This window comes from Jaculus jaculus, chromosome 7, assembly GCF_020740685.1.
Source record: "Jaculus jaculus isolate mJacJac1 chromosome 7, mJacJac1.mat.Y.cur, whole genome shotgun sequence".
Classification (NCBI taxonomy): Eukaryota; Metazoa; Chordata; class Mammalia; order Rodentia; family Dipodidae; genus Jaculus; species Jaculus jaculus.
The window spans coordinates 127,542,613-127,660,702 of record NC_059108.1 but is presented as its reverse complement, the minus strand read 5'-3'; the positions used below and the strand labels follow the sequence as shown (position 1 = coordinate 127,660,702).

Genomic DNA, 118,090 nt, shown 5'->3' with positions numbered 1-118,090 from the left:
CGCATTCACTATGTTGCTGGGTTCAAACTTTTTTTTTTTTTTCTTTAAGCACTGGAACCCTTATATCGCATGAAATGGTGTCAAGGACACTATTCTACAAAAGATGTGGATGGATTGGCTGCAGTGCAAGCCCTCTTTCCTCACCAGCATCTTCTCTGGAGTCCCTCAAAAGCCCTACCTCGTGTGCAAAAGTACACATAGGTGGTCCTTCTAACCACATCTCTGGGCATTCGGAACTAGCGCTTATTTGCTTAGAGGTGGGCAAAAGAGAGGTTAGGTAACTTCCCCTCCACCACACAGCTACCATGGCTCCCTAAGAATCTCCAAAGCCCACGTATTCAATGTTACCTTCTCAAGGGACACTTCTTAAAGGTCAGTAGATGGAACCCGACTCTGAACATACAGGAGTTACCCCGCACAAGAGCAGCAGGAACACGGATGGCTGTTTAAAGTGAGCGGCTACTATGTGGTACTTTGTGGGTGTTTGACATTTCCAATCATAAAACAGTTTTGAAAATACATCTTATTACTTACAAACTTGTTCCTCCCTCCCATTCCTCTGATAGCCCAATATCACAAGAACCACAGGGTTCACTGATAAGACGCCAAGGGTGTTAAATAAAGAGACTTCTATTGAAAATATACATAACCAATAAAAAGAGCTAGACACATAAGTGAAAATACGGGACTGGGGCAATGGCCCAGCTGTTAACTTGCTGGCAAAGCCCACCAGCCTGGGTTCAATTCTCTAGAATCCATGTAAAGCTGGATGCAAAATGTGAAAATATTGGCCAACTCCATTTATATAAAATTCAAAGTCAAGTGGAGACTGGCACAGGGGCTTCTGGTGCTGGTGATACCCCAACTATTGACCAGGGTTCTGCTTACAGAGACGCATGCAAACTTGGACTTCATGAAGTTGTATGTATGTTATAATGTTTAAGAAAGAGCCAAGCGTAGTGGATCATGCCTTTAATGCCAGCACTTGGGAGGCAGAGGTAGGAGCATCACCGTGAGTTCAAGGCCACCCTGAGACTATTCCAGTTCAGCCTGGGCTAGAGCAAGACCCTATGTCCAAAGAAAAAAGAAGAAGAAAAAGACAGACGGGCTGAGGGCTATAGGGAAATGTTTGCTTGCAAACAAGCCCTGGGTTGTTCCATCCTCCAGTGCCCACATAAAGCTACAGATACAAAGTGGTGCATTTCCAGCAGCAAGAGGTCTGTTTTCTCTTTCTTTCTCTCCCTCCCCTTGCAAATAAATAATAAAAATATTTTAAAATTAATTTCAAAAAAGATTTCAACAGGGCTGGAGAGATGGCTTAGTGGTTAAGCGCTTGCCTGTGAAGCCTAAGGACCCCGGTTCGAGGCTCGGTTCTCCAGGTCCCACGTTAGCCAGATGCACAAGGGGGCGCACGCGTCTGGAGTTCGTTGGCAGAGGCTGGAAGCCCTGGCGCGCCCATTCTCTCTCTCTCCCTCTATCTGTCTTTCTCTCTGTGTCTGACACTCTCAAATAAATAAATAAAAATTAGAAAAAAAAAAAAGATTTCAACATAGGCTTTTTGGGACACAAACATTGGACCCTAGCAGTCTTCTAGGAGGAGACTGGCTGGGGGCTGAGAAGAGATCTGAGGGGGCATCTGCTTTTTGCTGCCCACCCTTCATAGCATTTGAACTTGGAAGTTCATTTGCACCCACTCAAAATATGAATTAACTGGATTTGCATGTCTGTTCGATTTATGTCGAGTTGTCTGCTGGGGCTGAGAGAATTTTAAATGACTTAGTCCATCTGCCTCACATATACCATGAACATCACACAGGACAAAAGCCTGTTTTGTACAAGAGTAGCTTTGAAGACCCAGAAATCAGTATTGTCCAGGGACCCACACAGCTCATCTCCACCTTTCAAAAGTAAGGTGAGAAGAAGATACACTTTGACCTGTGTCTTGCTTTTGCTGCTTGTCAGTTGGGTGGCTTTGGGCAAGTCTCTTCACCTCACCACATCAAGGTTTTCTCATCCACAAAATGGAGATAATATCTGTCTCTGGATGTGGCTTTAGGGATGAAATAAAACTAATCGTCCTCATGATTTCCTACTCCCTACACAATGCCCTCCAAGACATCCCTGTCCCACAGAATAGCCAATCTTCTCAAAGATGTAGAGAGAAATGAAGGATGATATTTTCTAAGTGTGTGGCTTTTGACTAAAGCATAAATATCTTGTGAGGTTTAAAGTACATATGAAACAAAACCCTCACAGCCAGTCTCACCTATTGAACAGTTTAAATTTCAGTTATAGTCCACAATGGTCTGAAAATATTAAATGGAAATTTCTAGAAATAATATAGGCCATTAGTTTTAAGTTGCATGTCGTTCAGTGTAATGTGGTGAAATGCCACCTTATCTCATTCTATTCCAACCAGAATGTGGCTCACCCATCTGTCTAGCATATTCACACTGTAAACATTACCTGCCTGCAAGTCACTTAGCTGTATTGGTCATCAGATCCACAGTGTCACAGTGCTTATGAGAAGTTGCCCTGACTTTATTTTGTAAGGCCCCGAAAGATACAGGGAATGCACTCTTATAATTGTTTTATTATGTATTGCTAATCTCTTACTGTACCTAATTTGTAAATTAACCTTATCACAGACATGCGTATATAGGGAAAACCATTATATATATAGAGAGAGCTCAGTTCTAACTTTGGCTTCAGGCCTCCACTGGGCCCCCTGTAAGTGGAGACTATCATATTATCTTTTTCAGGCTCAACATCCTCAGGTCTTTGAGGTGGTGACATTGAACCCAGGGCCTCATGCATGCTAGGTGACTGCTCTAACATTGAGCTACATACCAACCCACATCCTGCGCTTTCAGCTGGTCCTCTTGTATCCCATGACCCAAGGCAGGCTTGTCCATCTGCCCTGGCAGCTGTGTCTACCTCCTGGTTCCCACAGAAGTTGCACCAGTAAAAACCAACTTTGTTCCCCTAGCCGCCCAGCACCCCTCCTCCGGCCAAGTCTTGGACTATTAATTCCTTTTAACCAAGAACATTATTCAATTTACATGCATAGTCAAGCCCTTTTGCATTACAAATCCTGCTATTATCAAACATATTAAGTAGGGTTTGAGAGATGGCTCCAAGCATAAAGCACTCGCTGCTTAAGCTTAGGTATCCAACTTTGACCCTCAGATCCATAAAAAAACCTGGAAGTTGGGCTGAAGAGATGGCTCAGAAATAAAGGCACTTGCCTGCAAAGGCTTAGGACGCAGGTTCAATTTCCCAGTACCCTCCTAAGCCAGCTGCACAAGTTGGCACGTGCATCTGGAGTTCACTTGCAGTAGTTAGAGGCCCTGGCATACCCATTCTCTCTCTCTCTTCTTCCCTCTTTCCTTCTCTCTCCCTCCCTCCTTCCTTCTCTCTCAAACAATTAAATAAATAAATATATTTTTTTTAAAGCCGGAAGCCTTGAGGCCTTCTGTATCTCAGCACAGGGATGCTGAAGGCAGGATGAGAGGCGGAGACAAGAGAATTCCTTGGAAGCACAGGAAAACACTGAAGGGCGAGAATCCAGGGCAGGAACCCCTGCCTTGAATGAGGTGGGCAGGCGCAGGACCAACAAGAAAGTTGCTCTCTGCCCTCCGCATGCAAGCTGATGACTACCTTGCATCTGCAGAAGGCGACTTCTTTGACATAACCAGTCTTTCCATAAAGCTGTTGAAGGCCAGATTCTAGGATGAGGTGCTCCGCCCACATGGCACTGCCCCTTTCCTCCTCCCACAGTTTCGGGCTGCCGCAGACTCTCTAACTCAAGAGTGCCACCAGCTTCTCACCAAATAGCCAGTCTTACTGTTAGACTGCTTGAAAGTGCTTCCTCAAGCTGAACCTGAGTCAGCTTCCCTGTGTGTGACTGACTTTCGTGGGTCCTGACTCATGTGCCACTTTTTTGTGGATTTTACTGCGGCTGATTTTGTTGCTTGGGAATTGAATCGAGTCCAGCAAGCTTTGCAAGCAAGTGTTTTTAACTGCTGAGTCATTTCCCCAGCCCCTCAAGTCTATTTTTAAAAAGAAAAGGTGCCAGGCATGGTGGCGCATGCCTTTAGTCCCAGCACTCAGGAGGCAGAGGTAGGAGGATTGCTATGAGTTCAAGACTAGCCTGAGACTCCATAGTGAATTCCAGGTCAGCCTGAGCTACAGCGAGACCCTACCTCAAAAATAAAAAATAAAATTAGCCGGGCATGGTGGCACACGCCTTTAATCCCAGCACTCGGGAGGCAGAGTTAGGAGGATCACCATGAGTTCGAGGCTACCCTGAGACTCTAATGAACTCCAGGTCAGCCTGGGCTAGAGTGAGACCCTACCTCAAAAAAAATTAAAATTAGAAAAGGTGAAAGTTTTTTTTTTAATTAAAAAGAAAAGGATACCAGGTGTGGGGACTCATACACTCTCAGCATTTAGGGGGTTGAAGCAGGAGGATTACTCTGAACTCAAGGCCAGCCTGGGCTACAGAATGAAACTCTACTTCAGAGAGAGAAAAGGAGGTTAGAAAGATGGCTCAGTGAGCCAGAAAACTTTCTGCATAAGCATGAGGACCTGAGTGCAAGCCCCAACACCCACATAAAAAGCCAGATGTGGCCTGGAGAGATGGCTAAGTGGTTAAGGTGCTTGCCTGTGAAGCTTAAGAACCCAAGTTTGATTCCCCAGGACCCATATAAGCCAGATGCACAAGGTGGTATGCCCATTCTCTCTCTCTCTGCCCCCCTTCTCTTAACTAAATAAACAAGGTATTTTTTTTAAAGACAAGTATCCTCGCAATAGTTGACACTACCTATACAAGACCTGCCTAATAGTAGGGAACAGAAATTATGACACCAGGCTGGAGAGAGGATTCAGTGGTTAAGGGCACTTGCCTGCAAAGCCTAAAAACCCAGATTTGATTCCCCAGCACCCTCATCAAGCCAGATGCACAAAGTGGTGCAAGCACCTGGAGTTTGTTTGCAGGTTAGAGGCCCTGAAGTTCCCATTTTCATTCTCTCTCTCCCCTTGCAAATAATAATAAAAAATTTAAATAGAACCATAACAACTTTTGGCTCCAGAGATGTTTCTTGGAAAAATAAGTTGTAGGTAGAGAGAATGCTTAAACTGTCCAAAGTCTAGTAGGTTAGTAGTAGTATGACAAGGAGCTGAGTAGGGTAAAAATTTATTGGCTGTATCTTAGGGGATGTATGTCTGAGTTCAGGGCTAGACCAAGTTTGTAGAATAATCTTAAACACTTTGATAATTTTACCCTGACTTTTTAAAAATATTTTTATTTATTTGAGAGAAACAGAGAGAGAGAGAGAGAGAGAGAGAGAGAGGCAGATAAAGAATGGGTGTGCCAGGGCCTCCAGCCACCTTGTGCATCTGGCTACCATGAGTCCTGGGGCATTGAACCTGGGTCCTTTGGCTTTCAGGCAAGTGCCTTAACCACTAAGCCATCTCTCCAGCCCAACCCTTCTTAAATTATCCCAGATTTTTATGCTAGTATTAGATAGTATCAACTTAATTTTTCCCCCAAATAGTTAATCATTTGAAACAATACTGTGGTGGTTTGACTTAGGTGTCCCCCATAAACTCAAATGTTCTCCATGCTAGGTCTCCGACTGGTGGCAGAGGGGGAGCTAAAGCCTTGATGGAGGAGGTGTGTTGTTGGGGGCAGGCTTATGGGTGTTATGACCAGCTGCCCCTTGCCGGTGTTAGCTCACTCTCATGGTGCAGTGTTCCACCTACTGTGGCAGAGGTGGTGCCCAGCCTCTGCTCATGCCATCCTTTCCCTACCATCATGAAGCTTTACTTTGAGGCTGTAAGCCCAATAAACAACTTTCCTCCCATCAGCTGCTTTTGGTTATGTGCCTTGTGCCAGAAACATAAGGTAATAGCAACAAGAATCATTTTTTCTTTGAGATAGGGTCTCACTCTAGCCCAGGCTGACCTGGAATTCACTATGTAGTCTCAGGGTGACCTCAAACTCACAGCCATCCTCCTACCTCTGCCCCCCACCCTGAGTGCTGGGATTAAAGGCATGCACCACCACACTTGGCTGGGTTTTTTTTTTTTTTATGTGAAGCTTCATGAATCTTTTATATATAAGTATCCATCCATCCATTCATTCATCAAGTGCAGTTACCTATGGGAACATAGACTTCTAAAGTAGATCAACTTGGGTCTGGCTTGTTCCTTACTCACTATCTGAGATCCTAAACTAGTTCATTAAAGCCCCTGGACTTCAGCTTTCAGCTGTTAATGGAGCAAAAATACATCCGTGTTCCAAAGATGATAGTGCCCATGTAGCACATAGCAGGTGCCAATGCGTAGTAGGCCTGCAGTAAAGATTAGCCCCTTGGCCCCTCCTTTTTAACCACACACACTGGTTGGTTGAAAGTGCCGCAGCTGTGTACAGGACTGTAAAGGGGGATTTTGGCTGCAGGACGATCCCTCCTCCCACCACTCCCACATGGTGGACTGCAACTGTACTTTTTGTTTCTGTTTGTGGATTTGTTTTGGTGCTAAAGATCGAATCCAGAGGCTCCAATGAACTAATTTTGTGCTTTACCTCTTGGTTACATTCTTTTTTTTTTTGGCTTTTCGAGGTAGGGTCTCACTCTGGTCCAGGCTGACCTGGAATTAACTCTGTCATCTCAGGGTGGCCTTGAACTCACGGCAATCCTACCTCTGCCTCCCAAGTGCTGGGATTAAAGGCGTGCGCCACCACACCCAGCTTCTTGGTTACATTCTTAACCTCTGTTTATTTGCAAGCAGAGAGAGAGAGAGAGACAGACACAGAAAAGGAAAGAAAGAACGGGCTCCCGTCACTGCAAACAAACTCTAGATGTATGTGCCACCTTATGCATCTGGCTTTACTCGGGTACTGGTGAATGCAACTCCGGTTGTTAGACTTTGTAGGCAAGCACCCTAACCAGTGAGCAATCTCTTCAGCCCTTAACGTATGTTTTAAAAGAAACCAACTTGGGCCGGAGAGATGGCTTAGCAGTTAAGGCATTTGACTGTGACGTCTAAGGACCCAGGTTCAACTCCCCAGAACCCATGTAAGTCAGATGTGCAAAGTGACACAGGCACACAGGCTGTACATGCTCACAAGGTGGCACACGTCTAGAGTTCATTTGCACTGGCTAAGGCCCTGGTGTGCCAATTCTCCCTCTCTCTCATAAATAATAATAATAAAGTAACCAACTTGTTCCAGGATGTCAGGATGACCTGCACATGCCTAGAATTTCCAGGGAATTCAGCAAATCATGAAAACACCTGGATCCTCCCTAGATTGTTTTATTGACTGGTTTTAACACAACACTGCAAAACAGTGGATCTGTACAAGAAAAAAGAATCTGCCATGGAGCCCTAGACTTGGCTCAAAGATTATCTCACAGCATTCTTCAATTTGCCATCTGTTTAGGTTTTATATATTTCCTTTCTGATACAATACGGATTGATGTTTGGATCCTAAAATTCTTATTTGTTAAATGGGGTGCTCAAATGACTGCATTTCCTATTTACAATCCACATGTACGGACCACTTGAATGGTCCCTAGATTTTTGAGTTTATCAGTACAAGAACAATATGACAACTGCTGTGTATAACATCACCATATCTCATAGGGGAAAATCTTTTAGCACTAAATGTAGGAGAGTTAGGATCTCTTGGCTTAAATATTTGGTCTTATTTTTCTCATGTCTAGTGGGTAGTGGAAGCCATTGCAGACTGGCCTGAATTGCCCCTAGCGAGCATATTTTCAAACTGACATAAATGGCAGCTTCCGTTTTAATGGGGCTCAGCAGTTTTTCTCTTCTCGAGCCCCCTCCTTCCGGCTGTGCTGGCAGCTAAAGCACAAATGTGAGTTTGCCATGTTCTCCTGTGATCATGGGCAACAGCATCTACTAAGATGCCTGTTGAAATCCAGGTCCTGCTGGGCGTGGTGGTACACGCCTTTAATCCCAGCACTTGGGAGGCAGAGGTAGGAGGATGGCTGTGAGTTCAAGGCCACCCTGAGACTACATAGTGAATTCTAGGTCAGTCTGATCTAGAGTGAGATCCAACCTCAAACAAACAACCAACAACCAAAAAAAAAAAAAAAAAGTGTATCTCCATAGACACTGACCTTATCCCAGACCAGCCTGGGCTATACAGGGATACCTTATCTCTATGGCCTCAGCACGCTTTGAACTTGAGATCCCATCTTAAAAATAAAACAAAAGACAATGACAACCAATAGCCTAAACGAGGGGCAGGATAAAGGTGTAAGAAGTATAGGGAGGGTGTGGAGCCTTTGTCAATCAGGAAAAAAAAAAAAAACCTGCTAGTAGCAAGTTATTTAACAGAAAAACTTAATACAGGGAACTAACTATAAAACTGTTAAAAAGAGCTGGGCATGGCAGTGTACCTTTCAATCCCAGCACTCAGGAGGCAGAGGTAGGATCACTGTGGGTTGGAGGCTACCCTGAGACTACATAGTGAATTCCAGGTCAGCCTGGGCTAGAGTGAGACCCTATGTCCAAAAAAAAGAAAAAAGAAAAAGAAAGAAAGAAAAAGGGTTGAAGACCTGGAAAGCCAAATGGACTGTTAAGGCAACCCATACATATGCTAGATCAGGGAGCCACTGTTTAAGGGACAAAGAGACCAATGGAGAAAGTACCAGAACCCAGGGGCTGGGGCCACCCACCAGATCTGGAATTACAGTGGAGGCTGCCTACAGGAAGCCAGCTCCACCAAGTTGTGTAGCCATTGCCAGAGGCAGACCCTCCTACCCTTGAGTGTCCCATGAGGGTATCCCAAGAGCCTGAGGGGGACATGGTGGTGAGCAGATCTAAAAGCAGAAGCGAAGCCCATGATTGGCACAGAAACAGGCAAGTGCAGCATAGTATGTGAAAACACTTTTGACTGACATCTAAAGATGCACTAAGTATTAGAGAATCAAAAGGAATGAACCAAATTACTACTTCTGCAAGGCTTGATTATGACTGATGGATCATTGTAAGTTAGAAAGACATACTAGAGGCGGGAGAGTTTGCTCAGTGAGTAAGGCACTTGCCTGTAAAGCCTAATGACCCAAGTTTGATTCCCCATTACCCACATAAAGCCATATGCACAAAGTGGTGCATGCATCTGGAGTTCATTTGCAGTGGCTAGAGGTCCTGATGCACCCATTCTCTTTCTCTCTGGGTGGTAGCACATGCCTTTAATCCCAGCAGTCAGGAGGCAGAGGAAGGAGGCAGCCAGCCTGGGACTACAGTGTGAGTTCCAGGTCAGCTTGGGCTAGAGTGAGAACCTACCTCAAAAATAAAGAAAGAAAGGCATACTAAAAATAGTAGCCGGGCGTGGTGGCACACACCTTTAATCCCAGCACTTGGGAGGCAGAGGTAGGAGGATCGCCATGAGTTCAAGGCCACCCTGAGACTACAGAGTTAATTCCAGGTCAGCCTGGACCAGAGTGAGACCCTACCTCAAACCCCCCCCCCAAAAAAAAAATAGTGAGGTTAAATGAAATTGGCAAAACTTAAATGTTGAACCTTGGGTATGGGTGTGTGAAAATTCATTTTACTTGTCTTTCCTGTTTCCAGCTTGCAAAGAACATTGTAATAAAATTTAAAAATGTAGCCAGGCATGGTGGCGCAAGCCTTTAATCCCAGCACTTGGGAGGCAGAGGTAGGAGGATCACCGTGAATTCAAGGCCACCCTGAGACTCCATAGTGAATTCCAGGTCAGCCTGGGCTAGAGTAAGACCTTACCTCGAAAAACCAAAAAAAAATAAAAATGAGCCGGGTGTGGTGGCTTACACCTGTAATCCTAACACTTGGAAGGCTGAACCAGGTTTGTTGCAAGTTCAAGTCCAGCATAGACTATGAAGGGTGGAGGAGGGGGGAAACATTTTTTTTTTTTTTTTACATGTGTGATAGAAGCATGGCTTTTTCTTTCTTTTCTCCACCTTGATCCACTTTTCTTCAGGACACCTGTGACCCAGAGCTATCAGCAATATTACCATGGTGAGTTTCATTGACAAGCTAACCTATGGATATGATTCCTAATTACCCCACCTGAGATTGCTATAAGGAACATACAGTTTAAAATATTTTTATTTCTGGGCTGGAGAGATGGCTTAGCGGTTAAGTGCTTGCCTATGAAGCCTAAGGACCCTGGTTTGAGGCTCGATTCCCCAGGACCCACGTTAGACAGATGCACAAGGGGGCGCACGCATCTGGAGTTCATTTGCAGTGGCTGGAGGCCCTGGCGTGCCCATTCTCTTTCCCTCTCTCTCTGCCTTTCTCTCTGTCTGTCACTCTCAAATAAATTAAAAAAATATAAAATATTATTATTTGTAAGTAGAGAGAGAGAATGAGAATGGGCACAACAGGGACTCCTGCAAATGAACCAAAGCAGCATGCATCACTCTTGTGCATCTATCTCTATGTAGGCACTGGGGACTTGAGCCCTATGCTGGCAGGCTTTGCAAGCAAATACCTTTAACTGCTAAGCCATCTCTCCAGGCCCTGATGCAGTTTTAGGTTGTGTGTTTTAGAACTGTATGTTCCAAGCTGGAGATGGCTTAGCAGTTAAGGAGCTTGCCTACAAAACCTCCAGACCTAGATTTGATCCCCAGTACCCACATGAGCCAGTTGCACAAGGTGGCACATGTGCCTGGAGTTCATTTGCAGTGGCTAGAGACCCTAGTAAAACCATTCTCTCTCTGTCTCTCTCTCTCTCAAAGAAATAAATAACTAAAATTGCATCAGAAGTTGTCTTAGGGTAGAAACTACAAAAAACTACATAACCCCTGGGTAGGGAGCACTGAGTTTGGGACCATGACTGAATTGCAGAGAACTGGTGGTAAATCACCTTTGCAGCAGCAAACTGGCATGGTAGCAGGAGTATGTGGAACCCCTCACTGCAGAGGAACCCCAAGTGTGGTGGTCTGGGTGACCTCTCTTCCAACTGCCACGTCCTGCTTTGCTCCTGGGAGGTGTATGCGTCCCCACACCTTCCTGGGGGCAATGGACACTGCCATAGTTAGCAGCTGGCTTCTGGGCAAAAAAGGTGCAGTAGAGGCTTTGGACCCATCATCCCCCACAGGTAGCATAGGGCACACCCACACAAACACACCATACACACACACACACATCCCTGACCAGAAGCTGTGTAAGTATCTTTCTGTGTATCCAGAGGTGATGTGGCGTTTCAAGCCTAACATTCCTGGAGAGGTCAGGACTGGGAGAAACATTCATTATGTAATCGTCTATATTAATTGTCCTATAAGAATAACAAAATTGGCTCCTTGTTTGGTGTAGTTTTAAGATGTAGTGCTGTAAAATAGCTTTTTTTCTTTTTGAAAAAGGAAGTAGATGAAAGTGCGAGGTGAAATTGGAGCTGGTGACTGGACATGTCGAGGCTGACGAAGGGTGTGTGGGTCCATTATGATATCCAATCTGCTCAGTTTTCTTTATTTTTTTTTTTAATTCCTTAGAAGTGGCTTGGTGGTTAAGGCACTTCCCTGTGAAGGCTAAGGATTCAGGTTCGATTCCCCAGGACCCACGTAAACCAAATGCACAAGGTGGCATGTGTGTCTGGAGTTTGTGTGCAGTGGCTGGAGGCCTTGGCGTGCCCATTCTCTCTTCCAATCTGCCTTTCTCTCTCTTAAATAAGTAAGTTTAAGTTTCTTTTGAAGTTCCATAGAAGGGCCAGGCATGGTGGCACATGCCTTTAATCCTAGCATTTGGGGAGCTGAGGCAGGATCATTGTGAGTTTGAGGTCAGCCTGAGACTACATAGTGAATTCCAATTCCAGGTCAACATGGGCTAGAGCAAGACACTACCTCAAAAACCAAAAAAAAAAAAAAAAAAAAAAAAAGTGGGGGCACGGGTGTGGGGGTGCACATCTTTAATCCTGTCACTCAGGAGGCAGAGGCGAGACCAACCTGGGCTACAGTGAGACCCTACCTCAAAACAAAAAGATTCAATAGAAAACATGGCTTGATGTTAAGACTGGATTAAGCTAAGTGATGAGAAAATGTTTAGTATTTTACTCTATAATCCTTGGACAAACATCTAGGCCCACAGTTTTTTCTGGGTTTTTCTTGACTGTGGGGCAGGGGAGGGGGTCACACTTCCTTCTTCACCTTACTCAGAATTTCTGGTTGAAAAATGGACAGTTTTAGGCTATATTACAGGAACTGTTGATTCTGAAATATTTTTCTGATTCTTTTGGCCTGACTACGTTATTTAAGGTGGGTGACTTGTCTCTCCCACAGGGAACCCCAGCTGCTGTTTAGGCTCAGTTTTACATTGATTTTTAACTTTTAGTCTGGCTTCCTGGGGTCGTTCCTGCAAATTAGTGATCAGCCGCAGTTGTCCTTGCTTGAGCCTCAGAGCCCTAAAGGTCCCACCCACCACAGAGGGTCAGTGTGCGGAGAAGGGTCCAGGCAGGCCAGCTGGTCACCTAGCTCTCCCTTCCGACCACGCTGTCGTCTGGTCTCCACTGTGTGCGGCGGAGCCATCACCAGGGCCTTTCTAGGCTGTTCCAGGGTCTCCACAGGAAATCCCCACCAGCCCGTTCCTGTTTGCTTCATTTGTCTCCATCCATGTTGGCTACTTTTACAAGACAAAGTATGGGTTCACCTCTTCCCAAGTGTAGTCCACAGGAAACAAAGCCACTGGGCTGGGGCAAGGGAAGCCCCAGAAAGCAGGGTCACCCACTTCAGTTCTTACCAAAAGCTCTAGAATAATCTTCTAAAAATAAACACTGTTCAAATTCTTGACTGTCTTTGGTCCGGAGCCCTTAAATGGTTGTTTTCAACAATATTAGTTTTATACTTGGTTTTTCTCAGAATTGCTTGACCTCTTCATAATGGACAGCCAGACTCCCTCCTAATAGTTGACAGTCTGTTCTTGAACATTCCCAATATTTCACACACACTCAAGGATGACAGCAAAACTTCATTAATGCCCAAAGAGGAAAGACAAAAAGAAAAACCCGACATGATGGACTGTGCCTATAACCCCAGCACTCAGAAGGCTGAGGCAGGAGAATTGTAAGTCTGAGGCCTGGGCTACTTAGTGAGTTCCAGTTCACTCTAGGCGACAAACAAGATTCTGTCACATAAATTAAATAGCACTGAAGAGGGGAAAAAGCGAGAGAGACTTGAAAACAGGAAAAATCTCAATTTCTTGAGGCACTATGAAGACCTGGCTTCTCCTCCGTCAGTCTCTTCAACACAGGAGTCATCACTTGCCCAGCACTGTTCCAAAGAGCACGGCACAGGCAGAGCACACACGCACGCGGAAGAAAATGCTGGAAGGAGAAAAATGCTGTATGACGACTTTAAAGACTTTCAAAGACTAAACATTCTGTGTTAAGTTTTCATCTGAAAATTGTTAATTTTATCATCACCAGCCCTTTTATTCAAGGAAAGTACTTGAAAATACCTTTGGTTAAAGGAGTCTGGTGTTAACTTGCAGGTGACATCATGGCTCTCTGTATCTAAATAGAAGTTGCTGCAAACCTTGAGGCAAATTTATATTACATCATTTCTAGTTCATTTTTTAAAAAAACTATTTTATTTATTTGAGAGAGAGGAGATGGGGGAGAGTGTAGAGAATGGGAGTACCAGGTCCTCCAGCCATTGTAAATGAACTCCAGACGCAAGCACCACCTTGTGCATCTGGCTTACATGGAAACCGGGGAATCGAACCTCCCCTTAGGCTTCACAGGCAAGTGCCTTAATCACTAAGTCATCTCTCGAGTTTTTTTTGTTTTGTTTTGTTTTGGTTTTTCGAGGTAGGGTCTCCCTCTAGCTCAGGCTGAGCTGAAATTCACTATGTAGTCTCAGTCTCAGGGTGGCCTTGAACTGATGGTCCTCCTACCTCAGCCTCCCGAGTGCTAGGATTAAAGGCATGGACCACTATGCCCAACTTCTCTAGTTCTTTAAGAGAAACATCTCATTTTATCAACTACGAAAAGGAATCCTTGTACTTTGGGAAGTGCAGACATTTAGAAATACATACCCATTGACATGTGGCTCAAAAAGGGCTTGACTTGGGCCTGCCTTATGAGAGGAAAGCTCATAGTATAAAGTATCTACATTTTAACAAAAAATAATGTATCTTGGATTTTTTCCTTTTTTTTTTTATTTTTCTTTGAGAAAGACTGGACGCCCCAGAGCCTCCAGCCACTGCAAACAAAATCCAGACATATGTGCAACTTTGTGCATCTGGCTTATGTGGGTATGGAGAATGGAACCTGGGTCCTTAGGTTTCAGACAAACGTCTGTATCTGGGATTTTCAAGGAATTTTTAGGATATCCAGGAAACAAATAAAGTTAACATAAAGTTTAATCAAATATTTCAATCACTGAAATTGAATTATTGAGGGCCAAAAACAGTTCACCAAAGTCACAGACTGTTGGAGTTGAAAATTATTACTTGAATTTAAAAAAAAAAGACAAAGCTCATGGGCTGGAGAAAAAGCTCAGCAGTTAAAGCGTTTGCTTGTAAAGCCTAATGGCCTGGGTTCAATTCTCCAGTACCCATGTAAAGTCAGATGCACAAAGTGGTGCATGCATCTGGAGTGCATTTGCAGTAGTGAGAGGCCTTAGTACATGCCCATTCTCTCTCTCTCTACCTCCTTCTCTCTATCTCTCCTTGCAAATAGATAAGTGACATATTAAAAATATTTTGAGGAGGGCTGGAGAGATGGCTTAGCGGTTAAGCGCTTGCCTGTGAAGCCTAAGGACCCCGGTTCGAGGCTCAGTTCCCCAGGTCCCACGTTAGCCAGATGCACAAGGGGGCGCACGCGTCTGGAGTTCGTTTGCAGAGGCTGGAAGCCCTGGCGCGCCCATTCTCTCTCTCTCCCTCTATCTGTCTTTCTCTCTGTGTCTGTCACTCTCAAATAAATAAATTAAAAAAAAATATTTTGAGGAGACACAGCTGAAAAAGATCACAGTTAAGACATCATGACAGTGCAAATTATTAACATCTTAACCCCAGAAGGGTTAAAAAGATTCCATTTTAGGAGCCAAGACAGAAAATCAACTAAGGGTTCAAATATTTGCCTTAAGTGATCTATTAAAAAAAATTTCTCTATCTCCAAGACAAATATTTTTACAATTATAATGGATTATTAATTTACAGGGTGTACTAAATTTTGACAATGTGCTATAAAACCCTCAGCTATATTGTTATTCACATGACCTAAGTTCCAAGGACAGGAAGGCAAGGTTCAGGTTACTAACGTCTCGTATCCCAATAGAATTCAATTGGGCAAGAACCACTTGGCTTTTATCTGACATGTACTTTGTTAGCTTGCCTCCTTCAAGATGTATTCCCCTCATCTGTCTGCCAGGCCCAAATCAGGGTCTGTAGCACAGGACATGTATCCACACACGCATTTCTCACACTTCTTCAGTAATCTCCATTTCTGTCTGTCTCTCTCACTTTACTATGAATTTCTCAAGCCCTGAAAACTGCTCCCTCCTTAGCAGAGTTCCAATCTCAAAAAAAAAAAAAAAAAAAAGAATTTTCCTAACATCCCTCCACTCCACAAGCTACCTGCGCTATAATCTCCTCTCAAAGGAGTCTTTTCTCCCTGTGGCCAGCTCCTCCACCTGCGCTCTGATACTACCCAGGTCTCAGGAACTCAAGGACCCATTCTTGGGCTGGGCAGATGGCTTGGTGGTTAAAGGTACTTGCTTATAAAGCCTATGAGCTCATGTTAGATTCTCTAGTATCCACCTAAATCCAGATGCACAAAGTGGTTCATGTGTTTGAGTTTGTTTGCAAGGAAGAGGCCCTGGCCATGCCCATACCCTCTCCCTAGCTCAAATAAGTACTTAAAAAAAATTAAAAAGAACCCTAGCCAGGCGTGGTGGAGCACGCCTTCAATCCCAGCACTCGGGAAGCAGAGGTAGGAGGTTCGCAGTGAGTTTGAAGTCACCCTGAGACTACATAGTGAATTCTATCTAGGTCAGCCTGGACTAGAGAGAGACCCTACCTCGAAAAATAAAAATAAAAATAAGATAAAATAAAAGGTAGAAAGCAATTTAAGAAAGCATATGATGTGAGTGGGGTTGGGGAGAAGGGGATGGAAGACAGAGGAAGGGGTAGGAGGGTTAATCAAAATTTAAGATGTTATGAGTAAACCATATGAAAAACCTACTTTTCTAGCTAACAATATGGCTTTTACAGAGACGGTTTACGCAGAAGTATCCTGTGGATAATGTTGTACTCAGAAGCCACAGATTGTTATTAGAAAAATTTCAGTGTCAGGAATACCTTCCAGCAAATTGTTGGTCAGGGAGACCCTTGATGTCACCACAACATCACAGGCAACGGCCAAGGCTCTTGGCTGCCCACTGGAACTAGGTGGTGAGACCCTACTGCAGAAGTCTTCACATGCTTGAGCTGCAAGCCTCCTCCCTGTTGACTAGCTGTCAAGATGCTAAAAAAGACCTATGCAGCCTGCTGGGGAAGAAGAGTAATCAATGACATTAACCAGGAGTAGACCCAGAAAGCTCTATGGCTGGCCAGCCAGACCAAATGTACTACCTGGGACAATGGTGGCATGTCTGGCACTGTTATGGGGGAAACCAATTGCTCTGACTGGACTTGAGGCCCACACTTTGATAGGAATTTTTGTCTCATACTAAAAACTCAATCCAACGCCTATGGCTGGGGAGGTCCTAAGCCCTAGAGGGGAAATCTACCACTGTGGTCTAGATAAATGGATATATTGTACCCACCAAACTACCTTCTAAGTACTTACATTTATGCTCCATGTATTAATGCTATTCTCACTCTTGGTTAGGGAAGCTTTGCATTTCAGATGGCAGTGACCACTGGGGTGACTCAAAATTCATCCAAGCGCTTGGAAGTGACAGCGAAGTGTTCAGCACTGAGTGCGGTATCTCGATCACTCTCTCCCCGGCTCAGGGAACAAATGTAAGAGCCAAAGGATAAGGAGGAGTGCTTACAATACTGTCTTCCAGACACAAAGTAGCCTTGATATTCCTCACAGTGGCTGATGCTTCCTACACAAGGCCTGCATAACAGGAGGGGAAAATGATGGCATCAAAATAGAACAGCCTATTTGGAAAGAAGGGATTCGGGTTGGGGGGGGGCTTGGGAGGGGAAGGGGTGGGTGTTGATTATGATCATGGCATGTTGTCTATATTAATAGAATAAAAAGTAAAACAAACAAAAAGAAAAAACCTGACATCAACCTCTGGCTTTTACACTCTCCTGCACATGCGCACGCGCGCGCGCACACACACACACACACACACACACACACACACACACACACACACAGAGTTAACCTTACCAGACATCTCAGCAACAAGCACTGTGGCTTCTGATGCCTTTTGGAATGGCTTGTGGCTCCGGGCCCCTACCCCTGATATTTTTATCCATTCTTAGGCAGTAATAATCACAACTTCCATCATCTCCACAGGCAGTAAATGTACTCATTTAATATTCAGCACGTACTTGCTCCTTGTAACTCTGCAGGCTTACTAGGTAGGTATTGTTTCACAGATGAGAAAATAAGGCCCACAGTCAAAGTAACTTTATTAACATTTACCTATAAGGGGTCAAAACCATGACTTCAATTCAGCTGTCAAGCTTAAAACCCATGTTTATTCCAATGCTGCCACCACATAAAGACCTGAAAATAGTCAAATTCTACAACTATGAAAAAATGAAGATATACTGACTATCGTGGAGAAAGACCAAGAGACCAAGGAAGCATGCTACTTCTCTGATGGGAAAAGCGGGCAAGCTGAAGAAGGCCGGTCGGCTAAACTCTCGCCTCATGCACATTCTTGAGAATCTTAAGTTTGTTCTTAAACTCCCAAGGCTCAAACTGGATCCTAACAGCTCATACCCAGCGGGCACTTGAACACATCAGCTTCAGTAGTTCATCAACTGCTGTGACAAACAACATGTGTAAGGCATTCCTCCTTCTAAAGAAATGGTCAGCAGCTGTTTGCTGAAAATTTTTTATTGTGAAGACATGTCCAACTTACATATATCATTTTTATTTAGAGTATTTTTTTTTTTTTTTGCCTTGTAGTGCTCCTGAGAAATGTTTTTAAAATGCATGGACTTTAGCTCTATAAAATACAACTGAATCTTAAGATTGGGTCAGAATTTTCTCATTTGTTTGTTTAGAAATCAAAAAAATATCAACTTTAAATAATAAAACCATAAGTTAAAATGTAAAGACTGACAGATAATCACAGGTGTCAGAACATTAAAATCATCATTTTCCCATAGAAATATACAAAATAAATATTATCTAACTTGATATTTACAAAATTAAAGACAAATTCTGTGGATGGAAGATGTTTTAAATACTTTGAGATATGAAAATTTTCATTTAGTAAAAAAAAAAAATCAAATTCCAATAATTTGAAGTTTAGCACATAATGGCCCTTTCTAACAGTAATCCTCTGTCCCTGCAAACGTGGCTTAAGCCTTCTTCCCACACTCTTCCCCTACTGACTAGTAAGTAGTCTGAAGTCTTTCTGCCCTTTGAAGTTAACCATTAGGAGGTCAAAAGAAACTAGAGGCTTTACTTGTGGTGAGAGTTGCTGTTTTAACTGACTAGTTGCAAGAAAGCCATTCCTTTTTGCCTAGTGTTTTGGTTTTTCTCCCTTAAAAAAAAAAAGAATGTTAAGAACTAAAATTCACAAAACCACATGATACTGTATTATACTGAAATCAACTTCAATGGCAGGGTAAATTTTCTATTATAGTACATTTAACTGCAGTTGAAAACCATTAGGAATGTTGTGAAAAACCATAGCAGCTAAGGCAAAATGCAACCACAAATTCTACTAATTTCACAGAGATATAAACAGCAAACTTACTGTAGTTAAAACACTGCAGTAAGTGTACCGTTCAGAGTGTCCTATGGCTGCCACTGAAATTATACGCTTCACTTCTCTTCCCTAAGACACTTCCTTGAGCAGATGGTTCATCTCAGACACAACTTAGTTTCAGAAAAGTCGATGAGTTATTCCTGGTTTACATCAACGAACACTTAAGCACACAATAGAAACATTAGGTACTAGAGCTTTCAGACAAGGTCACACACTTCAATAGCAGCCATGTAATACCGTGTTCTGGATGCTTAGGTGTGCGATCTACCCAGGTCAGCTTTTAAACTTCGGTTAAGCAAAGAGGTAAGGAAGCTGCTTTGGTCAAGGGAGGAAATACTTTAAATCTTTCAATATATTTCAAATATAAAACATAATGAGCTGAAGTATCCACTATGCACCTCCCGACTTCAAATTAAGACATTTGACAGCTTCCATTCCTTCAAAATGGAGGCCCATGAGTCTTTGTTACCTTAAAAACAAATGTTTCAGTTTCTCCACATTTAATCTTCAATGGCAAGCAGCAAATAATTTAGGAGAGTCACTGAGAATATCTTTTTTATGGTGCATATGAAAACCTACAGTAATACAGATGATCCTCAACTCATGACGTTCTGACTTACAATGCTTCAGCCTCACGGTGACGGCAGCCCAAGGCACGCTGGGGAGACACCGCACTCAGACTCAGAAGCACACTTTCCCAGAGCCAGCAGGATGCACCACGCGGCAGTGCTGAGCGGTAGCTCCCAGTGAACCACAAGATCCCAACTCGGGAGCAACAGTCAGTCTGCTTCAGCTGCCAAGCTGCTAGGTCAGCTGGGAGGATAGGGGTAGCAAATGCATTTTCAATTCTAGATGCTTCCAATTCATATGTATTTATTGGGCCATAAGCTGAGAACCATCTGTACCGTTGTAGACAAATAATGAAGGGCAAAACTGACAGGAGGAAGTTGAACATCTCTAATATGAACTTTTATGACATCCTTTCAAAAACATACTATAGACAGGCAGTCCAAACAAGTTACTTAATGCTGCTTCACAATGTCATCTGTCTCTTTATCTCAATTGCTTAATTTTTCAGAAAAAAAATCATTTTAAACATCAACACATCATCAAAGCTTATAGACTTTTAAATACATTAGAAATATTCAATTCATTACAGGTAAATTTACAAAGAACCAAATTTAGCTGTGGCCAGAGCCAGGCCTATTTACATTTTTGGGTCAGTCTCATTTTCACCTTTCCTCACTATACAAATGTTTCTGTTTTAAAGACTTATTTAATTTACAAAATCTGCAATAATTGTCTCTTAAATGTACAATTTCAACACCTGATACATATATGAACATCCCAATACAATTAAGCTTCAGGTCAGGATTTTCCTATGATGAGTTTGTAAAAAAGTAAAGAAATACCCTCTAAAGTGGCAAACACCTGGTGCCGGTGCTATTGAAGAGCGCTCACTGAATGGCCCCTGTGATGGGGATGGACACTCAGGACGGCTGCCCCTGGAGCACACCACTTCAGACAGAGGCAGGAGGTGGCAAGTTGAATGATATTGCTGATTACGGCTGTGTGGATGCAGCTGCATATCGAACACTTACATGAAAGTTGTGTGTAAGGAACCTTTAGTCTTCCATGCTACCTGCAAGCAGACAGATCCTAAAATTGAACAGTAGGACCATATCATGTAGTGAACAATAAGAAGGAATAAACTAGCTGGGCGTGGTGACGCACGCCTTTAATCCCAGCACTCAGGAGGCAGAGGTAGGAGGATCGCCGTGAGTTCAAGGCCACCTTGAGACTACATAGGGAATTTCAGGTCAGCCTAAGCTAGAGTGAGACCCTACCTCAATACAAGCTACTAATCCATCCAACAACCTGAATGGATCTCAAGGTAATTATGCTAAGTAGAAAAATACCCATCTCAAGAAGGGATATAACATATGGTTCAATATACACAGCACTTCTGAAATAAAATTACAGAGGGCAACAGTTAGTGGTTGCTGAGGATTAAGGCGGGAGGAAGCAGGAGTGGTTGTGGTTAGCAAAGGATAGACCAAGGGATCCTTATGATGGGAGAGACATATCTCAACTGTGGCAGTTGGTAGTCAAATGAATTGACACATATGATAAAATTGCATAGAATCAAATACATTTTGTCTCAGGGCACTTGGGACCTCCCAAGGACAGCCTTGTTTCTCAGCCTATATACAGAATCCTCTAAAGATCATTACTTCAGACTCATTTTTTTGCTCTATGCAGAGAAACCATTTTTTAAAATAAATTCCTTATCTTTAAAAGATAAATCATGTGTCTCTAGCTCTAAAAAAGTTTGAAAATCAGATAAGGAAATAAAAGGCTAAATGAATGAATGAATATATTTATCTCCACAGTAGCATTTTTGTTTTTCCCCCTCCTTAAAATTTTTGTAAACTAAATTTTTGTAAACTAAAATCTTTACAGCATAGGTCAAATCAAAAAAGGAAAAACAACAGATTTTGTAGTAGATACTTGCTTTTTGACACCTGCAATTTCCAAAAGCATTAAGAATATTTTTATTAATTTTAGAGAGGTGACAACTACAAACAAATGCATGACTTCCTCCAAAAGGCCACTTTGTGGTAAAGTACATACATGATAGTGTTCACGGCTGCTTTAAGGTGCGATACAGCCCCCAGTTTGAGAACCACCTACTGCTTTAGCAGGTCTTTTAGCACAACACCAGCACTGTTGTCAGATGACACTGGCAAAGGTGTAAAGGTGGGCAGAACATCTGAGATGGGTTTTAAGAGAAGATGCCCTGGCCCACCAGGTCCAAGTCCAGCTGGGTTAATGAGAGGCACAGCTGCGGAGCGGGGAGCCAGGAATGGATTCACATCTGTTCTTCTACCAGCCCTGGATTCTGCTGACTCTAAAGGAAAAATAGGAATTATGTAGGCTCTCCCCTTCACAAATAAATTTAATTAAAACAGTCACCTGAATACAACACCATAAAGAAACCCATTCTTATATATTATTAAGCTGATGAGCACAGATGTTTAAATAACCAATTTAAGAAGCCCCACTCACCTAATGAATAAGACACTGGCCTCCTAAATAATTAGTTTACCACTGCCATCAAATTTAATTTCTGTCTTGATGGTGATAACATTAGTGTTTAGCATAGGTTTTGGATTGCTCTTTACTTATTCAAAATGAAAGCACCATTAGACCCTCAATTTCTAAGTATAAAATACTAATTTGTATTATGAAAATCTCATTGAAGTCATGCCTAATAATTTAAAACAATTTCTGACAGAAGTAATGTTATTAAACATGTGTTTTAGGTTTCCAGATTTGACTACTAAATAAATTTAATTCATATGCTGCTAGATTCTAGATCCTACATGCAGAATCTATGAAAGAGAAGAAATGAAGAAAAAGGAACGGGAGAAAAGGGGAAGCAAGAGTGTTTGTACACATAATTAATGTTTTACCCTTAAAACTGATTATATAACTGAGAAGTCACTTATAATAAAAACTTTTATAATGGTGATATTTATGTTACAAGGCAAACTCTTTTCTTACCCAGATAAAGATAAAGGACTTGAGAACTTAAGGTTTCTTAGGGTTAATAAGGGTCATGAAAGAGGCTAGCATATTGTATTATTATGTTGTTATAATAATTAAATTAATATTAACTTACTAGAATTAAAACACTATATGCATACATTATCCAATCTTCCTTTAGAAATTTAGAGAAACAACTGTTGGTGATATTACTGTTCTGGTTCTATCAAGTTGGGTGGATACAATTCATTTTTACTAGAATAGGTATTTGGTTTATAACCTACATCTTAGTGGCTAGAATTCTGCTTTGTTACTCAAGAACACTAATATCTTCAGGGTAAGAGACAAACCCTTAAAGGTGTCCATTTTAACTATGGGATACTCAAAAAGAAGGCTCCTGCCAGGCGTGGTGGCACATGCCTTTAATCCCAGCACTCAGAAGGCAGAGGTAGGAGGATTGCCATGAGTTCAAGGCCACCCTGAGATGACAGAGTTAATTGTAGGTCAGCTGGACCAGAGTGAGACCCTACCTTGAAACCCCCCCACCCCAAAAAAAAGTATGGACAAACTCAATAACTCTAGTTGTTCCTGAGTCCCCCTGGAGTCCAGAGCTGGAGTTTCCTATAAACTCCAACTGGAAAAGTTTCTGATGTTGTCTACACTAAACTCTGACATACTTGTGAACAAAGGGTGGAAAACCACCGCTGCTTTTCTTCATGAAAACTCTATTATACCACTTAGATATCACTGATTGATCACTACAAATTAAATTAGGCTTAGATTTAATAAAAGAAAGGGTTGTGGTGAGAAAGGAGGAAAAGGGAGAGGGAATAAAGGAAGGCAGAGGGATGTGGAAATCTTTGCATAAAGAACTTCCCTCAGAAGCTATAACCTAGTGTTAAGAGGAAAAGAAAAGCCAGGCATGGTGGCACATGCCTTTGATCCCGGCACTGGAGAAGCAGTGGTAGGAGGATTGCTGTGAGTTTGAGGCCAGCCTGAGACTAGATAATAAATTGCAGGGGCCTGGGCTAGAGTGAGACCATACCTCAAAAACAAAACAAAACAAATGAGCCAGTATGGTGGTACATACCTCTAGTCCCAGCACTTGGGAGACAGAGGTAGGAGGATCGTGTGAGTGAGTATGAGGCCAACCTGGAGCTACAGAATCAATTCCAGGTCAGCCTGGGCTAGAGTAAGACCCTGCCTCAAAAAAAAAAAAGACGTTCTCAGTGTATTATATACTTCTTAGCTAGAATTATGATTTTTCATCAACTTTTATTTTAATGACAGATAAAGTTCACTATTTTATCTATAAAAGTTCAGAAAAATAGAAACACCTGTCTAGATGACTAAGGAAGTTTTCAAAATCCCAGAACATAAATTCTTCAGTATTTTATCTAATGTTAAATACGATGTATGATAAAAACTAAAATACATATAACAACACCTTTAGTCTATATTAAAATATCTCAATGTTGCCAGGCATGGTGGCACACACCTTTAATCCCAGCACTTGGGAGGCAGAGGTAGGAGGAATGCCATAGGTTTGAGGGCACCCTGAAACTACATAGTAAATTCCAGGTCAGCCTGGGTTAAAGTGAGACCCTACCTTGAAAAGCCACATATATATCTTAGTATATAGTAAAATATGAAGATTTCAGGGAAAAAAAAAAAAAAGAGGAATTCTAATAAGGAATTTATTTATAGTCTACTGGATAATTCACTCAGGAAATATTAGTCCATGTTGTTATGATCAGTATGAAATAAATAAGACCCTCCCTGATAACTCTGTGGGATCAAATACATGAACATATGTCTATAATGAGCAACTATTTCTTTCCAGGCAGATCTTTCCACATGCAAAGGTGCTTTGTAATATTCTTGGACAGTTCAGCCAAGTGACTAAACTAAGCTTATATGTATTATTTACATGACAAGGTTTGGTTATTAAGTATGACACCTGGACTTTCAAAGGTGGAAAATCCTCTCAAACTATAAATTACACATCTAACTTTGAATAGTGATAAGCATCATCTGTGAGAAACAAAAGCAGATGTTGAAGCAAAGGTATACTTACTGGAAGGAGCTTTATCGCCACATCTGCAAGAGTAATTCAAGGGGGCGTATGCAGAAGAGCTATTCCGAGATATGAAGGGGAAATGTTTCATACTATTGGGGCTGGAAATATGATGGCTTAGTGGTTAAGGGGCCTGCCTGCAAAGCCAAAGACCCAGGTTCAATTTCCCCAGTGCCCACATAAAGCCAGATGCACAAGGTGGCACATGCATCTGGAGTTCATTTACACTGGCTAGAGGTCCTGGTGTGTCCATTCTCTCTATCTGCCCCTTTCTCTCTGGCAAATAAATAAAATATTTAACAAAAAGTATTTCATACCATTAAGGAAAATTAAATAATAGCCAAAATTTGATGACTTATTGGAATTTTGGAAGTAGTATTGCACATTTTCTAAAATACTCAAAATTTGAGATCACTATAAAGCAAAAAAAAAAGTTAAACATTCAATTTAAAAAAACATTTTTTTTTATTTATTTGAGAAAAAGAGGCAGAGACAGAAGAGGAGAAAATGGATGCACCAGGGCCTCCAGCCACTGCAATCGAACGCCATAAGCATGCACTACCATGTGCATCTGACTTATGTGGGTACTGGGGAATCGAACCTGGGTCCTTAGCTTTTACAGGCAAGTGCCTTAACTGCTAAGCCATCTCTTTAGCCTATATATTCAATTTTTAACACTGAAGAAAGAACATATATCTAGCTTTACCTTTAAAAGCTTCTGCTGTGCTTGTATCTAGTTTTCTTCTTGCTGGTGAATCAAGAGGTCTCATGTCCTGAACAGACAGCTTTGGTGGTGGGACAGAAGGATGAGATTCTGTTTCAAGAAATTTAACAAAAAGTTCTGAAAAAGACTAAGAAAAAATATTTTGGTTACATTCGGCTATAAAATAATCTGAAAAGAAATGTGATTCTTTGCAAGTAAGTATGGAAGAGAATCATTTTATCACTAATATCCAACAAGAACAAAACTGGTCCTTACACTATTAAACACAGATTGCTGACTTGGTCTCAAAGGTGTGCTGGGTACACTTTTTGATCCTCCTCCAAACCACCCGGTCATCCACCTAGTAACACCTCCTTGATCTTCATTAAACAACTGCAAGATTATTTTAAAACAGAAAAACATTATCAGTACAAGAAAAAACACTTTTACATGACTTCAGATAATAGTACATCATGATTTACAGGTTCAAATCCTACCAAGTGTTTCCTACTATTGGTAGGGGCTACAATGACATCCTGAGCAGTCTCAAATAAATGTTTTGGGCATGACTATATCTCAGAATTTCAACATTCTGGTATAAGAAACTCTTTATAAGTTGCAAAATAGATAAGCTAATTAATAGCATACAAATTGAAAAAAAAATCTACCATATCAATTGAGAAAACTGGATTAGGTAGACGTTATATATAAGGCTGGAGAGGTGGCTCGGCACTTAAGGCACTTGCCTGCAAAGCCTAACGACCCTGGTTTGATTCCCCAGGACCCTCAATGTGGTGCATATGTCTAGAGTCCATTTGCAGTGGCTAGAGGCCCTGGCATGTCCATTCTCTCTCATTTTCTATCTCTCTTTGTGTCATTCTCTCTGTCTCTCCTTGCAAGTAAATAAATAAAAATATTAAAAGTTACATATAGTAACAGCATACAATTTTCCAAAATACCCTTATGTTATAAATATATTCAGAGTGGGGGGTGGGCAAGGAAGGTAGCTCAATGGGAGGGCACTTGGTTCCATCCCCAGTACCAAATAAATAAATAATAAATAAACAAATTAATTAAAATTTTAAAAACAACAATTTAAAAAAGGAATAAAGAATGTAAAAAGGCTTTCATTGTCCAGTTACCTGTTCCATTTCCTCCCTTCTAACACCTAGGATGCTTCCCATTAGTCGTAACACTTCATGGCGCTGATTCTTTGGTGTGTGGAAATGACCAATGAAGAGGTTTCTCATGAGGACTCTAAGTAAACATAGGCAGAAAACAGCTCAAGTCATTCTAACATGGTACCAAACATTAAACAAATAAACATTTCATTGTACTCAAACAATGAGGTACTTATTATGAAAATACTAAACAATAAAATATTTTAAAGTAGCTTTGAAAAAATCTTAAGAAGTTTAATTAGGGGGCTGGAGAGATGGCTTGAACAGTTAAGGGACAGGCAGGTGAAGCCTAAGGATTGTGGTTCGATTCTCCAGGCCCCACATAAGCCAGATGCACAAGGGGACGCATGCATCCGGAGTTTGTTTGCAGTGGCTAGAGGCCCTGGTATGCCCATTCTCACGCTTTCTCTCCCCCACCCCTGGTCTCTAACCAATAAATAAATAAATATTTTTTTTTAATCTAAAAAAAAAAAGTTTAATTAGGAAGACTTCAGAACCCAAATGTACACTTTTTTTCAAGCATCACTTAACGAACCAAGAGAGAAGGTGCCTCACTATTAATTCTCAACACCTAACTGGCTAGATGCTGCCCTGAAACACACATAGAGATGACTGCTCTTAAGCTTAACCACTATGCCTTCATTACATATTTATTAAACATTTGCTAATAATTCTTGAATTTTAAAAATAGTAAGTGTAAATTGCACTTAATATGCTTAAACAAGATATGTTTAAAGACAGTTAAAGAGAGAAAAACTACAATAAGTAAATCTTAGCCAGGTGTGGTGGTGCACGCTTTTCATCCCAGAACTTGGGAGGCAAAGGTAGAAGGACCACCATGAGTTCAAGGCCACCCTGAGAGTACAAAGTAAACTGCAGGTCAACCTGGGCTACAGTGAAACTCTACCTTGGAAAATTTAAAACAAAATAAATTCATTTTTTTAAGTACTTCATACTGAAGTGATGTTTTAACTTTTCCGTAAGGTATTTTAAAAAGAATGAAGGGCTGGAGAGATGGCTCAGTGGTTAAAAGCCCTTGCTTGCAATGCCTGCCAGCCCAGGGTTCAGTTCTCCAGTACCTAGAAGCACAAAGTGAAACATGTGTCAACTGTTCAACTGCAGTAGCAAGAGGCCCTGGAATGCCCATTCTTTCTCACACGCACACTTTCTCTTTCAAATAAACATAAATATTAAAAAGAAGAAGAAACAAAACAAATCATACTTGTCCACTTTTCCCTCAGTGCTGTTTACCAAGTTCATCAATTTCTTCTGTGCATCATCCAGCATTTCTTGCCGGAGCTCATCTGTTTTAAAGATAAGTAAACAAAGACAGGCATTAAGCTCCCAGTTCCCTGGTCCTGAAGGCAGCGAGACTGGAGGAGATAAACTAGTCCCCGCACCTCAGCTAAGCCACAGCTAAATCCACAGAGGACATGGGAAGATGAGCAAGAGTGCTGCTTCCATGCTGTTCCTGATAGTCAGCACCAGGATGTAGGAGACAGACTCTGAGGACACTCAACACCTACCAAAGTAGAGATCCAGAAACTTAAAACTGAAGGAAACTTAAAACTCACCCACCACGGCTCAGAGAATTTTGCAGAAGAGGGGACAGAACGATTGTTAAGAGCCACTGGTTGGGGCATCATGCTCAGAGGCATTTCCACCCCCCCCCCCCCAATAACTGACTACTGTTCCCACAACACATAAATCACAGACCCTTGGAGAATACCTGCAACCCCACTGAGGAGCGTCCCTAACGGAAAATAATGGGGATAGGGACAAGGGAAAAGAGGGTACCAACGCAAGATGGATCCACATGAAACATCTTGTTAATAATAACAATAAACATTTTAAAAAGATAGGCACTAACGAACTATGATAGTCTGGATAAATACATAAGACTTAGGAGATCTTTACTGTGACATGTGAACATTATGCCCTATTTTAATGTAGACTATCCAGTGACTTCCATCTCTTCTGTGGTTTAGGAAAAGATGCTCCTGATACAGAGATTACTGGAAAGCCAGAGGGTGCATATTCCACATTGTTTGCCTCCAGAAAAATTATTTAGTCAAAAATTTAAAAATCACAACAGATTTCTATCCTCTTTAGAAATTTAATGGCAAAGAATAGATTGTTACCACAGCTTTCCTGCATGACATATTTGCAGAGCAACTTTTACTTTAATAGGAGAAGATTTTCTTTTTCTGGCTGAAATCTGTTTTGGGTCTGCTAAGACTATCTAATACAACTGAGACTGTGGCTCATGACAAAGTTAGTATACTGTACAAAGTATTCTGGGGAAAAGAAATTCCAAAATAAGCCAGGCCAGCACTTGGGAGGCAGAGGTAGGAGGATCGCTGTGAGTTCCAGGTCCTGGGCCAGAGTGAGACCCTACCTCGAAAAACCAAAAAAAACCCCACAGAAATTACAAAATACAATTCAGATCATTGGCTCTGCCATATTAATTGTGACTGATTTAGAAGCATGTTTAGACTATTTTAAAATTCTTCAGCAAATCTGTAATATGTTGGTGGAATAGGCAGAAACTGGGTAATATAAAGGCAAAGTCTAGAAATCTAACAGGACACATCCTACTCCTAAGTCAACCATGCCACAGGATCAAGCTTCTGGCTAAAGAACTTCTCAGTCAAGCATGGATGTACATACACCTGCTACCTCAGAAGTAGTCAGTCTGAGCTAGAAGGAGTGCTTACAAGTTCTAATTCTGAAGGAAATGAAGAGTAGACTACCTGTAAAAGAGCTCCACTCTTCAAACCCTTCTCACAAACCTACTCTTTCTTTGACTAGTCATAGCTCGGTAAGCTCCTGTCAGGTGTTATGACTTGCAAATGCTTTTCCCAGTTCACTTTCATGGTAGCTTGTGAAACATGGAAACTTTAAATTTTGATGAAGTCTTATTTATTTTCTCTTGTTTGTGTATTTGATATCATATCTAGACATTATCTCCTAGTTCAGGTTTCATGTGCTCCTTTGTTGTTTTCTAAGAATTTTGACTGAGCACTTAGGTCTATGATAATAATCAAGTTCATTTCTGTGCATGGTATGAGGTAGGTGTCCACTCTTTCACACAGAGATATCCACTTACAGTACTATATGGGAGAAAACCTTTTTTGCACATGTGTGTATGGTATGTGTGTTATATATGTGGTAAATGCAGTGTGTCCATGTGAAAGGCCAGAGGAGAACACGAGTGTCCCCTCCTATTGGTTATCTATACGTTTACGTCAGTCTCTCACTGATTTTGGAGCTTGCCACTTTCGCAATTCTCAGGTCTCTGATCCCCACAGGTCTGGGGTTACAGATATGTATGACCATGGCAGCTATAATACATGGGTGCTGAGGATTCAAACTCAAATGGTGTCAGGCCCTCATGCTTGTGTGGGAGGCACTCTTACCCACTGATCCATCTCACTAGCCCCCCAAAACCTATTCTTTTGGCATCCTTCTGAAAAATCAACTGACCATGAATAAACAGTATATTTCTGGATTCTTGTTTTCCACAGAATTCTCTCAGATTCTGCACATGTAATTTCCTCTGCCTGTAAAGCTCTTATTCATTTGAACCACTTACTCTTATCTATCCTTTATGCTACAGTGAACAACTTACTTTCTTGATTAGGTCTGTTCGTCGTATTATGTTCTCATTCTGATTTATAAAGCATCTACTTCAAATGTTTGCAATGGCTTGAGCTTTTCTAAATTGCAAAATTCTATAGCACAAAATGTCATTCATAGAATAGGGCAACCTTACCAAAATAGAGATAATTGTCATAACCATATTATAAAAAGCAAAGTTTGGGCTGGAGAGATGGCTCAGGCCTTGCAAAGCCAAAGGACTCAGATTTGATTCCTTGGTGCCCATGTGGAGCCAGATGCGCAAGGTGGCACATGTGTCTAGAGTTCATCTGCAGTGGCTGAAGGCCCTGATGTGCCCATTCTCCCTCTTTCACTCTCTGTCTATCTATCATCTATCTCTTTTTTTTCTTTCTCTGAAATAAATAAACATAAAAAACATATTTTTTTAAAAAGTTAAGCTTGTGTTTGGAAAATCTACTATAAACTTTTCCTGCCTTTCCAAGAAGGAATCTAAACTTGGATATAAAAGGTGGGGGGGGCTATTATTCAAGTGTGAATCAGTTAAAGACATTTTCTCTTAAGACTCTTCATATGCAGATCAACACTATGAGCATGTGTTGCTATCTGAGTTATTTTCTAGCATTATATTGTGGATGTGAAGAGAACTCTCGAACAAAGGAAGAACAAGTAAGTAGTTCTCTTTTCACTTCTTCCTGTGCTGACTTGACCATCCCACTCAACAACTAGAGCAGAAGCCAGAGCAAAGATGGCAGCAATGTCGTCCCTTTCCCCTTCTCCACTCATCCTCCAGGGCTACAGAGAGAGCTGAAGAAGAGGTCAAAATTCTCTACTCTGTTCACACCTCCCTTTCCTCTCAGGTTCCCTTCTACACACGTCCATAATTTTATACCAATTATATTTCAGAATAATAATTTGAAGATACTGGATTATATAAAATACATTATTGAAAATAATTTCACTTGTGGTTTTTTAAAAATCATTTTAGTGTGGCCACTAAAAAATTAAAAATTATACCAAGCATCATGAAAACACCTAGAGGCTAAGACTGAAGAATTACAAGTTGGAGGCTAGGTTGAGGTACATACTGAGGTCAGGCCAAGTTACATATTAAGACCCTGTCTCAAAAAAGGAGAACAGAGGGAGGAAACATGAATAAACATGTGGCTCACAGTGTTATCTGTATGGAACATAAACCTGATATGAACTGCACTGCTCTGCCTGTCTCTCACTTACAAGATCCACAACAGATGATGAGCTGAGCCATGCAGTTTAACCAGCACTCCCCAGTGCTCAGGAGGCTGTAAGGGAGGGAGTAAGATCACTTGAGCCTAGGAATTGAGGCAAGCCTAAGCAACAATGTAAGGCCTCATCTTAGAAAATCAACTGAACAAAAAACTTGCATGATATGTAAACATTTTCAGAGTATAATTCACAAAGCTAAAAGTAGGTTCTGATGTAATGTTTATTAAGTTATAAATTTCAAACATAATAAGATTACAATGTGTTAAAGTCACTATTGAATATATAGTAACTGAGCTAATAAAATACAAAGTGTTCAGCTCTTTTAAATTCAAGTAGTACTTTAAATGTACCATTTTAATACAGGAAGGAAAAAAAAAACACCTCAGAAAACTTCAGGAGACATGACAGGAAGTGGTGACTTAAACATAAGTGATGCTCTTACTGCTATCCTGACAACCTAATCCAGGAAGGTGGTGACAGAAACTGAGGATACTTAAAACTCATCAAAGCAGAAATCCAGAGGTTGCAGAGAGCTCAAAACTAAAGCAGACATATAACATGCCCTCCAAGTCTCACTGTAGAAGAGGAGTGTGAAATACTGTAAGGACTATAGGATAGAAAGGAGTATCCTGAAGTACTGTCTCTCTTACCCAACAAAAACTGACTAATAAATTCATAACCCATGGTAAATACCAATAACCCCACCCCAAGGAGGGCCGCCCAAGGAGGGGAGGAAGGGATATAAGAGGATATATAGCTGGGTGTGGTGGCGCACACCTTTAATCCCAGAACTTGAAGGCAAAGGTAAGAGGATCACCATGAGTTCAAGGCCACCCTGAGACTACATAGTGAATTTCAGGTCAACCTGAGCTACAGTGAGACCCTACCTCAAAAAAAAAAATTAATTAATCAATAATAAAAATAGGGGACTAGAAAGATAGCTTAGAGCCAAAGGACCTAGGTTCTACTCCCTGGGACCCATGTAAGCTAGATGCACAAGGGGGTGCACACATCTAGAGTTTGTCAGCAGTGGCTAGAGGCCATGGTGTGCCCATTCTTTCTTTCTACCTGCCTATTTCTGTATGCTTCTCTTTCAAATAAATAAATAAATAAAATAAAGTAAAATAAAATAAAATAAAATAAAATAAAATAAAATAAAATAAAATAAATATAGGGGCTGCGGAAATGGCTTAGCAGTTAAGGTACTTGCCTGCAAAGCCACAGGACCTAGGTTCGATTCCCCAGGACCCACGTAAGCCAGATGCACAAGGCGGCATATGTGTCTGGACTTTCTTTGCAGTGTCTAGAGACCCTAGCATGCCCATTCAATCCCTCCCTCTCTGCTTCTCTTTCTCTCTCAAATAAATTTAAAAAATAAATATCATAAAAAGAATTGCTGATAAAATTATTAAAAAATAAAAATAAACTGGGCGTGGTGGAGCACACCTTTAATCCCAGCACTCGGGAGGCAGAGATAGGAGGATCGCCATGAGTTCGAGGCCACCCTGAGACTCCATAGTGAATTCCAGGTCAGCCTGGGCTAGAGTGAGGCCCTACCTTGAAAAATAAAAAATAAAAAAATAAAAATAAGACTTAGGGGGAAAGATCTAGAAGGAACGTATTAATGAACTGTGAAAAGTTAGGAAAAGAGAAGTCAAACCCTGATCTCACAGGTCCCTCCTTTCCTTCAGCAACACTTAACTCTCCTCCCATCAGAAATTCTGAATGCTTTTCTATAAAAACTGAAGACTGACTCAAACCACAATATGCAGTCAGAGCTATATTTACATGGGCAGGCAAAATATGGCTATTCAGAAATGAGTTTCAGCCAAATACAATAGTCCTGTGAATAATCTCACATGCCAAAATAATTCTTTAGAAGTGAAAGTGGGAGTGGGAAGCATTTTCAAGTTAAGCAATAAAGCAGCTAGGATTGAGTCTAACCTCGGAAAAGCATGCCCTGAGTGTGTGACCCAGTAAACCACAAAAGTAGAGCTGCCCTGAAATACCCAGAGATGGCACCAGTCTGCACCACTTGATTTAAAATCAAAATCAAAAAAATTCCCTGCAACAACTCAGCACAGCACACTTACGTTTACTGTGATTAATGACAGTACACTATAACACTGTCTTCAGAGAACATCTCAAAATTACCACGCTGCTTATAAATTCACTTTGATATTTCATGGCTGATCTCCTATGGACAGGTTTACTGAACAGCCTGGCTGTCTGAGACAAAGGTGGATGAAGCCCAGAACTCAAGTCACAAGACCTAGAGATGACCCATGTCCCATTACCAGGGCCAGACTATGTTGTTTAGTTTGTAAACTGAGCATTTGAATGTCAAAGAATTTTGAGAGAATCATCTAAATGATCAGATAGGAGTTTTCTGAACAGTTAACTGCTATGTAAAACATGAACACTCTTGGGCTAGAGAGATGGCTTTGAGGTTAAGGCGATTGTCTGCAAAGTCAAAGGATCCAGGTTCAATTCCCCAGTACCCAGGTGAAGTCAGATGCACTAGGTGGTGCATGTATCTGAAATTTGTTTGCAGCAGCTAGAGGCCCTGACACACCTATTTTCTCTTTCTCTCTCAAATAAATAAATAAATATTAAAAAAAAAACAAAAAACATGAGCACTCTCATCTGATTTCTTAAAATAACGAGTTCACTGCTCAATTTTGTCCTAATCAACAGCAACCATACAGTTCACTTTAACTAATGCTAGTATTTTATGATTACCCCCTCCATTTTGAGTATTTCTCATTAAGAACCAAGGCAGCTGGAGAAATGGCTTAAAGATAAAGGCGCTTGCCTGCAAAGCCAAAAACCCAGGTTCAATTCCCCAGGAGCCACGTAAGCCAGATGCACACACAAGGTGGCACATGCGTCTGAAGTTTTTGTGCAGTGACTGAAGGCTCTGGCAAGCCCATTCTTTCTTTCTGCCTCTATGTCTCTGTGTCAAATAAAATAAATTTTAAGAAACACTTAAAAAAAAATAAAAGAACCAAGACATGGGCTGGAGAGATCACTTAGCAGTTAAGGTGCTTGCCTACAAAGCCAAAGGACCCAGGTTCAATTCCCCAGGACCCATATAAGCCAGATGCACAAGGTAGCACATGAGTCTGGAGTTTGTCTGCTGTGGCTGGAAGCCCTGGTATGCCCATTCTCTCTCTTTCTCTGTCTCTCTGCCTCTCTCTCCCCCCCCCCTCAAATAAATAAGTAATAAATATTTTAAAAAATTTAAGTTATTTACAAAAGTACCAAGGCAATGGAGTCAACAGAAAAAAGAATAGGCCAGGCAGGTGCATGCCTTTAATCCCAGCACTTGGGAAGACAAATTAGGAGGATCACTATGAGTTTGGGGCCAGCCTGAGACTAATTCCAGGTCAGCCTGGGCTAGAACAAGACCCTACCTCGAAAAAAAAAAAGTTAAAAAGTAACAACAAACCAGGTATGGTGGTACACACCTTTAGTTCAGCACTCAGGTGCTTGAGGCAGGAGGATCACCATGGGTTCAAAGTCAGCCTGGGACTACAGACTGAGTTTCAGGTCAGCCTGGACTACAGACTCTGCTTTGAAAAAGACACAACAAAAGAAAATCACATCTATTTGTAATTTTAAGTTAGGATTATTAGCATCTGTTTTGTCTTTGCATGTGTATATGCATCTTTTGCACATGTGAGCACATATGTGTATGTGGGCCAGAGGTGTATACTGGGTATCATCCTTAATCATTCTCCACTTCAATTACAGAAGCATGGTCTTTCACTTGAACCCCACAGCTCATTGACTCAGCTAGGGTAGCTTGCCAGCTCATGCCAGGGTTAACCTATCTCTGCCTCCTAAGCACTGAAAGTACAGGTATACCTTGGCTGCCCAGCATGTACAGGAGGGCTGGGGGTCCAATCTGGGGTTCTCACTTGTGTGGCAAACACTTTACCCAATGAGCCATCTCCCAACTCCCCATTTTTTAATGAGTGGGGTGGGGAAGCATGTTTGGGTGCACATGCATGTGTGTGCACGTGTACATGGAGGCCAGCAGACAGCCTCAGATGTCACCCTCAGGAACAGTATCCACATTTTCTTAAGACAGGGTCTCTCATGTGCCTCGCTCTCACCAGTGAACCCTAAGATCCTCCTGCTTCTGCCTCTCTGGTGCCACACCATGCCTAGCATTTTCCTGTGGGTCTGGAGACTGAACTCGGGTTCCCATGCTCGAAAGGCTGGCACTTTACGCACTGACCTACCTCCCCAGTTCTGCTTTGTCTTCTTAAGCAACGTTTTCCAGCCCTAACTGACATGTAATCCTCAGGTCTAGAGTATACAAGGAATGCTTTCTTGTCCCATAACTATAAATTGTTGAGCAAAAGTAACTTTTAAAATTCTACTTAATGGTAATGAATTCAAAGGAAAAGAATTTTAATAACATTTATTTGAATTCTACTAGATCATAATTTGTTATTAAAACAAAATAGTTTGAGACTACTATATTATATAGTTAACTGAACTTGAAAGGGAGTTTCTCCCCGCCCCCGCCCCCCCCCCCCCCCCCCAGTACTGGAGATTGAACCCAGTACCTTGAACATGGTAGACAACTCTTCCAGGTCACCTGAGCTAGAATGAAAAACCAAAAAAAAAAAAAAAAAGGAAAGAGTCCAGTATATAGTATGTAATTTGAAAGATGTGTGCACAGACCAGCCATCTCCCAAAACAGAGAACTGCAATTTTAACAGTAAGAAGGAAACTAACCATAATAATGTTTCCACTTCATGAATATCATTATTACACAAAATATTCTTGTGACAAAAGGCATTCTAAGCTGGAGCATGAATCTCATTTCTGGAAACTTCCTAATGCAAATCATTATGGATAATATCCAGCTCAAACAAGTGTTTCATTTTGCCCACAGGGGTTTTTACAAAAAGCTCAAGTTAGCTGTCACATTAAAAAACTGAGACATAAAAAAAGAAGCCTGAAACATTTCAAACCAAAATCCAGATTTCCATTGTCCACTGAAAGATCTAAACTTTAAACTTTACTTATTTGCACATGTTATATGCACATGCCAAGGTCTTTCACTGTTACAAGTGAACAGACATATGCAGGTTTATGTGGTGGCTGGGAAACTGAATCTGGGCCAGCCGGCTTTGCAACCCAGAGCCTTTAACCACAAAGCCATCCATCTCTCCAGCCCCTGAGATCTAAGCTTTGACAGCACTGGGCACACAGGCCGAGGTAGTAAAAGTGAGGCAGAGCTGAGAATTTGTTGCCCCACTGGAAACACTTCAATTCACTGGTCTGTAACCCATCTTCTTTGCTCTCTTGTATTAGCAGTACAGCCCCATTTACAATGTGCTTTTGTGATTTATGCTTGAGAGCCTCATTTCTCCATACAGCAAATTCATTTCTACTTCCACCTTTCCAGTCCTCTACTACCGACATTCCATCCTCGCCACTCCCATGCGCACTGCTCTGTGGTTACCATTAGTCAACTGTATCTTCCTGTGACCAACTTCCAGATTATATATCTGCTATGAGTTCCTCTTTCTGTTTAGAATGCTTTCCCCCCAGCTACTAGTCTACTTTGTCTGTAACTATCCTCACTGTCACCTGTACCCTTTAGTAGCCTTTTCGACTCTTTCATACCACCATCACCAAGTACTAAGAGGCTCTTCCCTTCCAAAACAATGTGTTGCAAGTATTGGATTACAAGTCTTCCCCCTGCAAACTCCCTGAAGACAGGACCTCTGTCACCTAACTCTATCTCCAGTGCCTATTGAAGCACTTTTCCCAGCAGATAAACAATGGCTATTTGATAAATCAATAAAAGAATGATTGATTTTCTCTGGGAAGGATCAAAAAGAATGTTACATACTGAATTACTCAGCAGGCATTCCCAGAGAAAAGAGACAAAACACACAAAACATTAACTCAAAACATTCTTGTCAGCACATTATAATTTACCTTTTCCTTCATACTTGAATTATTTAAGCTGTAATTTCTAAAACATTGTTTAGTTAAATATTAATATTGGGCAGGCACATTTAAAATGTAACCAGTAAGTCAAAATTAACTTATTTACCTTACATATATTTATTCTTAAATCAAATGTTGGCATTGTTTAATATACCCAGATGTTTATATCATTACAAATAACTTTTTAACCATTTATGGCAATTCAGAAAACTGCATCTGGTACTTCTTATATGTTTCCTCTAAAATCACTACTTCTGCCAAAAACATCTATAAAGAAATCCCTCAAAAGGTTTCGGTAACAAAGCGTCTGGGAATGTATTTGGCATATGTTCAACAGGACATTATATGTTTTCTTGTTTAAATCATGTCCTAGAAAATGGAATGTCTTTATTGAAAATAAAAACACCACCACTCAGCACCATAAAGGTGGTTCCATGAACAACATTTTTCAGCTTCTTTTTAAAAAATATTTTTATTTTTATTTATTTGAGAGAGGCGGATAGACACACACACACAGTATAAAGAAAATGGCACGCGAGGGCCTCCAGCCACTGCAGTTAGAACTCCAGATGCAAGTGCTTCCTTGTGCATCTGGCTTATGGGTATCCTGGATAATTGAACCTGGGTCCTTTGGATTTGCAGGCAAGCACCTTAACTGCTAAGCCATCTCTCTAGCCCTCAGCTTTGTTTTTATTTGTAGCTTTACAGTATTTTTTTTAATTTTTATTTATTTGAGAGCAATAGAGAGAAAGAGGGAGAGAGAGGGAGAGAGAGAGAGAGAGAGAGAGAGAGAGAGAGAGAATGGGTGCATCAGGGCCTCCAGCCACTGCAAACGAACTCCAGATGTATGCACCACCTTGTGCATCTGGTTTACATGGGTCCTGGGGTATCGAGCCTCAAACCAGGGTCCTTAGGCTTCATAGGCAAGCGCCTAACCGCTAAACCATCTCTCCAGCCCTACAGTATGTTTTAATGTTGTATATTACAATAAACTTATTAGATTACTTTTGTATATTTTCCTGCTCCACACAAGGGAATTCCTGCTTGGTACTGAAAACCCAATCAAAAGCCTATGGTTGGCAGGTCATAAGCTCTAGTGGGGAAACCACTACTGTGGTCTGGCTAAATGGATATTTTATGCAGACCAAAAATAAATACTTATGTTTAGGTCATATTTTAATGCTTGCTCTCACTTTTTAGTTAGAGAAGCTTCTCTTTTCAGATGGCAGTGACCACTGGGATGATTCAAAACCAAAGTGCTGAGAAGTAATAGAGGAGGGTTCAGCACTAAGTGAGACATCTCTTCATACCCTCAAGGCTCAGGGACCATTGTGGAAGAGGTGGCAGAAAGGGTATAAGAAGACTTGAGAGAATAGTTCAGTGGTTAAAGTACTTGCCTACAAAGCTGAGAGACCCAGGTTCAATTCCCCAGGACCCACATAAACTAGGTGCACAGGGTGGCGCATGTGTCTGTAGTTCATTTGCAGTGGCTAGAGGCCCTGGCATACCCATTCTCTCTCTCTCTCTCAAATAAATAAAGAATAAATGAATAAAATTGTTTAAAAAAAGAAAAGATTAAGAGCCAAAGAAAAAGGAGGAGTTCTTATAATATTGTCTTCCAGACACTAAGTGGCCTTGATATTCATGACCTCCCCAGTGGCTGATGCCACCTACTAAGATCTGCATAATAGAAGGGAAGAAAATGATGGCATCAAAATAGAAGACAGAGATTGAAAAGAAGGCGGCAATAAGTGGAGGGGGAATTTGGGAGGGGGAAAGAGAAAAGGTGGTGGGTGGGGATTATAATCATGTTATATTGCCTACATTTACAGAAATTGTCAATAAAAAAGTTAAAAAAAAAGAAAATTTAAAAAACAATAAAAAATTATAGAACCCTTTACAAAATAGACGTAGGGTTGGGACTGTAGCTCAGTGGGATAGCACTTGCTTATTATGCACTAGTGTTGAAAAGAGAAATAGCTAAGAAGCAGTTATAAACTTGTAGATAGATCAAAATATTTTCTCAGTGGTAAACAGAATTTGTACTCTTTATGGAAACCTATTTTCCTTTGTGTACCATTGAATTCCCTACCCTTGAATATTAATTTCTGAATCAAGAACTGTCTTATCCTTACTATTTTCATTTATCCAATCTTTTTTTTTAAATTTAAACAGGAACTTACTTCAAGGATGACAATAAAACCAAGAAATAAAAGGACAGCATCCATATATACAGATAGCAAGACAACAGAGCTTTCAATGATTCAAATATACTCCAGGTTTACAAAGGTGATATTTTCTTATCACTGACAGTGTCATGGAAATTCTGAACTCTGATGACCTTGAGAATAGTAAACAATAGATACTGTCCTATCTGCTTCATAGACTAGTCTATTGAGTCTAAAAAAAGGGGGGGAGGCATGTGAAACAAGTCTTTGGAACTATATTGAGAAGGAATAAATTCATGTGAAATGTTCAAAAAACAATTTCTACAAAGAAGGGTAACAGTAATCCCTCTATAGCCAACGCTGCCTGTGAAAATATAGTAGTCCCTTTAGGGTCTTAGGATTGCTCTTGCTATATAGGGTGGGCAGTGTGAGAGTTAAGCAGTTCTTAATGTTTTTTATAGTTCTCTTACTTTCTAGGTGAAATCCCACTAGAGGTCTCCTCAAATTCCTTTCCTCCATGGTAATTCCTTGCCACTTACTGGTGTTCTAGAGGAACTAAATATGGACACTGTTGGGTAGCACTGCCTTAGATACTGACTTGCCATATGTATATCTGGGCTACATGATATTTCCTTAGCTTCCCGAAGAGGGCTCTATCTAGTATTCTACACAGCATCTAACACGAAGCCAAGCTGTTAGTTCTTATTAGGCAGTTAATGACTAGTAAGGTGCCTATCCTCATATTCTTCATACAAGGCTCATAAACACCTTCATTCACAAGCACAGTTGCACATCCATGGCAGCAGCACACTCTACGATATTCCTCCGCTTCAATGCTGGATCAAATCAACCACTCCTTCCTTAGGTTTGACCAGACTAAACCATATCTCTGTAATGATATTATCAACCATTCTGAATAAAATATGACGTCTTAAAATGACTTTCCCAATATTGTCTAAATGTTGAAACTGGATACCAACTAATCATTAGTCTACAGATGCTTAGATATGAAACAATACTTCGCCTCTACAATTCAAGTCTCTGTGTACTTTCTCGCAACAAAAACCAATTTGTCTTGTTCAAAATTGTTTCTCCTGGCAAAAACTTTTGCTGTCTGGCCAACTGTGTTAAAAATAAAGTACAGTATTACAACATCAATCAACATTGAAAGTACTTAATGATTTATGAACGAAAATATACAGTGATGCTTTTTAAAATGAGTAAGCCAACCAAAGGCTTATTTATATTATCAAATCAAGATACAGCTTTGAGAAAATAAAGTCACATTTGTGTTTAGAGATAGAAAAATGGTATTAAACACTTAGGTAATGTAAGAAAACAGACTGTTCAGGAAAGCAGTAAAGGGCAAGAATAATTTAAAGACATAAAAGAACTGCCTGTATATTCCCCTTCCTGTCTGTGCCATGCTGGCTGCCTGCTCCCTTTCAAATTCCATGGTTGCAAGCTGAATTAGCCTGGCTTTTACTTCATTAAATGAATTCAAAGTTGCTATATGTTAGTGACAAATAAATAAATTATATATATTTGGTTTTTGTTTTTCTGGTTGTTCAAGGTAGGATTCCACTCTAGCCCAGGTGGACCTGGAATTCACTCTGTAGTCTCAGAGTAGCCTCGAACTCACAGGGATACTCCTACCTCTCCCTCCCGAGTGCTGGGATTAAAAGCATGCACCACCACACTTGGCTTATATTTGGTTTTTTGAGGTTGGTTCTATCTCTAGCCCAGGCTGACCTGGAATTCACTATGGAGTCTCATGGCGATCCTCCTACCTCTGCCTCCCAAGTGCTGGGATTAAAGGCATGCGCCACCATGCCCGGCTTCAAGTTTCAGTTTCTTTAGCCTATAAAAGGGAACTAACACCATTTAGACTTACTTATGAATGGCAAGTGAATAAGAAAGACAAAGTAATAACACCTGTATTATGTCAGCAGTCCCTAATATATACTCAACATATATTATTTTCTTGTTTCCTACTTCCAGGCTTGACACTAGACAGAGTTCCAAGGCTGATCGCCCTTAGGAAATAGAGGACTTTGAATTAGGACAGGTGTATGCCTCAGAATTAAGTTATTCTGAAGACAACTACCTACCTCACATCTGTTACTGCACTCCCATTCCCTGTCTCCTGGAGATTCAGGCCAAGTTACTTAGGTTTGTTTTTAGTTCCCAGGCTGCAGTGGTTATTGTCATTTATCTCCGTAGTGTCCAAGTCACTTCCTGTTTTGGCAGTACCTCTGCTATTCCACCTGCTTCTACTGTTGCATATTTCTGATTTCTATTCTGTGGTAGGTGGTATATATTTTTTGATTTTGATTTTTTTAAGATTTATGTACTGTTACTTCTATGCCAACATAACACCTTTCCAATCACTTTAAATCATTAGCAATTAAATGCAGCCCTAGAATAGCTACTAAGTGACAGAATAAATGAGGACATGCCATTATCATCAGGTGTTAAGACTCAGCAAAGCACTATGAACCAAGTCTAAGGCCAAACTGATAATCCTAAACACAGGACTCACTTTGGGGAGCTGACAGGTCATAGCGGGTTAACAATGACATTCATTTTATAAAATGTGACTTGAGAACACTTTCCTCTAATGGATCATATGGCTTCAGGTGTAACATGAACTAAGCAGAGATAAGTCATAGCCATGCGGACTGGATGAGGCAAATCAACCTCTCTCACAGTCAACAGGCAACAAGCAACAACACAGCACTGTCTCAACACCCAGGAGAACTGACAAGACAGCCAGAACTATCCTCATGGCTGGCCTCATTAGAATCAGATGCAAAGTGAAGCAGATAAGCTCTGGGATATGAAAATGGAAGTCACACACAAAAGACAATGGTCTCACTCAACAGTGCCAATGGACAGCAGAAAACAACATTTGATTCAACAAAGGTACTACTAGGAAGAACAAAGAAAAGATGGAAGACCTACTTTGCTTTTTCAGTTCTTCAATCTGTTCTTCTTTTAGGTCCAACTGTTCTGTAAGTCTTGATGCTGAATCCAATGCAGCATTTGCTTCATCCAAGCCTTCCTGAGGGCAGAAAATTTATTATCAAGCAGTCTGCAAACTGTCCTACTAGCAGAGGGCTTAGAGACATCTCAGAATCAAACCCCTCATAGTTCAGCTCATGAAGCTATATTGCTGGTGGGCAAGTTCATGCAACTGAAGAGTATCAAAGAGAGAACCCACAGCTGGACATGGTGGTAGACGCCTTTAATCTCAACACTCAGGAGGCAGAGGTAGGTGGATCAAGGCCAGTCTGGGCTAGAGCAAGACCCTACCTCAAAATAAATAAATAAATAAATTAATTAATTAATTAAATTTTAAAAAAAAGATAGAACCAGCCGGGTGTGGTGGTGCACGCCTTTAATCCCAGCACTTGGGAGGCAGAGGTAGGAGGAATGCTGTGAGTTCGAGGCCACCCTGAGATTACATAGTGAATTCCAGGTCAGCCTGGGCTAGAGTGAGATGCTACCTCGATAAACCAAAAAAAAAAAAAAAAGCAAAACGCTTTTTAAAAATAATGCTGCAGATGTAGTGGCACATGCCTTTAATTCCAGCACTTGGGAGGCAGAGGGAGGAGGATCACCCTGAGTTCAAGGCTAATGAGAGACCCTGTCTCACAGGAAGCAGATGACATTCTTTAGCATGACACACATCTGGAGTTCGTTTGCAGTGGCTAGAGGCCCTGGTGCTATCTCTGCCTCTTTCTCTCTCTGGAGAAAGTGGGACCTAACGGTCCATTGAAGCACCATCTTCCGGGAAGGAACAATGCTATTCCTGCAGAAGTGGGTGCCTTTAAAAAGGACAAATTTGGCTTCCTCCTGCTGTTTCCCTGGCCCTCTCTTTGCACTTCTCAATAGATGATACAGTAAGAAAGCCATTGCCAGACACTATTCCTTCCAAACCAGACTCCTCAGCACAGAACCAATGAGCCGATACTTTTTAAATTATGAATTACCTACTTGATGGTAAAAGAAGCACAAAGTAACCTGGGTGTGGTGGTGCATGCCTTTGATACCAGCACTCAGGAGGCAGAAGTAGAAGGATTGCTGTGAGTTTGAGGCCACCCTGAGAATACAGAATTAATTCCAGGTAAGCCAGAGCTAGAGTGAGACCCTACCTTGAAATACCAAATCCAAAAAAACCAAGCAGCAGCAGCAGCACAAAGTAGAATAATATGCCTCCCCATCCACCATTTTGGTAAAAACTTCAATCTGATGGTATGATAGATTGATAAGGATATAGAATAAAAATCTTTTTTTCTTTTGTTTTTGGTGGTTTGGTTTTTTTTTTGATTTTTCGAGGTAGGGTCTCACGCTAGCCCAGGCTGACCTGGAATCCACTATGGAGTCTCAGGGTAGCCTAGAACTCATGGCAATCCTCCTACCTCTGCCTCCCGAGTGCTAGGATTAAAGGTATGTGCCACCACGCCTGGCTTTGTTTTTGGTTTTTGAAAATATTTTATTCATTCATTTCAGAAACAGACAGGAAGAAACAGAGGGAATGGGCATAATAGGGCCTCCAGCCATCACAGAGGAACTCCAGATGCTTGTTCCACCTTGTGCATCTGGCTTATGTGGGTACTGGAAAATTGAACCTGGGTCCTTAAGCTTTGCAGGCAAGTGCCTTAACCACTGAGCCATGCCTCCAGGCCTGTTTTTTGAGGTAGGGTCTCCCTCCAGACCAAGCTCACCTGGAATTCACTATATAGCTCACAGGGTAACCTCAAACTCATGGCAATCCTCCTGCCTCTGCCTCCCAAATGACTGGATGAAAGGCGTGCAGTACCAAGCCTGGCTTAGAAGAACCACCTTTATGCATTACTGGTCAGAAGAATAAATTAGCACAACTACATTAGAAAACAATTTGCAATCCTTCAATAAAGCAAAATCACCCTGTTAATGTCCTTTATTTTAAAATAGGTAAATAAATCAGAATACTGGTTTACATATGAAATGGTGGGAAGGGGATGGCATGGTGCATAAGGAACTTCAAAGGACAATACTCTGTTGCATATACTGACTGGTATGTTGGTATCTGCTCAACTGCTATCCTTATATCTTATACATGTTACATATTAATATACATATTAAAATCTTTACAGTCACTTAATGTTTTAAAAAGTATTTAAAACTTGCTGGGCATAGTGGCACATGCCTTTAATCCTACCACTTGGGAGGCAGAGGTGGGAGGATTGTCTTGAGTTCAAGGCTACCCTGAGCTAGAGTGAGACCCTACCTCAAAAAAAAAAAAAACAAAAAAAAAGTGTTTAAAACTATGTAGGAAATATATTTCCCTACCTGAAACATCAATATCAGTATTCCAATAACATTAATATCAATAAGCATCATTAGTAACTCCAGATAAATCAACTTTATTATTTTCCAGCAGCTATTGTCAGTCTACCTATGTATGACTAAGAAAGATTTCTCCAAAATCTAAAGCAAATCTCTATGGTGTCTTAACCTCTGCATGGCGGTTGATTTCATTCATATTTTCATATGCTTTCCAAGATACTGATTTCAAAGTACACTATAAGTTTAAGGCTAGTCTGGGCTACAGAGAGAACTCTAGGTCAGCCTGGGCTAGTGTGAGACCCTGTATCAAAAGAATTAAAATGTAAAATAAAATAAAATTTATAGAAGAAAACTGTTTTGCCTACCTGCAATGATAATACTTTTCCTTCCAGATTTTCTGCCTTTTTCTTCCATTCAGCAATAAGCTGCTTTTGCTTTTCTAATTCAGCAGAATACATAGCTTTTTCCTCTAGAGAGGAGCAGAGTTATATTAATATTTCACAACTGTAAACAAAACTGGAATTTTTAAATAACTTGAAATTTTAATTAAAATAAAGCAGTTCAAACATTTCAAAATTAAGTTATATACGCCCTAGTGATCATGTTAAATAGAACCAAGGTGATGAGATCCCTGTTTGCTGCGCCTGAACTCTTCTCCCTTGTATCCACCTTGTGGGCTCTTCCTCCCTTCACAGCCCCACTCAAACGCTGCTTCTACAGCTTCCACACCACTGTGCACACAGAGTCTTCGGAGCAATTTCCTCATAGAGTACATCTACACAATTTTCATGTATAAAATTTAAGATTTCAGGGCTGGATAGATGGCTTAGTGGTTAGGGCACTTACTTGCAACGCCTAAGGACCCAAGTTTGAATCCCTAGAACCTATGTAAGCCAGATGCAAATGGTAGTGCATGTGTCTGGAGTACATTTACAGTGAGTAGAGGCCCTGGCATGTCCATTCTTTCTCTCTCTCTCTAAAAAATACATAAAAATATTTTTTTTTGTTTTGTTTTTGTTTTTTTGTTTTTCAAGGTAGGGTCTCACTCTAGCCCAGGCTGACCTGGAATTCACTCTGTAGTCTCAGGGTGGCTTCGAACTCACAGCGATCCTCCTACCTCTGCCTCCCGAGTGCTGGGATTAAAGGTGTGCGCCACCATGCCCGGCAAAAATAAAGTATTTTTTAAAAATTTAAGATTCAACCATACGGACTAAAGGAACACACAGTTACAAATTTAACATTTTGCTTCAGCACAAAACTTCCCTGTTCAACTAGTTCAATTAATAATCACCAAATGTATAAGTCAACAAAATTGATGGGTAGATAATCTAAAGTGAGTAAATTTTGTTTCATTTGTTTTTCAGTTTTTCGAGGTAGGATCTCACTCTAGTCCAGGCTGGCCTTGAACTCACAGCGATCCTCCTACCTCTGCCTCCTGAATGCTGAAGTTAAAGGCATTTGCCACTAGGTCTTGCTATAGTGGATAAATTTAATGATGAAATGGAAAAAGCATACATGGTTCTTAGGGTAAAATGGCTCTGCCTATTGTTAGTATATCTCCAAAACTGTATTTCCAGGGCTGGACAGATGGCTCAGTTGTTAAGGCACTTGTCTGCAAAGCCTAATGACCCAGGTTCTATCCCCCAGTATTCACATAGATCCAGATGCACAAAGTAGTACATGCATCTGGAGTTCATCTGCAGTGGCTAGAGGTCCTGGGCATGTGATTCTCTCTTCCTCTCTTCCTATCTCTCTCTGTGTTTTGCATGGTGGCACAAGCCTTTAATCCCAGCACTGAGATAGGAGGATCTCTGTGAGTTCAAGGCCACCCTGAGACTACATAGTGAATTCCAGGTCAACCTGGGCTAGACAGAGACCCTACCTTGAAAAACAAAAAAATTTTTTAATGTACTTTCCACTTAAACTAGGAAATATAGTTATCTCAAAGCACAAATGTACAATTTAAAACAAGTTAATCAATATTTCAAAGGACAGCCAGGAATGGTGGCACAAGCCTTTAATACCAGCACCTGAGAGGCAAAAGTAGGAAGATCACCGTGAGTTTAAGGCCAGCCTGGACTATAAAGTAAGCTCCAGGTTAGGCTGGGACAGAGAGACCCTACCTCAAGAAGTATGAATGTATGTATTTCAAAGGACAGTAATTACTGAGAATTAACACTTTGAAGGGGCTTCAATCTCCAATGATATCTCAAAACCTAACCATAAACATTTATATCTTTCTCATCTTCTCATGTTACCTCTTTACCAAGTGAATGTTCTTATTCATGTTACCTTAACTTTGACCAAAATTAGTAATAAGACACAAACATTTTTAATACTTACTATAGTTTATATTTTCTAGTTTTAGTCATAAAAGGAGCATAAATTAACTTGCTGATGGCTACTGAAACTTTCCCAGTCCAAAAAAAAAAAAGTTTCAAAGACTTCCTATGCCTAACACTGTATTCAAGTTAAGGCAAAATTTACCAATATCTACAATTTTTCTACCCTGAGAGATCAACTAGATAAGTAACTCACCTTGTTGGAAGTGCTCTAGAACCATCTGCAGGTTGGCTAGTGACAGTGTGTACTGCTTTACTTGCTCCTGAGAAACAGAAAGCTGTAGTGCGATTTCATCTCTCTGCTTGGAGACCATGTTCAATTGGTCTTGCAGTGATTCTACCTGCACACTGGCTTGATGACTTCAAAGAAAAGAATAAAGTCAGATTGCTTCATCTATTTAGATACTTTAACAAAAGAAACATTCTTCCTACCTCTTAATACATTAAATTCAAGTTATGTTTCAAAGTATGCACATACTGTAGCAAGACAAAACATCTTCCCTGTACTTTTCTCTTTATTTATTTGCAAGCAGAGGTATACAGAGACAAAGCGAGAGTGAGTGTATATGAGCATGCCAGTGCCTCTAGCCACTACAAATGAACTCTAGATGGATGTGTTGCTTTGTGCAACTGGCTTTATGTGGGTGCTGGGGAATCCAATCCAGGTCATTAGGCTTTGCAAGTAACTGCCTTAACTGCTGAGCCATCTCTCAAGCCTTCCCTATATTTTCTTTCTTTTTTTTTAAAATATATTTTATTTATTTGAGGAAGAAAGGGAAAAAAAGAGGGGGGGAAGGTAGAGACAGAATGGGCACGCCAGGGCCTCCAGCCACTGCAAACGAACTCCAGATGCATGCACCACCTTGTGCATCTGGCTAATATGGGACCTGGGAAATCAAACCAGAGTCCTTTGGCTTTGCAGGCAAGTACCTTAAGCACTAAGACACCCCTCCAGCCTCGTACTTTTCTTTATTATTACTCACTATGAAGTACATGGACTGGAGACACTAAGCACACTCACACTACTGTGCAATCATTACTGTCATGTGTCCACTCCACAGCTTCCCAAACTCAAGCTCCACGTCTTTTTGATAACTACTTCCCATTCCTCCAGCCATGACGACCTATCTTGTCTCTGAATTTGATCTCCCTTATATGCTATTGCATTTGATTCAAGTTCTAGTTTAAAACAAACTTTAAGAGCTTCTCTGTTCATGTTCTCCTTGTTGTTTTGTTTTTTCAAGAGTGCCCAGGACTGGCCTGGCACTCGCTCTGTAGGCTAGCCTAAAACTCACAGTGGCCATCCCACCTCTGTCTCCCTCCTAAGTGCTGGGATTAAAGGCATGCACTACCATGCCCAGCCTGAAAGTGATCTTGTTCTTTTCTTTTTCTTTTTCTTTTTTTTTTTTTTTTTTTTTTTTGTAGTGCTAAGGATTGAACCAACGACCTCATGCATGCTAGGTATGAGCTACATTCCCAGTCCCAAAAGTGACTTTTAACAAGTGACAATTATTTGAAAAACTAAGAATTAAGCCGGGTATGGCATGGTGGTACATGCCTTTAATCCCAGCACTTCGGAAGCTGAAGTAGGAGGATCCTGTGAGTTCGAGGCCTACATAGTGAATTCCAGAGTAGCCTGGGCTAGAGTGAAACCCTACCTCCAAAAACAAAACAACACAACAACAAAAAACCGAAGAATGATGCCAGGCATGGTGGTGCTCACCTTTAATGGCAGCACTCAAGGCAGAGGAGGTAGGTGGATCACTGTGAGTTTGAGGACGCCTTGAGACTACCTAGTGAAGTCCAGGTCAGCCTGGGCTAGAGTAAAACCCTATCTTGAAAAACAAAAACGAACAACAACTTAAGATTAGGCTAAATAAGCCAGGCATTGTGGCATAGCTTATACAGGTAACTTTTACCACTTCCACAAGCAAGAACTCAGAGGCCCTAAATCTCTCCGTATACAGTACTTTCCACACGCAGATCAGTAGAATGTCCTTGTATCATGACTACATTCAAATTACCACATCAGTCCTCATGAATATTTACCAACTAAATTCTTACTCAAGAGCAGCCATGAAAGGGAAGATCAACTCACTATGAGGTTACTTCACCCAATAGCACCCTCTTGTGGAAAGAACTATAAATCAGTAAGGCCTGAACTGCCTCCAAATGTCCCTGGGCTTTATTCAACTTGGCTGGTTAGCAAATCAAAGCATGATTGTGAGAATAAAATGAGCTATGATGGCACTCAAAAAGATAATAAATAAAGTGTTACTTTGGTAAGGGATCAAAATATAAAATTTGTGTATTTAATTTACTCACACAATCAACATTTATTGTCTTAGTCTATGTGCTATTATTAATCTATATGTATTTTGTGCACGTACTGTGGGAAGTATATTAAATGAACAATACCACTCTTATGTTCATAAAAATGTTATGTTCAGGCTGGGGAGATGGGTCAGCAGTTAAAGATGCTTGATTATAAAGCCTGCTGGCCTAGGTTGGTCCAGATTTGATCTTATAGTACCCATGTAAAGCTGGATGAATAAAATGATGCATGTGTCTAGAGTTCATTTGCAGCAGTGGAAGCTGTGGCATGTCCAATCATTCATAATTCATATCTCTCTACTTGAAAATAGGTAAATAAAATATTTTTTAAAAAATGTTTTGCTCCCCCCAGACACAAAATGGCCTGTATATCTATGGCCTCACAGTGCCTGGTACTACCTATACAAGACTATCATAAGAGGAGGAAAAGATCATGACATCAAAATAAAAGAGAGACTGATTGAGATGGGGAGGGGATATGATGGAGAATGGAGTTTCAAAGGGGAAAATGGAGGGAGGGTATTACCATGGGAGATTTTTTGTAATCATAGAAGTTGTTAATAAAAATTTGAAAAACAAATGTTATGTTCAAGCTGGGCATGGTGACACATGCCTTTAATCCCAGCACTCCAGAGGCAGAGGTAGGAGGATCACCATGAGTTCGAGTCCACCCTGAGACTACAAGTGAATTTCAGGTCAGCCTGAGCTAGAGTGAGGAGACCCTACCTTGAAAAACAAACAAACAAAAAAAAGTTCAGCAGTTCATCCCAGTGAACTTTACTGGGTGGGAGATAGTATAAGACAGGCCAACAATCAGCCATGCATGAAAGTAAAATATAAGATGTCCATCAAAGACTCAAAGCACTATCCAAGTTCAAAATACACCACAGAAAGGTTTGGTTATAAGTATGAGAACCAGAGTACTCAATAATGTATTTCTTGTTGAAAAAGATGGAAATGGAGAGATGGCTTAGCAGTTAAGCGCTTGCCTGTGAAGCCTAAGGACCCTGGTTCAAGGCTCGATTCCCCAGGACCCACGTTAGCCAGATGCACAAGGGGGCAAACGCATCTGGAGTTCATTTGCAGTGGCTGGAAGCCCTGGCGCACCCATTCTCTCCCTCTCCCTCCCCTCTCTGTTGCTCTCAAATAAATAAATAAAAATAAACCAAAAAAAAATTTTTTAATGGAAATGGAGCCAGGCGTGGTGGCATACACCTTTAATCCCAACATTTGGGAAGCAGATGTAGGAGGATTGCCATGAGTTTGAGGGATTTTTTGGGTTGGGGAGACAGACCTGGGGATAAAGAGCTCCCCGCTCCAGCCTGGGCATCTGAGCTCCACCCCAGACCACAAGTACAAAGCAGAAAGCACAGGAAGGCTCCTGTAATCCAGCACGCTGACAATGAGATAGGAGGCAGACACAGGAGAATTTCCCTGAAAGCTTGCTGTAACAAGCACAGCAAAGAACAATGGAGAAAAATCTCAGCAGCAGAGTGAGATCAAGGGAGCCCGCCTCAGTATGAGGTGCAAAGGTGAGGAATGACCCCCACACATGCACCATGCATGCGTGAGCCCACGCTCACCCGTGTGAGCACACAGACAACACCATGTGTGCATGAGCCCACGCTCACACATGCGTACACACAAACAGATAGCGCCATGCATGCATGAGCCCATGTTCACACATTCATACACACAAACATAAAGACACACATGGAATCCCTCCCCAGAAAAGTTTTGCTTCTAAGTCAAAAAGCATAAGAGCCTGGTGTGGTGGCATATGCCTTGAAACTCAGCACTTGGGAGGACCTCCAAGAATTTGAGGACATCCTGAAACTCACAGTGAATTCCAGGACAGCCTGAGCTAGAGTGAGACCCTACCTCAAAAAGTGGGGGGGGGGGGGGGTAATAATATACACCATGTGCTTTAAAAGGATTCAATTTCAGAACTGCGAGTAGCTTATAACCTCTTTGAGGGCAGATGGTCTCCTTAGATCTTCCAACAGCATAATGCATAGTCAAAAACAGATAAAAGTAATATATACCACTAGTGGAGAAGTAAGTAGAGGCAATTTTTCTAGAAATTAATTGAGAAGGTTTTAAAATGACCCTTGGCCTGGGCATTTTATTTCTCAGGATTTGCACTAAAGAAATAATCTGATGTCAACACAAAAACACATGCCTTGTAGAACCATGACAGAACTCTTAGTTATTTTCAAAGTTAAAATATTTCATTGACAAGCATGGTGGCACACACCTTTAATCCCAGCACTCGGGAGGCAGAGGTAGGAGGATCGCCAATGAGTTCAAGGCCACCCTGAGACTACAGAGTGAATTCTAGGTCAGCCTGAGTTAGAGTGAGACCCTACCTTGAAAAACCAACAACAAACAAAAAAAACCCCTATGGCCTGGAAAGATGTCTTAGAAGTGCATATACTGCACAAGCATAAGTACCTAAGAGGACCTGACTTCAAATCTCCAGGACCCATGTTAAAGAGCTGAGCTGAGCCACATATCCTGTAACCCCAGCCCCACAGGGAAGCAGAGGCCTGGCAATCGTCAGAGCTCATGAAAAGAGAGCAAGCTCCAGGACCTGTAAGAGACTTTGGCACAAAAAAGAACTGGCAGAACAGTGATTGAGTGGGACACATGGCATTCAACTCCGGCCACTGCAGCTGAACGCACTCCACCACAGACAAGAAAATAAGGGAATGTAAGGGCACAAACGTGTGCATATGCCACACACATAAGCAAGGAAACAAAACAACACTCTAATGTCCGATAATAAGTGACTAGTTCCAAGAAATTATGACAAATCAAAACACCTACTTACCATAGTTAAAAAAAATGTTACGGACTGGAGAGATGGCTTCGTGGTTAAGTGCTTGCCTATGAAGCCTAAGGACTCCAGTTCAAGGTTCGATTCCCCAGTACCCACGTAAGACAGATGCACAAGGTGGTACATGTATCTCGAGTTCGTTTGCAGTGGCTGGAGGTCCTAGTACACCCATTCTCTCTCTCTTTATCTGCCTCTTTCTGTCTGTCTGTTGCTCTCAAATAAATAAGCAAAATAAGTAAAGCCAAAGGATCCAGGTCTGATTCAGTACCCACATAAAGCCAGACATACAAGGTAGTGCATGCACTTGAAGTTTGTTTGCAATGGCTAGAGGCCCTGGCTCTTTCTATCTGCTTCTCTCTATTAAATAAATAAAATACTTCTCTCTCCCTCTATCTGTCTTTCTCTCTGTGTCTGTCGCTCTCAAATAAAGAAAAAACATTTTAAAAAAAGGGCTGGAGAGATGGCTTAGCGGTTAAGCGCTTGCCTGTGAAGCCTAAGGACCCTGGTTCGAGGCTCGGTTCCCCAGGTCCCACGTTAGCCAGATGCACAAAGGGGCGCACGCGTCTGGAGTTCGTTTGCAGAGGCTGGAAGCCCTGGCGCGCCCATTCTCTCTCTCCCTCTGTCTTTCTCTCTGTGTCTGTCGCTCTCAAATAAATAAAAAAAGTTAAAAAATAAATAAAAAATAAATAAATAAAATATGCTGGGCATGGTGGCACCTTTAATCCCAGCACTTGGGAGGCAGAGGTAGGAGGATTACTATGAGTTGGAGGCCACCCTGAGACTACATAGTGAATTCCAGGTCAGCCTGGGCTAGGGTGAAACCCTACCTCGAAAAACCAAAATAAATAAATAAATAAATAAAATAGTTTAAAATGGTATTACATAAATATATGGCTTACTGTTTATACTGAGACTCATAATAAGTGATAATAAATAAGCGATAGAAAAAAGTTACAAACAGTACTAATAGTATGATCCTATGCTTGCTTTAATTACAGACATATGGAGGCTGGAGAGATAACTTAGCGGTTAAGGCGCTTGCCTGCAAAGCCAAAGGACCTAAGTTCAATTCCCCAGGACCCACATAAGCCAGATACACCAGGTGTTACACGCATCTGGAGTATGTCTGCAGTGGCTGGAGGCCATGGTGCACCCATTCTCTCTATATTCCTTTTTCTCTCTTTCAAATAAATAAATAAAAATTTTAAAAATTAAAAAAAAGACATACAGGCTGGAAAGATGTCTTAGTGGTTAAGGAGCTTGTCTATGAAGCCCAATGACCCAGGTTCGATTTTCCAGAACTCACATAAACCAGGTACGTATAGCGGCACATGCATCTGGAGTTCATCTACAGTGGTTGGAGGCTCTGGCATGCCCATACTCTCTAATAAATAAATAAAAATAAAATATTTTAAAAAATTGGGGGGGAGGTATTACCATGGGATATTTTTTATAATTATGGAAAATGTTAATAAAAATTGTGAAAAAAAAAAAAAAGGGACAACACAATGCCAAACTACAGAAGGATCAATGGGAAGCCGGGAAGGGGTATATAGAGATGTCTGTTTTCCTCAATATAAAGTCTGCTTTCAAAAAAAAAAAAAAAAACTTTTTTTAAAGACATATATCTGATGTATCTGGGTGTGGTGGCACATGCTTTTAACCCCGGCACTCGGAGGATCACCTAGAGCTCAAGGCCACCCTAAGACTACATAGTGAATTCTAGGTCAGCCTGGGCTACAGGAAGACCCTACCTCAGAAAACAAAAACAAGCAAGCAAACCACCATTCCAACAAAAGACATATATAAACCAGGCATGATGGCACATGCCTTTAATCTCAGCACTCAGGGGGACAGAGGTGGTAGGAACGTTGAGAGTTCAAGTGAGACCCTACCTCAAAAAAATGAAGAAAAATAAAAAGAAGACATATATAAGGACTAGAGAGATGGCAGTAGTTAAAGGACCTTGTTTGGAAAGCCAGCCAGCCTGGGCTTGATTCCCCAGCAACCACATAAAGCCAGACAAAAAATGGTTAAGCATCCATCATTCATTTGTAGCCGCCAAGAGCAGTCACAGGATTCTTCCTCTGCACATGTAGACAGTATGGGTTTACAACCTTCCTTCATAATCCCATTGCTTACTGCCCTGCATACTTCTGCCATGGTATCATTTGGTTGACTTTGACTTTGAATTCCCAAATGCCATTTTGCTTTCCTTACACCTTGGTGTATACATTTCTGTGGACTTAATTCATCGAGGGTATATATGCCCTTGGTATTTCAGCAACCAAGAATGGTACTCTTTCAGGATGGGGACTAGTTAAATGGTGATCATCAAGAAAAGAATCAGGTGGGCTTGTTGCCAAGTAGAAACCTTTGGCTTCATTTGTTATTCTCCTTTAATCTATTCTGAGGTGGTAGGCAACTGCCAAAGGTCCCTGGTGATTTCCATTATATAGGCAGCTGAGCACCTCCTCTTCTGAGCACTCAAATTTTTCACATACTTCTTTCAAGGCTTCATCACCAATCAGGGTTCAACTGTGTGATGGGTCCTCAGGAAAGAGGTATTTTGGAAGATCCTGTTTAAACCACTCATGTTCCTTGATATCTTTTTTTTTTTTTTTGTCAGTATTGTAAAATATATTGCACATTTATTTTTTTTATTTGTAAGGGGAGAGAGAGAGAGAGAGAATATTAATATGAATGCCAGGGCATTTACGTGCTGCAAATAAACTCAAGATGAATGTAACACTCCTTATGTCTTCATGAAGGCACTGTGGAATTAAATATTGGTCACTGGGCTTTACAGGCAATGCATTAATCACTGAGTAATGTTGCCACCCCCACAAGTAGCATTTTTACATGGGTACTGGGGATCCAAAGTCACTCTCTCAGGCTTACATGGTATGCACTTTACCTAATTAACCATCTTCCAAGTCCTTTAAATCATTTTTGATAATCATATACCAGATATTATTCTTAAATTCATTACTACTTATATCAATTATACACATTAAAAATTAAATATCAGCGTGGCATAGTGGCAGATGCTTTAACTTCCATACTAAGAAAGCAGAGACAGATGGATCACTATGAGTTGCGGACTGGCTTTAGAGTACATAATGAGTTCCAAGTCAGCATGAACTGAAAAGAAACATGAGACTAGAAGAGAAACTTTGCATTGAAATATCCAAATTTTGTTCCTGGACCCATGACTATTTTATGATTACATATGCATTAAATCTGATGTAAAATCTCTATAGTCTTCAGCAAATATAAAACTCCTATAAAATCCAACATCTCAACTGAGAAGCCAGAATGTCTATTAATTTTGAGCTTTGTTAACTCAAAGTACAGTTACCAATTTCCAACACATATTAAATAGTCCCATTGAGGGAAAAAAGGGTACAGCAAGGAAATGGTGAGGCAATATAATTGGGAAAATAAACAAGACAAACTTCAAACCTTACAGCTTTACCCAAGGACCTGAACAAAGAAAATCACCTGGCCTCAAAATTTAACCCCTCCAGCCCTGAAAAGAAGCTTTATGGGGAAATTAAAATATGCCAGCATGAGCAGCGTTGCTTAGCAGCAATTCCCAGAAAATCTGAGCCACTACAGTAAAACATTTTTCATCTTCATAGCTCTATATTTGTCATCATAGGGTTTCCACATAAGAACTTAAAGACTCTTTCCTGCCTATGTGCTACTTCCAAAAGCAATATAAGTTGATTGACCAAAAAGAACAGTCATATCCTTGATATCTTTTATTGTGGCCCTCTTCATGGGATTCACCTGCAGCATGTATTTCAAAAGGCTAATCACAGAAGGATTTAAATACTGAAGGGTATAAAAAATCCCATCATATTTCTTCTTAAAAAGAGTTGGGGCTGGAGAGATGGCTTATCTGTTAAGGCACTTGCCCTACAACGCCAAAGGACCCAGGTTCAACTCCCTAAGACCCATGTAAGCCAGATGTACAAAGGGCACATGCATCTGCAGTTCATTTGCAGTGGCTGGAGGCCCTGACGTGCCCATTCTCTATCTGCCTCTTTCTCTCTCTCTCAAATAAATAAACGGAAAAAAAAAAGTTGGCACATGATCATCATCAAAGGGAAGAGTCCCACACAATAAAGCATAGAGAAAGACACCACTGCTCCTTATGCCCACCTCTGGGCCTGCACACAATCTTCCTGATGTTACTTCTGGCGCAGCATAGTTTGGTGAGCCACAACTTATGCTTAAAAATTCACTATCTGTGGTGGTTTGATCCAGATGTCCCCCATAAGCTTAGGTGTTCTAAATGCTAGGACCTCAGCTGATAGCAATTTGGAAATTAAAGCCTCCTGAAGGCAGTGTATTGTTGGGGCAGGCTTATGGGTGTTATAACCAGCTTCCTCTTGCCAGACACTCTCTCCTGTTGCTATTGTCTACCTGATGTTGGCCAAGAGGTGATGTCCACCCTTTGCTCATACCATCATTTCCTCCTGCCATCATGGAGCTTCCCCTCAAGTCTGTAAACCAAAATAAGCCCTTTTTCCCCCAAGCTGCTCTTGGTTGGGTATTTTCTGCCAGTAATGTGAACCTGACTGCAACAGTCAAGTGGGTGCCATAGGAGTGGGGTTGTTGCTGCTAGAAACCTGACTCTGTGGTCTTGGCCTTTTGGAACTGCTTTACAGAAGGAAGTGGATGAATTTGAAGTCACGGCCTCAGAGCTGCCTTGCAGTGCTGTAAGTACAGCTTGATGAACTATTCTGGTCAGAGTTGAAAGACCTGAATGCTGTAAGAACTATAGACTGTGAGGTTTGGCTTATGAGGGTAAGAAAGAGCTTTGCTTAGAATGAGCTTAGAAGCAGTTTGTGAGGCTTGCTGTTAGGCCCATGTCCTGAGAACTTGTGCAGGATTGCATTGTGCAGAAATGGACTGGTGTGAGCAGAGGAATATAGCACAGAAAAAAAATGAAATTTTGGGGCTGAAACCACTGCCCATTGAGCTACAACTGTATGAAAAATTATAATCACTGAGATTGGGCCAGCTGACCTGCACTGGGACAACAGAAAGAATGCAGAGTCTTTTGAAGGGGCCTGAATGTTCAAGGACTGTCCTGTTCTTCAAAGTCTGCTTTATTACCCCCTGGATTAACAAACTGGCACCCTATCTGGTAGGAAAGAGAGGGTCATTGAATTTGCAACAGTCTTATATTTTGGAAATGGTTATGAGCAGTATGTAGCAGATTTGCTGGACTGCCTGCATGGAGACCCAATGGAAACGTAAGAATGGCCCATAGATTGCAGTGAAGACGCCAGGACCAGGAGATGGCTGCTAAAGAGAGCTGCAAGCCCTGGAAGTTTTCCAGGATGTGAGTAGCCTAGCTGGAGGAGCAGAATTGGATTCAGGTGTCCCCCATAAACTTAGGTGTTCTGAATGCTAGGTTTCCAGCTGATAGATTTGGGAATTAACACCTCCTGGAGGGAGTGTCCTGGGGGCAGGCTTATGGGTGTTATAGCCAGTTTCCCCAAGCCAGTGTTTGGCACACTCTCCTGTTGCTATGGTCCACCTTATGAGGCCGGGGGTGATGACCACCCTCTGCTCATGTCATCGTTTTCCCTGCCATTGTGGAGCTTCCCCCTCGAGCCTATAAGCCAAAATAAACCTCTTTTTTCCCACAAGCTGCTCTTGGTTGGGTGATTTCTACCAGCAATGCGGACTTGACTGCAACAAACTCCAAAGACTTGTTGCTGGTTAGAATTATCAGACTTAGAAACTTGTCACTGGCTACAGTTGTTGGACTTGGAGCTACAGAGTTTGATGTGTTTGCCCTGGTTGTTTTAAATCTTGTATTAGTCGAATATTTCTTTTCTATACCCAATGCCATCTTTTGCAGTATGAATATTTATTCTGTGCCATTATGGGATTTTTGAGGGGTTTTTTTTTTTTTTTTTTTGGTATTATGGCTCAGTTAAAAGACCTTGGTTGGGCTGGAGAGATGGTTTAGCGATTAAGCACTTGCCTGTGAAGCCTAAGGACCCCAGTTCAAGGCTTGATTCCCCAGGACCCACGTTAGCCAGATGCACAAGGGGGGGCGCATGCATCTGGAGTTTGTTTGCAGTGGCTGGAAGACCTGGCGCACCCATTCTCTCTGTCTACCTGCCTATTTCTGTATCTCTCTCTCAAATAAATAAATAAAAATAAAATATTTTTTAAAAAGACCTTGGTCTATGAGGATGTTTGAATATCACTGGGATTGATAAAAACTACAAAGACTTTTAAACTTAGACTGAATGCATTATATTTTATATCATGTATGGTTATCAGTTTATAGGGGCCAGGGTGGATGTGGTGGCTTGATTCAGGTGTCCCCCATAAACTTAGGTGTTCTGAATGCTAGGTCCCCAGCTGATAGCAATTTGGAAATTAAAACTGCCTGGAGGCAGTGTATTGGTGGGGGTAGGCTTATAGGTGTTATAAACAGGTTCCTCTTACCAGTATATGACAAACTCTCCTGTTGCTATTGTCCACCTGATGTTGGCCAGGAGATGATGTCTACCCTCTGATCATACCATTGTTTTCCCCAGCCATAATGGAGCTTCCCCTCAAGCCTACAAGCCAAAATAAACCTTTTTTTCCCCATGAACTGCTCTTGGTCAGGTGTTTTCTGTCAATCTGGCATCATGTTTGAAAGACCACAGTCAGCCATCATTACATTGATGTGTGCATCAAGCAGGATGTTTTCAGGTTTCAAGTCTCTATAGACCACCATACGCCCATGACAATAATTCATACCAGAAAGGAACTGCTGGAACAGACGTCAACTTTCATTTTCATCCAGCTGTCCAATTTTACAGATATAATCAAACAGCTCTCTCCAAGACATATTACATCACCATGAAACTATGAGATGGCGTACTAATGACCTGGCACCCTTCACCCTCCCAAAGGTGCTGACACCCAGTGTGTCCCTGGGATGTAGTGGTCGATCTTCACCCACCCATCTTGCTTATGCTTGTCAGCTGTCGCCATCTTTCTTCATGGTCAATAACCTTTTTTTTTTTTTTTTTTGATTTTCAAGGTAGGGTCTCACTCTAGTCCAGGCTGACCTGGAATTCACTCTGTATTCTCAGGAAGGCCTTGAACTCATGGCAATGCTCCTACCTCTGCCTCCCAAGTGCTGGGATTAAAGGCATGTGCCACCATGCCTGGCAATAAACATATTTTTTAGAAGATATATTGGGTTAGAGAGATGGCTTAGTGGTTAAGGTGCTTGCCTGCCAAGTCTAAGGACCCAGGTTTGATTCCCAAGTACCCATATAAGCCAGATGTACAAGATGGTGCATGCATCTGGAGTTTATTTGCAGTGGCTAGAGGCCCTGGCATGCCATTCTCTCTCTCTCAAAAAAAGTAAATAAATTAAAAAACAAAAACCAAACATACAGCCAGGAGTGGTGGAGGACACCTTTAATTCTAGCACTCGGGAGGCAGAGGTAGGAGGATCACTGTGAATTCAAGGCCAGCCTGAGACCATACAGTGAATTCCAGGTCAGCCTGGGGTAGAGTAAGACCCTGCCTTGAAAGAAAAAAAAAAACCACATATTATGTACATATAAATATAAAGGCATAAAAGTGCCTCCTGCAAAAGAAAAGATGGTTGTTAAGTAAGTAAGGCTTCCTGTCCTTTGTTCTGTGATGTTCCTCAAGTAGCAAATATAATACTTTTGTAAGGAAGAATTTTTATTTATTAAGTTTATTTATTTGAGAGCAACAGAGAAGAGAGAGAATGGGCACATTAGGGCCTGCAGCCACTGAAAATGACCTCCATATACATGCGCCCCCTTATGTGAATCCTGGGGAACTGAGCCTCGAACCAGGGTCCTTAGGCTTCATAGGCAAGCACTTAACTGCTAAGCCATCTCTCCAGCCTGTAAGGAAGAATTTTAAAAGCCAGGAGTAGTGTGTTTGCCTATAATTCCAGCACCAGTGAGACCAAGGCAAGAGGATCTGAAGTTTGAGGCCAACCTGAGACAAATACTGACACCATCTCAAAAAAATAAATAAGCCAAGCATGGTGGCACATGCTTTTAATCCCAGCACTAGGGAGACAGAGGTAGGAGGATCACCATGAATTTGAGGCCACCCTGAGAATACATAGTAAATCTCAGCCTGGGCTACAGTGAAACCCTACAGCAAAAAAACAAAATAAATAAATAAATGAAATAAAACAAAATTTTAAACTATACAAGCAAAGACCAGTTGACTCAAAACTTCTGATAAGCCAACAGTTAGTTCTCATGTTGATCTGTGTCTGTCGCAAACTGTAGCTTCCTGTACTCTCTCCTTATAATATCCACATTTTGTTCAACTTTCCGATTATTTGATGAAAAGTACAACCATACAAATTAAGTTAGTTTTTTGTGAGCTACAGAAAGGAAACAAGGACAGAATTTCAGGACAATTCTCCTAAAATGACAAGTGGGAATATTCTGAGGCAGCAGTTAAAACGTGGTACTTGATGCCAGCCCTGTTTAAGAGTTATAGAATCAGGGCTGTTTAAGAGTTATAGAATCAGAGAGAGATGGCTTGGCGGTTAAGCGCTTGCCTGTCAAGCCTAAGGACCCCAGTTCGAGGCTCGATTCCCCAGGACCCACGTTAGCCAGATGCACAAGGGGCACACGTGTCTGGAGTTCCTTTGCAGTGGCTAGAGGCCCTGGTATGCCCAATCTCTATCTATCTATCTGCCTCTTTCTCTGTCCGTCGCTCTCAAAGAAAGAAAGAAAAAGAAAAAGTAAAAACAAACAAAAAAAAAGTTATAGAATCAGGGGCTGGGAAGATGGTTCAGCAGCTGAAGACAGCTGCTTGCAGAGCCTGATGGCCAGGGTTCAATTCCCAAGAAACCCACATAAGATAGATACAAAAAGCTGCACAGGCATCTGGTATTTGTTTACAGCAGGAATCCCTGGTACACACTCCACCCCACCCCCCACACAGAGTCCAGAATCAAATATAAGAAACCCCTCACCACTACACACAATGTTCCTGACCTTCAGCAATGGTGTAAATCTCTTTACCTTCAATTTCTCATCTATAAAATGAGATAATGAATTGTGAAGATGAGCTCCAGTACGAAAACTGCTTACTGGGTATGGCACTCAAGAAGTGTTTGGTTAAAATTAACGCCAGAAAGAAAACAGAAGTTACCTTGCGTTTTCCATCGCATTGGAGGACGAAAGCAGCTTCTCCTCCAGCACTGCAACCTTCTTCCTCAGGCTAGCCTCTCTATCTTCTAGAGCCAAAATTTCTCGGGTATGAGAAGCTTCTGATTCTAAAAGGTGGTTACGCAATCTCTCTAGCTCCTGGTTTAACCGTGATTCTTTGTCGCGTAGGTGTTGAACCTAGGTAGAGGACATTTTAAAATTTTTCCTAGCCGGGCGTGGTGGCGCACGCCTTTAATCCCAGCACTTGGGAGGCAGAGGTGGGAGGATCATCGAGAGTTCGAGGCCACCCTGAGACTACATAGTTAATTCCAGGTCAGCCTGGAACAGAGTGAGACCCTACCTCGAAAAAAAAAATAAAAATAAAATAAAATTTTTCCTCTACACAATCCCTGTCCCATCCCCCTCCCCCTGCTAAGCAACTTAATTATCAATTCTTTCCCCATTACTGAAACATATTGGTTGTAAATTTATCAATGCAGCATATTACAAAGCATATTTATGCTAGGAAAGACCCCCTGAAATCATCTTAATATCCTAAGATCACATTTGCTGTGGCTATCATGAGAAATGGAACTATATGGAAGTACTGGGCTCTTTATGATAGAAGACTACCTTTCCAGTGAATCTCACCTTTTTCATATTTTATGGATGAGACGTTTTTTATACCTAACATATGATATAGATTTCACTTTTGAAAAATAAGATGAAATGCATCCTGAAAGATTAAAAATCACACTGGAGCACATCAGAGGAAGACTACGAAAAATTGTTTCAGCCATTGTTTCTTTTAAAGTGCAAGTTTACTTTGCCAGGCATGGTGGCGCATTACCTGAAGAGGTAGAATAGGAGGATTGCCATGAGTTTGAGGACAGCCTGGAACTCCAGAGTGAATTCCAGGTGAGCCTGGGCTAGAGCAATACCCTACCTCGAAAAACGAAACAAAATACAAAAGCTGGGTGTGGTGGTGCAAGCCCTCAATCCCAGCACTCAGGAGGCAGAGGTAGGAAAATCCCTATGAGTTCCAGGACAGCCTGAGACTGCATGCTGAATTCCAGGACACCCTGAGCTAGAGTGAGATCCTATCTCAAAAAACCAACCAAACAAACAAACAAAAGAAACCTGAAAGTTTACCTCATTCTGTAAGGAACTGTTTTCCATTTGCTTCTGCTTCAGGGCAAACACAACTTGGTCTCTCTCCTGTTGTGTTTCAGCTGTCTTCTCCTGCATTGATTTAACTGCATTTAAAAGTTGATTTAACTCCCCTGTCTTGCCCTTTTAGGAACAAAAACAACAAAAAACTTTAGCTTAAAGAAAATTACATTATATGAAAAAGATATTCTCTACATTAAATAATTGATTTTAAGAAACAGTATATATAAAAATTAACAAAATCAAGGGAGTTCTAAGAAACTGTCACTGTAGGGCTGCAGAGATGGCTTAGTGTTTAAGGCACCTGCCTACAAAGCCTAAAGACCCAGATTCAATTCCCTAGTACCCACATAAAGCCAGGTGCACAAGATGGTGTATGTGACTGGGATTTGCTTGCAGTGGCTAGAGGCCCTGGTGAACCCATTCTCTCCCTCTCTCTGCCTCTTTCTCATCTCTCTCAAATACATAATAAATAAATAAATATAAATAAATAAATAAAATTTAGGCACTGTCCGTGTAGAGGAGCTAAAGGATACATGGCATCTGGTATAATGTGGGTCCTACATGGTGTCCTGGGCAGGAAAAGGACATCTGGTGAACACTGAGGGATCCCAACCAAGCATGTCACCCTTCAACAGCAGCTCAACAGCTTTACCAACTGTAGCATAGTAATACCAATGCAATGTTAACAATAAGGGAAACTGAAATGAGCCAACGGTGCAATAGTGACATGTCTGTTATGGTGGAAATCAACTGCCCTCTAATTGGACTGGAGGCCCACTCCACAGGAGGGAATACATCCCTGACACTGAAAACTCACAACAGGGGTAGTCATGAGCCCTAGGGGTGTAACGTCTGCGGCTGTCTGGCTAAATGTATATACTATGCTCACCAAACTGGTGCACCCATTCTCTCTCTCTCTGCCTCGTTCTCTCTCTGCCACTCTCAAATAAATAAAAATAAACAACAAAAAAAATTTTAATGATCTTCTTTAAAAAAAAAAAGTTGTTTCCAAGTGGAAAAAGAAGTTGTTCCACATACATATAGTCTGTTTTTTTAAAAATAAATCAGCTTTCTCAATTTTCTTCTTTTTTAAAAATTTTATTTATTTGAGAGAGCAAGAGAAGGAAAGAGGCAGAAGAAAGAGAGAGAGTGAGTGAGCACCAGGGCCTCCAGCAACTGCACACGAACTCCAGACTCATGTGCCACCTTGTGCATCTGGCTTACATGGGTCCTAGGGAATTGAACTGAGGCCCTTTGGCTTTGCAGCCAAATGCCTTAACTGCTAAGCCATCTCTCCGGCTCACATAGTCTATTTTTATAGAACATTTTTTTGGCAACAATTTAACAACCTTGGAATTATGTCTTGCTAGACAGTAAAGAAAATGTACTCTGAATGCACTCCATCCAAGTATAATGTATTAATAGCATAAAAAAAACGACAACCTCTTCCTGCAAGAGTAGAACCATGAATTTCAGACAATAGTAGACAAAGTACAAAAATGGTCTGGCTGTTTAAAGATTATTCTTTTCTCTGTTTTAAATATGCATATCATGTGAATCTGTGTATTTAAGTTTTCAGGAAAGCTTCCAATTTCTTTCTGTCTGTCTATCTGTCTGTCATCTGCACATCCATCCATCCACCTACTCTGTGCAGTAGTGCACACCTGTAGTACAGCTACTTAGAAGCTCAGGCAAGAGAATATTTAGTCCTAGGAAGTCAAAAACTGTTTCTTTAAGAAAGAGAAGAAGGGAGCTGGAAGATAGCTCAGCAGTTAAAATGCTTGCCTGCAAAACCTAACAACCCAAGTTTGATTCCCTAGTACTCAAGTAGAGCCAGATGTATAAAGTGGCACACACATCTGAAGGTCACTTGCAAAAGCCAAGGCCCTGGCATGTCCATTCATATTTTCATTCATATTCCCTTCCTCTCTCTTTCTCCCCCTCCCCTACATGTGGTGGCATACATCTTGAATCCCAGCACTCAAGAGGTAGAGGTAAGAGGACTGCTGTGAGTTTGAGGCCAAGTTGAGACTGTATAGAGAATTCCAGGTCAGCCTGGGCCACAGTGAGACCCCCACCTTGAAAAGCCAAAAAAAAAAAAAAGAAAGAAAGAAGGCTAGAGAGATGGCTTAGCAGTTAAGGCACTTGCCTGTATCAATTGCTCAGGATCCACACAAGCCAGATGCACAAGGTGGAACATGCATCTAGAATTTGTTTGCAACAACGGCAGGCCCTGTCATGCCCATTCTCTGTGTGTATCTTTCTATCCCAAACAAAAAATACAAATTTAAAAAGAAAGAAAGAGAGGGGACATGGCTCAATGGTAAAAGGTTGCTCTGCAAGCTTGCTGACCAGAGTCTTTGCCAGGCTGTGAGTTTGAGGCTACTCTGAGAATGTACAGTGAATTCCAAGTCAGCCTGGGCTAGAGACCTTTCCCTCAAAGTAACAGTAACAACAAGGTGGAGAGCAACACAAGAAAGGAAGACACGTGTGCACCTACACACACAGGCACACAGACCACACCCATGCAAAAAGAGAAGGGGAAAAAAGTGAACAATGAAAACACTTTCCAGGACAAAATAAACATTTAAACCAAAATGTAAAATCATTTGGTACTTTTACTACCCATTCTTGGGTAAGGAGGTCAGTATTTTTAAATCGTTTTTCAGGTTTTTTTTTAAATTTACAATAAAAGTGCAAATGCTTGAGAAATTAAATAGGTTTTAATTCCTTCTATAAAGAATATATCTTTGCTGAAACTGCTAAGGTAGGGGAAACCCTTCAACATACTGGGCCTGGCAAAGACTTTCTGAATATAACCCAAATTACTCAGGCAATAAAACCACAGATTAACCACTGGGACCTCATGAAATTACGAAGATTTTGTACTGCAAAGGACACTGTGAATAGTCTGACACCACCTACACAAGACCATAATGAAAGGAGGAAAAGATCATGACATCAAAATAAAAGAGAGACTGATTGAGAGGGGGAGGGGATATGATGGAGTTTGAAAGGGGAAAGTGGTGGGAGGGAGGGCATTACCATGGGATATTGTTTCCAATCATGGAAGTTGTTAATACAAAAATTTTTTGAAAAGAAAAAAAAAAAGGACACTGTGAATAAAGCAAAGAAGCAACCTACAGAATGGGAAAAAAATCTTTGCCAGCTATATATCTGATAGAGGATTAGTATCTAGGATATACAAAGAACTCGAAAAGTTAAACAATAAGAAATCAAACAAGCCAACTAAAAAATGGGCTATGGAGCTAAATAGAGAGCTCTCAAAAGAAGAAATTCAGATAGCGTATAAGCATCTAAAAAAATGTTCTACATCCCTAGTCATCAGGGAAATGCAGATTAAAACTACATTGAGATTCCATCTCACTCCTGTCAGATTGGCTACCATCATGAAAACAAATGATCATAAATGCTGGTGGGGATGTGGAAAAAGAGGAACCCTTCTACACTGTTGGTGGGAATGCAATCTGGTCCAGCCATTGTGGAAATCAGTGTGCAGGTTTCTAAGACAGCTAAAAATTGATCTACCATATGACTCAGCTATAGCACTCCTAGGCATATATCCTAAGGACTCATCTCATTTCCTTAGAAGTACATGCTCAACCATGTTTATTGCTGCTCAATTTATAATAGCTGGGAAATGGAACCAGCTTAGATGTCCCTCAACTGATGAGTGGATAATGAAGATGTGGCACATTTATACAATGGAGTTCTACTCAGCGGTAAAGAAAAATGAAGTTATGAAATTTGCAGAAAAATGGATGGACCTGGAAAGGATTATACTAAGGGAGATAACCCAGGCCCAGAAAGCCCAGTGCCACATGTTCTCTCTCGTATGTGGATCCTAGCTAGGGCTGATTGGGCTTCTGTGTGACAAAGAAAAAACTCAGTAGCAGAGGCCAGTAAGCTAAAAAAGTGATATAAAGGGAAGAGAAAGAAGGGAGAAGGGTACTTAATAGGATGGTATTGTATATATGTAAGTAGAAAAACAGATTAACAGGGGTGAAAAGGCCCAAAGTGAGGTCAGGGGAAGTGAGTAAAGGAAAGGTGGAGAGAGGGCTAATCAAAATCTAAGAGGATATAAATAAATCATATGGAATCCACCGGTTTTGGACAATGGAACACTCAGGAGCCATAGATCTTTGCTAGAAAATTTTCAGTGCCAGGGATGGGATACCTTCCAGTGAGTTGTTAGCCAGGGAGATCCCTGATGCCCCCAAAACATTATAGGCCATTGCCGAGGCCCTTGGTTTCCCACCAGGAATAGATGGTAAGATCCTATTGCTGAAGACTCCACATACTTGGGCTGCAAGGTCACTGAGAAATCCTGCTGGACCTGAGCTGAAAACCTCCTCCATGCAGACCAGCTGACAGAAAGCTGGAAGAAGCCATTCTACATGCAGCTCAATGGGAGAAAGAGATACCACCAGTGAAGATACTCAACAGTGGACACTGCAAGCATTATAATTGGCCAGCCAGGCCAAATGAGCCAATGGGTGCAATAGTGACACGTCTGTCATGGTGGAAACCAACTGCCCTCTAATTGGACTGGAGGCCCGCTCCATGGGAGGGAATACCTCCCTGATACTGAAAATTTAAAACAGGGGTAGTCATGAGCCCTAGAGATGTAACATCTGATGCCTGGATAAATGTATATACTTTGCTTATCAAACTGCTCAGTAAGCACTTATCTTAATATTCATACCCTTATGTTAATGTTACTCTCACTTGGGGTAGAGAATCTTCTCTTTTCAGATGGCAGTGACCTTGGGAACCACTCAGAAGGTATCATGGTGCTGGAAAGAAGTGACCGGAGTGCTCAGTACTATAATATCTCTATCACATCTTCCAAGGCTCAGGGTCTAATGTGGAAGAGGTGGTGGAAAGAATGTAAGAGCCAAAGGAATGGTAGGACTCCTTACAATGTGCTCCCTCCAGACATAAAATGGCCTGGATATCCATGACCTCACAGTGCCTGCCACTACCTACACAAGACCATCACAAGAGGAGGAAAAGATCATGACATCAAAATAAAAGAGACTGACAGAAATGGGGAGGAGATATGACAGAGAATAGAATTTCAAAGGAGAAAGCGGGAGGAGGAAGGGTATTACCATGGGATATTTTTTATAATCATGGAAGATGTTAATAAAAATTGAGGAAAAAAAGAATTAATTAAAATATTTGTAAATACCAGCTGGGTGTGGTGGCACACGTGGAAGCAGAGGTAGGAGGATCACCATGAGTTTGAGGTCACCCAGAGATTACATAGTGAATTCCAGGTCAGCCTGGGCTAGAGTGAGACTCTACCTCAAAAATTTTAAAAATTGTAAATACCTAATAATTTGAGGAAATTTCTAGATGACTATGAGGAAATTTTATTTAAATTGATGATAACACCTTGAAATAAATATTTCTTTTCTTTTCTTTTTTTTTGTTTTTTTGAGGTAGGGTCTCACTCTAGCCCAGGCTGACCTGGAATTCACTATGTAGTCTCAGGGAGGCCTTGAATTCACAGTGATCCTCATACCTCTGCCTCCCAAGTGCTGGGATTAAAGGCATGTATGTTCCACCACACCTGGCTTTCTTTCCCTTTTTTTAAATCTTTTTTTTAATTTTTATTTATTTATTTGAGAGCTACAGACAGAGAGAGAAAGAGGCATAGAGAGAATGGGCATGCCAGGGCTTCCAGCCACTGCAAACGAACTCCAGACGCATGCGCCCCTTGTGCATCTGGCTAACGTGGGTCCTGGGGAATTGAGCCTCAAACCAGGGTCCTTAGGCTTCACAGGCAAGCGCTTAACCACTAAGCCATCTCTCCAGCCCATTTCTTTCCTTTTTTTAAGACAGACAGAATTGACACACCAGGGCCTCAGCCACTGCAATCGAACTCCAGGCACTTGCAACATCTAGTGCACATGTGTGACCTTGTGCTTGTGTTTGTATTGCCTTTTTGTGTGTGGCTTATGTGGGATCTGGAGGGAAATTGAACATGGATCCTTAGGCTTCACAGGCAAGCACCTTAACCACTAAGCCATCTCTCCAGCTCTTTTTGTTTTGTTTGTTTGTTTATTTTACAAGGTAGGGTCTTGCTCTATCCCAGGCTGTCTTGGAATTTACTATGTAGTCTCAGGGTGGCCTTGAATTCCAAGATGATCCTTCTACCTCTGCCTCCCCAGTGCTGGGATTAAAGGCGTGCACCACTACACCCAACTGAGATAAGTATTTCTGAATGAACAAATTCACAGTCTTCTTCAAATATGCTATCAATAAAATTAACGCAATAAAATCTCTTTCCCCTTCAGTATCTTTCTGTAATACTCTAAGAACATACCTGCTCTTTTTCCTTTAATAGTTGCTCAAAGGTAAGAGCCTTCTCTTTCATTGTATGTAATTCATACTCTTTTTCTCGAAGCATCATAGAAAACTTCATGTTAGTCTCTTGTAATGCTTGATACTCTGTTTCCTTTCCCCTGGAAGTTTCTATTATTTTTTCATTTTCCCCCTTTAGTTTAGAAATGTCCATTTCTAAAATTAATATTCTCTCTTTCAGGTTTGTTACTGCCTGTCTCAAAAGTTCATTTTCATTCACTTTGTTAGTAAAATTTTCATTTGAAGAATGTAGCTGGTCACTTTTGGCTTTGATTAAGAGGTCTTTTTCCTTAAGTAAGTTTTGTAAAACCTCTTGCTTCTCCTTTAGCTGCTTAATTTCTGAATCTGTTTGTTTGTGTTCTTTTCTTTCTATCTCTGAGGAAGCAGCAATGGAATCTGACAACCTGTGGTTATTTTCCTGAAGCGTTCTAATAGTTGCATCTTTTTCCTGCAGTGATTTTCTTAGGTCATCTACCTCTTGTTGAAGCAATTGAGAAGACTCCTGTGATCCCTCAGACGGACTTGCTCTGCGGGATTCTGTGGACTGGGAGGTGAGGGAGGAGCTAGAAGACAACTGGGGTGACATAATATCTAGTTTTCCTAAAAGCAGGTCCTTGGTATTGTAAAGCTGCCCTATGCTGTGCTGAACTTGTGCTAATTCTTGCCCAAAGTTTTTGAGTTTGGTTTCATTCTGCTCATAACTTTGGATCAGGCCAGCATAGTCTACTTGTAATTTAGAATTATTATCACTGTCCACCAGAACTTGAACCTGAAGTTGATGAAGTTCTTCCTGAAGCTGGGCGGACTCATGCTGCATATTTTGGACAGTGGTCATCACCTGCTGTTTCCACTCTTCCATTTTCTTTACTTGCTGTTTTAATTTATCTCGTTCCTGTAGGAGCTCCTCAAACTGGTTACTATTAACACCCCCAACCTCACTACCAGTGCCAGAAGTCTGTAAAACTGCCAGTAGAGTCTGACATTTCTGACTTAGTCCATCTATTTCAATGTCCTTTTCTCGAATGATGCGTGATAAATTCTGAATAGTTTCCCTAAACATATCTTGGCTACTACTTTCAAATCTAGTGGACAATTTTTTATTCTCATCCTGTAGCTTAATGAGGGCTGCTTCTTTAGCAGCAATTATATCCAATACTTTGTAATACTCTGTTTTCAGCTTGCTATTTTCCCTTGCTTTCTCATCCAAAATAGCCATTACACTGTCTCTTTCCCTAGCATAGGCCTGTTGAAGGCAAGCGACATCCTGAGAGCAGGAAGCTGAAGAAATGGTAGCATGGAGAGCTTGGATCTCCAGGTCTTTCTGTTGGATAATCTGAGTGAGCTTACCAATGTCATCTTTGGATAGCTTATCAATTTGGTTAGTTAAAGATATATTCTTTTCATTGAGAAGTTTAATCTCCAGCTCTCGTTCTTTTATTCCTTTCATTAACCTTTCGGTTTCAGCTTTAGATAAATCATGCTTCTCACTTCCATTTTCTATGTGAAGGCTCTGAACTTTTGTTTCTTGAAAAATATCAGAACTTTCTGTTTGAATGGTCTGTCTTCCTTCATGCAACTGGGCTTTTATTTGTTCAACTGTTTTTTGTAAATTCTTAATTTCCTCATCTTTTTCTAAAAAGAGCTGGGTATGTGTGATGCTCATTTGTTCATGCTGACATCTGAACTCATCCATTTCTTTCTTCTTCTCCCGCAAAGACTGAAGCAGCTGAACCTGCCTCTGGCTTTGGTCTTCAATTGTCTTTTGATGCTGTTTAATCTCCTCTTCCAGATGGTCTTTGATGATGTGCAGCCGTGACACCTCGGCTTCCAGCTCGGAGATGCCATCCAGGGGTTTCGGCTCAGCCGCAGGCCCGGCTCTGCTCTGCTGCTCCCGGAGCCGCTCCAGCTCTTCCTGCAGGTGGTTGTTCTCTTCCTTCATGGACCCCAGACTCCTGTCCCTTTCCTCCACGGTCTTCCTTAATGCCTCCGTTGTGACTAAGGCCTGAGCACACTGATCTAATTCCGCCTGCAGCTCTGAACTTTTTTCTTTAAGTTTTTCAATAAAATTTTCTTTCTCATTTATAAGTTGTGTCAATCGTTTCTGCTCTTCTAAACTAGATGACAAAATTTCCTTAGTTTTTTTATGATCGATATCCATTTCCTCAATATTCTTCTTGAGTCCTGCTATCTCAAAGTCTTTTTCTTGACTGAATTTACTTAACCGCTCACGCTCCAGCTGTAAGGTGGAGGTGTTGAAGCTCCGGGCATTTGCCAGCTCCTCCACAGCCTGCTTGTGCTTGCTGGCTTCCTCCAGCAGCCTCTCTTCAGCCTGACACAATTCTGCTTCGACAAGTTCTTTTTCTCTCTTCATATTCTCCACCAAGGTGGCTTTTTCCAGAGAAATTTGATTGTTACCTGCAAGAGATTCTTCCAACTGATGTCTCACATCCTCACATGCTGCAACCAACTTTTGATTTTCCACTTTGAGGTTAACAATAACTTTCTTCAAATTTTCATTGAGTTGTTCTATTTCTGAAAGATTTTGCTTTAGGCATCTAATTTCAGTATCTCTTTCTTGAAGCAAGTCATCCATCAAATTACTACCAGATTCTTGAGTGACAGACTGCATTAACTCACTCCGGACTCTGGACAACTCCTCTTCATTTTGTCTCAGGTGTTCCTTCAGTTCAAAATTCTCCTTCTGGATAGTGGAATTATTTTTCTGTGATTCATTTAGCTGATCTGTTAAATCTTCTATTTTATCTTCAAGCTTTTGCTTGGTTACATGTAAATCATTTAAGACCGCATCACTGTGAGCTAACTTTTCTTTGTGCAGGTCTAACTCTCTGGAAATGTTCATTTTATCATCCTCGAGTTGACAGACTCTCTTTTTCTCATCATCTAGGTCTTCTTTCAGCTTCTGGATGACACTGTCTCCTTCCCTTTGTTGTTTTGACAGCTGATCTTTTATCAAAATCACATGCTGAAAGAAAAATCAATTTGCATAGTAATTTTATAACATTTTCGCATTTTAGTGACTAAGGAAAATTTTGAAAATTTTCATACACAGTAGAGTATTATATTTTCTATCTTTCTAAAAAATAACTTTCACTATCTCTCACAAAATTCTTTACAAATATGTTATAGAAACTCAAATGCATCATCCTAGGAATAAGAACTTAAAACCAAAGGGCTGGAGAGATGGCATAGTGTGTAAGGCATGTACCTGCAAAGCCTAGGGACCCAGGTTCGATTCTCCAGTGCCCACATAAGCCAGATAAACAAGGCAGCACATGCATCTGGAGTTTGTTTCTACTGGCTAGAGGCCCTAACATGCCCATTCTGCCTTCCTCTTTTGCTAATAAATAAAAATTAAAATATTACAAACAAAGAATTTAAAACCAGGGCTGGAGAGATGGCTTAACAGTTAAGGCACTTGCCTATAAAGCCTAAGGACCCATGTTCAACTCTCCAGATCCCACATAAGCCAGATGCACAAGGTGATGCGGGCACAAAAGGTGACACATGTGCACAAGGTAGCACACGCATCTGGAGTTCAACTGCAGTGCCTGGAGGTCCTGGTGTGCCGATTCTCTCTCCCTCAAAGGTAATCAGCTAATTTGTGTATCTCAACTTTTCAACATCATGGCATGAGTCAACCAAATAGGGCCTGCTGCCTGGTTCTATAAATAAAATGTATGGAAACAGCATTCTCATTTGTTCTCACCTCACAAAGGCAAACCTGAATACTTGCAACTGAGATGATGTGGCTGCAAAGCCAAAACATAGTTTCCTAATTAGCAATTTGCAGAAAGTCAAGTCTCCACAACTAGAACATAAATGAGCTAAAATATTAAACTACATTACATCCATTATTTCTGTATGCTAATCTACTGTTCAGTCTATTGAGTCAAATGTGCTGCCTCATGCCTCACTATCATTAATGTAATGTTACCTTTGTAGCTTCTTGGTTCTGTCTGTCCAATTCTTCTAACTCAGCTACCAGCATATCTTTTTCATTCATACTCTGATTCAGTTCTTGTTCCTTTGCTTCCAAGTTGAGTCTTAATTCACGTAATTCTGAATCCAAATTCACATCTCCCTCAGTTGTCCTTTTAATCATGTCATAATCATTGCTCAAATTTGAAAGTGAGATTTGAAGTTCTTCCTTAAATGACAAGGACAGGAGGTAGTACATATGGTCAATTGAATCAGATACTTTAGATTAAACACACACACGTAAGTAAATAACATTTGAGTATCTCTCTTTTTTTTTTAAATTATTTTAGAGAAAGCGAGAGAGACACACAGAGAAAGGAGAGAGAATGCTCAGGCACACCAGGGCCTCAGCCACAGTAATCAAACTCCAGACACTTGCGCCACCACGGGCACGTGCAACCTTCCGCTCGCCTCACCTTTTGTGGATCTAGCTTATGTGGGATCCAGTGAGTCAAGCATGGGTCCTAAGGCTTCGCAGGCAAGCACCTTAACCACTAAGCCATCTCTGCAGCCTGAGGATCTCTTTTAAGTACTCTGTATTGGAAACATGGTTGCCTAATACCCCAAAAATGATATATAAAATTCAACAAGCCAAACCATTCATTCATGTGCAATTTTACCTGCAGCTCCAAGCTAATCCAATAAATCCTCTCCCCCACCGTTTTGGGTTTTTTTTGAGGTAGGGTCTCACTTCATTCTAGGCTGACCTGGAATTCACTATGTAGTCTTAGAATGGCCTTGAACTCACAGTGATCCTCCTACTTCTGCCTCCTAAATAATGGGATTAAAGGCATGCACCACCACACTCGGCCAAGCAAAACTTTCCATAACAAGCAATAGACAAGCAATGACAACTCTAAGTAGCCTTCTAGCTCCATCCTTTCATACAACAGCTTTTCCAGCAGGGAGCATTCACAGCTATAGCCCTTATTCCCACTCTGCCATATAAACTTTTCCAAAAAGCCTCAAGTCTCCCATCTCTCTTTACTCTGCTACCTACCATCCAGCCACTAAAAGCCAGATTAAACAAAAATAGAAAATCAATACTCATCCACTCTAAAGACGATCACCTCTAAGTAGAAAAATAAAGGCTTCATTTCCTTATAAAAGAAAGTTACGAGCCGGGCATGGTGGCACACGCCTTTAATCCCAGCACTCGGGAGGCAGAGGTAGGAGGATCGCCGTGGTTTCAAGGCCACCCTGAGACTACAGAGTTAATTCCAGGTCAGCCTGGACCAGAGTGAGACCCTACCTCAAAAAAACCAAAAAAAAAAAAAGAAAGTTACTCTACTTTCTTCTGTCAGAACAGACCTTTTCTTAACTGAAGAATATGCCTGCCTTCACCTTTCAAGCACAGACTAGGTTCATTTCTCTTAAACCTGAAATTACCAACATATCTATTAGTCTTTTTCTCAAAAATCTCAGAAGTAGGCAGTTCTCGACACATCAAAATTATTTCACCGTGATTATGAAGAATTTAAATTGAGTTAAAACACTGGCCTTTAACTTAATACTAGCTTTCAATTATTCTACATTTAAGTTCCTGTCATAGACAAGAAATTATTCCAAGATACAAATATCACACCTCTCTCGTCTACCAAATACTGCTACAGCATATACAAAAAAAAAAAACAACCCTGTTTTCCTATCCCCAAAATTGTCTTTATATCTTATCCATAAGAAATCCTTGTCCTCCACAACGGACGCACTCTGGGGCACATAAGCAGTGTGCACACTCCAGACTTCTGAACCACCTGTGCCTGACAGATCCGCCTACCTGCTCTGCTCCTATCTCTGCCTGCTGGCCTATCTCTTCTTATACACTCTGACTGGCCTCTCAACTCTCGCTGCCCAGGTACTGCAACTTGGCCTGGCAAAAAGCTCGAACTGACCCTAAAGACTCTGTAACTAAACATCCTCCTTTGGCATAAACAGGCACTTAGCTGTGAACCATAACACACAGCCGTTTTAATTCTGTCCAACTTAAATAGCACCTACCTTTTCTTGACTCAACAGTGACTTTTCATTTTCTAAAACTTGGACCTGCATTTTAAGTTTCAGATTATCTTCAGCAAGACTGTTATCCTACAAAAATGTTAAAGCAGTATTTTCAGACAACACGAAACTTCCAAGTTACAAAAATAGCAATCTAGTTATACAATTGTGTATTTCTACTCAGTATTTCCTTAGTGATATATAAAGATTAGATGAATGTGGCATTGGACAGGTTAGAAGTAGTCACTCAGTTTAGATATTCTTATAGAGGACTTCTTTATTATAGGTGGAAAACATAAACATATAAAATAATTTGTAATTAACAGAAAAAGAACTCCCTGAAACCAGGGAAAATCAAAACACATCCCTCACTATGATATAGGATGTACTCCCTGGCTTTATACTTGTCAAATTAATCTACAGAGATATATTTACATTTATTAATTATGTACCTTTTTAGTTTTCATTAATACACAGTGCAAAAATTTGTTTTATTAATTAGCATATGCAAGACCACTGAAAATTCCTATCATAAGGTTGACATGAATTTGTAAAAAAAAACAAACATAAAATAAGCAAACACAATAAATCAAAACTTTCTCCCATAACATGAATTTACCTGGTTTAAACTACTTAGTCTCATTATTTCATTTTCAGCATCTGTAAAAACAAAAAATGAATCTGACATTAAAATTACTTAGAATATTTTAAAAATTATCTCCCATATTAAACTCAGAAGTATAACCCCATTAAAACAAACTATATTTATAAACACAACTAGTAAGCACTGACAGTTTGGAGTGAAAAAACCATTTTTGTCAATTTTCATTTTTATCTTGACTATACTGAAGTCATAAGTTTAAAATCATATTAACAACTAATTCTTTGTGGGTATTTCTATTATAGATAGGGTATCATGAAGCCCAATCTGGCTTCTAATTCTCTGTGTAACTAAAGATGACCCTGAACTCCTGGTCTTCCTGCTTCCACCTCCAAAGTACAGAACTACAGGTGTGCACTGCCATGCCATTTATGTGGTGCTAAGGATGGAATCCAAAGCCTTGTGCATGAGACTGGCACTCTACCTACCAAGATACATCCTCAGACCAAATTCCAGTTCTCTCTCTTTCTTTCTTTCCTTCTTTCTTTCCTTCCTTCCTTCTTTCTTTCTTTCTTTCCTTTCTTTCTTTATTGGTTTTTCAAGGTAAGGTTTCACTCTAGCCCAGGCTGACCTGGAATTGACTAGGTAGTCTCAGAGTGGCTTCAAACTCACGGTGATCCTCCTACCCCTGCCTCCCGAGTGCTGGGATCAAATGCGTGTGCCACCACGCCTGTCTCAGTTCCAGTTCTTTTAATAAGTGTAAGAAAGAAGCTGGGCATGGTGGTGCACACCTTTAGCCAGTAAGTGGGAGGATCACCGTGAGTTTGAGGCCACCCTGAGACTACCTAGTCAATTCCAGGTCAGCCTGGGCTAGAGTGAAACCCTACCTCGAAAAAAACAAAGGAGGAAAAAATATGTAAGAAAGAAATATAATTGTGTTCTGGATAAGTCATAAGTTTATCACCCTGATAAAAATACAACCATGCTTCGAAATGAGTCACTCAGCTTGGGTAACCAGAAACAATATATATACAGTCTAAGATTACTGGTGGAAAAAACCTGAAAAGCAATAATCTACCAACTGCCTTCAGTAATCTAGAAATGAATAATGCATAATCCATTTTCATCATAGAGATTCTGATGATCAAAATAGACCATATACATAAGCTGTCAAAATAAAACAAGGAACTGTAGCGATGTCTCAGCAGTTAAAAGTCACTTGCTGCAAGCCTGCCTGGGTTCGATACCCGAATACCCATGTAAAGCCAGATGCACAAGGTAGCACATGCATCCGGAGTTGGCAGTGGCAGGAGGCCTTGGCACACCCATTCATTTTCTCTTTCTCTCTCATTCTCTCAAATAAACAAATAAATATTTTAAATAAACAAACAAAACAGAGGTTCTGGAAGAGGAAATGAGAGGCAGAATACTGTAAGCTCAGCTGAAATGATTCATTTAACACCCACTCTGGAAACACTGAGCATTTATGACAAAGCCAGAGCTAGACAACAGGATGGACAATGAGTCCTCATTCTCCACAAGCCTCCAATTCAGAGGATGGAAAACAAGTGACTACATCATGACAATAAAGTGTGATAAGGGGCTGGAGAGATGGCTCAGTGGTTAAGGTGTTTGCCTACAAAGCCTAGTGACCTGGGTTCAATTCCCTGGTAGCTATGTAAAACCAGATGCACAAAGTGGCACATGTATCTGGGGTTCATTTGCAGTGACTGGAGGCCTTGGCATGCCCATTCATATTTTCATTCATTCTGTCACTCTCTTTGCAAATAAATATATTTTTCTAAAACAGTGTGATGCAGCAAACAACACAAGTCTCCTAAGATCAAAAAGTGTAAACATCTAGTCCAAACGAGGGGAGAAGAGTAGCAGTGCAGGTACCCCAGAGAAAGTAACATCTGCACGAAATCAATATACTAAGAACTGGATAAAAGAGGGCCAGGGAGATGGTGCAGTGGATAAAGTTCTCACCATTCAAACTGTGTGTACCTAGGTGGCATAAGCCTTTAATCCCAGCACTTGGGAGACAGAGGCAGGAGGATCTCTGTGAGTTTTAAGGCCACCCTGAGACTACATAGTGAATACCAGGTCAGCCTGGGCTAGAGCAAGACCATGCCTCAAAAAAAAAAAAAAATTAAAAAAAAAAAGTCAGGCATGGTGGCACACGCCTTTAATCCCAGCACTCAAGAGGCAGCAGAAGGAGGATCACCATGAGTTCAAGGCCAACCTGAGACTAAAGAGTGAATTCCAGGTTAGCGTGAACTAGAGTGAGACCCTACTTCACAATAATTAAATAATAAATAAATAAATAAAACTGGTGTACCCAAGTTCAATACACAAATGCCACGTAAAACCCAAAAGCTATAGCAGGCTTCTATAATCATAGCATGTTGACACTGACAGCTAAATAGGAGATGGAGACAGAATTTCCTGGAAGTTCATAGCAAACAAAGCAAAAAAGAGCAGAAAGAGAATCCAGGGGAAAAAAAGCCTACATTAAATGTGGTGGAAGGCAAGGCCTGACCAAAAAGTTGTCTCCTGACCTCCACACACCCATACTTAGACACAAACACACACACAAATACAAATTTTTAAAAAACCGAACTGGCCAGGAGTGGTGGTACACACCTTTAATCCCAGACTTGAGAGGCTGAGGTAGGAGTATCAATCTGAGTTGCAAGTCAGTTTAAGACTACATAGTGAAGTCCAGTTCAATTAGAGCAAGACTCTACCCTCAAGGAGAAAGAAAGAAAAAGAGCTGGCTAAAAAAAAGGAACACTGTTGTATCCAAAGAAGACAGCAAATACAAAAGACAGAGCTAAGAGACAATACTGCTTTCAAGAGCTACAGAGTGTACTATAAGGCTGAAGTTCACAATGCTGAGAGATGGGAAGAGTTTAAAGAAGCAGACAGGGATCAGACTGAAGCAGGTAAAACATATCCAACTAAAGAAGTTCAGACTTTATCTTGAAGTTCTCAGAGAGCAGTCAAGTATAAAAAGTAGGGGAGGAGGCTGGAGAGATGGCTTACTTGTTGAGGCACATGCCTGCAAAGCCTAAGGACCCTGGTTCAATTCTCCAGGTCCCACGTAAGCCAGATGCACATGGTGGCGCATGTGTCTGGAGTTTGTTTGCAATGGCTGGAGGCCCTGGCGTGCCCATTCTCTCTCTTTCTTTCTTTTTCTGTCTCTAATAAATAAATAAAATTTTAAAATAAAGCCAGGTGTGGTGGCGCATGCCTTTAATCCCAGCACTGGGGAGGCAGAGGTAGGAGGATCGCCATGAGTTTGAGGCCACCCTGAGAGTACATAGTGAATTCCAGGTCAGACTGAGCTAGAGTGAGACCGTACCTCAAAAACAAAAACAAAAAAATTAGAAATAAAGCCAGGTGTGGTGGCGCATACCTTTAATCCCAGCGCTCAGTAGGCAGAGGTAGGAGGATCACTGTGAGTTCAAGGCCACCCTGAGAATACAGAATGAACAACAGGTCAGCCTGGGCCAGAGTGAGACCCTACCTCGGAAAAGCAAAAGAAAAAAAAAAACAAAAGTAGGGGAGGGCTGAAGAGATGGCCTAGCGGTTAAGGCACTTGCCTGCAAAGCCAACGGACCCAGGGTTTGACTCCCCAAGACCCACGTAAGCCAGATGCACAAGGGACACATGCATCTGGAGTTCATTTGCAGAGGCTGGAGGCCCTAGCATGCCCATTCTCTCTCTACCTGCCTATTTTTGTATCTTTCTCTCTCTCAAATAAATAAATAAAAATATTTTTTAAAGTAGGAGAACAGCTTGTTTTACATTTCTGAAAATTTATTCTGACAGCAGGATAAAAATAAAATGGACTGAAGAAGGATTAATAACAAGTGGAGACTAAATAGCTACTACTTTTCTAACACTCACTCTGGACCAGATACAAATTATAACTAGTCACTCACATAGCCCTCATTACTATCCTCCTACCTCTGCCTCCCCAGTGCTAGGACTAAAGGTATGCACCACCACACCTGACACTGAGTCTACAAATAAACTCAAAATGGATCACCTAACTTGATATATAAATTATAAGATAAGAAGAGCTTCTCCAATGGAAGGCCAATGCATAGAAGCCGAGAACCCCACCGCACTGCCTTCGCTTGCCTGAGTGGCAGCCCCAGACTGGTGCACTGTGGGACACCCTGGAGTTCCTCTGGGATGCAATTCTGAAATATCACTCAAAGAGAGAAGCTAAGGAAATAACACCTACAGGACTCGGTCAGTGGTGGTTTCTAGAACTCTTGCTTTGAGACATAAATAAATTGCCAAGGTTAGGAAAGGAATAGGAGGAAAGGATGACTTGACTTTGAAATTCATTTTAGTTTGAAAATCCATGTGTTAGAGTTGGTCATCCAAATCAGGAACTCATGAACTGGCATGTGGGATACAGATATGGGTATAGCTATAAGAACACAGAGATAGAAACTTCCAGAGCAAGAATGAATGAGCTCATAGAGTTTATAATGGAGAAGAGAAAAAAAGTCCACATAAAATGCATCTTTTAGCCAGGAATGGTGGCGCACACCTTTAATCCCAGCACTTGGAAGGCAGAGGTAGGAGGATTGCCATTGAGTTCAAGGCCACCCTGAGACTACACAGTGAATTCTAGGTCAGCCTGGGCTACAGCGAGACCCTACCTCAAACACTGGCCCCCCATTGTATCTTTTCTGCTGAAAAGCATCCATTATGTTTTCTCATCATGAAAGACTACAAATTCTTTGTCTATTTCATTGTTTATTTATTTATTTATTTATGTACACTCAGAATACTAGTATCTAAACCACTAAGGTTATCTAGAACATGGAAAACTTTAGAAAAAAATGGATCTTATTACCAAGCCTTTCCTTCAATATAGCAGGTCATTTCAAAGGACAGCAGTGGATTCCTACAGATATTATGTTGTATCACTAACTGGAGAGTCTGGGCCCTTCAGAGTTATAAAAAGTATTGAAAAGGCTGGACTTAGTGGCACATGCCTTCAATCTCAGCAGTAGGGAGGGCAAGAGGTAGGAGGACTGCTGTGAGTTTAAGGCCACCCTGAGATTACATAGTAAATTCTCCGTCAGCCTGGACTACAGAGAAACCCTGGGGTAGAGGGAGCAGAGAGACAGTATTCCAAAGTAGTCAGTTCTGTATACATTAGAAGAAACAGATTCACATCTACCTACAACAATGTCTATATACATAAACACTTCTCTGAAATCTGCCTGCCTTTCTAAATCACCAACTTCCAGGTCAACACTTAAATAAGGAAAGGAGATGGAGAGACACCTTTCAAATTCATTAGCCTTTGTGGTAGAAAGCTCCTTTATGTCACCTATTAATTACAGTGCTGACTCCAAACCAAACAAGTCTACTTGAGTTACAATCATTTCCACAAATGTCACAAAGGATTCAGTTATTCAAGCGCTTGTTTCTACAAAGAACTAGATAGTATTCAACGAAATACCAATAAGAAATAAGTTCCAAACATTTTATACCAGTCAGAGCTTGCTGTAATCTGAGCACTTCTACTGAGGAACTGTGTGAAGTGACTTGCTCCTCTTCTGTCACAGCATTACTCACAGCAGAAGCCTGCAATTTGTTACAGTCCAGTTTCAAGCTCTCACACTGCTCAAGAAGTTGTCTCTTTTCCACATTTAGCTGTTCGTGTTCTCTCTTTAAGACATCTCTGTCATCTTCTGCAGAAGACAATTTTTTACTTATGTCTTTTATTTGATCCTCCAGTTCTTCAATTTTCTTGGTAGATTCTACTTTTTCAGTCTGTAGACTCTGTATAGTTTTCTGCATCTCATGAATTGTAGAGTGATCAGTTACTGTAGCCCCTGCACCACCTTAAACATGAAAGAAAAAAAAAAAAAAAGAGAGAGAGAGAGAATCAAATGCCAAGTCCAAAAATAAGTAGCTATATACAACAAGAAGATTTAAGAGTTTAGAACTTTGGAAAACTTAAACAAAAGTTAAATTACTATAATAAACTAAGCATTTTTTAAATAAAGAGTTAAAGAAACACAACTAAATCAATCAACAAAAACCCTATATACCTGGAGTTTTAAAGAAAACAAAACTATCTTTATCACAGAAGTATAATCACAAAACAATGCAAAGAAATCTATTCAGTTGTAACTACAACAAAAAGGGGCTTGGCTTCTGCAGAAACTTCAAAATAGTAGCACCACTGCAAGCTTTGGGCACTGAACAGAACTAGTCGTTTTCTTGTTCTTTGCTTGTTAGCCCAAGTTTACAGCAGTGTTCTGGTCTGACAAAGCTAGATTTGTCACTGAATTATGTCAGCTGATCTAGAAAATTAATAAAGCTAATCACCTTGCTGTAACAAATTTTCAAGCTCTTCAATTCGTTCTTCATAGTCACTTAGTTCCTCTCGATGCCGACGACTAATCTCTGTCAATTTCTGCTGATGTGCATTCTGTAATACTGACATTTCGTGTTGATGGTCATCAATCTCCTGACTTCGGTTCTGTTTAAGTTCCTTTAAAAAACAACAGATTAAGCGCATTTATGATCAGTAAATTTATCTATGCTATTTAACTGTTGTTTAAAGTCTGTACTATTAAAATTCTCTGAACATATCAAGGTTGAAAAGAATTTAACCAGTCTCCAATGTAGTGCAATTCTGAAACATTCCACTTCTTCCTTTCTTAGGCATTAACCACAATTTTTCTGCTTTTAATGAGGTACCATTAAGAAAACACTGAAACAAAGCCAGGCATGATGGCACATGCCTTTACTCCCAGCATTTGGGAGGAGGCTGAGGTAGAAGGATCGATGTCAGTTCAAGGCCAGCCTGAGATTACATAGTGAATTCCAGGTCAGCCTGGGCTAGAGTGAGACCCTATCTCAAAGAAAAAAAAAACACCACTATAACAAAAGATAAACAAAACTTTCATTTCCCCAGCTCCCTAGTACCTGTCACCAGGTACCTCCTTTTCCTAACATCATCATCCATCATTACCAGACTCAATCAACATCTGGCCCATCATTTTTTGTTTTCTTTGAGACAGAGTTTTGCTATGTGTCCCTGGTTGGCCTGAAACTCACTATGTAGTCCAGGCTGGCCTCAAACATATGGCCACCTCCTGCCTCCACCTCTCGACTACTGGTATTACAGGGGTGCACCACCATACCAAGCTCCTCTAGCTGACCCTGAATCTTGAAAGCAGTGACATTATTACAAACGTTTGGCAATGAGCAGAACTAAATCACTTTCTTCTTCTTTGGCACTTAGTCCAAGTTTACAACAGTGCTATGGTCTCAGAGCGCTACACTGTCATTGAGTTGTGTCATCTAATCTGTGACACTAACAAAACTAACCTTGTTGTGAGGGATCTGGGTTCTCCGCTGCATACACGTTGTCCTACCACTGCTATTCTCTTGCTCGGCCTTCCCCCTGCCAGGGGTACAAATACCCCCACTGTTAAAAGCTGAAGAGAACCTGTCTCCAGGAACCCGACGTGGGAGGAGGCAGCATGACAGCGGCATGACATGGGACCCACTACATTCCCCAAGCTGCTTCCTTTCCCGACCCTTCTGACACAGACCACCCCGGGGTCCTTCCAGAAAATCTTCTTTAGCCATACTTAGCCAGAGAAGATTTATGTCGCTTATCACCAAGAACCCTAATTATAAAGAACCTGTTCTATTTCCTGAGAAGACACAGGATGGTTATTCTTTAGCCCTGTGCACGTAAGGACCACGCTGAGACCTCAGAACACTCCTTCAGGGATTCCTGTTGAGGCTGGATTTACTGCTTCTAAACTGAAGCAAGGAGAGGTGAAGGGACTTGCCAAAGGCAGCACAGCTGAGAAAGGATAAGCCAGGATTCACACACAGACCTGATTCTATAATCTGCCCTCATAATTCACTGTCATGATGAATCTGCCTAATAAATAATATTACTATTGTTGTTAAAACTCTTCAACCTTAACCCTGTAAATGCCATCAACCTCGGAAATCTGCTCTAATAAAGACATTTTATCAGCTACAGTAGAATACACAGAACTATAAAAGACAAATTTTACTGAAAAATATTCACAACCAAATGATTTTGGATATACTTTTCATAAGAATAAGACAGTTAAAAAGAATGAGTTAAAAATGAACTTCTTAATCTATTTAAACATTTTTATAGCTGACTTTTACTAACTCAGCTCATACTTTTAATATACAGTTATGAGATGCATAATACCCATTAGCAATCAACTATTTGATTTACCTTAATAATATTTTGCAGTTTGCAGATTTCAGTTTGATCAGAGTCTGTTCCTTGTGCCTTAGAAGTTTAGAAAAAAGAATTAGAAAATTATACTGATTTCTTTTTTGAGAAATAGTCCTAAACCAACCTTATTAAAAGATACGTTAGAGGGCTGGAGAGATGGCTCAGCAGTTAAGGCACTTGCTTGCAAAGCCTAATGACCCTGGTTTGATCCCCAGTACCCACGGTAAAGACAACTTCACAGAGTAGTGCATGCATCTGGAGTTCATTTGCAGCAGCTGGAGGCCCTGGTGCAACCATTCGCTTTCTCTTTCTCTCCCTGTCCTGTCTTTCTCTGCTTAGAAATAAAAAAGTTTAAATTAAATACACACACACACACACACACACACACACACACACACACACACTTTACAGCCAGGTGTGGTGGCTCATACGTATGATCCCAGCTGAGGCAGGAGGCTTTTCATGAAGTCAAGACTAGCCTGGGCTAAATAGGCTACATAGTGATTCCAGCTAGCCTAAACTACAGAGTGAGTTCCAGCCTAGCCAAAGCTAAAGAGTGAGATCCTGTCTCAAGAAAAGAGCCAATCATGGCAGATCATTCTTATAATTTCTGCAACAAGCAATTAAGAGGTGGAGGTAGACAGATGACCTTGAGTTCAAGGCCAGCCTGAGCAATAGAGTAAGTTCCAGGTCAACCTAGACTACAGTAAGACCCTATTTTAAAAACAAGACATGGGCCGGGTGTGGTGGCACACACCTTTAATCACAGCACTTGGAGGCAGAGGTAGGAGGATCATTGTGAGTTCAAGGCTACCCTGAGACTACAGAGTGAATTCCAGGTCAGCCTAATGTGAGACCCTACCTCAAAAAAAAAAAAAAAAAAAAGAGGGACAGGAGACATGGCTTAGTGGTTAAGGCAGTTGTCTGCGAAGCCTAGGAACACAAGTGCAATTCCCTGGAACCTATGTAAGCCAGATGAACATAGCGGTACATGCATCTGGAGTTCACCTATAGTAGCTAGAGGTCCTGGTGTACCCATTTTCTCTCTCTCTCTCTCTCTCTCAAATAAATTAATAAAATATTCCAAAAATAAATGAAACTTGCTGGGTGTAGGCACACGCCTTTAATCCCAGCACTCAGGAGGCAGAGGTGGAAAGATTGCCAAGAGTTTGAGGACAAACTGAGACTAGAGAGTCAATTCCAGGTCAACTTGGATTAGTGTGAGACCCAGCCTCTAAAACCAAAAGTAAAAAATAAAAATAAAAAAAGGGCTGGAGAGATGGCTTAGTAGTTAAGGAGCCTGCCTGCAAAGCCAAAGGACCCAAGTTCGATTTCCCAGGACCCACATAAGCCAGATGCACAAGGTGGCACATACATATGGAGTTCATTTGCAGCAGCCCTGGTGCGCCTATTATAATAAAAAATAAAATTTAAAAATAAAATATCACAGATGGGGACCTGTGGAGATAGCTCAGTGGCCACCCACATAAAGCCTGATGCAAAGAGTGGCGCATCTGGTGTTCCATGTACAGAGGCAAGAGACTCTGGTAGCCTCAAGCACAAATACGCACGCAAATAAATAACTTTTTAAAATCATAAATGGTACAGAGTGAGCATTAATACCACTGGAAACATAAAAAGATACAGTAATTGGCTGGAACTATGTGAGATTGTACTTGGCCTAGTCCAGCTAGTAAAAAAAAGTCTCCCAAGGTAGCCTCAAGCTGCCAATCCTTCTGCATCAGCCTCTCAAGTACTGGAAATACTAGAATGTACCTCCATGTCCATCCCCAATGTTTCTTAAAATGCATTCCTCAGATTGTTAGAATTGCCTAGAAGTATCTATTTGCCTGAATGCAGTTTTTGTTTGTTTGTTTTTTAATTTTATGAGAGAAAGAATGAAAGAGAGAGAGAGAGAGTTGGTATGCCAGTACCTTAGCCACTGCAAACAAACTCCACAGGCATGTTCCACCTGTGCGCATGCACCACCATGTACATGCTCCACCTTGTGCATCTGGCTTGTGTAGGTTCTGAAGAGTGGAACCTGGGTCCTTAGGCTTCACAGGCAAGCACATTAACCGCTAGGCCATCTCTCCAGCCCTTGAATGCACTTTCTAAGGCCCTAAAGCAGGCTACCTAATCAAAGGCCCCTAAAGTATAGCAGAAAACCTATGACATTATAAAGTTCTCAAGGTTATTCTTAGACATTTAAGTTTAAAACTACTGCTGTGGAAGATAAGATATACAACTCCTATTTAAGGCTATGGGTACTGGGAAAGTCTAGCAACATGGTGAGCAAGAAACCACCACCACCAATAAAATTTAAAAATATTGTAAAAAAAAAAAATAAAGACATAGTTTGAGTTAGTTTCTGGGTTGCTTTTTGGTGGGTTTTTGAGGTAGGGTCTCACTCTGGTCCAGGCTAACCTGGAATTAATTATGTAATCTCAGGGTGACCTTGAACTCATTGTGCTCCTTCTAGCTTTACCTCCCGAGTGCTGGGATTAAAGGCGTGCACCACCACGCCTGGCTGCTTTTTGGTTTTTTGACGTGTGGGTATGATGTGCATGTTCGTGTGTCTAAGTCCACATGCATAGGTACCCGTGTGTGTGGAGGTCAAAGGACAATTTTCAGGTGTCAGTTCTTGCCTTTCACCTTGTCTGAAGCAAGGTCTCTTGGTATTCACCACTGCTTTTGTCAGGCTAGCTGACATGCAAGCTTCTGGGGGAATTCTCCCATTTGCACCTCACCACAGGCACACTGGGATTACAAATGTTTGTGCAGCATCCCACTTTACATGGGTTTCTGGGGCTGCAAACTCAGATCCTCACACTTGTGTGGTAAGTGCTTTATCCACTGAACCATCTCCCCAGCCCTGCTTTGGTTTTTATATTCCAATGTGTACGTAGGTACTATGGGTTTTTATATACCAACATGTACTTAGGTACTATGGAGTTTTATATATTTAGGTACTTTTACTTTTTTTTTTTTTTTTTTTTTGGAGGTAGGGTCTCACTCTAGTCCAGGCTGACCTGGAACTCACTATGTAGTCTCAGGGTGGCTTCGAACTCACGGGGATCCACTTACCTCTGCCTCCCCAGAGCTGGAATTAAAGGCGTGCGCCACCACGCCCAACTTACTATGGGTTTTTAATATACCAAAGTGTACTTAGGTGCTATGGATTTTTATGTACCAAAACGTACTTAGGAGATGGGCTGGGCATGGTGAGGCACACCTTTAATCCCAGCACTCAGGAGGCAGAGGTAAGTGGATCTCCATGAGTTCAAGGCTACCCTGAGACTACATAGTGAGTTCCAGGTCAGCCTGGACTAGAGTGAGACCCTACCTCGAAAAAAAAAAACCCTAAGGGAAGCAAAATGTATTTAGGTGCTATGGGTTTTTATATACCAATGTGTACGTAGGAACTATTGGTTTTTATATCCTAATGTGTGCTTAGGTACTGTGGGTTTTTATATACCAAAGTATACATATGTACTATGGGTTTTTTTTTTTTTTCCTTTACTGAAGTTAAATTCAAATGAACAATGTACCAGTTTATTCTAATGCTTACTAATAACTTCCATGTTATGTGAAATCTGATATGTAAAACAAAAAGATCCCTTGTGGGCTCAATTTCTATTGTGGAAGAGGTGGAGGAAAGAATGTAAGAGCCAAAGGAAGGTGCTCCCCCCAGACACAAAATGGCCTGGATATCCATGACTTCACAGTGCCTGACACTACCTACACAAGACCATCATAATAGGAGGAAAAGATCATAACATCAAAATAAAAGAGAAGCTGATTGAGAGGGACAAGGGATATGATGGAGAATGCAGTTTCAAAGGGGAAAGTGGTGGGAGGGGGAGGGCATTATCATGGGATATTTTTTTATAATCATGGAAGTTGTTAGTAAAAGATCCCTTGGGGCTGGACAGATGGTTTAGTCATTAAAGTACTTGCTTACAAAGCCAAACAGCCCATGTTTGAGTCCCCAGTACCCACAAAAAGCCAAATGCACAAAATGGCACATGCATATGGAGTTCATTTACAGTGTGGCTGGAAGCCCTAGCACATCCATTTTCTCTCTCTTTCTCTCCCCCTCTCTCCCTCCCGTCCTCTTTCTCCTTACAAATAAATAAATAAAATATTAAAGAAAAAAAAAGAACCCTTGGAAGCGGGGCATGGTGGATTGTGCCTGTAATCCCAGAACTCAGGCTGACTTAGGAGGATCACAATGAGTTTAAGGCTAGCCTAGTTTAAAGAGTTAGTTCCAGAAGACCCCTGCCTCAAAAACAAAACAACAGGGGTTGGAATGATAGCTCCACGGTTAAAGGACGTTGCTTGCGAAGCCTGAGGGCCTGAGTTCAATTCCCCAATACCCATGTAAACCCAGATGCACAAAGTGGCACATGTATCTGGAGTTCCTTTGCAGTGGCAGGAGGCCCGGGTATGCCATCTATCCTCTCTCTTTTTCTGTAAAATAAATATTTATGAATCTGACACCAACAAGGGTGACAACTCCTAGCAGCTGCATCAATATTGTTTTAGCCGGGTATGGTGTATGCCTTTAATCCCAGCACTCAGGAGGCAGAGGTATGCTGTGAGTTCGAGGCCAGCCTGAGACTACAGAGTGAATTCCAGGTCAGCCTGAGCTAGAGGAAGTCCCTACATTGAACCCCATGGTGAATACCACCATCCCATGGAGGATAGCCCTCAACTGAATGGGAATAGGGAAATGGTACCAACACATGATGTGTCCATAAAAGTTTCTACTTAATTAAAAAAACAAAAACAAAAAACGGGGGTGGGGTGGCTTAGCAGTTAAGGTACTTGCCTGTCAGGCCTAAGGACTCATGTTCAACTCTCCAGATCCCACATAAGCCAGACATACATATTAATGAATGTGCAAGGTAGCACATGTGCACAAGGTGGCACACACATCTGCAGTTCAATTATGGTGGCTAGAAGCCCTGGTACGCCAATTCTCTCCCTCTCTCTCATTTAAAAAAAAAAAAGGTTCCTTGGAAGAAAATTTATAGCTCAAAATAGCCAGTATTCCATTTCTAGAGCATGAGAAATAACACAATTAATTAAACAAGTTTATGGTAGTAGAAGTCAGATTTCCATTTTAAGTATCACTAGAGCTTACTAAACCTCAAACAAGGTAGACATGGTGGTGCAGGCCTTTAATTCCAATACTTGGGAAGCTGAGGTAGGAGGACTGCCATTAGCACAAGGTCAGACTGGGCTACAGTGACATTTTGCCTCAAAACCAACCAAACAAACAAACAAACAAAAAAAAAAAACTCTCCCACAAAATCCTAGAGAAGTCTCAAAACAATGCACCCAGACACTCTTTGCTTCCACCAGCAAAGCCTCAAATCCTACAGAGGAGAAGATCCTGCCTGAATTCAATTTTTACCTTTTAAATCCTGGGTTTATAACATTTTATTTTTAAACAATTACTGCTGTTTTTCTCAAATACTGTACAGAAGCTGACTGAGAACAGGGGACCTAACCAAAATCCCTCAGAAAGCTATGTGCAGAATTACCACACAAATAGAACTTTTCTAACTTCTAGTCAAGGATTATTTCTGAAGATAAATGCTTGGCATGGCTTTCCAGACAGCACCAGCATTTTTGTTTTGCTTTGCTTTGTTGTTCAAGGCAGGGTCTCGCTCTAGCCCAGGCTGACCTGGAATTCACTATGTAGTCTCAGGGTGGCCTTGAATTCACAGCAATCCTCCTACCTCTGCCTCCCAAGTGCTGGGATTAAAGGAGTGTGTCACCATACCCACCTTGCACTAGCATTTTTACTCACTCAGTTTTCACACATACATGCAAAGATTATCTACCTGAGCAATATGCCTCCAATGACCAACTTCAGATTCAAGTCTTGAAACTTCATTTGATAGTCGGTTTATTTCTCGTTGGGATGAAATGATGTCTCCAAAGTCCATGTCATCTTCATGGAAAGCTGAAGCATGATGACTAATCCCGTAACCGAGTGAAGAGGACGAAGTGGTTGTGGGCACGCTAGTGGGTCCTGAGCACGCTGACTGGGCAGCTGACTGTAGCTTCAGCAACTGCTCCTGCAGTGCCGTCTGCCTGGCTTTAAGATGGCCGATTTCCACCTGTTATTCATGATTCATGTTTTAGAGTACTTCAAAAACACATGTTAGCCTTTTTATAACTTCATTATGTTGAAAGATATGAGTGATCTACATAAGATTACCCAGTACTGGTATTCTGCTAAGTAAATCTATGTCTTTCATAATACACTAACCACACAATTTGTATGTTAAAACAATTACCAAAGTTAAAGCACAGATAATGTTTTAAATACCACGAAGATCAGTCAAATGTTAACTAAAGTAATAAATTTCTCAGTGAAACATGGGTTTATTGTCTATGTAGGGGATTATACAAGTAAATTTCTTAGAGCTCTGTTTATGATTAACAAACTTTAAATGATAAGAAAATGAAAGCTGTATCAGTTTACACATTCAAAGAAGTTTCCCTGAAACTCTCCTGCTGGGAGACTTACATAACTGATTGCAGTTGATTTAGTCTTAAAGCATTCTATGAATCAGAGGTGATTTTGTACTGGTCGCTACAATACAGCTAGGAAAAAAAAATGTTTCATTTATAAATCTAATCTTCTTAAGATAAAACAGTCCACCTAAATATTAGCTCATGAGTCTTAGAATGAAATACACATTAAAAGAGGCCCTGGCTTTACCAGTGGCTGCAAGGGAGGGGCCAGTGAAAACCCAATCCCATTTATGGAGGGCACAGTACCCATATTCTGAATCCATGAGCACAGTTTGCTTTTGTTTTTGTTTTTTAAGGTATGGTCTTGGCTCTAGCCCAGGCTGACCTAGATAGAATTCATGACTATTTTTTCATTTTCCGAGATAGGGTCTCACTCTAGCTCAAGCTGACCTGGATCTCTTTCTGTAATCTCAGGGTAGCCTCAAACTCAGTGATCCTCCTACCTCTACATACTGAGTGCTAGAATTAAAGGTGTGCGCCATCATGCCCAGCACAAAATACATTTTTTACAAAGGAAAAAGTCATTATAAATGATCATACTAATCCAAAACAACTTAAACTATCCAGCATATACAAGGTCCTGAATTCTATTCCTAGAACTTCAAAAACTAATAAAGGGCTGGAGAGATTGCCTAGTGGTTAGGGCACTGGCCTGTGAAGCCTAAGGACCCAGGTTCAATTCGCCAGTACCCATGTAAGCCAGATGCACAAGGTGGTGCATGCATCATGAGTCTGTTTGCCATGCCTGGAGACCCTGGTGTACCAATTCTCTCTATCTTTCTCTCTCTCTCTCTCTCTCTCTCTCTCCCCCAAATAAATAATAAAATTATTTTTAAATAAATAAAATTTTCTAAAACTTAAGAAAAACATTTTTTAAAAAGAAAAGCCCTGGTGTACCCATACACATTCTCTTCTTTCTCTGTGTCTCTTCCTCCCTCCTTCCCTCTCTCTCACTCTCTCTCTCTCTCAAAAGAAAGTCTGTTAAAGAAAATAGATGATAAGCCAGGTGTGGTGGCACATACCTTTAACGCCAGCACTCAGAAGGCAGAGGTAGGAGGATCACTGTGAGTTCAAGGACAACCTGAGACTACATAATGAACTCCAGGTCAGCCTGGGCTAGAGTGAGACTCTACCTCAAAAAACTTGGAAAAAAAAAAAAAGATGATAAAGTAACATTTCATGGTATCAGAAATTATAAGCAACAGATAATGGAAATATTTTATTTTAAAACTTCTTAAGGCGGGGGGGGGGGGGTCTGGAGAGATGGCTTAGCAGTTAAGGTGCTTGCCTGCGAAGCCTAAGGACCCATGTTCAATTTCTCAGTACCCATGTAAGTCAGATGCACAAGGTGGTGCATGCATCTGGGGTTCATTTGCAATGGCTGGAGGCCCTGGTGTTCCCATTCTCTCTTATCTGCCTCTTTCTCTCTCTCTCTCTCTCTCCCTCAGATAAATAAATTAATTAAAATTTAAAAGCCTGACCTTAAAAATTCTTGGACTGGAGAGATAGCTTAGCAATTATGGCGCTTGTCTGCGAAGCCTAAGGGCCCAGGTTTGATTCCCCAGCACCCATATAAGCCAGATGCATCTGGAGTTCATATGCAGTGCTAGAAGCCCTGGCACGCCCATTGACTCCCTCTCTCTCTCTCAAATAAATAAAAGTAAAATATTTAGGAGCTGGAGAGATGGCTTAGTGGTTAAGGCACTTGGCGGGAAAACCTAAGGGACCCAGTTTCGATTCCCCAATATCCACATAAAGCCAGATGCACAAGGTGATACATGCATCTAGACTTCATTTGTAGTGACTAAAAGCTCTGGAGGGAGGGAAGGAGGGAGAAAGGAAAATATTAAAAAATAAAATATTTAAAAATAAGTTGGGTGTGGTGGCAAATGCCTCTAGTCCCAGCACTTGGGAGGCAGAGGTAGGAAGACTGCCGAGTGTTTGAGGCCACCCTAAGGCTACGTAGTGAATTCTAGGTCAGCCTGGGCTAGAGAGAGACCCTACATCAAAAAACAAAATTCTTCTTTTGGGGGATGGAGAGACTGCTCAGTGGTTACGGTGTGTGCTTATCAAGCCTGATGGCCCAAGCCTGATTCCCCAGTACTCACATAAAGCTAAATGTGCCACATGTATTTGGAGTCAGTTTCCAATGGCCAGAGATCCTGGTGTGTACACTCTCTCCCTCTCTCACTCTCTGCTCAAATGTAAGCAAATACTTTTTAAAAAATTCTTCTTTTGGGCTGGGGAGATGGCTCAGAGGATAAAAAAACTTATAATACAAGCATAAGGATGAGAGTTCAGAACCCAAAACCCACAAAAATGCTGGGCAGGTGTGGTGACCTGCCTATAATTATGTTCAGTGCTTGCCTGCAAATCCTGCCAGCATAGGTTCAATTCCCCAGCACCTATGTAAAGCTAGACACAAAATGAGGTGCATGCATTTGGCATATGTTTGCAGTGGCAAGAGTGTCTGGTACACACTTGCACACAAACACAAATAAATTTTTTTTAACTATTCTGGGTAAAGTGAAGAGGCCAGGCATGATGGGTGCACCTTTAATCCCAGCACTCTGAGAGGAAGAGGTAGGAAGATGGCTGTGAGTTGGAGAGCAGTTTGAGACTACGTGGTGAATTCCAGGTCAGCCTGGGATAAAGCGAGACCCTACCTCAAAAAATAAATAAAGTGGAGAGTGATCAAGAAAGACAACCAAGAGCAGCTTGTGGCCTCCACACGCATGCACATTCATGCACACACCAGAATATGCACATACAAACACACCACACAAACAACTTATTCTTGTGGAAAACAGAAATTAGTCTTCACAAAGGTCAGTTAATATAATATAAACTTAATAGAAAAGCTTTACTAGTTTTATTAAATTCAACATTGTTTCAATGCTTTAATGAATCTAAAAAAATAGTGAAGTAAGAATAATGTAATTGTAATGACCTTTTACCTCTTTCTGATGTAGCTGATTTCGATAACTTGTAGATTGCTGCTTTATTTGCAGTTCTGATGCTTCATGCTTTTCTTCTAGATCAGTGCAAAGTTTTTTAAGTCTTTCATTCTAAAATTAAAGAAAACAGTACTTTTAACACAAAGAATTAAGGTCAAGCCTGTTAGTAATACTACTTTACACACACACATACACAAAAAAAAAAAACTATGAAAAATATATAAAGTCTGAGCCAAGCATGGTAGGTCATATCTATAATCCTAGGACTTGGGAGGCTAAGACAGGAAGATCACTGAGTTCAAGGCCAGCCTGAGCAACACAGTGAGTTCCAGGTCAGCCTGAACTTAAGTAAGACAATGCCTCAATAAAACCAGTAAGCCGGGCATAGTGGTACACACCTTTAATCCCAGCACTCAGGAGGCAGAGGTAGGAGAATCTCTGTAAATTCGAGGCTACTCTGAGATTACAGTCATTCTAGGTCAGCCTGGGCAAAAGCAAGACCCTAACTCGAACAACCAAAAGTAAATATATAGACATATATAAGCATGTAAAAAGTCTGACAGAATTCTGACCTTAAAATATTAAAATACACTTTCATGCTATGCGTGGTGGCACATGCCTTTAATCCCAGCACTCAGGAGGCAGAGGTAGGAGGATCACCATGAGTTCGAGGCTACCCTGAACTGGTGTGAAACCCTACCTCAAAAAAACTAAAAAAAAAAAAAAAAAAAAAAAAAATTAAAGTATACTTCCAAATTAAAATTATAAATGCGGGCTGGAGAGATGGCTTAGCGGTTAAGCGCTTGCCTGTGAAGCCTAAGGACCCCGGTTCGAGGCTCGGTTCCCCAGGTCCCACGTTAGCCAGATGCACAAGGGGGCGCACGCATCTGGAGTTCGTTTGCAGAGGCTGGAAGCCCTGGTGCGCCCATTCTCTCTTTCTCCCTCTCTCTGTCTTTCTCTCTGTGTCTGTCGCTCTCAAATAAATAAAAAATTTAAAAAAAAAATTATAAATGCATTAAACATTAAGGAAGGGACAACATTTTGTTTCTTTGGTTTTCAGAGAAAAAGCCACTGATCAATGCCCTCCCATCTTTGCATACTTAGTATCTAGCAACACATATCTGGCAAGAGAATGAAGGGATTAAAACTTTGGACTTCTGATTCTCCCAAACAGTAGCACTTCAAAAATAGAAAATTCTTTAAAGATTTCTGGTTGGAGTAAAGGTAAGAGATTAAAGCCTCTCATCAATGGAGTGTCGTCCTCCAGGTTCGCTGGAGCATGTCTGAAAATCCTCATTGAAAACTACTACTAGATGGTGGTGGTACATGTCTGAAATTGCAGCACCTGGGAGGTTGAGGCAGTATTACCTGAGTTCAAGGTCAGCCCGGACTACATACAGAATACCAGGCTACCCTGCCTCAAAAATAAACAAAAACAAAGAAAAAGAAAATCTCCTAGTAATTAGTAATTAGTTTGAAAAATTAAGGTTAGAAATACACAAAGATAGATCTCAAGGATATGGCTGAGTGGCAGAACATTTGCCTGGGAGGCCAGAAATATACAAAATGATGCTAGACATTATGGTCTTTTGTACAATGCTGTGAAAAATGAAAAAACAACTAAAATTTTAAGTACTTAAACTATCTTTACCTTTCATTACCTGTAATTTGTTTTGTTCCTTTGAACTAAGCACTGGTTAACAAGTACACTATGAAATGACTAAACCAAGAATGCTACTCAGAAAAGAAGAGTGCAATGAAACAAGAAAGATAGACCCTAAAATTTTTTACAAAATAGCATTCACAGATGAGTATAGATAATCTACTAAACCTGTAACTACATATACAAACACAATTTAAGAATGACCACCGAGTGCTGGAGAGATGGCTATGCAGTTAAAGGCACTTGCTTGCAAAGCCTTGATGGCCTGGATTCAGTGCCTCAGTAACCACATAAAGCCAAATGCACAAAGTGGTGCATGTGTTGGGAGTTCATTTGCAGTGGCAGGAAGCCCTGGAGTGCCCATACACACACACACACACACACACTCTCTCTCTCTCTCTCTCACTCTCTCTCTGTCTGTCTTTGCTTCTCTCTCTCAAAAATGCAAAAATAATGTTTTCAATAAAAGAATGAAAGCAAGGTGTGGTGGTGTACACCTTTAATCCCAGCACTCAGTAGGCAGAGGTAGGGGAATCACTGTGAGTGAAAGGCCAGCCTGAGACTACAGGGTGACTTCTAGGTCATCCTGGACTAGTATGAGACCCTACCTTGACAAAAATAAATAAATAAATTTAAAAAAAAATACAAGAATGAGGACTGGAGAGATGGCTCAACAGTTAAAAGGTGTTTGCCCGCAGAGCCTAACTACCCGAGTTCAATTCCCCAGTCCCCACACCCAGAGGTCACAGATTGTTAATAGAAAAATTTCAGTGCCAGAGATGGGATACCTTCCAGTGAGTTGTTGGCAGGGAAGTCCCTGATGGCCCTGAAATATTACAGGCCATTGCCAAGGCTCTTGGTTTCCCACCAGAACTAGATGGTAAGACCATATTGCTGAAGACTTCACATGCTTGGGCTGCAGGTCACTGAGAAATCAAGCTGGAACTGAGCTGAAAACCTCCTCCCTGGGGACCAGCTGACAGACAGCAGGAAAAAGCTATGCTGCATGCAGCCCTATAGGAGACAGAAGTCATCAACAGTAGGAAACAGCAGTGAAGCAAGCCTTAAGATTGGCCAGACAGGCCAAATGTTCCAACTGGTATAATAGTAGCATGTCTTTTATGGAGGAAACCAACCACTCTAACTGGACTGGAGGTTCACTCCACTAAAGGGAATACATGCCTGGTACTAAAAACCTAGTCAAAAGCCAATGTTGGGCCGGGCGTGGTGGTGCACACCTTTAATCTGAATACTCGGGAGGCCGAAGTAGGAGGATCGCCGTGAGTTCGAGGCCACCCTGAGACTCCATAGTGAATCCCAGGTCAGCCTTGGCTAGAGTGAGACCCTATCTTGAAAAACCAAAAAAAAGGGCCAATGCTGGGAGAGGTCATGAGCCCTAAAGGAGTAGCAACTGCTGCTGTCTTGGCTAAATGCATATATTATGCCCACCAAACTGCCGTGTAAGCACTTTTCTTAATGTTTATACCCATATATTAACAGTACTCTCACTTTTGGTTTGAGAAGTTTCTCTTTTCAGATGACAGTGACCACTAGAATAACTCAAAAGTCACCATAGTGCTGAAAAGAAATTACAATGACTTGAGAGTTAAACATTGAAATATCTCTTATCACACCTTCCTAGGCTCAGGTTCCATTGTGGAAGAGGTGGCGCAAAGAATGTAAGAGCTGGGCTGAAGGGCTGGCTAAGCAGTTAAGGTGGTTGCCTGCAAAGCCAAAGGACCCAGGTTTGATTCCCCAGGACCCATATAAACCAAATGCACAAGGTAGCACATGCGTCTAGAGTTCACTTACAGTGGCTGGAGGCCCTGGCATGCCCATTCTCTTTCTCACTACCTCTTTTTCCTCTCAAATATAAATAAATAAATAAATAAAACAGTAAAGAATATAAGAGCCAAAGGACGGATAGAACTGGTTAAAATGTAATCTTCCAGGGCTGGAGAGACAGCTTAGGGTTAAGGTGTTTGCCTACAAAGCATCCCGGTTCAATTCTCCAGGACCCACATAAGCAAACAAGAGGCAGGGGGTGGGGAGGCATCTGGAGTTTGTTTGCAATAACTGGAGGTCCTGACATGCCCATTCTCCCTCCCTTCCTGCCCGCACCCTTTCTCTCAAATAAATAAGCAAACTATATTTTTAAAAATGTAATCTTGGGCTGGAGAGATGGCTTAGTGGTTAAGCGCTTGCCTGTGAAGCCTAAGGACCCCGGTTTGAGGCTCGATTCTCCAGGACCCACGTTAGCCAGATGCACAAGGGGGCGCACGCATCTGGAGTTTGTTTGCAGTGGCTGGAAGCCCTGGCACACCCATTCTCTCTCTCTCTCTGTATCTGTCTTTCTCTCTCTGTCTGTCGCTCTCAAATAAATAAATAAGTGAACAAAATTTTTTTTTAAAAAATGTAATCTTCCAGACACAAAATGGCCTAGATATCCATGAGTTTGCAGTGCCTGGAATTATCTACACAAGATCTTCATAACAAGAGGAAAAGGATGACATCAAAATACTAATTAAGAGGGGATGGGGAGGGGATATGATGGTGAATTTGTCAGGGGAAAGTGGTATTGGAGAGGGAATTATCATGGTTTACTATCTATAATTATGGAAGTTATCTATAAAAGAAAGGTTTTAGCCGGGCGTGGTGGTACATACCTTTAATCGCAGCACTCAGGAGGCAGAGGTAAGAGGATCGCCGTGAGTTCGAGGCCACCCTGAGATTACATAGTAAATTCCAGGTCAACCTGAGCTAGAGTGAAACCTTACCTCGGGGGGGAAAAAAAAAAAAAAAAAAAAAAAAGTTTTTTAAAAAATGGACTGGAAGCCAGGCGTGGTGATACACGCCTTTAATCCCAGCACCTGGGAGGCAGAGGTACATGAGTTCGAGGCCGCCCTGAGACTACAGAGTGAATTCCAGGTCAGCCTGGTCTAGAGTGAGACCCTACCTCGAAAAACCAAAAATAAATAAATAAATAAGAACTTTTTAGGGCTGCAGGGATGGCTTAGTAGGTAAGGCACTAGCCTGCAAAGCTGAAGGATCCAGGTTTGACTCCCCAGGACCCATGTAAGGCAAATGCACAAGGTGGCACATGCTTCTGGAGTTCATTTGCAGTGGCTGAAGGCCCTGGCACGCTCACTCTCTTTCTATCTGCTTCCCTCTCTGTCTCTCTCCCTCTTTCTCTCTCAAATATAAATAAAGATATTTTTAAAAATACGTTTTAAGCATTTTCCTGTCCGGATGGCTTTTTTTAGTAAAAAATATTTTAAGAGCTAAAAATAATCAGTGAAATTTCATGTAAAAAGATACATTTTAAAGAAAGTTCCTGCTAGAAGACAAAGATTTCAACCCCTTTAGAAATGGTCACATTGTCTTCTTAAATGAGAGATGGCTTAGCACACTTGCCTGTGAAGCCTAAGGATCCAGGTTTGATTCCCCAGGTCCCACGTAAGCCAGATGCACAAGGTGGTGCATGCATCTGGAGTTCACTTGCAGTGGGTAGAATCCCTGGCGTGCCCATTCTCTCTCTCACATAAATAAATAAAATAAAATCAATCTTAAAAAAACTTATAATTTCTGACATCAAGAGACATGAAATGAAAATTGTAATCCATAGAGATTGCCTGAGTCCTCAGAAGAAAACACTCAATAAAATAAAACGAGGGCTGGACGAATGGCTTAGCAGTTAAGGTGTTTGCCTGCAAAGCCAAAGGACCCAGGTTCAATTCCCCAGGACCCATGTTAACCAGATGCATAAGGGGGTGCATGTGTCTGGAGGTCCCGGTGTACCCATTCTCTCTCCCTCTCTCTTCCTCTTCCTCTGTCAAATAAATAAAAATATCTTTTTAAAAATAAATATCTTTTAAAAAATAAATATAAATAAATAAATAAATAAAATGAGCCATTACATCAACAAGTCATAGTTGGGGGCTCTGAACCCAGAAATCTCATAAAGACTGGTCACTTGTAAGAAATATTACTTAAGATGGCCACCCAACAATTTTTTTTAATTTAATTTTTATTAACATTTTCCATGATTATAAAAAAAAATCCCATGGTAATACCCTCCCTCCCCCCCCACACTTTCCCCTTTGACATTCCATTCTCCATCATATTACCTCCCCATCTCAATCACTGTACTTACATATATACAATACCAACCTATTAAGTACCCTCCTCCCTTCCTTTCTCTTCCCTTTATATCTCTTTTTTAACTTACTGGCCTCTGCTACTAAGTATTTTCCTTCTCACGCAGAAGCCCACTCATCTGTAGCTAGGATCCACATATGAGGGAGAACATGTGGCACTTGGCTTTCTGGGCCTGCCACCCAACAATTTTTTATTCTGTTGGCCACTTGGGCATATTTCCTGTGTACTGTTAATATGAAGAACACTATTAATACCACACAACACAATCTACCGCACAATGTAAGGGTTCTATTTAGACTTTTCACATATAAACCCCTATGGTTGTATAACTCTGAGTACTAACTAGACAGCTGTCTATGTGCCTTCATCTCCCTAGCTGTATCAGCCAGAAAGGTTGAGAAAACAGAGGATATACGTATGCAGTGTAGCTGCAACACATCAAGTCATCACGTGCCATATTTCCTTTTCTTCTTTTGGAGAGTTGGGGATGTATGGCGGTTTGAGTCAGGTGTCCCCATAAACTTAGGTGTTCTGAATTCTGTTAGCAGCTGACGGAGATTTGGGAATTAACACCTCCTGGAGGCAGTGTATTGTTGGGGTTGGGCTTATGGGTGTTACAGCCAATTTCCCCTTGCCAGTGTATGACACAATCTCCTGTTGCTCTTGTCCACCTGATGATGCCCAGGAGGTGATATCCACCCTCTACTCATGCCATCATTTTCCTCTGCTATCATGGAGTGTCCCCTTGAGTCTGTAAACCAAAATAAACCCTTCTTCCCACAAGCTGCTCTTGGTCTAGTATATTCTGGCAGCAATGCGAATCTGACTGCAACATTAAAGTTGGTACCGATGAGTGGTATCATTGGCTGCTAGACAACCGCCTGTGTGGCTTTTGGCCATTTGGAGCTTTTTGTTTTGTTTTTGTTTGTTTTTGAGGCAGGGTTTCACTCTAGCTCAGGCTGACCTGGAATTCACTATGTAGTCTCAGGGTGGCCTTGAACTCATAGCTATCTTCCTACCTCTGCCTCCCAAGTGCTAGGATTAAAAGCGTGTGCCACCATACGCAGCTTATGGAGCTGATTTTTTTTTTAATTTTTTTGTTCATTTTTATTCATTTATTTGAAAGTGACAGAGAAAGAGGCAGAGAGAGAGAGAGAATAGGCACACCAGGGCCTCCAGCCACTGCAAAGGAACTCCAGATGTGTGCACCCCCTTGTGTATCTGGCTAACGTGGGTCCTGGGGAATCGAGCCTCAAATCAGGGTCCTTAGGCTTCACAGGCAAGCGCTTAACCGCTAAGCCATCTCTCCAGCCCTGGAGCTGATTTTTAAGAGGAATATGAAAGGATTTGAAATCTTGACCTAAGAGATGCTTTGCAGGGTTGTAAGTACAACTTGATGGACTATTCTGGTCAGAGTTGAAAGACCTGAATGGAGTAAGAACTGAAGACTATGAGGCTTGGCTTAGGATGAGAAAGAGCTATGCCTGGACAGGGCTAGAAACAGCTTGCATGAGAGGCTTGCTGTTATGAGAATTTGTCCTGAGATTTGTACAGGGCTGCATTACACAGAAATAAACTGGTTGGTGTGTGTGAGGGATATGGACTGAAACTTCTGCCTGTTTAGCTGCAATTGTATGAAATTATAACCACTGAGAATGGGTCAGCTGATTTGCATTGGGACAAGAGGAAGAATGCAAACTGTTTTGCAGGGGCCTGAATGCTGAAGGAGTGTCCTATTCTTCAAATACTGCTTTATCCCCCGACCCCCTGGATTAACAAATCGGTACCCCACCTATTATCACGGAGTATAGAAAATGCAGGAAAGAGAGGGTCATTGAATTTGCAACAGTGTTGTGTTTTGGAAATGGCCATAGGCAGTGTGCAGCAGGTTTGCTGGACTGCCTGCATGGAGACTCAATGGAGCCATAAGGATGGCCTGTGGGTTGCAGTGGAGATGCTGGGACCACAGATGACTGCTAAGAAGAGCTAGTAGCCCCAGGTGAACTTTTCCAGGACTGTGAGTAGCCTAGCTGGGCAGAATAGGAACTCCAGAGACTTGTTGCTAGTTAGAATTATCAGACTTGGGAGACTTGACACTGGTTAGTTGTTGGATTTGGATCTACAGAATTTGATGTTTGTCCAGTTTAAATCTTGTATTAGTTGAATATTTCTTTGCTTTGCCCAATGCCATCTTTTGCAGTGTGAGTGTTTATTCTGTGGCATTATGGTTTTGGTTTATTTATTTACTTTGGCATTATGGCTCAGTAAAAGATCTTGGAGTATGGGGATATTTGAACATCACTGGAATTAATAAAACTATGGGGACTTTAAAGTTGGACTAATGCACTGCATTTTACATCATAGATGGTTATTAGTTTATGGGGGCCAGGGGCAGAATGTGGTGGTTTGATTCAGGTATCCCCCATAAACTTAAGTGTTCTGAATGCTAAGTTCCCAGCTGATGAAGGTTTGGGAATTAATGCTTCCTAGAGTCAGTGTGTTATTGGAGGTGGGCTTGTGGGTGTTACAGTCAGCTTCTCCTTGCCAATGTTTGGCACTCTCCTATTGCTATTGACTTCCTGATGTTGCCCAGGAGGTGATGTCCACCCTCTGCTCATGCTATCGTTTTCTTCTGCCATCATGGAGCTTCCCCTTGAGCCTATAAGTCAAAATAAACCCTTTTTCCAACAACTTCTCTTGGTCAGGTGATTTGCCAGCAATGCGAACATGACTGCAACAGGGTATTTGCTCAGGCTGGCCTCAAGCTTGTTATATAGCTACCAACTTGTGATTTCCCTGCCTCAATCTGACCCCTATTCAAATGTGATATCAAGCTCAGAAATATTTTCTATGTATGGAATATAGAGCAGAGATAACAAGTCTGAAAAGAAAAAGCAATGACGAATATAAACGAGAAAAGAAGCTTCCCAGAGGCCTTCATTCTAGCTGCAGCCCCTTTATAAAGCAGCGCTACATAGGTGCCGTGGGAGCTCAGGAGACACTCCTGACCTTTAAGACTGGATCCTGCTCTATCCTGCATACGCCATCAGAGTCCACAGAAACTAACTCTAGTTTCTTTCTTTTCAAAGCATGTCTTTTTTTCTTTGGTCAAGGTAGGGTCTTGCTCTAGCCCAGGCTGACCTGGAATTCACTATAGTATCAAGTTGGCCTTGAACGCACAGCGATCCTCCCACCTCTACATTCTGGGATTAAAGGCATGCAACACCACAACTGGCCAAAGCATTTGCAAGAATGGAAATTTATGATGTTTATTTTTTGTTGGAGGTCCTTCAAAAAACAGAGAGGGGGGCTGGAGAGATGGCTTAGCGGTTAAGCGCTTGCCTGTGAAGCCTAAGGACCCCGGTTCGAGGCTCGGTTCCCCAGGTCCCACGTTAGCCAGATGCACAAGGGGGCGCACGCGTCTGGAGTTCGTTTGCAGAGGCTGGAAGCCCTGGCGCACCCATTCTCTCTCTCCCTCTATCTGTCTTTCTCTCTGTGTCTGTTGCTCTCAAATAAATAAATAAATAAATAAATTTTAAAAAAAAATTTTTTAAAAAAAATAAAAAAAAAAACAGAGAGGGGGCTGGAGAGATGACTTAGCGGTTAAGCGCTTGCCTGTGAAGCCTAAGGACCCCGGTTCGAGGCTCGGTTCCCCAGGTCCCACGTTAGCCAGATGCACAAGGGGGCGCACGCGTCTGGAGTTCGTTTGCAGAGGCTGGAAGCCCTGGCGCGCCCATTCTCTCTCTTTCCCTCTATGTGTCTTTCTCTCTATGTCTGTCGCTCTCAAATAAATAAATAAAAAATGAACCAAAAAACAGAGAGGTCTAGAGAGATGTTTTACTACTTAAGGTGCTTGCCTACAAAGCCTAACAACCCAAGGTCCATTCCCCAGTACCCACATAAAGCCGGATACACAGATTGGCACATGCATCTGGAGTTCATTTGCAGTAGCTGGAGGCCCTAGCATGCCCATTCCCCCCCCCCTCTCTCTCTGCTTAAAAATAAATAAATAGGGCTGGAGGGATGGTTTAGCGGTTAAGGTGTTTGCCTACAAAGCCAAAGGACCCAGATGGATTCTCCAGGATCCACATAAGCCAGATGCATAAGGGGGTGCAGGCGTCTGGAGTTCATTTGCAGTGGTTGGAAGCCCTGGTGTGCCCATTCTCTCTCTCTGTTCCTCCTTCTCTGTCAAATAAATAAATAAAATATTTTTCTGAAAAAATAAAAAAATAATAAGTTGGGCATGGTGGTGCATGCCTTTAATCCCAGCACTTGGGAGGCCAGAGGTAAGAATATTGCCGTGAGTTCGAGGCCACCCTGAGAATACAGAGTGAATTCCAGGTCAGCCCAGACAACAGTGAAACCCTACCTCGAAAAACAAAAATAAATAAATAAATAAATAAATAAATAAATAAATAAATAGGGGCTAGAAGGATAGCTCAGAGGTTAAGGCACTTGCCTGCAAAGCCAAAGGACCAAGGTTCAATACCCCAGGACCAATGTCAGCCAGATGCACAAGGGAGCAGATGCTTCTAGAGTTCGTTTGCAGCACTGAGAATTTTTCACTCTTTGATAAGGAAAACTGACAGATGAGAATATTTCACAATTGAGTTGGAATAAAACTTGGTAGCAGAGGCCAATAAGCTAGAAAGAGGCTGTAAGGGAGGGAGGAGAGGGGAGGACTTAAGGGATGGTATTATATATGTGTGTGTGTGTAAGTAGAACAGATAATTCGGGGTCGAAAGGCCTAAGTGAGGTCAGGGGAAGAGACTGAGTACAGGAAGGGAAGGGGAGGGGAGAGTGGCGTTGTGAAGGGGAACGTGAGGGGGGAGGGAATCATCATGGTTTATTGTCTATAATTATGGAAGCTGTCAATAATTTAAAAACAAAATTAAGGGCTGGAGAGATGACTTAGCGGTTAAGCATTTGCCTGCAAAGCCAAAAGACCTTGGTTGGATTCCCCAGGACTCACACAAGCCAGATACATAAGGCGGCACATGCATCTGGAGTTCATTTGCAGTGGCTAGAGGCCCTGCACGCCCATTCTCTCGCTCCCTCTCTCTGCTTCTCTCTCTCTCTCTTTCAAATAAATAAATAAAATAAAGTAAAAAAAATAAATTTTTAATCTAAGAGGGTATGAAAAAGTCATATGGAAACCTACTTTTTTGGACAATGGTGCATCCAGAAGCCATAGACTGCTACTAGAAAATTTTCATTGCCAGGGATGAAATACCTTCCAGTGAATTGTTGGCCAGATAGGTCCCTCATGCCTCCAAAACATTACAGGCCACTGCCAAGGACCTAGGTTTCCCACCAGAAACAGATGTAACTTGGGCTAGCTTTGAACTCATGGTTATCCTCCTGCATCAGCCTCCCAAATGCCGGGATTAAAGGCATGAGCCGCCACCTCCAGTTGTCAATATGTTTTTAAGGACAAAAAGGAAATATGGTTGCCCCATGAAATAGTTTCTTAACAGCGAAGTATTTTATTCCTCAATATTTTGGCAAGGCCCTGAACCAAGAACCTGTTTTGCTAAGGGAGTAGGACAGTATTCTTTCATTACACACACTTCTACACTAACAAGTATTTGCTATGGCTCATATGTGGACACATGTTGAAGGTGGTTGAATATACGGTTTGGAAGAAGACAGATGATATAGAACTTTAATGAGTCATTCTAACTGCTATTTACAAATCTAAACAAAAGTGCTTTGTGGAGCTAGGGAGATGGTAGTTCAGTGGGTAAAGTGCACGCATGAAAATACGACAAATGGAGTTCAGATCCCAGAACCCAGGTAAAGTCAGACAGTAGAGCGGGTCTATAATCCCAGCCCTCCTACAGAAAGGAGGGAGGGGGAGACAGGAGAACCTCATGAGTTTTCAAGCTAGCTCTTCTGGTGTACACAGCTCTACACAAGCAACCCTGCCTTCCTCATGACAGGTGGAAGGTGAGGACCCATACTTGGGGTTGTCCTCTGATCTGACCTCCACACATTTTATGTTTGCACACATGTATATACACACAATAAATCAGTTTTTTAAAAAAGATACTTTGTAATTACAGAGCTGTCAAAATTGTCAAAAGTATCAGTTTTAAAGAAGTCAAAAAGCAGAAGTAGAGCTGGGCATGGTGGTGCACACCTTTAATCCCAGTACTCAGGAAGCAGAGGTAGGAGGATCACCATGAGTTCAAGGCCACCCTGAGACTACATAGTGAATTCCAGGTTAGCCTGGACTAGCGTGGGACCCTACCTCAAAAAAAAAAAAAAAATCGATTTGGGGACCGGAGAGATGGCTTAGCACTTAAGGTGTTTGCCTGCAAAGCCAAAGGATCCCAGTTCAATTCTCCAGGACCCACGTAAGCCAGATGCACAAAGGGGTGCATGCCATCTGGAGTTTGTTTGCAGTGGCTGGAGGACCTGGCGCACCCATTCTCTCTCTTAGACTCTCTCTGCCTCTTTCTCTCAAATAATCAAATAAATTAATTAATTTTTAAAAATCTATTTGGAGCCGGGCGTGGTGGCACACGCCTTTGGGAGGCAGAGGCAGGAGGAATGCTGTGAGTTCAAGGCCACCCTGAGTCTCCACAGTGAATTCCAGGTCAGCCTGGGCTAGAGTGAGAACCAACCTTGAAAAATAAAAAATAAAAAAAAAATTGAGATCAACACAAAAGAGTTCTATCTCCTTTCTCAGATTCAACACAAGACACACATTATTCGAGAAGGTTAATCATACTTACCCTTCCACCCCCACCCAAAATATGTACAGACAAATTCACCTAAGTTGATGCCACCCCAAACACCCCTGCTATTTAATTTTTCTATATGGGTGAGTGCCTCCTCACGGATTTTCTCCCCGTCTTACACAGACTGAACTTCATCTCCAGCATCACTAGGTGTCACTAAACTGCTGTCTTCCACAGGCAACATGCTAACATAATAGCTATCTATTAAGTCCACCTACTTTCAAATTCCAGAACTGTACTTTCATATTCAAGACCAGAGTTCAAGGCTTGTCAGTAAACATTTTCTTATTATCTAAATTCACTGCTCTCTGCTCACAGACTCAGGAGAGAGGAAAACATGCTTACCACAGTCTGCTAAGAATATCTTTACGGCGATACTAAGTGTTCTCTCACTGCTCTTATTCCAAGGCTAAACTGTTGAGCTTCCTCAGACCTTTACAACTGCTCCCACTGTGAAATCCTTTTCCTTTGAACTTTTCCAAGCTTTCCTTATCCCTATTAAGCATAATATCCAGAATTAGTCACAACTAGACACTGACTCAAAGTGAAATAAAAATTTACTTGTTATTCTTATAATCTTTTATTTATTTATTTTTAGATAAAGGTCTCACATAGTTCAGGCTGGACTCAGATTCACTGTGTAGCTGAGGATGTACATTCTTAAGTTCTTTGCCAAATATTACTATTGTTAAAAATTTCCAAAACAGAATTCTTTCAGGTGTGGTGGTGCACACCTTTAATACCAGCACTCTGGGAGGCAGAGGTAGGAAGATCGCTGTGAGTTCCAGGCCCACCTGGGACTACAAAGTGAGTAAGTGAATTCCAGGTCAGTCTAGACTAGAACCTCAAAAAAAAAAAAAAAGGGAAAGAGAGAAAGAGAAAAAGAAACCAGAACAGAATTCCATTTTTCTGTCATACTTAAATATACTACTAGCTAGATGTGGTGGCCCAGGCCTGTATTTCCAGCACTAAGGCACTCAAGCAGGAGAGTCACTAGGAAGGCAGCCTGGCTACATAGAAGAGCCTACACTGAAAAAACAAAAATAGGTGTATAGTGAATTACTAGATAATGTTGATAATGGAAAAGCACAAAGTGTCAGGTCAATTACTACATTTCTACATTTCGTTATTTTCTTATTTGTATTATGTAGAAAAGGAGGTGAGAATAGAAAAGAACAAACTGTGATAACATGTAGATACATTCTTCACTTACAGAAGGTTCTTAAAGACTCAAAAAAATGACTGGGAGTACATTTTAAAAGATTGAAAGTTTCAATAACTCTCATGATTTTTTTTTCAGAAATTAGAACTTTATTATAAAAATTCCCAGATTAGAAACTGAATTTGTGTGAAGATGCTGAAACTTTTGGAACTGTATGTAAGATAAGCTTATTATAATGTATTTCACTCTCCAACACTGCAAGTTAGATCTAACAAAGGAAGTCTAAATTGCTTCATAGAAAACCAGTGAGCATAAAAATACCTGACACAAAACTAAAACAAACCCAACCAAAACACAGATTCTACAAAGTGTTAATAATCCTCCAATTTAAAATAAATGGTCTCCCAAGGGAAAATAATTCCATCACAGCAATTTAACAAAAAGCAGCACCACTCTCATAAAGGGAAATTATATGTAAGAAAGATGTAATGATGCTTTTAGAAATATTGGAAAACAAGCAAACTAAATACTTTGTGCTCACTGTCAGAAATTAAAGTACCTCTTGACATAGGATATGTGGCATGAGTCATGAAACCAAGCTCCTCAAATATTTTTCAATTTAATCCCAGAAGAACCAATTGAAGGGTTTCAAAATCCAAGGATAGACTGGTCCCAAAGCGTTTCTTCCTCCATCCTTTCTTCACCCTGTTCCTTCTTCTCCTTTCTACGTTTGCAGTCCTCTCTTAGAGGCTTCATCTCGGCTTTTTCTCTCTTTTCGAGTCTTAAGCTTTTTTGTACTGACTGGTTCAGTTTCTGTTTCTCCCTTCGGTTTCTTTCTTTGGATGCTCTTTTGTTTGCTTAAATCCACTTCCTCAGAACTTCTTTTTCTCTCATGCTTGGGCCGCTCTTTCTCAGTTCTTTGTCTTCCTCTAGGCGCCTTTTCCTTTTTGAATGCATATGTTTATGACTGGCATGAGAGTCTCCGGCGCTGTAACCTGAGCAGAGGTGTTTGTGAACTCCAAACTCTACGCTGTATGAGCCACAACTGTATTCTTGCTGACTAAAGTTCAAGGGCACTGTTTTTTCTGAGAAATACTCCCTGCTAAACTGACAGTAACCCAGAGAGTCTAGTGACAGCTTGCTGTCATGAGCTGGGAACCGGTTCTCTACGGTTTGTGAAATACTGCATGATCTTGGATAGGTTTGGATGGTTCCAGATGAAAATCCTGGGTCAAACATTCTATACCTGGGTCTGGAATCAGCCTCTTCTCTGTTCCTACCATTTCTTAAATGGTCCTCTCTCATCCTTCTGAAAGAAGTCTCTGGCTGTAGGCCTCTGGCTTTCTGTGCTTTAATGTAATTTTCAAGTTCATCTTGAAGAAAGTAACAGGACTTGTTTGAATGCTTCATTAGGGTGACAAAAAGGGTTTTTCTTTATCAGACTGAAGGCTTGGTAGAGAAACTTGATCATATTCACCCACTAGTTGCTTCAATTTTTCAGCATGAACTTTTCCCAAAGGAAGACTGTACCATGAGGTAGGCATCTACTTTTGTCCAGTATCTTACCCTCCTTCACCTTCTCTGAGCAGGGGCGGGCGTCTACAACTACTGCCCCCTCCCTGCCAACCGGGGAAGAGGCTGCGGGGCAGGTGGCAGAGGGGCAGGAGCACTGCTGCCGCCGCCTCCACCACGCCGAGCCGATTTTATTTTTTTAACTCTCATGATTTTAAAAGAGAAAAATTAAAGTTTGATAGTAGTTTTTAGTTTTCCTTACCTCTGATCTTAAGATTGCATGAATAGCTTCAATTTCCTTTCTCCCAGAATTAGGCAAATCTGCTACAAAAGAAACAGCATATATTGAGTATTTGATCCATATCATATGAAGTAATAAATAGTCACTGCTGTTACTGCTGACTAGGGAATTGAACCCAGGATCTTGTGCATTGGTCAAGTGCTCCACCACTGAGCTACCTCCAGCCCTGAACAGGCATGTAAGAGGAAATGTGTTGGGTTTAAACAGTACAATGGGCTGACATGAAAGCAGAGTCAGAAGACAAATCTCACTTGAGTTTGATTACAACTGTCCACTGCCACTAGTGTTCTCCACTGTCATACAGGTCACTTTTCTTGCTCAGCTCCTGTATCTTAGAAGGTCTTTATTTACCCTTGGAAGCATTTGTTAAAATTTTGCTACATGATGGTCTGGAGAAATGGCTCAGCAGTTAAGGCACTTGCCTGCAGGGCCTAACGACCAGGGTTTGATTCCCCAGCACTCATGTAAAACCAGATGCACAGTGTGGTGCCCATATAGTCATCATCCTCTCTCTCTCTCTTTGCAAATAAATAAAAATCAAAAATAATTTTGTTGGGCTGGAGAGATGGCTTAGTGATTAAGGAGAATGCCTGCGAAGCCTAAGGACCCAGGTTCAACTCTCCAGGTCCCATGTAAGCCAGATGCACATGATGGTACATGCGTCTGGAGTTCATTTGCAGTGGCTGGAGGCCCTGCTGTGCCCATTCTCTCTCTTTCCTTCTCTCTGTCTCTAATAAATAAATAAAAATAAATCTTAAAAAAATAATTTTGTTAAAGGATTATACTAAGTGAGGTAACCCAGGCCCAGAAAGCCAAGCGCCACATGTTCTCTCTCATATGTGGATCCTAGCTACAGGTAATTGGGCTTCTGCGTGAGAATGAAAATACTTAGTAGCAGAGGCCAGTAAAGTAAAAAAGGAGACATAAAGAGAAGAGAAAGGAAGGGAGGAAGGTACTTAATAGGTTGATATTGTATATATGTAAGTACAATGATTGAGATGGGAAGGTAATATGATGGAGAATGGAATTTCAAAGGGGAAAGTATGTGTGGGGGGAGGGAGGGAGGGAATTACCATGGGATTTTTTTTATAGTCTTGGAAAATGCTAAAAAATAATAATAATAATAATTTTGTTGAGAGCGAGACCCTACCTTGAAAATAATAATAATTATATATGTATATGTGTATATACATATATGTGTGTGTGTGTGTGTGTGTGTGTGTGTATACAATTACTATTATTTATTTTGTTGCATGAGCCAGGCATGGTGGCACATGCCTTTAATCCCAGCACTTGCGAGGCCAAGGTAGGAGGATTGCTGTTAAGGTCAAGGCCAGCCTAAGACTACATAGTGAATTCCAAGTCAGCCTGGGCAAAATCAAGAACTTACATCCCGCCCCAAAAAACTGCTGCATGAGGGATGGGAAGATGGCTCAGCAGTTAAAGGCCTTTGTTTGCAAAGCCTGCTGATTCAGATTCAATTCCCAAGCCACCCAAATAAACCAAAGACAAAAAGTGGCACAATCATTTGATGTTTGTCTGCAGCAGCAAGAGGCCCTGACACTCTTACACATACAAACATACATACACATACAAACACACACATAAATTTTAAAAATTTTTGTTGTATAAAATATAAATTTCTCATTTGATTTATAATTTAGTTGTAGAAAATTTGGAGTTTTTATAAATTTCTTTTATGGTTTATACTGCAACTTAAATAAAATGATTCAACTGAGGTTTATAGCTGGGTTACTTCTATCTTACACACTCAACACTATCAAATAATGATTTATACACAAAGCTCAAAAATATGAGAATAATTATTTAAATTAACACAAGCATAATTTATATCAAATGTGCCCTAGTGGCCTTTAATTCCAGCACTGGGAGACTGAGGTATGAGACTGCTGTGAGTTTGAAGCCAGCATTCCAAGGTCAGCCTGGGGTAGAGTACGACTCTGCCTCAAAAAAGAGCATTAAGTGAACTGGAGAGATGGCTTAGCAGTTAAGCACTTGCCTGTGAAGCCTAAGGACCCCGGTTCGAGGCTCAATTCCCCAGGACCCACATTAGCCAGATGCACAAGGGGGCGCCACTCATCTGGAATTCGTTTGCAGTGACTAGAGGCCCTGGCACACCCATTCTCTTCTCTCTCTCTCTCTCTGTCGTTCTCTAATAAATAAATAAATTTTTTTAATTTAAAAAATGCATTAAGCAACTTAACAGATTTCTGATCACTCACACAATTTTTATTGAACTTCTAGTATGAACCTATCAAGGAAGATATCATATATTGGTAACATAAGAAGGAGAACAAAAAACAGCCCACTCCCTATGCATCAAAGAAAAGATAAATTATCACTCAACATGGAAAGTGCTCTCAGAGAGTGAGGCACAAAGTTCTACTAGAACACTGACCACCAGCAATCAGTGTGAGCTCACTGTGTGAGGCAGAACGGTCACTAAAGTCCCTGCCTGTGTTCAGGGATATATAGAAAGACTATCTTCCAGACAGAGGAGGGTGAGGGAAGAAGAGAAGGAAAGGCTTGAAGTTGAGTCCTATGTGGCAGAAGCTCCAGAAGCAGGCTGTAATGTATATGTGAATGCAGTAGTAAACATGGCAACTGGAAAAGACAGTTTGTACCCAGAGGAACTAGGTCCTTGTCCTCCCTAAACTAAAAGTTTTTTTTTTTTTTTTGCTTATTTGTTTTGTAAATCAGGAAATCTTTAAGCAAATTTGGTTTTAGAAAATTAACTGGCAATGCAACAATAAAATGGAATAGACTGGCCTGAGGAGGTTGCTCGGTGGTTAAAGGTACTTGCTTGCAAACTGGGAGAGTACCTGAGGTTCTGAACTAAAGGAAGAGAAGCAATACAAGAAATGGACAACCCTGGGCTGAAGAGATGGCTCAGTGGTTAAGGCTGTTGTCTGCAAAGCCTAACTACCCCAGTTCAATTCCCCAGGGCCTATGTAAAAGCCAGATGCACAAAGTGGCGTATGCACCTGGAATTTGTTTGCAGCAGCTGGTAGCCCTGGTGCACCCATTCTCTCTATCTTCTCTCTCCGCTGGCAAAATAAAAATTAAATTAAAAAAAAAAAGAAAATGACAATTCTGACACAGGATGAACAAAATTTGGACAAGCTGCAGAGATGGCTCAGTAGTTAAGTGTTTACTTGCAAAGCCTGGTGACTTGGGTTCAAATCCCCAGTACCCATGTAAAGCCAGACACACAAAATTTGGTGTTTCAAAACCAATATGAAGTAGATAAAAGAGAAAGACACAGAAGAAATGTGACAAAGATTTCTAGTTCAGAAAATTGTGTAGATAGGAGGCTAAAGCAAGAATACTGTGACTTTAAGGCCAACAAGGACTACAGAACAAAAGCCAGGCCAGCCTGGGCTATTCAACCAGACTATGTGTCAAAGAAAAAAAGAAAGAAATTAAAGGGACATCCATGGGGGAGAGAACAAAATGAACTCTATCTTACACCTATAGACATGAAGGTCAAAGGAACTGCTAACTGCTTTCCCTTCTCTGGGATACATTAAGAATCTAGTCGTGGGCTGGAGAGATGTCTTAGCAGTTAAAGCGCTTGCCCACGAAGCCTAAAGACTCAGGTTCAATTCTCCAGGTCCCAAGCAAGCCAGATGCACATGGTGACACATGCATCTGTAGTTCATTTGCAGTGGCTAGAGGCCCTGGTGCACCCATTCTCATTCTCTCTCCCTCTGTCTATCTCTAATAAATAAATAAAAACAAATTTAAAAAGAAGTTAAAATGCAAATTCCTTAAAGAATCTGGTCTTTCCCATAGCTATTAGCCCTTTTCTGTTCTTGACTGCCACCAATGTCCCATGATTCTTTACTGGGCACATGGGGGTCTTTTATTTTCCTTCCCAAACCTGTCCCAACTCATGCACCTTAAGGAACTCCAAGCAGTAAAATGGGATTTGCATAGCTACTTAGTCTTCCTTCCTTTTAAATAGGCACCACATAGAAATTTTAAGTACAAGCATTTTTATCCCACCCAAGTACTAAGGAGGCCAGACACTGCTTAGCTTCCAAGATCAGATAAGATTGGGTGTTTCAAGGTAGTAAGGCCATAGACTCTAAGCACTTTTTTTTTTTTTTTTTTTTTTTTTTTTTTGGTTTTTCGAGGTAGGGTCTTACTCTAGCCCAGGCTGACTTAGAATTCACTCTGTAGCCTCAAAGGTGATCCTCCTACCTCTGCCTCCCAAGTGCTGGGATTAAAGGCGTGTACCACCATGCCCAACTTTTTTTTTCTTTTTTGGGTTTTTTGGGGGTAGGGTTTGCTTTAGCCCAGGTTGATCTGGAATTCATTCAGTAGTTTCAGGGTGGCCTTCAACTCAAAGAGATTCTCCTAGCTCTGCCTTTCAAGTGCTAGGATTAAAGGTGTGCACCACCACACCTGGCTTTAGTTTTTTTTTGTTGTTTTTTTTTTTTTAATTTAAAGCTCTATTTCAACCAAATAAATACACAGGCTATTAAACTATGATTAAAAACATAATAATTAGGGGTATGTAGTTTGGTGGAAAAGGATATTTATACCGGAGTTCAATCAGCAAGTCCTTCACCCAAATTAAAACAGAACGCTAATTCATTAATTTGTAAATTAATAAATAAAATTGCCAGGGTGTTGTGGTACATCCCTACAATCCCAGTACTGGGAGGCTGAGGGGGAAGAACTGTCAGTTCCTAGCCAGCCTAAACTGCATAGCAGACCTTGAATGAAACTTTAATAAAACATTTTTGATCCAAACCTTACCTACTGAAAGAAATGTCAACATATCAAAATAGTAATTAACATGCCCATTGATTACAATGTAACTCTAGGTAACTACTAAGAAAACAAGATGAAGGCTGGGCATGGTGGCGCACACCTTTAATCCCAGCACTCGGGAGGCAGAGGTTAGAAGGACTCGCCATGAGTTCGAGGCCACCCTGAGTCTCCACACTGAATTCCAGGTCAGCCTGAGCTAGAGTGAGATCCTACCTCGAAAAATCGAAAACACAACAACAACAACAAAAAACTAAGATGATGACTTCAAAACTGAGTGAAGGTTGCTTGCTAGGGCTATTCCAAGGATAAGGAAGAAGGAAGAAATGAGCACACAAAACCACATTTTCAGCTGCAACGTGTACTCAAAACAGAAAAACACAGCCGTGTTCACTAACAACACGCTCAAGACAGGACAAAAGTCACCAAATGTTTTAGTAACGACTTATTCCAACTGGTACGAAGTATTAGAAGATAAAGTAACTGTCGTGATTTGTCTAGCTGCCAAAATAAAGGAACATTATCAAAATCAGATCCGTCCCCACCCCAAAACTAGGGGCAAAGTTAAAGTGATGGGCATGAAAACAGCCCAAATAAACAAATAAGACTCTAGTCAACGCGGCAGCCGCTTCAGTGCGGGATACCCAGAGCGTTCAGAGGGAAGGAGAACCCGACTCCTCCTGGAAACTGAGTTGAGAAGGATGCAAAGGGAGAAGGAGAGAGGGCTGCGTGAGGCCCCTCGCTCCAGCTGTTACCTTCCACCTCCTCGGCGCCCTCCATCAACATGTCCTTGGTAAAGTTTGAAATCTGGCCGGTGAGGGAGGCCAGGCTGCCCCCGACTTGACCCAGAGAGTGGCCCAAGCCGGAGCCGAGGCCCCCCAGCCAGGACGACATCGCTGCGGACTCCGACGGCGACCTCGTCCCCTCCGAGAACAGCGTGCGCCGAGCGGCCTAGGGGAGGCCGGGGGGGCTGCGGGCGGGCGTCGCAGCGGGCGGCGGGGGCGGCGGCGGCGCTCGGGATCACGCCGAAGGACGCGGGGCTCCCATCCGCGCTCGCCCTCGGCCGCGGACGGCGGAGGCCCGGCTCGGGGACTTTCCAGGGGCTCGCCGCGGCGGACACAGTCACCCCCGCGGAGGCCTCTGCTCATTCCCTCGGCCCCCCCCCCCCCCCCGCCGTCCTGCCGGGCCGCTTCGTTCTCAGCTTCCGTGACTTTGCTCAGTCCCGTGGGCTAGTCCTGCCAACTCGACGCCCCGCGCCATGACACCGCTGGGAAAGCGGCGGCGGACCATAGAGACGCGCCGCGGCGGCGCAGAAGGGCCCGGGGAGGCCGCGCGCGCGGAGGACTGTGGGATCGCGGAGGACCGCGGGCGGGCCGGGCAGGTCCCCGGCGTCCACGTAACCCGCCGGCGTTGGCCGGGGGGAGGGAAGGAGAAGGGGGGCGCTGGCCGGTGACGTTTACCGTGCACCCCGCCTCCCTCTCTTTTAGGGTTTTATTTATATATTTATTTGACTGAGAAAGAGAGAGAAAACGGGCGCCCCAGGGCCTCCAGCCACCGTCAACGAACTCCAGATGCGTGCACCCCCTTGTGCAGCTGCCTATAATGTGGGTCCTGGGGAATTGAACCTGGGTCCTTTGACTTTGCAGGCAAACGCCTCAACCGCTAAGCCAAGCCTGACCTGGAATTCACTGTGGAGTCCCCAGGCCGACCTCGAACTTGCGGCGACCTTCCTAGCTCTGCCTCCCGCGTGACCGCGCCCGGCCACGTTACACTGGGGATCCCGCGTCCTCTCCGAAGGGCTGTGGTCTGTGCCAGGCGCCGCAGTAGCAACTGAAGCCACAGAGCTGCCAAGCAGGCCAGGCAGGAAGCACACTTTCCATTATTAGCTTCTGTCTTGGAAGTTTCCTCGGGTAGGGCTTTCCAGGTCACAACTGGAACTCTACCTTCCTTTATAAACGGTGTGCTCAATTCATGAAGCTGTCTTCCATGCGGATGTAAAAAGCAATCGTTTTCCCAGAATAATTTAGTTGGAGACCACCAGGGCGACTGAATAGAGTTAACTACAAATGTAAGCATTCTTGTGATAGTGGTGGCCCTGAGCAGATGGGTCCACCTTTCCCACTGTACTCAGTCACACACACACACACACACACACACACACACTGCTTAACACTCCAATGTGTCCCTTCTGGATAAAGGTCATTTGAGTTTCAAGCACTCACATCCAGGATGGCAAAAACCCAGCACCTGGCCAGAAAAACCACCGTAATTTTGTTTTGAAGAAGATTGGACAGGGGCCAGGCGTGATGACGTATGCCTTTAATCCCAGCATTTGGGAAGCAAAGGTCGGAGGCTCGCAGTGAGTTGGAGGATAGCCTGGGACTACAGAGTGAATACAAGGTCATCTTGGGCTACAGCCAGACCCTATCTCAAGGAAAAAAAAAAAAAAAAAAAGGAAAGGAAAAATAAATGACAAATTTGTGGTTCTTTTAAACACTGTGCTAAACATAGTGGCACCTTTCTCCTTGATTTTATTCACAGGCAACACTACCACAGTTTGCACTGCGTGTGAAGAAACATCGGGAATAACGTCAATCTTTGGAATCTGACAGCACTAGATATCAGATCTTGCTGAAATCTGAATGCTATTGGTGGATATTAGGGTTTGGTAGGCACCTCTAGAGGAGCCCCAGGTTCTTGTGTCCTCCCAAAAATGAATTGGACAGAGACCCATGGACAGTCACAAGCAAAGTGAGAGAATTTAATAAAGGGAAGAAGCAGTCAGGAGCAGAGAAGAGGTTTAGAAGATCAACAGCCATACTTGTACAAGTGATGGGACTTTTACCTCACACTTTGAGGATTTTGGGGTCATTTGCATAGTAAAAGCTTTCTAGCACATGCTTTTTTACATGTAGTTCTAGATACAACTTCATGAGTTACAGGACTCAGTAGCATCTTAATTCTCCACAAAGGGGGCTGGGAGAGATAGCTTAGCAATTATGGTGCTGGCCTACAAAGCCTAAGGACCCAGGTTCAACTCCCCAGAACCTATGGAAGCTAGATGCACAAAGTAGCACATGCTTCTGGAGTCCATTTGCAATGGCCTGGTGCACCTATATATTTCCCCCCCCCCCTTTGTCTATAATAAATAAATAAATGAATATGGAGAAATGTCCAGCTAGGGATGGATATGTTTTAGTGTTATAATGAGTTGTAGCCACCCTTCATACGCTGATGGTCAGCACCTGCTCCAGTGGCTCCAGCTACTTCTAGTCCACCTAGACCTGAGGGCTCCAGACTTCTTTGCCAATAGGCTTTTCTCTTATGCTAATTTCTCAGCCTTTGTGATATGTGTTCCAACTCTCACTCACTGACCTAATCATCTACCTCATGAAGACTTTTAAAAAATATTTTATTTATTTATTTAGTTGAAAGGGAGAGAAAGAGGTCGATAGAGCAAATGGGTGCACCAGGGCCTTACAGCCATGGCAGACAAACTCCACATGCATGTGCCACCCTGTGCATCTAGCTATATACGGTACTAGGGAATCAAACCTGGGTCCTTTGGCTTTGCCGGCAAGAGGGCAAGTGCCTTAACCACTAAGCCATCTCTTTATCCCTCATGAAGACTTTTAAAACATTTTATTTTATTTTATTTGGCAGAGAAAAAGAAAGAAAGGGAGAGAGAATGGGTATGCCAGGGCTCCAGCCACTGCATACAAACTCCGGACACGTGCGCCCCTTAGTGCATCTGGGTTACATAGGTCCTGGGGAATTGAACCTGGGTCCTTTGGCTTTGCAGGCAAATGCCTTCATCTCCAAGCCATCCCTCCAGCCCCCTCATGAAGACTTTTAAAAAGAAAATTTGCATCTCATTCTGGAAGTCCTTATTAAGTACTTGGCATGAATTTCTGTGAATGACCTAGTAGTCTGGGGGCTGTGCAGACTTTGGAATCTTTCACTTTTCAGCAATAGGACTTGAGAATTTCTTTACCACTCTGCTAGTCAGTTTCTCACTTGTAAAATGGAGAATATCAACAATAGTGCTTACTGGGATTGAGATAGTTTTTTTGGGGGGGACAGGGTTTTGAGGTAGGGTCTCACTTCTCTAGCTCAGGCTGACCTGGAATTCATGGTGTAGTCCCAGGTTGGCCTCAAACTCACAGCAGTCCTCCAACCTCTGCCTCCTGAGTGCTGGAGTTAAAGGTGTGCACCACCATGTCCTGCTGAGATAGAATTTTTAAGAACTTAGATCAATGTCAACTATATGGTGATTTCTATTTAAATGTTTATTGTTTGGGGTTTTGGTAGGTTTGT

The 118,090-nt window shown here is 41.6% G+C and overlaps 1 protein-coding gene and 2 pseudogenes across 3 annotated transcripts; all 3 read right to left on the bottom strand.

Moving 5' to 3' along the window:
* Positions 1-17,584: 17,584 nt before the first annotated feature.
* Trip11 (thyroid hormone receptor interactor 11) lies at positions 17,585-114,718 on the bottom strand. Of its 3 annotated transcripts, none has more exons than XM_045154811.1 (21): positions 114,529-114,718; positions 108,935-108,996; positions 93,432-93,542; positions 89,775-90,053; positions 83,917-83,973; positions 82,008-82,173; positions 81,164-81,517; positions 75,654-75,694; positions 75,038-75,124; positions 72,996-73,208; positions 69,003-72,023; positions 62,627-62,767; positions 61,479-61,672; positions 47,310-47,473; positions 45,137-45,240; positions 42,402-42,501; positions 27,650-27,731; positions 26,389-26,503; positions 25,523-25,639; positions 25,250-25,394; positions 17,585-21,828 (listed from the first exon to the last, which is right to left on the bottom strand). In XM_045154811.1, exons 1-21 carry the CDS (start codon positions 114,665-114,667, stop codon positions 21,608-21,610), a joined length of 5,913 nt encoding a protein of 1,970 aa, XP_045010746.1. In that variant the 5' UTR covers positions 114,668-114,718; the 3' UTR covers positions 17,585-21,607. The 3 variants fall into 3 exon arrangements, with proteins under 3 accessions (XP_045010746.1, XP_045010747.1, XP_045010748.1); XM_045154812.1 differs by having other exon boundaries at positions 108,935-108,993; XM_045154813.1 differs by lacking the exon at positions 83,917-83,973.
* LOC105944328 lies at positions 54,335-59,197 on the bottom strand (annotated as a pseudogene).
* Positions 107,330-108,722, bottom strand: LOC123462181 (annotated as a pseudogene).
* Positions 114,719-118,090: the final 3,372 nt, after the last annotated feature.

Excerpts from the sequence above, each read along its gene's own strand:
- Trip11 (XM_045154811.1), bottom strand. The coding sequence starts at position 114,667 with ATGTCGTCCTGGCTGGGGGGCCTCGGCTCCGGCTTGGGCCACTCTCTG. Across the intron at positions 26,504-27,649 it reads ACTGAGGGAAAAGTGGACAA|AGTCCTCATGAGAAACCTCT; the intron begins GTATGATTTGTT and ends ATGTTTACTTAG. Across the intron at positions 21,829-25,249 it reads CACAGCAGAAGCTTTTAAAG|AGTCAGCAGAATCCAGGGCT; the intron begins GTAAAGCTAGAT and ends TTTTTCCTTTAG.